Source organism: Ammospiza nelsoni, chromosome Z, assembly GCF_027579445.1.
Source record: "Ammospiza nelsoni isolate bAmmNel1 chromosome Z, bAmmNel1.pri, whole genome shotgun sequence".
Classification (NCBI taxonomy): domain Eukaryota; kingdom Metazoa; phylum Chordata; class Aves; order Passeriformes; family Passerellidae; genus Ammospiza; species Ammospiza nelsoni.
This window is the reverse complement of record NC_080669.1, coordinates 35,794,726-35,926,737: the sequence shown is the minus strand read 5'-3', so window position 1 is coordinate 35,926,737 and position 132,012 is coordinate 35,794,726. Positions and strand designations below refer to the sequence as shown.

Genomic DNA, 132,012 nt, shown 5'->3' with positions numbered 1-132,012 from the left:
ACACATACCAAGTGTCACAGTAGAAATGCTTCTATTACCTAACTTCATTCATTCCAAGTGTCTTTTTCGCTAATTTAACTGAGACCACTCGGCTGAGTAATCATTACTCAGAAACATCTGCTGATTCATGCTCAAATTTGGAAAAAAGGAAGCTGTTTACTGTTTGTCAGTTGTGAAGCAATGTTGATTTTTAAACAAAAAAAAAAAAACCAAACGCAGCATTTGTATTCAAGCTGAAGGGGTTGAGATGCAATTACAGCTATTATTTTAAAATATAAAAATTTCATTAATTCCAAATATAATCTTTGACTGACAGGAGCAAAATCAAAGAACAATCTCGAGCTGTTAAGTGACAAACTGGTGCAACTATTGACTTCATTTTGGATTAACAGTTTAAATAAACATTCTTTGATCTCATTACAGCAGATGGATGTAATTATGTGCATATGAATGTGCAAAGACACTGGTTTAAAGAACTACAGAGTTATAAATGTGAAGGCAATTTTCTACAAGTGCTATAGAGTACTGCTTAAACAAGGTTTACCAGGGAATAGTTACTCAGCTGCTGGAAAATAGGAGACATTTAAGTTACGTTCTTAGAGGTGTTTAACAACCTGAATGTTTATGTAATCAACTCCTGCAATGCTAAAAATGCTTGCACTTTTTATGTGTGCTGAAATGACTGATACAATTGTAGGCTTCCTGAAAGGCTCCAGTTCCTGTGTTCAGAAGTCTTCAGTCACACCTGCATCAAGCTGGACACATGTCCTGGTTTAGGGCAAATTTGTTAAAGAATCTGCAAAGGAGGGCCCCTCCAGAAAGCAAAACCCACACGGCTCCTCCCCCCCCAACCGGTTCGGGAAAAAATTCCTTGGAGAGAGGTGGAAAGAACCTGTTTATTTGACTGGCCCAGCACCCCCCAGCACACAAAATGAACAATACCCGATGACACCGCTCTGAGAAAGATGACAAAATCAGAAAGTCTCTTTCGGGGGTGGTTGCTCTGTTCTCAGTCCCTCCGGCGCTGGGCAGCTGCTGCAGCTGAACCTTCGGTGTTCCCGGGTCCCAGTCCGGAGCAGGCTCGAGATGGTCACAGAAACAGGAGAGGAGAAACAGTCCGGGAAGGAATTTGGACTGTTTAGCTAGAACTAGCTAATAAGCAGATGCAAAAGCGGGAGGAGAAGCAAGAGCAGAAGAGCAAGCAAGCAAAGCAGCAAGCTGAAAGCAAGAAGTGAAAAACAGCCCTATGTACTGCTGTCTCAGTGTTCCTGATAAGAGAAACCCAAACAAATTTCCACTCTTCAGAGCCAGTCTTAAAGGCACAGAACAGATGAATGGGGATACAAGCATTATCACGTCACCCCAGGACAACACATGATGCATAGATCCCAGATCCCTGATTTACATGGAACACAAGTCAACATTTCTGCTCCGTATACAGCTGTGTATAGAGTGTAGAAGTGTTTGTGCAGCATTACATCTGACCTAAGAGGAGCTGTATTTCATAGCTGTACTGTTTCTGTTGTGCGGTGATTCCACACATGACTGAAAGGAATTGCTGCCTTTCTGTATTGTTTTCTTACACAAAGCAGATATGTCTTATGCCACAAAAAAGAAGACTGTTTCCCAGCTCATTTGGATACATTTAATTGTCTTCAATATTTTAAACACAGCTGTTTTAAATTTCTATTTGAAGTTTAAATTTTGTGACCCAAGTCTGACTGACTCTTAAATAGGCCTTGTTTTCAAATATTTCAAAATACACTATGAACTGAAAAAGCTGATATTACTGGCTATTAATGAAACCACTGTGCCTTTTCAATGTATCATCAGTCTGAATTTCTCTATATTTGAGTTCTTTTCTTATGCAGACAAAAAAAAAAATCATAGCCAATCTTGATCCAAGCCAGATATTGATTACAATGGCCTGAATCAGAGCCAAAAAGTTAAAATAAGCCTACAGCTGATCTTACACATGCAACAAGGAATATGACTTAAAAAGTTTCTTTGTAATGCCACTCTGACTGCCAGGATCTAGTGGCAGAATACTATGTCTGGATTGGCTTTCTTTGGTTAGCTACAAATGATGAACAAATGCCAAGCAGCCTGAGCCAAATGTGTCCCTGTTTTGAGGTTTTATCCACTTGTTAATTTCTAACCACAAATCAAATGGAAAATAAGCACTTCAGATAGAAACATATAAACTCCCTTACCAATAGGAAGGATCTGGAAGACCAAGGCCTGCGTGATTTAGAAAACAATATAAAACCATTTATAATTCACCACTGGTCACCTCAGAGGAACATAGTAATAACAACAGAAGATAAATGCAAAAAGGGACCATGGCTGTGCACAATATTACAGTATAAAAGGTTGCTTGTTTTTTTTTTTGTGATCTCTAGGGACACATAAGGAAATTCATCAAAAGTGGAAAAGTCTTCTTGAAAGACCTACAAGGAAGTGTTTAGGGGTTTATTTCCTCACAATAGTGGTGTCCCTAGAGGAAATGCTCCTATTAGTCAGAGAAATAAAGTCAAATGCTCTACTCTTTTTACAGCTAGAGAACCTGTTTTGGATTTCTCCAGCCATAGCCAGGACAGTCTGATCATATGTGCAAGGGAGCTATTAGGGAGTAACTTCAATGAAATCAGTGTTCTCAATTTCTGGCCTGACAGGAAATCTCTCCATTAGCCATCAGTCAAATATAAAGCAATTATGTGACCATCTTCACTCTGCATCAGGTTCTTGTGGTGGCAGCAACCTCAATTTGAATCCAAGTTATGGCACCAAAAACACTGTCATGGATTGACCCTGTCTGTATGCCAGGCACTCACCAACATCTCTCTCTCACTCTCTTCTGCAGCTGGACAGGGGAGAGAAAATACAACGAAGGGTTCATAGGCTGAGATAGGGATATAGGGAGACTACTCATGAAATATTGTCATGAAGGAAACAGGCTTGAATTAGAGATATTAACTAAATTTATTACTAACAAAATCAATAATGAGAAATAAAGTAAAACCTTAAAACACCTTATTCCCACTCCTCCTTCTTTCCCAGCTCTACCTCCTTCCCCCGAGCAGCACGTGGAGACAGGGCATGGGGGTTATGGTCAGTTCATCACATGTTGTTTCTCCCACTGCTCAGGAAGGGGACTCCTTCCCCTGCTCCAGTGTGGGGTGTCTCATGGGAGATGTTCTCCATGAACTTCTCCAATGTGAGTCCATCCCATGGGTAAGTCCTCCACAAACTGCTGCAATGTGGGTCACTCTTCTACAGGGTGCAGTCCTTCAAGAACAGGCTGCTCCAGCCTGGTCCCCCATGGATCACAATTCCTCCCAGGAAATCTGCTCTGGTGTGGGCTCCTCTCTCCCCAGGTCCCTGCCAGGAGCCTGCTCCAGCACAGGCCTCCCACGGGGTCCCAGCCTCCTCTCAGGCACCCCCTGCTCAGCTGTGGGTCTCCTCCACAGGCTTTAGGTGGATCTCTGCATCCCTGTGATCCTCCATGGGCTGCAGCTGCTTCAACATGGTCTGCACCATGGGCTGCAGGGGAATCTCAGCTCCTGTCCCTTCTGCTGCACTGACCTTGTGTTTGCAGAGCTGTTCCTCTTCTCTGGCTGCAGTTCTGCATATCTGCACAACACTTCTATTTTCCTTCTAAAATCTGTTATCACAGAGATGTTGCCACCATTTCTGATTGGCCCAATCTTGGCCAGTGGCACGTTCATCTTGGAGCTGGTTGACTTTGGCTCTGCCAAACATGGAGGAAGCTTCCAGGAACTTCTCACAAGAGCAATCCCTGTAGCTGCCACTACCAAAATCCTGGCCATGCAAACCCAGTATACCACTATTAGTTACCATTAAAAGTTGACCATTATCTAATTCAGGAATTTATACATAAGATGACCACCATGTCTTGGTCATAGAATACTTATGTTATTCTACAGCTTCATTGCAAGAGTATCAGAAAGGTACAAGACTACACTATCTTCACTTTCATTGTGAGAGCCATAAACTAGCCAAACCTTTATTCCCAGTATCACTACAAAATGAGAATCTGAAATTGCTTAACATTACCTTGGTGAAAAACTTCTAGTGAAAACCAGATTTTTAAATCAGTGATAAGTACTCATATTGCCACTGGGTCTTAGCTGTCCTTATCTTTAATGAATCCTTGATTATGCCCTCACTGATTCAGAAAGTAGTTTTACTCCAACTTTATGGATGGCAAATTGAAACAAAGAGACTAAATTATTTAACCAGGAAAAAAACAGATAAGGTATGAAGGTTGAAAGCAATTAAACACAGTGAGAAGAAAGCTTGGCCCTGAAAAAAATAGAAAAAATTAAGAAATAGAAAAAATCATGTAAGCAAAAGCAGTATTGGAGAACAGAGAAACTGAAGTACACACCTAGTTCAATATTTGAGAGAACATTGCAAAGTTTAAGGAATATATTACATATATATTTTCAGACATCTGGCCTTAGGAGCTTGATAGGTGTCGCAGACATTTTTTCATAGAAATTCTTTCTTTGGGATTTGTGTATCTTCTGGGAAGCAGAGGCCCCAGAGAGAGAATGTAAACAATGATTATCAGCTGCTGTGGAATGCAATAGGATGCACCTGTAATTGGTTCATGTTCCATGTGTACAATTAAGGGCCAATCACAGGGCAAGCTCTCTGGAACACAGGACAGAGAACTCTCTTGTTTTTAGATTTTTTTCTATGCTATTCTTAGCTTAGCAGCCTTTGCAACTTCTCTCCTTATTCTTTTTAGTATAGTTATAATGTATTATATATCATATATCAATAAATCCAGCCTTCTGATCATCAAACAAGATTCTCATCCTTCTCTCACCCTGGAGACCTTAACCAGGTCACTGTAATAGATAGGTACTTTTCAGAAATCTAAACAAAATCATATGAATATGATACATATGAATATAGCAACTTTCATATATTAGAAAGCTGTAAAGCATGATTGGTCATTATACAGGAGTCAGCCAATAATCACAGCATAGTGAGGAAGCCAGAAGTAATTTTTATGAAGTTGTAGAGGGGAACAAAACAGAATTGAGATGGCTAGACATGTTTTGCCAGCTGCTAGAAGGGGTTCAATGAATCTGCAGTCTGTATATTCTGACTTACCATTCAGGATTCAGATGCCCTTCCATATAAGCTCTGTGTGGTCCACTGAATTCAATAGATTTTACTACTAAGCAGGTGTACTTCATTTACATTTCTCCTAATGGTAGGCACCCCTCAATGAACAATGAATTTCCTATCAGAATGCTTTTCATCACCATATGTCATCAATTCCAGACACTTTTACATATATTTACAATTTCCAATAAAAACTTCCCAGCTCTCCAAAAGATACAAATGCAAAAAGCATGCTATCCTGATTTACTACAATTTCCACCTTTCAATGCTCTGCTGCCTCACCCATTCTCCATTATTTGTTCCTCAGACAGCATATTTAAACTGACAAAAATTATACATTTTATCCACTTCAGACTGCAAATACATACAAATATGTGTGTGTGTGTGTCTGTGTGTAGAAAGTAAATATTATATATATATATATATAGACGTAGAGCAAGAGCAATAGTTTCCCATCACATCATTCATCAATGTTCTTCAATGTTCTGCCCTTGCATCCCCACCTCAAGGAAATCCTTGAGAGGCTAGGGTAAAAAGGTGCCATGATTCTTATGAAAATGCATGCCAGGAGTCTTGCAATCTTTCAGGGGAATTCTAGGAAGAGATACAGTCTCCAGTCAGGCTCATTGTCTCCAGGCTAAACAACCCCAGCTCCCTCAAGTGCTACTTGTATATTTTGTCCTCCAGACCCTCCAAAAGCTTTGCTCTCTTTCTCTGGATATATGCTCGGGCAAAATGCCTGTTCTGTAGTGAAGGAGGGGCCCAAAACTGAACACAGGATTCAAGGTGCAGCCTCACCAGTAAGGGGATGATCACTTCTTTGGTCTTGCTAAAGTCACATGATGACTTGCAAACACACACTGAGTAAATCAAAACAAATTAATAGTCTTGTTAATCTCAGTGACAACAATTGGAATACTCATGTGTTTTAGGGACTCTGAGCAGTCTTCTTGTAGTTTAGTGACATTAGCTAATGTTCATTTACAGAAAAAAATGGAGCATAAAACAATCTAAATCACATCCTTAACTTCATTACTTAGGTTTTGCTGTGCTGTATCATGTAAATGAAAGTAGAATGCAGTTTGTTATTTTGCAGTCTAGAGAGGTTCAGCTTCCATTACTGGTCCTTGGCTGTCCACAGTGTATCTCATTCATTGTTGCGCATCAGAGTATGAAGATGAACTACCTAAAAAGTAACGTCTGGATTGTGCAAAGGAACAACAACAGTTACGTCTCCCTGCAGTTTCCTTGAAGTGTTCATCACCTGCTCATACTAGTGATGTTTGGCCCCACTGTATGTTTTCAAAGTTATATTATCCAGCACTAGAAGTGACATCATGGGCACATAGTGGCAATAAGGTTTGAGTTGTGTACTGTTTCAAAAGTATTTCCGCCTTGTGTGGGACATAAATTTGTTACAGTGTATTCCACAACAAGACGGTGACTTCTTTCTAATATTGTAACTATTGTTGCCACTGATTTAATAAAATCAGATCTAGTTGTACTAGATCAGAGTAGTATGAAACCAGTCTCTGGTGAGGTCCTATTTCAGTGTTATCACCCCACTAGCTATTCACTTGCATTCATGAAAAAATATATTAAAGGGCTTTGTAGGATCCATGAGCCTGAGAGTGAGAACTGATGCCAAAAATTCTTCTATCTCTTTAAAACTCTCTGCCACTCGATACAATCCATGGGACACTGAAATAGTCCAAAAGCGCAATTATCTTTGTCAGAAGTATGCCTCAAACTTTGTATATTACCCTTCAGTAAAGCAAGTGCTGTACAGACAGTCAAAAAATGCCATGGGCCTTGCTTGCACTAACACTAGCACAGGAGAGACTTTTTATCTATCAATTCCTACAGGATAAAGTTCAGCATGGCATTTCAAGCCTAATCTTGTGAGTCGCAGAGTTCTCCCTGGGAAGAGTTAAGCAATTTTCACTCTTACTCATCTCAATAGCCCGTGAGGATACAAATCAGGGACAAATCGGCTTTTCTCAGTTCTGCCCTCACACTGGATTTGCATTGAAGTCCATGGAAGCTCTGCATGGGTGGAGTGATGGCCCTTCATAGCTGACTAATGTTTGGAGCAAAACCAGCTGCGTTGAAAGTTGAATGCATTTTAGATGAGTCTTCTTAGTTATAATGGCTAAAGACTTAGCTGACTAGGCAGGTCCATTTGCTAAAAGCGTATTTCATTATCAGGCTCAAGAGATTTAAAATAAATATATTTCAATAGTGGTAGGCTTTGCTGCTATTGATTTCTGCAATATATTCTTAACTGGAACTTTTATTTCTCTGCTTCATGATTAAAGCCAGAATTGCGTTCTGGTTTGGATAAAATTCCATGTAAGAAATGAGATATGCAGATTAGGCCATTATCAGTGCTATGATTTTCATTTGCATAGCAACCTTCAGTGGGAGACCTTACAGCACACTACAAATGCTGCCAAGAGAACCTTCTGGCATTTCTTGAGAGCATTACCATGCAATACCCCTCATGAGATTAGATTGTCCCATAATCAAACAACTTAGAATATCCTAGAAAACATGTAACTGGAGACAAGGACTCCTGCCTAGTGTTTTTCCTGGAGGAAAATTCACAAGCCAGAGAACAGGGCCCTTTTCACAGATTTGCTGACCCTTTTAAGGACTCTTGTCACATAAACTGGAGGGTGGTAGTCCTATTTGGTAGCCCAATGCAAGCTAGCCGAATTCTATTTTTATTAGTTTTTATATAACAGATAGACCATATTAAGACCTGCAGAAATTGTGTTGGAGACACCACCCAAAGGTGTCAAATTTCTTTCAAAAGGGAAAACTGATTTCAAAAATTTTCTAGGGAAAACATTTTTCTGCATGATCTGCAGCAGATATGAACTGCTCTGAATCAAACCCAGTTTTAACTTTGACACTGATGCTACCTTCAAAACCTCCAAGTATTTCTACTACTTTAATGGAAGACCTTGAAAGCTGGGGACACCACTTCAGGCCACTACAGGAGACATATCTCGGTTTCACAGCCAGGCTCTATAAGCCTTGCAAGTTGAAAGACAATCAAAAGCAATATCTGTAAATTGAAGTATGTCTTGTGAGAGATATCTTCTGCTCTTGTCCTGCTTCTGAGATATCAGCCTAGAAAAATATGTAATTAAAACAGATTGAGACCATAGGACAGTAAATGGTTTCACGAAGATGAGATGGGCTCCTTTTGTCTCAAGACACAGCTGAGTCTCTGGAGCTACCAAGAGCCCTTTGTGAGAGCATTCCTGTTACATACAGTGTTCTTGTGCCTCAATGTCCTCAGATGACCTGCATGAAACTCAGGACTTAGAAACAGTGCTAGCAATTACACATCACAGTCAAGTAATCCATAGAAGGGATTTGATACTCCTAATATTCTCACACCAAGTATGAAACCTCTGGTGAGCTGCTTGTCAAAGCAAGATGCTTCACAGTATAAGCACACATCAATGGTCTGCACCAAAATAAATTACTACGTGCTCCTTTAATTTCAGGAGATCTCATTACAGTTTGCATCAAATTGAAAGCTATTTTGGCTAATGCTCATTTGGGCAGTAGCCTACTTAGAACGGTACTTGGAACTACAGCTCCCATGTCTAGGGCATAACATGGAGCTAACACACAGGTGGAGAAGTTTCCCTGCATGGCATGCTACTGAGATGCACATCACCTGTCAGGCAAGCTCTGCAACCTGGAATTATAAAATGAAAACTTCTGTACAGGCAGTCAAAAATGCCATGGGCCTTGCTTGCACTAATACAAAGAGACTTTTTATCTATGAATTCCTACAGCATAAAGTTCAGTAAGGCATTTCAAGGCTAATCTTTGAGTTGCAGAGTTCTCCCTGGCAAGAGTTAAGCAATCTCCACTCTTATTCATCTCAATAACCTGTGAGGATACAAATCAGGGACTTTTTTCTCAGTTCTGCCCTCACGCTGGATCTGCATCAAAGTGCACGAATGCTCTGAATGGGTGGAGTGATGGCCCTTCATAGCTGACTATTAATCTCAAAATGTCAACAATAGCAAGATGTTCTTAGATGAAGCAGAAAGCACGGAATGGGCAGACAAGACTGAACAATCCCTTTGGATTCATGGCACCACCTATGGCGACCTGGAGATGGACTGAAATACATCCTTGTGAAAGCTCCTACAGGTCCTTTTTCCTCATTTTATGATACTTCAGCAGCAGGCAGACACGGGAGCCCATCTTAGCCCGAGTGTACTGAGCCAAAAGCCACGTCACAAATACTTGTATGTGCTGCTTGAAAACGGCTGCTGCAGAGAGGTCACAGATAAAGCCAGCAGCCCACATGTTCTCTAGGGTCTGACTGATCTTCCCTTTGCATTGTACACCTGTAGGCAGCTCAAGAGAATACAGTGAGTCACTTCTGGGCTTTTAGTGCCTCTTGGAAGTGGCAGTCTATGTGTTTCCACCAATTCAATGTAGGCAGTGGCAGGGTTCTTTGGGTACTATAAACTGCCTACAGCTTTAGCTGGTGAAACTGAAAACAATGTATTCCTGATGTTTTTAAATGAAAAGACTGAAGAAATACTAGACAGACTTGTCTGCATTTACTTTTGTTTTTCATTTGTCAGCATTCTACTACTTTCAGCTCAAACCAACTCAGAGAAGATAAGCTTGAGAGAAAATAATCTAACCTGAGAGAATAACATAACCATTTTCAAACAAATTCCTTTCAAAATATTTCTGAATTTTTCTGAATATATTTTCACTGGCAGGCATTCTTATGTTATATGTGCCTTGCAGAAGGTGTGTGTTGCTTTGATGTTAGGGAACAGAAGAGCTACTTTGCATTAAACTAATAATCTTAAAAGAATACAGAATACGCACACAGATGTGTGGTTATCAGTTAGTGGCAGGGCAGTTACCGAAATACATCAGAACTGAGTTTAAACTCTTATTTCGTCTCTGAGACAGCTGCACCCTCGATGTTCTTAGAGGTGTTTTGCAACCTAAGTGATTCTGTGATTACGTGGCACCCTGTAGCAACCAGAACACCATTTATTCTTCACGTCCATAGTCTTCCTGATGCTCCTGCACTCGCTGATGACTGCCTGCCACAGCATTTAGAGGCTGACACACCCACTCCGCAGTACTTTCGAAGCCGATGAAGGCCCGTGTGCCACCGCGGAGCCCCGGCCCGTCCCCGCGGCAGGGCCAGCGCGGCTCCTCTGCCCCGTCGCGCCTGCGCCAGCCGCCGCGCATGCGGGCTGTGCGCGGCCGGTTGCGGGCGGCGGCGCGGCCGTGGTGGAGGCGCAGCGAGCCCGGCCCAGCCCGGCCCGGCCGAGGTGAGGGGCCCCGGGGAGCGCGGGACGGGCGGCGGGAGCGATCCGCGGCGTCAGGGCGGCAGCGAAGTAAAGGCAGTTGCTGCTACTGCCCTGTGAGAGGGGGTGTTGTTTGTTTTACGGTTTTGTTTAAAGCTGGTCGCTCTGAGACGTTTGACTTTGTCGCACGCAAGCGGTGAGGGTGTGCGCAGGTGTTCTCGCTCCTGGCTGGGTAGGAACACCAGTTTAATCGAGAATCCTTAAAAAGGAGCCACAGGGTCTCAGATCACAGGCGAGAAATATGGTCTCAGTGCTCCCTGCACTCAGTTTCTTTTATGTAGCCTAATTTACCTTGACAACGTTTCTTTTGGAGAACTGGACCAGATCCGAAAGTGTAATGCAGTGACAGCCTCTCTGTGGTTCACTTGAATTAGCAATGCTTTTCCGTCTTAGCAGTAGAATGCTTTATTAGATTTGCGTGGCAAGGATATGGTAGTAGAAGAGTTACAGGGGTGGCCTCTGGGAGAAGCTGCTAAAACCTCACATCTGACACAGCCAATGCCAGAGGGCTCCAAATGGACCAGCCACTGGCCAAGGCCAAGCCCATCAGTTATCCTCGGGGATAACAAGTTTAAGAAGGTGAAAAACTGCTACACAACAGCAGCCCGAAGAGAGAAGTGAGAACATGAGAGAAACAGCCCTGCAGACACCAAGGTGCAGAAGGCGGGAGACAAGATGCTCTGGGTGCTGGAGCAGAGATTGCTCTGCAGCCCATGGTGAAGACTGTGGTAAAGTAGCTCGTGTGTGTTTTGCAGCCCATAGAAGTCTGTGGTGAAGCAGGTGTCCACCTGCAGCCAGTGGAGAACCCCATGCTAGACTGGTTGGATGCCCAAAGGAGGCTGTGCTGGCTTCTGAAAGGACCAGTGGGACCATGAAGGCAGGAACCCATGCTGGCAAGACTTAGGATCCACAGTTGAGCAGTTTGTTCCTGATCAACTGTACCCCATAGAAGAGACCCATGCTGGAGCAGTTAATGAAGAACTGCAAACTGTGGTTGAGATCCCGTGCTGGAGCTGGGAAAAGTGTGACTGACCTAATTTCCTGACCCCCTACTCCAGTTAGGGGGAAGAGGTAGAGAAGTTGGTAGTGAGTGAAGTTGACCCCAGAAGGAAGGAAAGGTGGGGGGAATGTGTTTCTAAATGTTTTTGTATTTCTTACTATTCTACTCAGTTTTCTTTAGTAAAAAGAAATTTTCTTGGCTTGTGTCAGTTTTCCCTATAACAGTAATTGCTGAGTGATCTTCCTGTCATTATGTCATAAACCCTTAATCATATTTTTGCCCCTTTTCCAGTTGAGGGGCAGTGGTAGAACAACTTAGTGGCTATCTTGCAGTAAGTCAGGCTTAAGGCTACCCAGATGCTTATCACAGGCAGAGATAGGGCCTGAATTCAGCAGAGATGATGGAGATAAGGGGGCTGAGCTCCTTTCCCTGTGAGGATCCTTTCGCTGTGGTTTCTAGGACTGTGCAGCTGGGAGGAGGGACAGTTGAACAGTGGTAGCCAGTAGCAGTGCTGGCACCAGGGGGAGGGGATGAAAAGGCATAGTCAGGCGCTTCACAGGAGTTCATGGGAAAAGAGCCTAGTAATGGAGAGAATGCTTTTGTTGATCAGGAGAGCTCAGTAAAGTGGTGCCTTCCCTGATCTTGGAAGGTTTTTAAAGCCAAACTGAAGCAAAGCCTTGAGCAACCTGGTCTGACTACATGTCTGAGCTTCCTTTGGGAGGTTGAACAAAAAGCATCTTTAGGTCTCTGCCAGCCGTGATTATCCATGTATCCTCTAAATTTTATGGACATTCCATGTGGATACACAGTTACCTTTGCTTAAGGTGAGTGCTGAAGACTGAGGAATAGTTTGGGTAGTTTAGTTGCACTGATATAGCTGTTGCATTGTAACTATCCTGTGGATATTTAGTTTAGATTGAGAGAAATTTAGGATTTGTGTCTCATGCAAGGGCAACAGACTTCTAGTCTATCTGGAATAGCTGATTTGTACTTATATTGAAAGTATGTTCTGTGCTTGTAATAATTCTCTGTAGTAGTTTTTCCTTTTACTCATAATTACCTGATGAGAGATACAATATAATTCCAGTGTGTTCCTGTCAAAACTGTCCAGGAAGGAGCTTTACCTCATTTTGCTGCTTATTGGGTGGAACTGAGGGGGCTTAGGTTTATATATACAGATAGACTGATACATCTAGACATCTAGATCCACTGGAGTTATTAGCCATGCTCAACAGATCTAGGTATATCTGGAATTGTTTACTGTAGGAATATTTTTTTTTTTTAAAGCAAGATATCAGCTCTAGTTTAATGAGTGTTCATTTATTATATGGCTACCTATTGTCTCAAAATGCCATAACTTCTATTCTAAAACTATACATAGCATGCCAGCATCAGTGTTGGTTTTTTCTCCTGCACTTTCAGACATGCAATCCACAAGTGTAGGGGAATACCTCACTGCTTAACTGTGAGGAATTTGTGTTCACTGATCTATTAATGTAGCTATTAATTTTGAGTTTTCCTGCCACAAATGGTGTTTTTTGTGGCACATAGAGTGTTGCTTGTATCCAGGCTTTAATTCCATCTTTTTTTTTAAAGTGGCAAGATTCTGAATGTATGACACTGATAGCATGTCTTGAAATTTGAGTATTTTCCATGTATATGTTTCCTCAGTGCTTATTGCAAAGGATTACACTTAGGTTTTCAACAAGTACTAGCTTTTTTGGTGTTTTGAGGAAGCCATTCCAAGGGACTGGAGGTAAGTTTACAGTAAACTGAAATATTTGAGAATTTGCAGTGGCCATCAGTTTCATTGGTGTGCAATAAACTGACTTCTAATTCCTCTTTAATGTGGGTTCATATGTGCTTGTGAGTACCTGCATATTCCAGTTTACAGGGAAGGTTTTCACTTCAGGTGTTCCAGCCCCTTACTACAATTACCATTTGTAGTCTCACAGGTTGGTCTTCTGTTTGTTTTACTTCTGCTTTTGCATGAAATGATGGAAAGTTTGTGGATAATTTTGCATTTTAAATCATATTTGTGAGACTGTTAATATTCCTTTTGAGCTCTCTCATTTTCAATTCAATGAAATATACTTAAAATGCTCCCAAGAATACATGCTCCTAGAGTACACATATGCTGTGCCATATGGAATGGTATATTTGTTGCAGCTTTAAGAAATGTCTGTAACCCATTCTTTGTGCAGGATCAATGAGTATTCACCATTTCTTGGGTTCAAGCCCAAAAGACAAAGTGATATGGTAGACTTCAGAGAGGGAAGAAAATGCTTTAATGCTTGCATCTGTTGTTAAATAACACATAAATATGGGGGGGGTGGAGAGCATGTAATACATGGTATGCTGTCCTTCCTAGTCCTAAGTATATTTTTTAAATCTCTCTTGCAGAGTGAAATTTAGTGTCATATGTCAGAGCCAGAATGTTGGATGACATCAAGAAGCGATTTGAATTTCCTAATGCAGTTGTTCAGTCACAGGTAACTTTTGGAAAGCATTAAGATAAATCAAGTTGTTTGTGGAAATGTTTGTTCCAACAGCTGCTGCTTATTTGCCTATCTGGGGTTTTTTTTCAAAGTCAGAAAACCAGAGAAACAGACTATTCCTAAATCACAATAAAATCCTAATTGCCCTCTCTGTGTAATTGAGACACAGGCCATAATTACTCATCACTATAAAATCTCTTCAGGAAAATCAGAAACTTTCCATGACTGGAAGGTGGGAGTGTGGCCAAGTGGTTTTTAGTGACCTTGTGATCTCAAGACACCAGAAATTACCAGATGCTGTGTGTGGGGCTGAAATACTTTGTAATGTATCATAGAACTGCTCTGTTTCTTCCTTGGTGGTGAGAACTGATGAACTACTGCAGTCTTGTCTGTCCTCAAGGGATAAGTATATGCAGCTCAGCTCAGCCCCCTTTATTTTCTGATCCACACATTTGTTCCTCGTCGGTTTCACCTGAAATTATGATGTACAAAAAGTGTTTATCACAGTATGTTTAATGGACAGGAAAGAGTAATAGCAGTAATAGCCTCTGGTTCTTTACTTGGTAACATACATGTTCTTTACTTTGATAATTTCTCATTTCAGTGTTTAAAATGTATCTCTTTGGCTGTAAGTTCATTGCTAATTTCCCTGTTTTCTTCCTCTCCTGTTTTGTGTTTAGGATTAAATATGTACCCATTTGTTTGGTGAAATAAGTTGATCAGAATGCAGTCTGTGCAACCTGGTGCCTCTCTTGTCTCTTCATTTCAGTCAGTTCACTTGGTTTAACAGTAATTAGGTTTGAAAGAGACATCCAAGTCTACTTGTCATCAACTTGGCATTTGGGAGAGAAAGCCATGTTCCTGAAAGCTGGAGTTCATCTAAGGTCTAGCAGAGAGTCTTGCACTGCAGATGAGTTTATACCATTAGCCTTGATGAGTAGGACTCAGCATCTTCGAGGCAGTCAATTTTTCTTTAGTGCAGAATGTCCCTGTAGTACACTGTTGTATTCCTTAAATGTCTTGGCTCATTATTGCAGCTGCAAATCATTAAGGTCTGTTAATGTGCTTTGGTTGATTTTTTAAGGTCTGTTAATGTTCTTTGGCTGTTTTGATAGTTTCCACTTGTATTCTGACCCTGAAAAGCATTCTGTAATCTTCAAACTATAATCAGGTCAGGATTCAACTGCATAAGAGATGTCTTCTCTTTCTGGGACCAGCCAAGATATCTGCTCTGCAGAGTGTGTCTACACACTGATCAGAAAAGTGAGGAACTTGAGCACAGAATTGTAGGTCATGAAGTTTTATTGCTTAATCAAGTTCTAGAAATGCAGAGAACTAATCTGCATTTTGACTTTTCTCTATAGTTAGGTCACTGCAAAAGCCAAGTTTCTATTAATAAGCCCCTTTTCCTGTGTAACAGAAGTGTCTTAAGGATGTAGGTGTGAATTAACTTCTGAAGGTCCTTTTAAGCGGGAAAAATATGTTGGCTTCCCTTGTAAGTGCACTGAAAGACACCTGATCTGCCCGGGGAGCACACTGTTGCTCTTGTGATGGGTTCATTGTAACCAGAGGTAAATGGTTACTTTGACTGGGTCGCATTTTCTCCTGTTTCCTCAAGAGTAAGATTTCCAAATAACCTGTCTTGTTAAGTCAAATGTGTTAGAGTACATTTCCTTACTTGTGAAAAGCATAGTCCTTGTAGTCTAGGAGTGTGTCAGGTGCTGTCTTTGCAAGAAATATAAGCTCTTATTTAGGTTTGTTATGACAGGTTAGCAATTAGTGCATGACTGAAGTGGAAATAAATCTTGGGAGGAGAAGGAACCTTGAAACACTGAAAATAGTCTGTTCCTGTCTTTTTATATACTAAGAAAAATGAAATGCTAATTTTTATTGTTATTCTTTGCTGGCCTAGTTTGCTTTTTCCAAAAGTAATGATCTGTCATTAGCAGAGAAGAGTAGATTCAGCAGCTGTTCAGGCCACATTGATAGTCTGAAAAGTTTTTGTGCTGTTACTATGAAAACGTCTTTCTGTCTTTCACAAAAATGGGTTTTCTGTGTAAGAGTATCAAAAATTATGAAACAAGACAGAATAAGACATTACAGATGAGTCAGAAAATAAAAGCCTAGGTTCAAATACCTGATGCCTTTGAGGGTATTTCAGTTCACATTTGGATTTTGAAAGACAGTTTGAAGAAATCAGACTTCTACTAAAATAGAATGAGGAACTTAATCTGTACCTCAAAAGAGTAAACCTGGGCTATTTTGGGGAACTGAAACTTTTTGTTTTGAAGACCTTGACTGTTTAAAGCTTGTTAATGATTTCTGCCATGAAACAGCTTAATGAGGAATAATGCCAATGTCAAATGCCCTGTTTAAAGTAAATGAAATATTTCTGGCAGGAGCTGTGATAAAGGGATATGCAAAGTGCTTAAGGCAAAACTTGTAGTGCAAAAATTTGGGCAGGTTGCTTAGGTGTGCAGTGTTCTGCTTCTTCTCTTGCTTCTGCTTCCCTATATAGTACAGGATTTATTAATTACTAGTGCTTTTAAGGACATCGAGATCTGTGCAGCAATGGAGGTGTAAAGTTTATTGAAGTTGTTGCATCAAAATATCTGCAATTCCTAAATACCTATGTACTTGTAAAAAGAGGCCTTTGGACTTAGTGGAGCCCTGTGGAAGTTTGTTTTGTGCCTCAGCAAAACAGTAAAAGTGAGTATATCAACATTATGGAAATTTTTGACCCTAAAGCATATTTCATCTTCAATATCCATAAGGTTAGTATTTCAATCATAATGAAATGATCGTAAACATCAGCATTGTAAAGACTTCTTGATGGAGAATTTAAAAATCATGCATGTGCTTTTTATTTCTTTTAATGCATCTTTGTGTGTTTTTTGGTTTTTTTTTTCTCTTTAGGCAGTGGGCCATCTGATTGCTGCAGTACTGAAAGAAAAAGTTTCTTCAAAGAAGATCAGACAGGCTTCTGACCAAGTCTGTGGCATTTTTTCACTTTCATCTTTTCTTTCATCATTATGTGATTATTCTATGTGTTTTTTCTAGGTTTTCCCATTTTTCACTGTGTAATTTTAATACAATTCTAGAAGTTAAATAAGATAGTTATCAATATGTATCGGGGCATACAGAAACAGTTAAATTCTGGCATCAGAAGAGCAGTTTACTTCCATTACAAGATTTAATGGCAGAAGCCTTAATCCTGTATCTAGCTGTGAATACCTATATCTAGCTATGTTCAATTTAAGAGAGTTTAATTTAGTTATGTTACTGAGAGTGAAGTACGGAGACTGAGACATTGTTTCTTGAGTTGGAAATTTGTTTACATTGCTATAAAAATTTCAAGAAGTATGGCTTTTTATATATCTGCTTTGGTGTTATATTTCATATCAGGTAGCTAGACATTGTATTTCTTCAGGAGGGAGCAGGATGTAAAGCCATACTTAGCGTTTGCATTTCACTTAAGTGCATGTCTTGTTAACGAGGTATATGAAATATAGGCAAAATCAAGTGTTACATTTCCCACTGCAAATGGGAAAGGTGTTAGCTAGAATTTGTTCCTCTGGTTTTTCTCCCCAAAAGCTGACATGTCTAGAAATGAACAGAAGTTGATCTGTGGATTTTTATTCCATAGTCTGGGCACTTCACTCTAACATACCCAGACCTGAAAAGCACTTAGTTTTAATTTGAGAGAGTATTGGAGGTGTGTAGTTTATCTAACAGAAGCTCTTTCACAGTAATGATCATAATCAAGTTCCCAAGTTATGTTCTAGTTTTGAGCTACAAGCTGATATTTTCCCCTCAGTGTTTGCTTATGTGAAGGTATTAAACTGAAATACAGCAACATATTCTAATATGCTAGGAGGCAGAAGATTATGCTGGTTAGACATTGCAGATTCTCTTTATACTCAGGAGCATTTTGCACTGTTGGTTGTTTTAAAACCTTCCTTGTTCTCCAGTTGAAAGTCATGAAGTCAGCAAACTAATCCGTGAATACTAATTTACCATGGAAACCAGCAGCAGTTTTGATGGTTACTGCCAAATCTTCATGCTTACTAGCAAATAGAATTTTATGTGTTTAGTAAAGGCGACTTACCTTTAGATAGCCCTCTGTAAGCCTGTCTTTAGCTGTCTTTTCCTACCTTGGTGTAGACACAGCTTGTCATGACACTTTTGGAGATGTCTCCAATTGCATCCTTATTTTTTAAATCAGGAAACTGATGATAACCTGCCTGTGTAAGAGTATCAAAAATTATGAAATTATGACCTTGAACACATCCCTGGATGTGTTCAAGGTCAGGTTGGATGGGAACCTGGGCAACCTGACAGTGAGTGGCATCTGTTTCCATGTCCCAGACTTGGAACTAGATGGTCTTTATGGTCACTTCCAACACAATCCATTCCAGGATTCCATCTGCATAGGAACAGCTGAAAAATTCATCTGCATTACCTTTTTGTCAGAGACAGTAAATGTTACACTCTACCATGGGGCATAGACATCAGAGGGCAGGAAAGTGGGAGCTGTCTCCACTTTGACTTTTTGTCCTGGCTTTCTCAGGAATAGAATCTGTACCCCAGCTGCCTCTTCTGCTCTCTAAGGCTTCAGGAGAAGTGATTGAGCTGTTTTTTATTTCAAAGTGTGTTTGAGATGAACAAAGATAAATCAGTCTGATACTTGTGTCCCATGCTTTTGCCTTCAGACTCCTGCTCTGAACCTGCTTTGGGAGAAGTGCTGCAGTGAGAATGTTGCCTTGCGAACAGCTTGCTGTGAGGGCTTGGTGGCACTTGTGGTGGAGAAACATGCTGAGCTTGACTATGTTCTTCATGGAGCTCTCAACCTAATTCCCTCAGCAAGGTAGTGTTTATTGCCTAATTTTTGTCAGCTGGTTATCAGTCATTGCTTTTCCCTTAAAAATACAGAGGAAGAAGAAAGTTCTGTGTCAGTATCTTCAGACACGCCATGGCATTAAGGACTGCTGCTGCCCTGCCACTCTGCTGAAGGACGTTGCTTTTACCTTTGCTATGTGACAGTGTGGGTCTGACATAAAAACTCTTAGAATATTCTATGGATGTGAGCTGAAATTGTTAGTAGTTCAGACTAGTGCTCTAAACTTTGAACTGTGGAACCTCAGAAGTCAATGAATTGCTTTGTTTTGTTGCCCCTACCATAGAAAGGGGAAAGAAAATGACAGAAACTTCCATTATGAGGGAGTATGTTGTGGTTTAACCTCGGGCACCAGCAGGCCTCACACAGCTGCTCACTCACTTTCCCACCAGTAGGATTAGGGAGAGGGTAAATGATGGAAAACTTGTGGGTTGAAATAAGGAAAATTTAAGAGGGAGGGTGAAAGCTGTGCACACAACCAAACCAAAACAAGAAATTAATTCACTGCTTCCCATGGGCAGGCAGGTGTTCAGCCATCTCCAGGAGAGCAGGGCCCTATCACACATAATGGTGACTTGGGAATATAAATGCCATCATTCCAAACATCCCCTCTTCTTTCCCTCAATTTTATGTACTGAGCATGATGTCATATGGTCTGTAATGTCTCCTTGGTCAGTTGGGGTCACCCATCTTGGCTCTGTCTTCTCCCAGCTTGCCAAACACCTCCAACTTCCTCCCCTGTGTGGCAGCATGAAAAGAAGAAAAGGCTGTGTGTAAGCCCTACTCAGCAATAACAAAAACATCTCTATATAATCAATGTGTGTTCAGAACAAATCTAAAACACAGCCCCATACCAGCCCCTGTGAAGAGAATTAACCCTATCCCAGCCAAAACCAGCACAGAGGGAAATAACTTCATCAGTCTGTCAAAAAACTGATTGCTCAAATAAAGTCACCATAAGAATGTGTATTGAGATTAGGAATGCTGCAGTCTGTTTCATTGTCTGCTGAGGAGGAAATCACTTTACTTTGAAGCTATTTCCTTCTACACAATTCTGGAAATAGAATGCTTACATCTTGTAGTGGTCGTTTGACCTAGACTGCCTGTCCCTCATCCTGAGAAAATGCATTTGGGAGGCAAAGAGGCACTGTATATAACATTTAGGAATAGGAAGTCAAATGATGACTGGGGAGAGATTTCCAACCTTGGGGAGACTGGGGAGAAATTTATCAACTTTATTAAGTTTCCTTTTGACTAATAAGTGGTTTCTGCACCAGGTTGTGTTCTTCTCTTGCTAGAGACCGGTAGAATTGTTTTTAGCCAAACTAGCTATTTAGAGCTATGTATATGTTATGCTGGTAGACTCGGCACAGAGGCTGCAAGAGCCATGCTATTCAAAAGATGTTCTTCATCGCTTCTCACCTTCACATGATCAGTTTTATGCTAAGGTTTTTCATATTCAGTCTGAGCCAAATGTAAAATTTTTCTAACCTTGTGACTTGCTTGTTTACAGCTAGGGTCTTGGTGTGCTGATGCTAATTCTGTGCTGGGTTTGCTATAAATAACTACAGTTTCCCAGAAGAAGTTTTGTAAATATATTTTTATATTATGGGTAATCTCTGCATACCACTGTCCTCCAAATGATGACGTTTTGGGGCATTTTAGGATTAAGGGAGGATTCTACATAAGTATAACAAATAAGTAAAAGTACCTCTGATAAGACTGTGAGAACCTGAGTCCTGTGGCATAAGGTGGAGTAAAAATTTTACTAGCTGTGATGCCATCATGATTTTTTGCCTTTTCTTTTTATGTACCTTTTATATATTCTCAGTATTCTTAGCATACATAGTTGAAATTCTTTGTTATGATATCTTCGCTTAAGTCCTGGTATCCTGCTAGGCCAGAAAACCAAACATGCTAAAGGCCTCACAGCTGGGGGCTGGAAAGACTCTCACTATCTGGAAAAAACAAGGCCCTTTCTAGAACATACTCTGCAAACTAGGCTCAAGCCCTTCTTGGGGGGAATACTTTAGAATAGGGAGATGTCATACCATTCATTTCAGCTCCTCATTGGGGAACTTCTGTCAAATATGATAATTTGCAAGGTCTACGAAATTGTATACATGATATACTCTGTGTGTGCATTTTGGTGTATTCCACCTTGATTAATTGTTGCACCTAAGGATACTTATTAAATACCGAGATAAAAACCCTTTTATGCCTTAATCATGTCTGGTTCATAATTCTAGGACCAGGGAAAGGGCATCAGCTGTGGCTTGCAGACTAAGAAATTTGAATTTGCTGTTCAGCTGAGGGTTTGCTACAGTATCAACAGTTTATAAGGTTATGAAATATTAATGCAGCTTTGTACTGCAGAACATAAAAAGTGTAAAATGGGATATTTAGAATTAAGTTAACCTTATAAACAAATTCAGAGTTACATATTGCACGGACTACAATCTGCCCCACTTCTACACTATTTGAAACTTCTTAATTTTTTTTTTTCATGTGTGAAACCAACACATGACTGATTGCTATACTAAGTGCTGGCATATTGTGTAGTAACCTTTTATGTATTTTTGGCATCTTTTCCACTGCCACCCCCTCCTCCCCCAAGCTGCTACAAATGAAACCACATACACTGTGGATTGCAAAGCAGCGTTTATGTTGCCTAACCACAGAAGTCTGTGGTTTAAAAGGTCTGTAGCCTCAGGAGCTCATTAAACTGACAATTTCAAAATGGCTCTTTTCAGTGCTAGTACTTTTTTTTTTGCCTTGCTTTAGAATTCAAGTCTGCAGTCCATCATTCTGTCCCCTGTCAAATTTTCATCTGTGTGGCTTTACAGTGCTTGGTACACAGTGTTGCTAAAACAAAAATTAGCAGCCAGTGGCAACTAACAGAAAGGCATTTGCAACCACTGAGCACTATCAATGCTGAATGAAGTTAGGTGTATATTTTGTTGTCAGAGACTACTCACATTGTGTTATTGCTTCTCTTCTTTACAGTGAATTTTGCAGGGGCTAAGTACACCTACTGGATTATATTTTGTCAGGTCTATCAAATTATTCACATTAGAAAAGACATTTTGTTCTGGCAGAGATGAAGATCCCATGTTTATCTGAGTTAACTTGTATGGTTCACAGTACCTTCTCATTGTATGTATCGTTGTACTGTAACTGGCTCTTCAATGTTTCCTTTGATGCCCCAAGAGTTTAAGCTTCATGTAACATCATATTTACATGCATGTTTGTGTGTTTGTGCATACAGAGGAAATATGTTTGCATACATCAATACATACATGTGTATTTTCATGTGTTTTTAGGATTGGTTTTCAGCATTCTGTTTAGATGATGGTGGGAAAGCACTGCCTGTGTTCAGTAATGAACAAGGATAAATAATTAATCTCCTGAAAATCCTGTGGAACCATTAATTCTTGTAATCTTAAAGACCCTGTCAGAAGGATTTCTGTGTAGCATTTTTTCAGAATGTTTTTATTACTGAGCATCCATGCCTGTAGGAGATGGGAAATGGGATGGAAATCCTTGCAATATGACATGCATTTGTGTTGCCTCTGTTCAGGAGATGAGTGCAAAGCCTAAAGCATCTCTTCTCTCCACAATTCCTGCTTGGGAAATAGGACCAGGAGTACTGAAGTTTCAGAACGGGAAAGGTGGTTTTTTTACCAAGTATTTTATGGTTCATTTTTTTTTCTCCTTGCTGCAGTTACCCAATTGAAGCTGGGAAATGAACTTGCAAACTCCCATTTCACTGGCTTTTTCTAGCGGTGAAGAATTTAAAAGGTTGTTCTCTCTCTCCCTCCCTTACACCCGTCCAAAAATCTCCTTCCTCCTCTGTGTTTTAAGTTGACTATATTGGGATTTAGAAGACTGTGGCACATCTTTCTGTTAGTTGCTCTGCAGCAGAGTTTTGCCAAACCTCAATGTCTTCTTGTATTGTCAGATTTCAGTTTTTTGAGAGCCAGGTGTCACAACAGCCAGTCATTTTAAAGATTACAGGCACATCTTATAATTGGTCCACTTTTGAAAGAGAGAGAGAAATACAAGCATATTCTATCACTTTTGATCTGGGTCAATACTTTCCAGCACAGAAGAGAGAATATAGTACTTTGCCTTTATCTAAACTATAAAACTAAGCATTTAATGGTGGGGAGATCCACTGTGGGACTCTCTAGATGTTCTTACTACCATATAGAAAAGAGTCTGTCTGCAGGTGGTGACAAGTTTGGTAAAGATTTTATGGTTAATAGTGCTGTTTGCCTTGTATTCCCATTCTTGTAATATATGGTAGAAGCAACCTGTCAAAAGTTTTAATTGCTGGGCGAATATTCTCTTTGCTGTTTTGCTCATTATGTGAAAAGAAAATAAAGACACATAAATGCACAACTTGCCCAGAACAAGGTGGGAATATGTTAAGAGGTGTCCTCAAGTAGAACTCAGGTCTCAAGCATCAATTTTGTTCCTTCTCTGATGTACTAATCAATTAATGTAGCTGGATATTTGATGGTAACTCACTTAATTTTGTCAACAGGAATGTGCACGGTTTAGTAAAAACTATTTGCAAGTTAATACAAATTCAAGCTGTTCAGCTCGGAAAAGATGGAGATGAGTCTGTCTGGAGTCTGTATGGAATCAGGTTAGTTTTACATTCTTTATTTAGAAACAATAATAACTTTCTTGTCTGATTTCCTGGAAAAAAAAAAAGAAAATTATGTTAATACTGGATTTTGATCTTACTCTTTTTTGTGTATTTTGCTTTGTTCACACTGAACCGGTAATGAAGTGCTGGCACAGGTTGCCCACAGAGGTTGTGGAATCTGTCCTTAGAGATAACAGAACCTGACTGTATGTGATAATGGGTAGCCTTTACTAACTGACTGCTTGAGCATGTGGGTTGGACTGGATGATCTGAGTAGCTCTCTTTCAACCTAAGTGATGATCTGATTTTGTGGTTTTTGGATGGTTTTTTTTCAGTTGAAAGTTTTAAGGAGTTTTAATATAAGGATCAGATTGCCACCATAAGCTCAAAATGGACAGTGGCAGTGGGGCAATGGGAAGAGGAGGGGAGAGAAAACAAGTACTAGTACTTGTTCAAATACTGGATGCCTTCTAATATTTCTTTTAATAAGTATTTTATTTTAAAGCTATGAATCACTTCTCACTTGTTTTTCCTGCTTTGTTCTTATTACAAAAGGCAAGTTCCCAAATGTCTTTGCTGTTAAGGTGATTGACATGTAAAAATAAAATACTTAAATATATAGAGATACTTACCTAAAACTTCTTGTCAGGCAATATCAGACTTTTGAAGAGGACATCCTAGTGACTTCATCCATCCCTTGAGAAACCATGAGTCAATACTGACATTAAAAGCCTCTGTTATACCTTTTCTGGAGAACAGAAAAGCTTGGTAGATGTTATTAATGCTTTTCAAGTTACTTTTTATGCAATTAAGAGTTATCATTGTAGGAGGCTGTGGCTATAATGGCTTAAGGATATAAAATTCATTATTTGAGACACAGGAATCATATCTTCTATTGAGCAAAATAAAATAGTGAAGAAAGTGAAACAGGCTTTTTGGTGTGCTGGATGTGTTTGCATTCCTGAAATCCTTCATGTGGCTCTATCTGTTCTCTTTACAAAATCCCTACTTGTATAGAGCAGTTTTAAATGAAGGGTAGGTAGTGAAGACAGAATTCTTTTGGAACCTTTTTTAAAAGCTTCTGGTAGAAGAAGCTAAGTTAAAGGAACTTAATTCTGGCTTCTGGTATGAAATTCTGGTATGAAAAAGAGGGTGGTAGGATGTAAGTGGAATAAAGAAATAGTCTCTGCCCAATAGAGCAAAGAAAAGGTATTACATTTTTTCGCACTCACTGAAGGAGAAGTTACTGGTAACATACAGTGAAGGCGAAATTTGGTAATTCAGACTGATATAAAGTAAAATAGTAGAGAACTAAAAACAAGAAGTAGACTTTTATTTAGCCAGTAGGGTTTTTGTTTTCCCTTTTGGTTACAGTTAACTTTAATAAAGAGAAATGATTGCTTGACATAGGGTCAGAACCCTGAGATTTTGAAACCTGACTTCTGGTTTTTAGTGTATAGAACAACCTGTCTATTCATTGTAATGTAAAAATTTTTGTAGTTGTGCTCCATGAAATGCCATTAAAACCTGATTTTTTTGTAAGGAATTGAAGAATGTATACAGTAGCTTACCAACACTAATCTCCCATTACAGTGTTCGTATATTATGCTGTCAACTGTGCAAAAGTATTCCATATGGAAATCATCACTGAAAAATCAAAATGCAGCAGTACATTCTCAAGTGGTTTGTTATTGTCACCAGTATTGCAGGGTAATAAATAAATGTGGCTTAGGCCAATGTTAGTTCTGGATAATAGAATTAATTTTATAATACAGCTTCTTGGAATGACACAATATCATGATCAGTTCCTGAAAAGAAATGGAAGAAAATTAATGTATTGTGGATTTGTGCATTTTATTATATAGTGTTTCCCTGGGATGGAGTTAACTTTTTCCAGAGCAGCCATCTGCAGCCACTATAGTGTAGATAACACACCAGTTTTGGCTTCTGCTGAGCAGTGCTATCCCTCCAGCCCATTGCCATCCCTCAAAGGGCCAGTAAGTCCCTTTAGAGGGGGCATAGCCAGGATAGCTTATCCAATCTAACAAAAGGGATATTTCATATGGTATGACACTGTGCTCAGGAGTAAAAGCTAAGAGGAAGGAGCTGGCAGTGCATTTGTTGTTAAGGTGTTTGTCTTCCAAAGCAATTGCTGTGCATACTGAAGCCCTACTGCACAGAAATTTGCTACACATTGCCTGCTGATGGAAAGTAAAGAATATTTTTAAATTTTCCTTGCTTTCTTTTCTGGCCTTTGCTTTTCTTTAGTAAACTGCCTATTTTTTTAACCCAGAAAGGGCTCCTGTTAGCATTCTCAGTGCAGGTGGTTTATGATATATATGTACAAAAAATTGAATATTATTTTTTTCTGAAGGCTATTAGCCTTTTTAAAAATGAACTGATATTTTATGATATTATTCATGATTCATCATGCATGATTTTACTATTTTAAAGTTATAGAGAACTGCTACTTTTCTGAATTCAAGATTCAGAGCAGGTAACAAAATGCTTAAAAAATGTATATTTGATGGAGTGAAGTGCTGTTCCTGAAAGGACCAGCTTTCAGAAAGGGCCAGGGTCACATCTGCATACACAGAAAGGTGTGTTGACTGGACACATTGTTTCCTCATACAGAAAAAGAAGTCTGTCACTGAATTTGTCCTTTCAATCAGATTTGAGCTCACTTCTGTTCAGAGATGTAACAAAAAAGTTCAGATGACCTAAAAGTTAAAAATAATGTATGTTTTATTGTTACCCCTCACAAAAATTTATCTTTATTTGCCTGGGCATTTCCATATTATGAGTGGGTAACCACTATGTTTGTTTGTGTGTTTTGCTTTATCCTCAACCCACTAGCAGTAATTTAGGGTAGTGGTGCTGTAATGTCATTTAAAGATGCATGTTTTACAGTGATGTTCTAGCAATTCTTAAGATGATGTTGGTAATAAGATGCATCTTCACAGCTCAGTTTTCTTTCTGCTAATAGCATTATCAAGTGGAACATTCTTGATTTCTCTTTTTAGTGCTTCATTATTAATCACTATTTATTGTGGAGCTTAGCTGACTTACTTCATCATCCAGTTCAGTGCAATTCTATTAGTTTCAGAACATACAAGATCTGTAATAAAAGATTTGCTTTTTTTCCGAAATAGTAAGCCATTTTAATTTGAAACTTGATGTTTCACATGCTGACTTTAGGAAGGTTCCCCTGGCTTTGGTGTCATTACAGCATTTAAATGATGAATGGAGACATATTCTCTTCATGAAGAAAGGTGGTTGATTTTTAAAATATGACAAAGTTATTGAAATAAGAAGCTGCTATAACCCTATATGTCTTTACAAGGCCTGTGTGCTTTCAAGGTCCTGGCATTTCACGTGAACAGTGTTTCTAGCTTACTGCCTGATAAGGATCTGGACTATGGTGTCGCTGGATTCAGCTGCTAGACAAGCAACAACTTTTTTGGCTCTTGCATGCTGTCATTTTTGGAAAGCTGCAATGAAGCAATAACCTTAGCTTTTCTAGTCTTTGTGCACAGATTGTAAAAGACTCTAACTTCAGTAAAATGTTTACAGGATCTAGGAAGGTGGACATATGAAGAACATTAAGTAAGTTAACACATTTTTGAGAAATGAATGTGAGAAGTGACAGGCTTCTAGCCCCAAATATGAGGGCCAGACCTGTAATATGCATCGTTTGTGTTCTTAGAGATGGCATCTGTTTTCTGAACATATTTCAAGTAGTCCATAGCATCAGCCAGCTTTCTGAAAGAACCTTTGTCTTCAGATTTTTTATGTTCCTGAAAAGAAACACATCTTCAGAAGAAAAATTATTTGATGAGCAGAGGGAAAACCAGTTTAAAAAAAAACCCCTGTATTTTTTGCTGTGTTGTAACCACATAGCAAAGAAAACGAGAGTCATAGGTATGTAAATACTCTTCAGCCAGCTTTCATAGTTTGGTGGGCCTTTAATTCAGCTGATGGCTATGTAATTCTTTGCTTATCTTCACATCTAGTCAGTTACTCACGACTCAAAAAATGTTAACATTGAGAATGTTAAAAAACATAATGAGGAGCACCACTTTAAGTTTAGGAATATGTCTGGTAGATGTTTTTTCATAAATAGTGTTTTGCTAGGCATAGCATAACTAAAAATTCCTGATTATGGTAGATAAGTATTACCTCGTTAGTTTAGCGAAGGGAAGCCTTAATGTACCATCATGTTGTGCATTTCAAATTTGCCAGGTAATGGAAAAAATTCTTTTATGGTGTTCTTTCAGATCTCACTCACTTCTTTTGTAACTGAGTTGGTTCAGTGCTGCTAAAGATGAAGCCCATGTTGTATTGCAGTGGTATTGGATATGAGTGTGTCTCAGTGAGTTTTGTCTTCTCTAATAAAAAGACTGTTGGAAATTCTGGCTTTTTGATCCTCAGAAGTTTTTAAAGCAATGGTAGTAAGTGAAATAGCATTGTAAATTGTTCCTAAAAGGCATATCTGACTGTCACTCATGTAGTGTCTGAAACTGAGGCAGTGTCTCTTGAGAGTCCACTTCAAGGGATAACTCTGAAATCATTCACTGCTCTGTAGGCAAAATTCCTTTAAGGTCTTGTAGCACAGATTTGTTGGACCTGTGAGCTGGAAAGATGGTTAGCCAAACTGAAGGTGGTGGTTTGCAGCAAATTTATGCTGCCTTTCTCTGTTTGCCTTTCAACTTACAGCATAGAATGGTTTGAGTTGGAAGGGTCCCTAAAGATCACCTAGTTGCAGCACCCCAGTCCCAGACAGAGACACCTTCCACTAGACCATGTTGCTCAAAGGCTCATCCAGCCTGTCCTTGATGTGTAGGGATGGGGCATCCAGAACTCTGGGCAGTAAGTTACTCTAGTTAAATGACTTTGGTTTTGTTTCTGACAGAGCAGGTTATGTACTTCAGGCTTCCCACCTTCCCAGATTTTCCTCCACTTGGAGGAAATTTTAATCTCCTTTCAGAAGTTTTGAGAAAATATTTTCTTTTGATAGTGTAGTGATCTTAGCAAAGCTCTTAAAGGGAGTTGGTAAAAAGAAGAGGTTAAATTGGCTATTTCGACAGCCACGCTTATAAGTTTGTTGTTTTGCATACTTCCTTCTGTGTTATAGATATAAATGTGATTTCTTTGTCTTTCAGGAGCACTCCTCATCCATTAATCACTGTCCTAGAAAACAGACCTGATTGCTGGCCAGTTCTACTACAGCAGATAACTGCATTTTTCCATCAGTGTCCAGAAAGGTAAATTAATGAAAAAATTTAAAAAGCCTAGCAAATGTGGACAGCTGAATCATATCACTGTAACTGTTTTGTTGAAGGCAAACAAGCTGTAAGAATTCTGTATTTTGTGAAAGATACTTGTAAAATGTAATTATACATTTACAATGTATATATTTATAATTAATGTATACAATGTATACCTATTTATAATTTATAGCTCACATTTAAGATAGTATAAATAATAATAATTAAATAAATACTGGTATAATCAACTAAAATTGATTTCATAGCTTTTTATCAAATTTGTTGATAAATTTTCTGTGGGTATAGAATAATTGGTGTAAAACTGATAGCGTATTTGGATTTTTTTTAAAAAAATCAGCAATTTGGCTTATCAACTTTGTAAAAATTTTGACTGCTTAGTCATAAAAAGTGAATACAACTGTAACTCATCTATACAAAATGATGGCTTGATGAAGGAAAAGTAAAGACGATTAAATCACCAGAAAGGATGAGGTCTTGAAAAACAATGTATCCTTCTGATTAAAAAATACAGAAAAAAAGTCAGTGGAACAACCTTATTATCAAGCATCATTAAAATGACCAAATGCTCCACAGCCAACAATCTCAGCCTGTTCTTCATGCTTACCACTCAGGAGTTTGTCCAATAAAACTTCAGTGTAAGACAATGAATCTGTGGCTTTCTCAAAGAGAACTCTTTTATATGATTTTACACCTATATGTATGATTTTCAGATAAAAATATCCCTTATTTCCTGTCTTCTGAAAGACTAATAACAGAGTAATAGAGCAGAGATATTGGCTTCGCTGTTCTCTTGCTCTTTGTGAAGAAACAATTTAATTAATCTCTTAAATTTCTGGTGGGCTTAGACTACATGATCAATAGTAAGACTTTTAAGCAAAAGTATGTTTTGCTCAATTTAATTGATCATGGTCTTTTTCAAATGTTGTTAATTCTTTCACTCAGCTGCTAAATCTGGGACTCACATAAAGTCCCCTCAGATGTATAAATGGAGTAAACTGTAGATTTTTTGCTGAGCGGCTTCTTTTGAATTAAAATAGGATTTTTTCTTAGTGAAAAGGAAAATATAGATGTTCTTTTTGGTGCTCTTTGCTCAAGATTTCTGTAGGTAAAGTGCTAGACTGAGAATGTGGAATCACAGAATAATTTAGGTTTGGAAATGCCCTTCAGAACACGGAGTCAAGCCGTTAACCTAATGCTAGCAAGTCTCCCACTAAACAGTGTCCCTAAGTGTGATGTAAACAAGCTATGTTAATGTGACCTATTACTGAATTTTTTCTACAGTTTTGCATCAAGACTGAGTGTTGATGCAAAACTGTAGAAGCTTGTTTAAGACAGAGTTTTGATTTCCTGTTGATATACTGGATGGTAGGAAGGCTCTGCATAGGGATTTGGACAGACTGGATTTATTGGGCTGAGGCCACTGGTATGAGGTTCCACCCCAAATGCTGGGTCCTGCACTGTGGTCACAACAATTCCATGGGGGGAAGAGCTGAGGGAAGAGTGGCTGGAAAACTGCACAAAGGAAAGGGATCTAAGGGTGCTAGTTGACAGCATGTGAACATGAGCCAGCATGTGCCCATGTGGCCAAGAAGGCCAATGGCATCCTGGCTTGCATCAGAAATAGTGTGGCCAGCAGGTACAGGACTAGGAAATGTACTTGGCACTGGTGAGGCTGCACCTCAAACCCTTTGTCCAGTTCTGGGCCCCTCATGACAAGAAGGACATGGAGGTGCTGGTGCAAGTCCAGAGTAGGGCAATGGAGCTGGTGAAGGGTCTGAGCACAGATCTGATGAGGAGCAGCTGGGGGTGTTTAGCACAGAGGAAAGGAGACTGAGGGCTGATGTTATTGTTCTCTGCCTGAAAGGAGGAGCCAGGTGGGGGTCATCCTGTCCTCCCAAGTAACAAGTGACAGGATGAGAGTAAATAGGCTCAAGTTGCATCGAGGGAGGTTTAGATTGGCTGTTAGGAAAAATTTCATCATGGGCTTGTCATGTAGCAGTCTGCTCAGGGAAGTGGTAGAGTCACCATCACCGGAAGTATTCAAAAAGACCTGTAAATGTGGCACTTGACATGGTTTAGCAATGGGCATGACACTGCTGATTGGACTTGAGCCTAAACAATTCTATGATTCTATATTTGTTACTGTATTGACCATCATCTTCATTTGATTGTTTTAGTAATGTCAAGGACAGCTTGTATTCCTAACATGGTCAAGCCATGTTCTGTGATAATATTTTACTGGGAAGCCATGTTGATCAAAACAGTTCCTGTTTCACTTAATTGTATTAAGACCATTCTGCAAAAACTGATAAGTAAAGGATGACTCCTTTTTACTGAAATTATGTTTTATGTGTTTTAAAAAGATATTTCTCAGAATGGCACATTAGTCTGTTATGACATTCAGCAAGGAAAGTCACTTTCTTGAATTGATGAGGAGAAAAAGAATAAAATTAGCAGTGTTGTAACCTGCAGGTCCATATTGAGTCTTTTAAAAAATTGCATTTTGAGGTATGGTTATGGTACTGGGTGTCATGATAGTACTTAGTTATGGTAAGTCCAAGTTTTTTTTGAGATTTAGTAATGTCCTTCTCAACATCGTTCTGTTAACTGGGTCTTGTGAATTTTTGCAGCTAATGTCACATTCCTTAGGTTTGCTTGTAGTTACACTTTCAGTAGAAAGCATTCTTGACAAACTTATTTCTTGAACTGCAGGGCAGAGGGTTCATGTGTTGGTATAATGGCTTCATTTCTGAGATACCTCTATTGTGAACCATCCCAGTTACGGGAATATGCTGAACTGCGAATGGGTTTACTTAAGATCTTACTGCAACCTCATGGGCCAAAGCACAAAGAAGCACCCTCCATGCTGGAATGTGAGATTCTTCGACTTTTGTGTGATTTGATTCCACACTTGCAGGTAGAGCTGTTGCCTGATCCTACCTTTTACAAACAGATATTATCAAAAATAGCAATATTATTATTGTTGTCTTTCAAGTGTGCACATATAGCATTCTTTTCCATTTTCTGTAGATGCAATTTATTGATAATATATAAATGTAACAAACTGTCTCATTCTGGTAGAAGATAAGACTTTGTTTGCTCAAATCTGATACACCTGCTAAGATAGGAATTGAAACATGTTTACTGTAATTATTTCTGTTTAGTTGCCTCAGTAAACATACAGTAAACTTAGAACGACAGTAATGAGAAATTTTTTTTAAATGGCAAGATATTTTTCAAAACCACATAGTTTTAGCTTGAAGTGGATAATATTAAAATTAAGCAAACTTTATGAGAAGCATGATCTAAGTGTTTCTAGATATTCCTTTCTCATTCTTTATAACAGAGTGATTAGTGGGTCTGAACACAAAATTTAGTTGTTCTGGAATGTGCTGAAGGTTTTGAATATTTTTTTAAGTTGCACAGTGATACATGATAGGAGCTAGGGATTTAATCTCACAATCCCCTTTGGTTACAGGCCTGTGATGTTGGTTAAACTTAAAAGCTCTGCTTTTCCTCATGCTTTACCGTGATACCAGTTAAGCATTTTGTACCTATCTTTTCCTTCTTCTTTTGATATTAGGACAAAGCTTCAGATAGATGTATTCAGCTAAACATGACGTGCTTTGTCCTTATTGCTGTGGAGAGAGGGTTCATTAATATGACTAATGTAAAGCTAAGTAGGCTTCTTATAAGGATATTTAGTAGCATCTTTCTGCTATGGCATTTTCCTAGAAAAGTCTTCTTTGTACTCACAGCTACTTTCCACAATCTTTTTGAAGACGTATAGCTTCCATTATATGTCTTTATCTTGGTTCAGGTCTATTCCCTGTGATGATGGGCACATGCTGTCCTTTTCTAATCACAGAGAGATTTCTGATTTTGTTTCAATTTTACCCAAGCTTCAGTATAACATTGTGTTTTAAATGTGTGACCAAGCTTCAGGCTTGAAAACATTTAGCCATAAAAATGGCACTGAATAAAACTTACAAAATTAGTTATGAATCTTTGTTTCCTTCATGCATGTTGGCATTTATTTTTTTAAAACAAGAAATCAGTTGTTTTTTTAAAACAGAAATCATTTTTTCAAACTTGTATTAATACTTGAACATTTTTGTCTTGCCTGAGATACAACTTCTACAATGGAAGGTACTTCCTTCAGGAAACCTGTTTGATGGACTGTTTTGTAATCTGTTAATTCCTTCCTCTTCTTTCTCTGAACCTCAGGTTGTTCTTATATTTCATTTTAGCATAGCTTAATTTAATTCTCTGTGTAATATAGATAGACAGGAATGTTTCCCTGTCATTTTGTCTGACAATGTCAACCAAGCTGTCAGAAGTACAGCTCTTAACTTGTAGACTTTTCTGCTGATCAATTCAGTGAGATTTCTGCTTAGAGCAGATTATTTATAGAAAAAAAAAGGAATTAAAAATTAGGGTGTGATGCTTAATGCTGGTTCCAGAGTTTGGATTGGAAGAGTGCATTTGTCTGGAAGTAGAGTTTTCAAGAACAGAAAACACTGTCATCCAATACATAGGGACTTTCTGGGGACAATCTGCTTCTTGAAACCTCTTTAGCAAGCATTTAGATATGGAGATACTGCTTTTGGGTATCACACTTAAGCTTTTAGTTTTTGTGGTAGTTAGATTGAGTGATGTTCTGGAATTGAGACACCACTGCTTTCTCTTTTGAGACAAATGGTAAAATCCTGGTTATTTTGTAAAGGAAGTATTGTAGAGCCAGATGTTTCCGTTATAAGAATGTGTACTTGCTTAATGAAATCCCCACTCACTTTTTTGTGCTGTTGTAGAAGCCCGAATAGCTGAGTTAATTGCTGTTGCTTTTGAGTAAAAAGGGATTTTTCTCATCAGCTACCAAGAAATATTTTAATTCTTTCACATGTTTCTCATTTTACTTCAAAATATCAAACAGCAGTTCATTATTTTTTTTTTTAGGGAGGTTGAATAAGGGATTCCTGGCGTTAGTTTGTACAGATGTTTCTTCAAAGATGTGGTACTATGCAATAGAAACATAGTAGAACTAATAAAAGTAATTCTAAGTTCTGCGTAGACAGGGAAGGGCACCTAAATCATCATGTGTTTTGCCTTTTTTTTTGTTTTAACTACTTTTCTGCAGCTAAAAGACTTACTGCAAGTTACAGAAGCTTTGTTCTTCCTGCAAGAGCTGTTCCTCAGCCTACTACGCTATCCTTCGTTTTGGGAAGTTCAGTTAACGCAGCTTAGTCTGCAGCTGTTATGCTTCTGTGAAGTGTGTTTAAATGTGACAGGAGAATGCTCATCTTTGATCTCCCTAATAGAGGACAACTTTGAGCTCCTACAAGAGGTAAGAGTATATGGTAAAAATGTAAAATAGTTCTATTAAATTTAAAGATTGTCATGTTTAAGGCAGCAGAGACATTGATACATGACATTCACCTGACGGTGACCAGTGTTGATTTCAAAAGTTTCTCATTTTTTTTCCCTTTTTCAGAAGGTAAAAACTGGTTCTGTATATATATCAATTCTGTATATATTAATCTTTTAGTACAAAAATTTGTTTAAAGTGAGTTACAACAGTTTGGACAAAGTAGCTGAATGTTCTAATTACTTAGTTAAAATGCTATTTCTGCACAGCTGTATTCTTCATTCTTCATGCTCTGTCACTGCATGTGCACTTATTCATGTGCACATGATTCATGAAGATAATCTTACCAAGTTTTTAGTTTCCTGTTTGTTCTGTTTACTGTTACTGAGAAACAGAAGAGACTTGGAACTTTTTTCTTTTTTCCTCATAGGTATTTCCAGTGGACCAGTATATAGTTGGGCTAGCACTTCTACTCCTGCAAACTCCAGAAAGTCAGCAAAAGTCAGTCTTGAGTCTAGGTAAAGCTCAACTTGTGAAAGAGGAATCCACACTCTTAAAACTGTGTCTTTGCTTCTTCATATTTATGAAATAAGCACAGCATTCCCCTGGAATTGGATTGGGTGGTGAAATTGGGCTTTCTTTATAAGCAGAATTTTTCCTGAATTTAAAAAGTAATGGCAGTAAAAGTAATTTTTCCTACTACACTGACTTATTCCATTGATGTTAATGTATTTTAAGCTCCCTGCTGTCTTGGTGCTTATTGGTTTCATTTTTGAGCCAACAGGATATTCTTAGCTGATGCTCATGCATCCTGAGTGGTTTCTTATTACAGGTATTGAGAGCAGGCGTGACGATCATGGCAGTGTTTGGCCGTGCTTTTGACTTAGCAGTTTTGATTAGTGTGGTTATTCCAGTAAAAACAAAGGTTTGTGCTACATTTAATTTCTGTATTTTTTGCTACCATCAGGTACTTTGCTATAAACAACAGAAATATTTGTGTCTCTAAATGAAAAATGGCAAAAAAATCTTTTATTCTTTATATACACATACAGTAAATCTGGGGACCTTTACTTTGCTCAAATGGAGTGTTTCCTAGAAGTGTCATGCCTCTGTCATGCCTAAAGGTACCAATCTTCTTTCCTTTTTTCTCCTTGACCTTTGTTTTTCCTCTTTTCCTCATTTTCTCTTAAATAGCCTATAAAATCCTTTCGTGTTCAGAAACCCAGGACGTCTCAACCACAGCCCATACTTTGGTGATGCCTGTGCTACAGATCTTATCTTCTACAACAGTTGGAGATTGCATATCAGGGGATGTTTCTGGAACTACCAGGCAGCAGCTGGCTGTCAAACTGTTGGGAATATTAAAGGAGAAAGGTGTGAAGGATAAACAGGAATTGGTAAATTGATAAAGTTTCTTTCCTTTTTGGGGGGCAGGTAGGGGAGGCATTTAACATTTTTTCTGCACGAAGCCTAGCTGCTTGGGAAAGACTCTGCGTGTGTGAATTTCTTTGCGTGATACATTCTATGGGCATGTTTGAAAATATGTATAGTCCATAAAACTAGAGCAGTGGTGAAGTGAAAGTTTGTTTCTTTTCTGGATATTGGTTATATTTAGCAAATGAGATTTTTTTACTTTAAGAGACCATATAGATTTAAGAATTCACCTCTGTTTCTAAGCAAGTAACTGGATTTAGTAGAAACCAGGGTTACTTATATTTACTCTGTTTCTTTCAGACTTGTTTATTCTCTGCATCTCTTTCCTTACTGCTGTGAGTGGCTATTATGTACTATTCTTTCTACCTTGGCTGAAGAGAGTTACATAGCACCTAAATGTCAATGAACAAATTTTGTCTCATTAACCTGAATCTTTTTATAAGTTCTCCTGGGGTTTTTTGGGTTTTAGTTATTTACTTATGTCCCACTTCTCTGCCGTCTATTTGTTTATCTGCACTGTTCCAAGAACAGGTGACAGCAAATCTCTTTGATCAACATGTGTCTAGCAGTGCGGTAGCTAAGCTCCCTTACTGCTTTACACCCCTGTGTAAGACATCTAGTCTAGCCTTTCATAGGGAATGGAGCCCAGATGAGGTTATCTAGTATCCTATCCAATCACATGTTGAAAACGTCCAGTGATGGGAGCTATGATGGGGACTATACCATGTCCCTGGGGAGGTTGTTCCAGTGAATGATTGTTTTCACTATCAAAAATGTCTTGCTTGTAATGTTGTCCCTCACCTTCTCCCAGGCATCTTGTATCCATTGCCCTTTGTATTCTCCAAGTGGCTCTTTGTGAAGGGAGAGCTTCTGTCCTCTTAGTAACTGCCCTTCAAGTACTGGAAAATAATAACATCTCCCCTTGAGCCTTCACTTCTGCAGGGTGAAAAGACCTGACTCATGGCACTCCTTTGACTCATCTTCAGTCCATCCACATCTGCTTTGGAACTGTGGGGGCCAGAACTGGGCACACTGCTCCATGTGCAGTCTGACAAGCGCTGGTGAGGTGGGATGGTCACATCCCTCTCTGTGAGCAGTGCCCCCACGGATGCATCTCAGGATCCACTTTGCCTCAGTAGCTGCAGCAGTCACTGCTGACCTGGTCCCTGCGTGTTGTCCGCTGGGAGCCGCGGGCTCCTCTTGGCAAGGCTGTCCCACAGCTCACGGGACCTGGCCTGGCCAGGCTCTTCGGTTTGGGGCTCCCAGGTGCAGGACTCTGCACTTCCTTGGTTGAACTTTACACAGTTCCTGTGGCCCCATCTTCCAGCCTGTTCATATCTCTGCAAGGTGACTCTCCCTGCTGATGAGTCCCCCTCAACACCCAGTTTAGTGACACAGCAAACTGGCGAGGGTGCTTTTGCTCCCATCATCCAGATCATTCATGGAGATGTTACAACTTGGAGCTCGGTACTGATCCTTAGGGCACCCCCCTTGGGACAGGCTGCCAGTCTCAGAAAAGCACATTGATGAGAAGAAAAGGAAGTATTGAAAACCAGCATTATCAGTAACTTTTTTCCTGTCCTGTCTAGTAATTGGCTTATGTCTTCCCAGGCTTCTACTTAACTGCTTATGTATCTGATCAGCCATTTCTTCTTTTTGATAGCTCTGATTTATTCCAGTTCCAGCTGAATCCTGACCTTCATGTATGCTGCTGTGAAAATCCTAGCAAGGATCTTGTAGTCCCCAGTGGCTATTTGACCACCTTTCCATTGGGGGTGTGCTTCTTTTTTTTTCTTTTAACAGCACTCAGAAGTTAAATGTCCTTTAATGGCTTTTTTTTTCCTTTTGCATTGATGGTAGTGGGGAATATTTCTACCTTTCATGACATGATTTTGAAAGTTAGGATGGGGCTAGGCCTTCGTGTATGCTTTGCCATTGAGGGATTTTATTTATATATATATGTGTGTGTATGTATATACACACAGAGCCCCCTATATATATATTTATGTTGATAGACTGTAATTTTGTACTTAACTAGCTTGACTAGAGTGCAGCAATAAAATAAAATTGTGATCATAACCTCCCAATAAAGGGAGAAGAGAGTGAGTACAATTACATAGCGAAACCTTTTGGGAATGTAATGTGGAATGGCAAATATCAATATAATATTTCAGGCTCTACCAATTTTAGCAGTTTTTCTCAGGCACTTAAAAAAATATTAAAAAAAAGAGAACATTACTACCACAAACACAAAAAAAGCCCCACAAACAAGCAACACCCTCTCAAAGAGAACTCCAAGCAGCAGAAAACCTTTCATAGGGTTCTGCTTTTGATTTCAAGACATGTTATATTCTCCAAACAGGCAACTAAACAGTGCATCTTATGTATCCTGGAACTCTTACTAGACCTCTATATGTCCTTGGATAAAGTTTAAATACCTTTTTAAATAATGGAGGTATCACAGCTGTACCCAGAAGATATTTTTGTCTCCAAGTGATCTTTCCAGCCAGAGGAGATAGCACTTCAGATTGCTGATTTTTCACATACAATAGTTGTAATGTGTAAGTAATGGAATAAGCTAATTTCAATGTCATTTTTAAGAAGTAATCCTCCCTTCCATTTATCTACATTCTACTTTACTATTAGCCAAAATAAATTTACATTGAATCAAACAGTGTGATTAAAATGAAATTCTGCACTTTTAATTAGAACGGCTTTTACCACTCAGAGTCTTTTTTCCCCCCTGGTTATTTGAAGCTGAGTGGACGCATGCCTTTTGTATGATGAATTCTGCTTTCAATGTTCATTTGGAGATCTCTTCTCCAATGCTTTCTTCACCTCATCTTTATATAAATGTTCTTCACCTGATTACTGCCAGCTAACTACTTTTTTGATAATGTAAAGATATATTCTAAGGAAGCAAATAATTAGTGGGAAAGAGATGTCATGTCTTGTATCAAGCTTTCCTGTTTAATGAAAAATTTTGAACTTTATTTTACTGGAGCTTTAAAATATATATACCCTTATATAAAGATCCAACTTAATTCCTCCTTTGCATTTTACAACTTTCCTGCTGCTAAAGGGTATCTACCATGAATGCAACTGTTACTGAAAAGGCTATATTTCTGTTAGAAGAAATCTATGGAGGAGTGGGGGAAAATGTTGGAAAATCCTTTTAACTTCAGCACAATAGTATATTATCCTTATATTCCTGGTTAATGCCTAGTTTTGTACCCTACATTTCTTAGTACAAATGCCAGAAGTTAGTGTGGCCCTGTCTTAACTCCCAATGAGTGTGATTAATAAGTTCTGCTAATACTTCCTTCTTTATTTGTGTTAGTGATTAATATTTACTAGTTGATACATTAGCTTTGAGAACAAGGGTTGTGTGTCAGACCAAAGAATGATGAGAGAAATACATAATGACTTGATGACATATTTGACGTGCTCCCAAGGAGAGAAGATTCACCAGAAGATCAGGAACCATGTCCAAACAAGTCCATGGAAATAGTTAACATATGGATGTATTCAAATATGGAATGTATATGTATTTGTTTCAGAAATATAACCCAGTCTGTTAGGTTACTGAGCATGAATGCTTTGAGGAGAATTCCCTATGCCTCCAGGAATAAGCTGACAATAAAGTAATATCAGCTTTCTAACCTAACAAATTGGATTGAGAGTTTACTTCCCTGTTTTCAGTGACACAACTGTAGAGTGTTTTGTTCTGAGAAGCAAAGCACTTCTTAAACAAAAAATGTAGAATCAGGTTAACTTAAACCTGTGGTATTAAGTACTATTAAGAGTTAAGACAGTTTTTAAAATAATATAGATGATAGTTAAAATTCTGGGATTATCCCGTCATTGCTAAAAATGTAAGTTTTAACATACTTGAGAATGAAAATGCCCATTTTAGTGGGCAAGTAGCACTGCCATTACCATCAAGAATAGGAGTGATGGATGTCAGATAAAATGGGGACTTCTGAGCAGGGAATTATTAACCCATTGAAACATCTATAATGAAAGAATTCCTATAAAAGATTTTGAAAAAATCTATCACAGTGTATTATTTATATTTATTGCATTGGGACCATAATAAATGTTTTGGATGTTACGATTGTTCTTTCACAGTATCTTATTTGTTTGACACTTTGATTTGTTTCACTTGTTCTCAGGTGCCCTGCAAACTCCTATGCCCCATAACCAGCTCTTACAGTTCATTGTATACAACCTGGAAGATCATGGAGCTCATGAAAGAGAAGTCTGCAGTTACTAAGTGGCTATCTTCAGTGAAGTCACTACTACCTTTTAGCACTCAAATACCTGCCCATGTTTTTCTTTTGTTGGCTTATCTATTGATGCAAGAAAATGGAGACAGTCTTCACAGTGTACTCCAGGCTACAACAGAAATAGCCAAGGCTGATTGTTCTCAGGTAAAGATTTATTTTTAGTGGTTTGGGATTTTTTTCAGGAGTTGGGTTGGATTTTGCAGACTGAGAGGAGCAAGTCTGCCGCAGCTTCATGGTGCTAGGCCCAGCAAGTGGCAAGGCTGCATCCCCAATAGGTACAGTGTGGATCTCTCCAGCAACAGTGCATAGATGGCCAGTGTGTTGAGAACATGCCTTCTGGATCCCAGTCTCACCAGCTGTTGGCATCTCAACACTGCAGTTGCTGATGGAGACTGTCCCTCATCCTGCAGAGATGTGCGCACACCTATACTCTCAGCTCGCTCTCCTTTGTGTGTCACTTAGAGCAAAATATGTATGATGTCTCTGTTTTGGAGTATTTTGTGGTTGTTTAGACTTAGGAAAAAGACTGGCTTATTTGTTGATATTATCCAGGAAGCATGAAAATACAACATGAGGAAGCTGAAAAGGGGCTACCAATAATTTCTAACTTCTGATCACCTTATGAATTATTCTCTATGTTTTTTATGATTACTGGAAGACTGCCGAGTTCCTTGTGACACCTTTATTCTTGCTTTTCAGAAATATGTGCATAGTCTTTGTCTGCTTCAGTACTGAATTCAAGCTAGAATTATACAGGATGCTTAAATTTACCTCCATAATCTGGAAAGATGAAGGAGGTTATATGGAAACAGCAACGTAATGCAGAGGGCATTGTACAGAAACAACCATAACTTATCTGTAAAATAGGCAAGAGAGAAGTGTCGATTCATCTTTAATTTATGTCATAAAGACAGGCTTTATTTTCTTTGGGGTTTTAAAAATTGCTTTCTTCAAAGGGTTTGCATGTTCTACAGCACAAAAATTTTAAAAAGTTACAATTTTGACATGTATTATTTAAGTACATGTTGGAAATCTGGTAGCATAAAAATCTTATCTCCAGGAAAAACAAAATCCTTTAAGAAGCAGACAGGTTAGAAGTAGAATGATTTTGCCAGAAAATAACACTTTTTACCTCCTACAAGCTATTTAGACCTCTTGTTGAGAGGAGGGGTGAAGAGCTAATCAATGAAAAGGGAAAGAATGTAAAATTTAGAGGTAATGAAAAGTGTGATCTTACTATGACAATGTGATCCTAAGCCAGGATTCAGAAATGAGTGTTCCAAATACATTTCCTTATGTAACTGAGAGTTTTTTGAGGGAAGACATTGAACACTAAGCTCAAGTAAACTCAATAGATGCTTTGTTGGCCTACTTTATTTTTTTCAAAGTAGTTATTAAAACTTCAGTTTCTCACTTAGAAAGCACCGAACTGTGCTCAAAGGTCAGGAGTAAGCAAAATGAATTGCACTTCTATGTAAAAGCAAAGCTGAACTCATGTGGAACCATCTGGGTATCTCTTCTTTAACTTAGTTTTTTCTTGAAAATGTTTCTGTAAGTCAGGTTTCAAAATTATTAGAAGTGGTACACCTCAACTCAACTACGAATAGTTTGACATGTCCACTAAACAGTTTTGACCAGGGATCCAGGTCCCAGTCCTTGTAAATTAATTATTCTCTAGGAAGAAGGTAGGTATGACGTACATCTGCCCTGTTGTGGGAACCTTTCTTTGTCTTCTGATCCAAGCTGCTGCCAGTAAGGCAGGTTTCTTCTTGTGCCTAGCTAGCTGTATATAAATTATCTCCAGATGCTCTGGCAGTGGATTTTGGTTTTTGTGGACTATATATAACCTGTTTTGTTGCATTGGGTCTTTGAGTGAGATGATGAATCAGTGGCATATTATAGGAAAGGGAGGAATAATGCTTTGTTTATTAACTATTTTATATAGTTGCTCAAAATGCAGTTTAACAGTCATACAAGAAAATAAGTGACTTGCGGAAAAAATACCACGAAGTAATATGGGACCTGAGCAGAATGGCCTGAAGCCTGACTGTAGGGAATGACTGTTGTGAATTTCATTGGATTGATCTAAAATAGTTCAACAGACTTTAAATGAACAGGTTTAGAGACAAAGCAAAGAGTTAGTCAGCAGAATTACAGAAGCTTTAAACAGATACAGGGAGAGTGATTTAACTTTAAGCTATTAATGTTTAGCATTATGTGAGTAGGGTTTTCTGCGTTGTTTATTCTTATTTTAAGCCAGAGATTTTGTTCATCAATACAGTAAGTAAGATTAATGGACAAATTCTGTTGAGCTAACTATTGTGGTCAGACTACCTTAGAATTAGGAAACACTCCTTAGAATTAAGGACCTTCATGAAAAAGTCCTCCCTGGAAGGACTTGTGTAAGGACTAGGAAGTATGGCTTGTGTCCAAAGGCAATGAGAAGATGAAGTTCAGACTTCATAATATGTTTTGTTTCCCTAGCAATCAGCAGAAGTCCTTGTGAATTAGAAACTATTGCAAAAATGGAGAACTCAATCTGATTTGTTGATACTTTCTTGCTGGCTCACATTTTGTCAGCTGATAAGGCGTGTAGATGGAGAGCTTTTAGTTTTTTAAATTACTGTGGGCTTTAAAATACTTTTCTGCAAAAAATGTAAGGTACTTGGGTATCTTTGTAGTAGTATCGCATAAAGCAATCAGTATAACTGGTAATATAGCATTTGTTCTGCTGAATAGTATTTGAAAATTTGGTATGGGAAAAATAGTGTGCTTCTTTGGGATGATGTTTCTGTTCCTAGTCCTCAGTTAAGTGCAATCAAGGACACCATTATCTCCAGTTAGCAACATTTAATGCATTTCTAGCTTTTAAATGATGTATTTTACTCCAAAAAATTTTAATGCTTTGAAACTTGAACTTACTGTCTGGCTCATTTGAACTTGGCATCACCTGGCATCTGTCTTGCCTCTGACAAGTTATTTTAGTTCTGAGTCTGCTTAATGGCTCCATAGAGATTATTACAGTGTAGCACTACCCTGAAAGATTATCACATTGTTTCTTGTAGGTTCATTGCTCTCTCTAAGGCAGAAGAATTGCTGTAGACATGTCTAATCTTTCTCTTGCAATAACAGTACAGAGAGAGAACACTGAAGTTCCTGCATGGAGCATATAACTGATTACTTTAATAAACTCAGTCAGCAATGTGATGGCAACTAACACTAACATACTGATGGCAAAATTATACTTCAGAAATTGCTATATTTTGTTCTGTGTTTTATTCAGTTCCACAGAAATAAATGATGCTTTATAAAATATGGTGGAAGTAAGTGGTTGGAATGTAAGTTAAGAAAGTGAAAAACTCATCATAACAAACTTGTTAGACATTTTGAGTCTTCAGTTCCTTCCTTAGGGTACTTTTTGAAGGATGCTGTGGGAGGTGGTGTGCAGCGTAGTAGTTAGAAGGCTGTTCTGAAGAAGTCAGAGGAGAGGAATGGAAAGAAGAAAACAAAAAGTGGTTGTTAAGCCCAATCTTATTTTTAGACAGTCACATTTATATTAACTTGAATCTGTTCCTTTGGTGTTAGGGGCACTTCAACACTCAGTTTAAAGCCAGATATTTGTTACAGGTATATTCTGAATACTTTGAATCATGTCCAAATCAAAGTAAACATGGGCTAGACGTTTACTAGCTACTACTTCAGCACTTAATGTTGCAGAAGTTAAACAAATAAAGGGTAAAATTAAGAAGCGTCTACTTTGGAGCTACTGAATTACCTGTACTCCACCAGAGTATGTAAAAATGCTGAGATGTCATGGTAAAAGTCATAGCATAAAAAGAATTGTGTGATGGGGATTTTTGTTGTTGGTTGTTTGGTTTTTTTAGTGATCTAGACAGTCACAGAATTCTGCTGCTGTTGTTCAAAAAGGGACACAATTGTTGTAGCTGTGGATATTGAATTGAAAAGCCACAGTTGATTCCCTTGCAAAATCCAGTTGAAGAATTGTGTTTCAAAACAAAATGGAGCCAGAAAGAGTCATTGCTTTCATGTTTATTCCAATTCTTCAGAGTTCACAACAGTAGCTCCCATTTTCACACCGAATTGTTGTTTTTATAAGGAGTCTATTATCTGAACTGATGGAGCAGTTAAAAAACATCACTAGGCTTAATTATTATATCATAATTGCTCTTGCAGACATTGTTCTGGTTATGCTTTATTTTTGTTTCAGTTTTTTTTTTTCCATTATCCTCTCCATGAAGGGAGGCTACAGAATGTTTCTCTACATGTATCTCTTCTTTCCTCACTGAGTAAAAGCCTTTTTATGATGCAAGGTAATGGTTTTAACTGAAACATTTTGGAGTAGTAGTTCAGGACTTTCACTATAGAAGAAAGCCCAGAAGAATTTTCTAAAGACTGAGGAATGAAGAGTAGTATGTGGGTTGTTAGGCTTTCTGAAGTAAAATTCTCTGCACATGCTGCAGAGACACATGGAGGACTTAATTGGTCTTTCTAATTGGATGAATTGTCTTGTGCAGAAATAGTTATTTCACTCTGTGAAACCCTTGCTGTGCTGCAAGGAGAAGCAATTAAATAATCTGACTGAGGTCACTGGTGGCTATAGCACAAGAGTTATTACTGTTATTTGAGGATTATGAGTCTATAGAGGACATGCATTCTTTATGGTCTTTCAACTGCTCAAATGAACTATTTTAGTGGTAAATGGCACCTTCTGAGAAGTTGATCTGAAGATGCATTATTTTCTGTTCTTTGGGGTTTGGGAGTGCATTAATACCCACAAATGTAAAATACATTTTTATTCATGTAGAAAACATGTTTAAGGATATATTAAACAAAATTTGTCTTGTTCAGGTGGTGCCTGATGCTTTTTTTGTTAGATTCATTATGCAAACTTTAGCAAGTAGCAGTAGGGAAAGAATCATGTCATAGTCTGAGCTTGTGGACAGACTCTTCATGATTGTAACTTATTGATTAGGATCCTGCTAGAGTACATGAAACTTTTGAAAACTAGCTTGTGTTTTCTAAAAAGTGCTTCTCATTTGTGAGATAAATTTATTTTATAGTTTTATAAAAAGAAACTTAGCTACATTTATGCATTTATCTGAAAAACTTGTTTCTTCATTTGCCTGAATTGCCCTGTAGTTTTGTCTTGTTCATTGAAGCAAGAAATGCCAAAATACTGTATGCTTTCAGAAATCTTCTCATTTCACTGTCTTGCCTACTGGACAACTAGGTTGATGGTTATCTGACCAAATTCAGCGCAGAGATGGAACCTGCTATTCTCCCTTAGCTTGTGCTTTTTGAAAAAGAGCAGTTGTCCCGTAGCTCAGGAAAGAGAAGTCATGCCACCAAACGGCAGAGAATGCTTCTAAGGTGTATTTATTGTATAATATCCTTTTGTCACACATGTTTATTTTTATTTTAAAAGGGAAAATTGTTGAGAAATATCAGCATCATTTTTGTGATGCAAATCAGTTTTAAAACCAAAAAATGTGATGTCAAAACCCATTTTGAGATTCCTAATGGTAGTCTTGACCTAACTTTTGCATCCTCTGGTACCAGTGTTGACAGGCAGCATGGCTCCCATTCTGAAGCTGGTTCCTGCCTACTGGGAGCTAGTGAATTGTCATATGAACTTTGTGGAGCTTGATGCCTTTGATGAAGATGTAGCATAAATTTAATATTGAAATTAATCTCTGCATTGTTTTGTCCAGTATATGAGGGAGATGGAGGGAGGAGCAGCTTTGCTGTACCAGAACATTTTGGTGTTTTTCCTAATCATACTATTGAAATATACAGGACAAAACAAACAGACTGTAAAGGATAATACTTCTCAAGAAGTTTCTGACTGTCTTTACAGTAGCACATGCGTAAACATTTCCGGAGAATTTTGTAAATCGAACTTCGGGTGTGTTTACTAGATGGTAGTGTAAAAGCAATTGTAGAACTTTGATTTAATATACGTTTACTGTAGAGTAAACTTCATAACAAGGTAATTAATGTAGACACAGACTTGAAATGAGATTCCCCACCCAGCTGCATAAGACTGGGCTTAAGCAGAATGACTTAAGAGGGTTTGAATGCTATTATAACTAAGGACTGTGAATGTCATTTTTTTAATATCATTTGGTTTCACTGCTGATGTGTAGTCCAGTGTAGCTACAACTGAGAAAAATTAACGAAGTAGTCTATTGACTAGAGAACTAGCTTAAGATGAAACTGAGTCGCTCAAGAACCTGCCTCTGGCAAGAAGGGGTAATATGGCAAGAGACAGGAAGTAAGCAACTTAGGTAAGGATGTTGATCATTATAATGTCATCTCTACTGCTGTCTTATATAGCCTATTTGCCCAGCACAGCATTTATCAGGGATGGATATGATTTAAAGAATTGACAAAATCCTCTTATCCTCTGAGTTGAGACCCTTCCAGTTAGTCCGCTACATATGACACGTTTTGGATAATTTTATTAGAAGACATTTATTCCCTATTAAACATGTTAACAGTTGTATGAAAAGCTTATGTATCAGTGAATCAATGGAGGAGCATGTGTGACCTCCCTGAGAATTTTGAAACTTAACATGATGATGCAGGGTTAATGTTTACCTCTACCCCAAAGATAGCCAATGCCCACTGCTTACTTATCACCCTGAAGTTTACCTTGTATCTTTCAAAGATTTAGGTAACAGTAAATCAGATGATATGTTTTTTTCTTGACACTCAAGGTACAACAGATGTCCAGAAATAAAACCTGCTTTCCTCTATCAGGTCTCCTATATTCAAGGAAACTTTTTGTCTACCTGTATTATTTGGTTTCTGTGCAACCTTCCCATTACCTAAGGCTTGGTTTAACCAAAACAGGTTCTTGCTGGAAGAATGTTGAGCCTTTGGCACTCAAGTCTTATTCTGAGTTCTCTTTAATCGGGAACTATTTAGTTTTCTTCATGTATACTTACAGACCTAATTTTCTCTCAGGCAGTGCTGTTGTCTCTTTAGCACGAATAAAGCAGGGAAATACAACAGCAGAGACTAGCTTAAACAAATCATTACAGTTAGGGAGTGCAAAGAAAAGGTTGGGCAGCAATTTAAATATCATCTTTTGAGTGCAGGTTTCACTTTTCTGTGTTTCAATGTTAATGCAGACATTAACATTTAATCTTATTGCTGAATTTTACCTGGGACCAGACCAATTCTGCCATATGCTGGAGAGGTGGTATAACTTACTTCCCTCATGCCCTTTCCTGTTTTAAAGAATATAATGCCATCATTGTTTTCAACACTATTCTGTTGTCAAATCATTGCTGACAAGGTACTGTGAAGAAATTTAGTTCTAGCCTAGCCAAAATCAGGACACAACAGAAGCTGTAAAACTGCTCAACTTTTCTTAAATCCAAAAATTTGAAAGAAAAGGAAAGGAGGTTGCCACTGGGAAGATGCATTCAGTTTGGGTGTGAAAATCTGTTCAAATGAATACCACCCCAAATTCTCAGCCTCATTTAATTGATTGTGCTTTGAAATATTTTTTTAAAGCCAGTCCTTTTTCTAGGCAGGTCATAGGGTGATGATTGATTCTATAGAAGGTAGACAACAATTTTGAGAAACAGAAAAAGAGGAAGACTAGTCAATTCCACAAAAATCTGGATTTTTTTGTTTGTTTGTTCTGTTTATGAAGGGATTTATTCTATTTAAGTATGTCAAATCCTATTTGGAAAATGGAAAAAACTAATGCATTATAGTTTATTCATTAGGTGGTAAATGCAGATTCCAGAACATAATTTAAGTCTGTGGAAGCACCAGTTCACCATTGCTGAACTGTAAAGATAATGATGACTTGTAGAACAAACATTTTTTTTTTTTTTTGGTCTCTGACTTGGAACCAGAATAGACCCATGTATGCAAAATCCCAGACCACTCGAATTATTAATTATTATTCTTCCTATGGACTGAGAGAAATCTTTTTACAGTGAAAAATGTTATCATCTGCTCATGTAAAAATGTATGTTGAAACAAATGTTGTAGCAGAATTTTCCATTGCTTTTTAACCAGTATCTGTATAAACCACTCATATGTATATATATATAAAATATATAAATAGCATATATATTTGTGTGTTTCTGTATGTTTGTGTTTTAAGTAGTCATAAAAAATGGCATCATGAGTAGATGTAATTTAAGATTAAAGTTAATCACACAGTGATAAGAAGATGCACAAGAAAACAACTGTAGCACCTGCTTGTGTGAAAATACAGAAAATCTGATTTAAAAGGGAATGGAGATATGTGAGTCTCCTTTATTGTAACTTCTGCAGCAGCTCTCTGGAAGTTTTGTACCATACAGTAAGAATACAATAAATTATATTGTATTATGTAACAGGTTTCTCATATATGCAGGCAGAAAAAAAATGCATAAAAGTTACGATTTTCTAATATGTTTGGACAAGTTCATTGTCTTTTCTAAGGTGTCATGTTGGCAAATTTGGCAAATTTCAATTTATTTCCCGAATTTGTTCTGTTTTAGGTCCCAAATCTGATCCCTGTTCTGATATTTAAATTGGGAAGACCTTTGGAGCCTGCACTTTACAGGGAGATATTGTATACTTTGCCTACACTTGGTGTACATAAGGTCAGAATGAAAGATTTTTAGTAAAATGAAAACTGCATCAATAAAATGTCATTAATTTATAAAAACTATTTAGACTGAGCAGTGTATATCTTGCTTAACTGATTTTTAAGCTTTTGTATGACTTTGTAGTATTTTGGATGGGATATGATAATTGTTTTAAAGTTAAATGTACATTACACTTTACTGTCTACACCATATGATCATTATATATGTCATGAGAGGATGCTCTTGGACTTGTTATTTGCTAAATGTTTTTGGAAAATGGCTTTCAGTTTATTTCTGATATTGCATTTAGATGTTTTTTCCTGATTGTACTTGATTGTAAAATAATGATTTGTACATTACTCTTTGTCCTTGGACATATAAAATAACAAAATACCTTGGTTAAAAATTTCTTTCAGGTTTGTGTAGCTCAGATTCTACGTGCCATACACATGCTGGGGAGCACAGCTAAGCTCAGAGCAATTGCCTCACGGCTGATGACATCATTATGGGAAAGACAGGTTAGAAACTTCTTGTAGTGTCACTATAATAAGTTCAGTTGAAAAACTTTATTACCATTAACCAAGGAAGAAAATAATTGTGGAACATTGCTTCTACTAGTATGTCGCTATCAGCACTATGAAGTAAATGGTGTTAATGGTGTCTGCAGTGATCTTCTAGTAGTATATTTAAATAGTATGTCTTTCATGGAACTTTATTTTCATTTCATGACATCTCAAACTGCAATTAGAAAAAAAAATGTTTGAAGGATGACTTTCTGCTTTTCATTATATGCAGTAAGAATAAGGTCTTAGTGTTGTGGTTTAACCCTAGCCAGCAACCAAGTACCACACAGCCACTCACTCACACCCCCACCCACCAGTAAGACTGGGGAGAAATATCAGAAGGTGAAGGAAAGAAAACTGTTGGTTAAGATAGACAGATTAATAGGGAAAGCAAAAGCTGTGCAAACAAGCAAAACGGAAAAAGGAATTCACTGCTGTGCATGGGCAGACAGGTGTTCAGCTGTCTCCAGGAGAGAGATCATGTGTAATGGTGGCTTGGGAAGACAAATGTCATCAATCCAAATATCTCCCCCTTCCTCCTTGTTCTCTCCACTTTATGTCCTGAGTATGATGTCATATGGTCTAGAATATCCCTCTGATCAGTTTGGGTCACCCATCCTGTCTGTGTCTCCTCCCAACCTCGCTAGCATCCAACTTCCTTCTCAGCATGAAAAGCAGAAAATGTCTTGGCTGTGTGTAAGGCCTGCTCAACAATAGTGAAAACATCTCTGTAATTATCACCACTGTGTTCAACACAAATCCAAAACACAGCCCTATACCAGCCATTGCAAAGAGAATTAACTCTATCTCAGACAAAATCAGCACAATATTTTGCTTCTGATTTTTTTAAAGATGCAATAGAGACCTAGTCTACAAAAGCCAGTTCAATCTCAATGAAGCATTAGAGATGAATAGTGAAAAAAAGCAAAATATGGTATGCAATAATAAAAATCAAAGTGGTATGCAGAAGTCCTTTAGAAGTGCTACCAATTGAAAATCTGGTCGCGCTTTTAAAGGTGATCATTTGAAATGAAATCTTTTCTAGGATCGAATTTATCCAGAACTGCAGAAGTTCTTGGCAATGTCTGATATGTCCTCTGTGTCTGTTGACAAAGATGCTCAATGGGAAAAGCTGATTGCTAAAGCTGCTTGTGTAAGAGATATTTGTAGGCTGAGGTAAGTGCAAGTGTTACCTATCTTATATCTTTTTAAGGGAAAGAGTTGTTTTCAGAAAAGCTACATCATTATTTTTTCTTATTCTGCTACATTAATTGTGAGTAATATTTCTCAAGTTGAGGTACTGACACAGGCATTGCTAATCTGAGCAGCTACTAAGCTTGGGGTTTTCTATTATGACTAATAGACTGCACACAAAATACTGTTAAAATTAAATGATCTTTATCTAGAACAGAAGATGCATCTTTTACTCATCCTAGGTAGACACTTCAGGCATAACACTTCCGGATTAAAAAAAGGGATAAATGACAAGCAGAAGAAAGAACTAATTGTCTCTTTTGATCTATTCAAAGAAAGATATAATTTTTTTTTCTGAAAACCATATTTTGTCACATGTACATTTTTGGTCTTTATTCAGGTATAGTACCACAGAACACTGTTGTGCAGGTCTAACTGGACACTACATTGAACCTTTCCAGCTCTAACAATCCATGAATATCAGTACTTGGTAATAATTTAGAGTTCCTGTAAAGAGTATTTTTAAATGCGTTAGTTTTTACTGCCTGGTTTTATGTACACCATATTATCTTTTTTGTTTGTCACCTGTCTTGAATACCAGTTTTTGCTTTCTTGAAGGTCAGCTACTAACAGCTGAGCAGATTCAAATAACTTTTAAGTATCAACTAAAAACAAGTTCCTAAAGAAAATACCTTTTCCTTTACCTCTTCAACTTTCTTCCATTTTGCCAGACAGTGTTTTTCAATAAGTTTTTTTAAAGTGAAAAGAGAGAAATTTCAATGTACCCATAGAATTCTTTTTGCCAGTTAAGTGGTATAGCTGGAGTTCAGGTGTATGCACTTTCTTAATGCATTTAGAAATTATTTTGAAGAAAGTGTGAACAAATAGACAAGTCACAATTTACCATGCATATAAATCACCTACCAGATACCATTTACCATAATCTCTTACAGAGGTAGTATGAGGAACTGTTGAACACCTTGCCACCCACAACCCAATAAAATTGAATGGATAGTTAAAAGACTGGAAAGCTAAAGCAGCCCATACAGTCACTGAGGGAAAGACAATTGGCATTGCAGCAGGGAAAAAAAAAAAGAAAAGGGAAAACATAGCTATCTGATGTAAAAAGGACAGAAAACATTTGGTGCCAGAATCTCCACCAATACACAGTAGGGACTACTTGCAGGAGACTGCAACAAAGAATCATAAAATAGTGCATTTGGACTTCCATTCTCTGTCCCTTCTTGAATGACATAATCTTTTACTGAACACAACATACTTAGACAAAACCTTCTACAACTTAACCACTCAGTGATCTTTTATTTGGAATTTGATGGCTGCTGATTTAATTCCCCATGTCACTCAGCCTTTAGAGCACTCTGTCACATCCTCCTTGTATGGTTTTTTTTGTGTGTGTGTGTGAACTCCCAGTTCTAGGCAGTTTTAGTTGTCGCTTAAATAAAACCAGCAATTAATAAATTTTTGTGTATAAATTATAACTTGTATGTATGTTTGAATATTGTCTTCCATTTTCTTTTTTTTTTCCTTTAGACCATACCAGCATGGAGCAGACATGTTGGCTGCAATTTCCCAGGTATTAAATGAATGCACAAAACCTGATCAAGCTTCACCCGCTGCCATAGTATTACAGGGTCTACGGGCACTTTGTGAGGCTGAGGTAAGATTAAATTGGCTTGTCCATGTGTTTTGAGTTTTCCTTATGGTTCATGAACTTTTTTCCCGGTTGGTTCTTTTTTAAGAGTGCATTGAGTTGCTGCAGAATTTCTTTTTCTTCTGACAAATTTAATTCCTCTCTTCCAACATAAGTTAATAGTTCCTGGGGAATTGTACCATGACTTCCTACCACAGCAGATCAGCCCTTCAGTGCATGAGCTGAAATTTTAAATCAGCTTTGCAGATCATTCCGTGCATCTTTCCTTGACATTTGAAAAAGAAGTCTGTTTGGTACATAATTGTGATTGGCTGAAAGGCACTTAAGTAATGTAATTTTTGTATCTTCTTACTGCCCTGCCCTGCTGTGTCTTGTTCATAGAGTGTACCAGATAGGCAGTGAAATCACTAGCAGCTGGGAGGTTTGCCATAATGTATTCATTGCTTACTGATGAAGAGGGCAAATAAGCTTTGGGACAAGCTGCCCAGAGAGATTGTGCTGTGTCCTTCCATGGAGATTTTCCCATTCCTTTTGGACACAATCTGATCTGATCTCATTGTAACCCTGCTTTGAGCAGGAGGCTGAGCTGGAAATATCCTGAGGTCCCTTTGAACCGAAATAGAGATGCTACGATATCTCTAAGCTAGGAGACAAGGCTCTTTGTTTCCACATCCCAGATGGTGATGTCCTGGTATTGTGAAGCAGGCAAGACATGCTGTGAATCTGCTACTGACAAACTGTACTATACAGGCCGTCAGAGTAGTGAACTAATTATATCCTGCAGGAATATTTGATTACCCATTTTCTGCCAAACAATTTTATGTTTATCCACTACTACGCTTCCACTGAAGTGTTTACTGCAGTAATGCCAGCCATTGCCACATTATTTGATATCACTGAGCAGTTTAAGAACAATATAGCAAATCATCCATAGATATTTGTATTCAGTATAATTAAAAATCGTCATACAATGGCTGCTAAGAAACAATTTATTTAGGGTAATTTTTTGTTTGCCATTGGTGTGAAGTTTGGCTCTTCTTAAGGTCACATAGATTCTTTGAAGGCTGGCCTTGGTATTGAATGTGTTTTCCCAGGCTGGATTATATTTAGACTTTGGCTTGCAAAGAAGTAGGGTTAGATATATGATAAATTTCGCATCCTACTATAATAGCCTCATTTGAGAACAGATGTATATTTTACCACTGTTGAGGACTGGAAGGCTAAGGCTGCTCAAGATGGAAGAAAGAAAGGAAGGAGGGATGGATAGACTTTGTGGATGTTACCAGTTTTTTCTGTCCAAATTCTATTCGCCTTATTTCCCCAACTACAGTGTAATGTTCTGGGACACCTAATCTACCACCTAGCTATTCTGAAACTTTAACAGGGAACTCTCTTGTGGTTTGGCAAGCTGGGTAACCATTTGGGTTAAGTAATTTAATCTGTCTCTTATTTATTGTTTAGACTGTAGTATGCAGTGCAGAAAGGATGTAATCGTAGACATTGGTTTTGTTTTGGTGTTTTCTGTCTCTGCCACTGACTTAAGGGAAAGAGATAACAGTCTCTGAGCTTTTTCCACTTGCAGCTGCTTAGATGTAGGATTTTAGAGAGCACCACACTTTCACTCAGCTTCTGAACCAGAATAATAAATTATGTTTTCATACATATAGTGTTGACTTGGTTGATGATGGAACCTTATACACCATGTGGCTTTGCTAGGGTTGAGTTCTGAGAGTCTCAGAAAGGTTCCTTTGTTAAAGTAATGTGATAACAAAATGTGCTATGACATTGATTTCTTTTTTGGTTGACTCTTGTGTAAGAATAGTTATCCATTCTGCTGACTGCAGTAATTATTTTGTGTAAAGATAGTGACCATTCAAAGTGGATCCTACATGAATAGTGTTAAGAGTATAACAGCTTTTGCAGGACTTGCAAGAATGGCTAGCTGCTTTCTACCCCCTCTTTTTTTTTTGGCGGGTGTAATATAAGGTCATTAATGAATAATGCACAATGACTTGCACATCAAAAATAGAAAAAGATCACACAGTTCTTGCCAGATCACATTTCCTCTTTTTCAGCATGTAATTTTTTTCTCCCCAGTGATTTCACCAGAAGCTAGTATATTTCATTTGAAGCTATCCTGGCATCTAATCGATTTCATGTATCAAGTACAGTATGCAAGCCAAGAAACCTTCAAGAATAAAATTTCTAACATAGTGTTTAAATCCCCTTTCTACTGAAATGTTGTTGCTCTCTATTTTTCTCCTAAGATTTCTCACCCTTTTAGGGCAGTGGGATACTTGAAGCAGATGTTCTTTGTCTCTCCTCAGCATCTGTAAAATTTAGCTTTTAGTTTTTTCCCATCTAGCATTCAGTGTTTTGTGGAATGGCATGCTTGTTATTTTAAAATAAATTTTTTGAAAATATGAGAAAACATAAACGTAAATCAAAATATATTGTATGAAAAGCATGTATTGTATGAATGTGTGATTGTTGATATCTCCAGATGACAATGGTATGTTAATTTGAACAAACCAGAATGAAAAAACCTCACACAACAAAAAATGAAAAAAGACTTAAGAACTTGTACCAAAGTATGACACCAGCATGTCTAGATCTCTAAACACACATTTTCTGCATAGCACATATGCTTTTTTTTGAGACAGTAATTGGCATACCAGTGTTGCCAATTCTCTTATCTTGCTAGTTTTCTAGAGTATTTTGCATTTTTAGAGGACAGCTTTGTGGAGCTGAACAGTGTCTATGGAATCACAGGACTTTTCCTTGGGGATTCATGACTAGCAGATAAATTTCATCACAAGATATTTATCACAGTTGCCCATTCCTCCAGGAAAGACACCCTGTCAAGGTTATTACTGCTTTTATAACCTTTCTTTATTTACTGTTGGTTTTTATGGGGGTAAAGTACCAGTTTCCCACTGTTCCCATCCCCCTGTTACATCAGTTTACAGTACATCATTTGGTAGGAGTTTTCTGTAGGACAGCTGTTAAGTTGCAAGTCTAGAAAATACCATCTGAGAAGTAATTGTACAGTCTTAGGCTAAATCTGAAACTTCTGTTAGGATGCTGACTATTTTTAAGGCCTTTTTTCACCTCTTAGATTAAGTTGGAGAATATGTGTGTTATGATGGGAAAGAATAAAATTAAACATGCTTAGCTAGCTAATGATTTGTTAGTCTTCCTAAATTACAGTATCAAATTCCACAAATGCACAACTTCTTTTCTCTACATATCAATACATGTTGTTTCCAGACAAATAACTCATTACAAATTTAACATTTCTAGATAGTTGAGGAGGAACTTCCAGTGTTAATAGACATGTCTGTCTTTCTGAACACTGGAAGACCTTTTTTCTAATTCTTACAAACAGTCTGTGTTGAAAGAATGGAAAGAGAGGTGTCATTTTCCCTTGGAATGTTACCAGATGAAGTCTTTCTAGCCATCAGTGGTTGTTACCATAGAAACACATTCATGGGTTTGCTGTTCCTGAAATGAGTTCAACTCAAAATGCATCTTTGGTTTTTTAAACTGCACCCTGAAAAGTGTTTTGTACTTGCTGTAGTGATTGCTTAATGTGGCAATTACCCGCATTCAGAGATACAAAATAGTCTGTTTTGAGCAGAATAATACCAAAACTACCTTTCTCAATGCCTTTGTGGAATGTCTTCATAAACATACCTTTATTTGATTTCATTATATAGATCAATTTGTGTTTCTCAATGTCTTTGTCTTGTGTTGCTTTGTTGTAATTTTTTATGCTGGAAAGACATTTTCATGGCATTTACTCAGACTTTTAAGTCTTGATTTGCAATTTTTCACTTTAGAAGGCTGAAAATTATACTTTGCTTTGCCATTGCTATTTTAAAATTTTTGTCTAGACTTTGGTTCTAAGCATACATGGTTTGGGGTTTGTGTTGTGATTTTGTGGGATGGGTGGGGTAGAGTGAACAGAACTATAGTTTCTTGGGGTTTTTGGTTCTATTTGTTGAGTTTTTTTGTTATTTATTTGGTGGTATTTTTTCCTGTTTTATACTCTTTTTGTTGCACTGGAGCCTGAAATCTCAAGTAGTAACAGTAGATAAATTACAGAATTAATTTTAGATATGGTGGCAAAATTCTGTAATGTTAAGTTTTCTGCAGGTAGCAACATTAAGGTTTCATGAAACAGTCCATGAAAATTACTTAAGTTTACAGGAGAATACACAGATTGTTGCCAAGGGAAAGCCTGGGTGACTGAAAACATCTCACAAGGAAAAAGGAGGAACTTTCAGTACCAGTATTGCTATCTAGTCAACATTGCTGAGAAACTTGACTACTACTTTTTATGACTTATGCATAGTTCTTCATCTGGAACTGTACCATTGACTGAGCATCTTACAGATTTTTTAGTGCCTGGAAATGCAGAATGTTGTTCTGACTGCTTGTTGAGCTGTCATGCAGATCTTTGAAGGTGAAAAGAAGCTTGGTGAGATGTTTGTTTTTTCCAGGAAGGAAATTATGTATCCCGGAAGACCAATTATGTATCCTGTTGTGTTCTAGTTACAGCATGAATGTGTTCAGTATTAGGTACTAATGTTTAGTATTTATTGTAGTTTGACAGTTTCCAACGGTTTCTGGATTTGTGAAATTTTATGTTTTGCATTTGTTCTGCAAATATTTTTTGCTTTTATTGTTTTTAAAGATTAAAGGCATTTTGTTTTGGAGGGCTCCCAGCAAAAAGAGATTCCTTGGTGGCTTCCTATTGTCCCAGAGACAGTTTGCTTTTCAGCTAATTTGACCAAGTTAAGTAGAGCACTAATGTGGTATGAAGATACATGTAGAGCTCTGTGTATTGCTTACAGTGTGTTATTTATTCCAACAGGTAGTTGCTTTCCCTGGTGAAGTACTGTGCAATCTTACTCTGTTATGTCAGTTGATCTACAAGTGAATTTTTAACATGCTTGCTTTTTTACTTTTTATGAATCATATATTAATTCCTGTTCTCAAGAAGGAAGAGCAGACAAGGACTGGAAAGAAATTATATTTAAGTGAAATTGGGATAGCTGTTAGTAATGATGCCTCCCTCTTTGCTTGCAGGTTGTTTGCATCCGTTCTACATGGAATGCTCTGTCACCAAAGCTGAGTTGTGATACAAGACCACTCATTTTAAAAGCACTGAATGAATTGTTTTCCCTGGTTCCCTCATTAACAGTGAATACAAATGAATTTGAGGTGTGTACTTATGACTAAGATGAGTCTTTCTTTTAGTATATCTTTGTATGTAACTTTTACATAAGCCTGCTTGATCTTGATAAAATTGCACCCACTGCCCAGTTCAGATTAGTCAAATTCATGTTTCATACAATTTCAGTTTTCACTTGGCATTGGTGAGTCCTGAGAGATAGATGGGAAATTCCAGGGCGAGGTTAATCCATGGTTTCCCTCTCACAGAATGTGAAGACATGTGAACATGTGAACATGCCACATCAACATAGACTGATGTGGCAGTAATTTGTTTCAGGTAACTACCTCTATTTCAACTATTTATTTGGTCAAAGAAAAATGCTTATTTCTTTTACTTTTGTAGAAATTCAAAGCTCAAGTTCTCAGCTTCCTTTGGAACAATACACAGAACGAGGTAAGTGATATAACTGGAAACATTTATTTCTGATGTCAGCAACAAGATATTAAGTTTTGTACTTTTCTGTCAAGACAGTGTCAGTAATCTCATTTTCTAAGAGGGTTTTCCTGTTGCTTAACACTGTTTCTGAAGCAATGTACTACATGTAAAAGGTGGTACCTGAAGGTTCTAACTTCTGCCATTTCCAAGGAGAATTACAAACAAACTCTGCACTACTATGTCCTCACCTCGAGTGCTGGGGGCAGTTTTGGGCACCACAATATAAGAAATACATTAAATTATTAGTGAGCATCCAAAGAACAGCCACAAAGATGGCAAAGGGCCGAAACCGTATGAGGAATGGCTGAGGTCACTTCGTCTGTTCAGCCTGGAGGTGACTGAGGACAGACCTCATTGAAGTCTGCAACTGCTTCACAAGGGAAAGAGGAGGGGCAGACGCTAATCTCTGCTGTCGTGACCAGTGACAGGATGTGAGGGAACGACCTGAAGCTGTGTCAAGGGAGGTTTAGGATGGGTATTAGGAAAAGGTTCTTCCCCCAGAGCCTGACACAGTTCAAGTGTTTGAATAATGCTCTCAGGCACAAGGTGTGACTTTTGGGGATGTCCTGTACAAGGCCAGGAGTTGGATGCAATGATCCTTGTGGGAGCCTTCCAACTCAGCATTGGATTCTGTGATTCTGTAAAATTAGTTTGACTTCTTCTGGAAAATTTCAGCCTTAACATGGTGAAGCATTCTTGACAAAGGTGTTGCTATGACAGCTAACTCAATTCACTTGTGGAGTATTGTACTGTGGGAATGTTGGACTATCATCACCATGGTGCTAGTGGAAGTAGTGTATTTAAATTTAAGACTGAAACTTTTGTCACCCTTTTTCAGTGAATTTTTCAGCCCCATGGCTAATCCCAGATGACAACTAAGTACCATGCAGCCACTTGTTCACTCCCCTTCCTTGTAGTGGGATGGGGAGAACTGTAAAAAGGTAAACTCCATGGAATGAGACAAGAACAGGTTCATAAGTGAAATAAAGTAGCTGTGTAATAATAACAACAAAGTAACAGTAACAATAATAATAGAAAGGGGATATAAAAGGTGATATGAAAGAAAGAGGATATAAAAAAAGACAAAGAGGAATAAAACTCAATTACAAACAAGTGTTGCACAATACAATTGCTCACCACCCACTGAGGGATGCCCAGTGCATCCCTGAGCAGTAATGGGTACTCTCTGGCCAACTTCCCTGAGTTTATATACTAGGCATAAAGTTCTCTCATATGGAATATTCGTTTGGTCAGTTCAGGTCATCTGACTTGGCCTTGCTCCCTCTGAGCATCTTGTGTGCCTGCACACTGGCATAGAAAGCTGAAAAGTCTTTGATTTAGAGTAAGCACTTCTTAGCAACAGCTAAAACATCAATATGCTATCAACTGTACTCTCATAGCTTTTTTTCAGATACTTCTCCCTTAAGTAGAATGCTCAGACTGGATGTTATCAAGACTAGAAAATTGGTCTTGCTACTTTGCATTGTGTATATAAAAAGTAAGCAATTGAGAATGTGCCTCGGGAAAATATTATTGAACTCTTTTTCAGCATTCAGTGGTTACTTGATAAGCTCTTTGCATGTGGAGTTTCCAGTAGGTAGCAATACTATATGCTGTGTTTGTAATTTTCTTTCTCTTCCTGTTAATTTTATAGGATGCCCTTGTAGCCATTTCAGCCTATAGATCACTCTCATCATTTGACTCTGAAGAGCATACAATTCTTCATCTTCCTGGACAGGTAACCATTGTTATATGTTTGGTAATAAGCACATCTGACACTTCCATCTGACATGGATTATATTCCCTTGAAAGGGAAACCAGTCCTTGTACCTTCTCTGCCAGAAATTCAGGAGAGCCTCCTGAAGAAATACAAGCTCCTGCTGGTAACATGAGATGATGTCATGTATGATTGGAATGGCTAAGTCTTATAAGCAGGGAAAGGCAGGAATGAAACTTAAGGCTAAGTAGTCAGAAGGTAGTTTTTCTTATTTTGTTATTAAATTAGTGGCTTTTTTTTGGGCAGCTGATTTGCATTTTATGCTCTTCTGTTAGTGCTTGCATTTGAGTCTTGGCTCTAAGCAACTTCCTCACTAAGCAACTCTTGTGATTGCTGTTTCTTCCATTGCAGTCACACTCATGCATGAATAGGACTTTTGTTCACAAGACAGGCAAGTCAGTTTGAAAAGTAGATGCAATTTTTGGAACTAAGCTGAAAAGTTTTCCCATTTTTGTTGTGAACTTTTTCAGCATAACATTTTATTTTTTTGTCAGTAAAGGCAGTCAGAAAAGAGTTGAAGTACTTTTCTAAAAGGCTTTTTAAGTGTGCAGAGGGCTGTTAAACTCTGAAACTTCTGATTAGGTGATTCAGTAACCTAACAGAATGAAAGAGTATAAGGAGATGAGCATTAGGTCATCTCCTAGATGAGCATTAGTCATTAGGTGACTTTTTTGCATTGTATGAGGCAGTGCTCAGTAGTCCATTGGTACTTCATGGAATCCTATGGCTTTATAGTAAAGGTTTTATTTACTGCTTCATTATATGATAGGTTCTAAACTTTAAAAAACATACTTTATAGAAATCAGTGAGAAGAGTTCAGCATAAACCTTACAAATGAAAAATGTGTTTTACATAGAAGACCACAGGATGGAAAAAGGGAAATATATAAACTCTGCTGCAAGACTAAATCTTTCACAGTAGTACATAGTTCTGTACTATGTACAGAACTATCTGCATTACTAGTGCAGTTACTTTACAGTCGTATTACTGATGCAGTACTTCACAGAAAGTGAGTAAATATGTTTTAATTGAAAGAAATGTAAATATTTTGCAGTTTTTCAAATTCCAAAAACTGATATGTGAAAGTAGTGTCTAACAAAAATGTTTTGTTTATATTAAAGTGCCTATATAAAATGTTGTTAAACTGAAGAAGAATCAGTGTGGAAGTCAAGTTTTTTTGAATATTAGTTCAGCTGTAAGTGTCAAGATTAATTTTGAAGAAGATTAAAGATACATATTTACACACCCTGTGATTTTTTACCAACCAATGTTGCCTTTCAGTCAGGCAGAAGAAAAGCTTTTATTCATTAGGCTTCAAATTTATGAAATGGAGTGAAAATAATGAAATGGGGAACTTTTCATATTTGGTTGGTATTTTTGACACTTGGAATCATGAATGGTAATGAGGACTTGGGATTTTTTTATGCACATTTAATTTTGTCTTTTATCTTCCAGGCACGACCAGAAGTTGACTCACTGGAAGAGATAGACATGAATGAAGATGAAGGGGATCAGGAGGCAAATCTGTTTGTTCCGGGTTCTTCATATATCAAGCTGTTGTCTCTAACACCAGCTGCTGTTTTAGGAGGTATAATATATCCAGTGTTTGAGGTCACTTTGCAGGGAATCACAGTGACTGTAGAGACCTGCAGCTCTTTTAGAATGGAGTGTCACAGTAAAGTGCAGCCTTTCTTTTTTTTGTTAACAGCTGATGGGAAAAAACGTAAAGTAAAAAATAAAGCCCACAACTCACTTCTCGGAAGATCATGTGACAGAGGTCCTGATGGTGGGGAAAAATTGTTTATAATTAAAATTCTTTACCTGTCCTAAAGGGAAAGCCAATTCCTTATTATATACTTGAAGCATTCATTGTTTCATGAGAGTGACCTCAGTAGGGAGGACTAAATAGATCTTTCTAAAGGCAAATTTGTATTTTAGCCTGGAACAGATGGAAGTAAAATGAATTCTGTATGTACTGTTTTGTAAACAAAGTATTACTAGTACGAAAACAATGCTGTATGCAAAGTCTGCTTAATTGATTAGGATATCAGTGCTATGCTTAATGCATAATTGTAGTGATGCATATTGATACTGAAGTATGCTTCAACAGATGGTCTCTGACACTTGTTCTGAAACATGTGCAGTTGAATTACTAGAAATGGCCATTGTCTTACATACTTTTATAAGATTTGATATACTGTGCCAGTATATAGACATTGTTATTTCATTCTATGTACAATACATGGGATCTTCATGTGTGATTGCAGGCTTTAAACATTGCCATGAGATACAGGTGGTGTTTTGTAATATTTTCCCCCTGTGGCGGTTTCTAAAAGAATCCGTTTGTCTCTGAATGCATTGGCCTCTGGAGTGTGTAGAGAGTCCTAACTACTAAATCCTGGAAGCTTTGTGGGGGAGAATGACATAACCTAGTTCAATGAATGACAGTGATGTATCTTGACAGAAAACTCAATCTGTAATGAATGCTGAAATAGCCAATTTTTTAGGAAGACAGCAAACCAAAATGGAATTTAAAGTGAATAGGCTGGATTCAGAGTTGCAGCAACCACAGAATGGTATCAAAAGGGTTGAATCAAAACATTTACTAAGCAGTTTCTCCCTCAGAGGTGTTTTCTAACATTGTTAGTTAATACAGAGTCCAGAACACTTGAGCAAAAGCTTTAGTGTCTGGCTGGAGTGGTTGCTGAGAGTGAATTGTTTCACCAAAAGAGTATGAAACTGGATTAATGAGGCAATGTCCAAGACAGGCCAAAAGCCACAGAGTGCCTGTTCTATGGGAGCTGAATCTCTGTCATCTCATTTGCTGGAACTCTAGTAGTGCATGTTATTGGGATTAATAACATGGAATTACTTATATGAAGCATTGGAAAGTGGAGCTTTAGGTAGTATTTTGTCTCAAACTCCTTTAAAACTGGTTTCTCAAATCAGTTTTCATATTGTTTCTACATCCTAGAGTCCCAGGATATCAGGAGGGGACAGCTGTATTTTTTTTTATTTTGTTAATTTTTCATTCTGGGTGCCTAAGACTTTTCTCAAATGTGGTAGTCAGAGAATTAAAAATAATTAATAGAAAGAGCTATTAGCTTGACATCGATGTTGTTATTAGTAATAGGAGTAGTATCCTTACTGCAAAAGAGATTATGCTAATGATAATAACAATAACACCACCACTAATAATAATAATAATAATAATATTCATGTGATGCTAGTTATCTTTGTTTACCATCAGATTTATTTCAATAATTGAAATACTGTATTTCTAGTAATTGCTGCACATCTAGTTGTTTCACTAAATTTTTCCAGACTTTAGTTTTAGTTTGAGTTATATTTGTCAATCTAGAGCCTTGGCATGTCCCCTGCCTGAAGAATTGCTTCTGAATGGCTTATATTTATGTCTTTTGGCGTAACCGGCGAATGCAGTAATATGACAGCAGTGATAAGGAGTCTCTATCAATGTGAATGGTTTCCAGAAATGAAATAGCTCCCTCTTTCAGCAAATTTCTTCTCTATTGTTGTAGCCATCTTAAACAGAAAAGTTTTTATAAAAAGTCTCGGATCGGTAGGTGGATAGGGTTTTCATGTCAACAAATATCTCTTCCTCCAACAAAACTGAAGGTTGGAGGTTGAAGACAAAGACTTAAGAGTTTCTGTCTATATCACTGCAGAGAAAATTGCTGACTGCATTCTGTGGGGTTTGTTTGAAGGATATTGGCGTTACAGGCAGAGGAAAAAAATCCCAAGATGCAGGTGCCCTTCCTGACATGCTACAAAAACATGATTTAGATTCTGCTATGTGTCCTTCTGTCAACCATGTGCTGTCATTACTGTTACGTTTATAGCAATCAAAGAAGGCACCTCAGAGAATAGTTAAGATATTTCTTTCCAACCTTAAATATACCTATGTCAGTTTTGAAAAAAGGAGCTTTGTTCTGGAACTTCCTCACATTTCTTGTTTTTACCAACTTCTCATGATTTTCAGCAATGGTTTTTCCAACTTCATAGACACTACGGCTCAAGGAAAAAAATCTCCAGATGTAGATGTCCCTCTTTCCCATGCTACAACATCAGATTTAGACTGATGCTCCGCTATGAAATGGAAAAGAAGTACTAGTGTCATTCTGGGCTTTCCAGGGTTAGTTTTGTCTCTCAGTTGTCAGCCTCTCACATTCCTTTCCTCTCATGTCATTGCATAAAACTTCATGCAGCATTTGAAGAGTTTGCAACATCACTTGTGAAACAGGAGATGACCAACATGCCACGTGCTGTGTATCATTCTGCATTAAGAGGAGGGACAACACGCTCAGACCAGGGGAAGACAGTGGCAGGTGTTCCAAATTTCTTGCTGAAAATGTATGAGAGGAACAAGCAACCGGGCATGACACCAGGCCTTGCAGGTAAGCTGTCACTTTCTTAAAGTAGACAAGTATGCATATTTTGAACCAAAGATTTCCATGAATCTGAAGGTGAATTAACTTAAGAAACTATGTTTTATGCCCCCTATATATGCTTGCATATTCTTTTGAATTGAATCTTTATTAAGTTAACCTTACTTTGCTTTGGGTTTCTCCCTTGACTCTGAGTGTGTGCATCGACCTTTCTGTTCCTCTTCCCTCCCTCTTTCAGCTGGCATGTTGCTGTGTTTCGACCTCCCAGTCCACATGGGCAAGGATGGCAAGCCTATTAATCGATTTCTGGCCAGCAGGGGCCGCAATTTCCAGCAAATGTTGGTTGCCCTCATTCATGAGGTAAGTTGCTGGTTCTTCTTCGCTTTTTGGAACTATTACACCTCCTTCTCTACTTTGCTATCTCTTTTGTTTATGTGCATTGGGTGTTGGTATCAGCTAGTGATGACATGTATGATTGTATCATAATTAACTGAAATTATTGTGAGGGACAGCTAGAGTCATAGAATCATCAAGTCTGATCCTCAGCCTACCGCTGTGGTCACCCACCCTCACTAACTTGAACTTAACATGTAAATACTTTTTTAAAAAGTGTTTACTGCCGAAATGCCTCTTCTGAAAATCAGAACAAGAAACAGGAGCTTTGGCTTTTTCTGCCTCATGGACTGCTATACATATACATGATACCTGTCATGTGTAACTAGTTGTAGGTGAATAGCAGGCCTGAACAATGATGGGGCTCCTTGGGGAAACAATATCTACACCTTGCTAAGACTTGGCATTTTTTTCTCTCTCTTAAACATTTCAGCTCCCTGACCTATTAGGTTTGTGCCACCAAAACCATGCAGTTACCTTTGGTGTGGTTTTAGAAAAATGGCATAAAATAAGCCCTCAATTATTATGGAAAATAAAGTGTGTGTAATGAAGTCTGACAGAGCATTTTGAATTATGGTACTTTTGAATATCAAAGTTCATCTTTGAAAATTTTGGATAACAGTAAAAAACCCCAAACAGTCCAACTGGATCTAGGGAAATTAGTGTTCCTTTCCCAACTTTGTGCCAATGGGAGCAGCTTTTAACACAAGTGGAAGTGTGTTAAACTCTTAAGAGTTTGTAAGATAATTCTATTAATACAGTCATTTTATATTTCTGTAGGAGCTTCTTGCATGCATCTGAGGGGGTGATCTGGGTCCTGATTTTGTTTTGTGACTGTCACCCAGATGTGAGGCATATCTGCTGGGAAGTTCTTCTATGATGGTACTAAAATCACTGATATCAAACACTCCGTTTTGAAATAAGTATAGCACAAAGTTTGACTGGGAAGGTTGTCTGTGCAGAGTTTGGAGAGTTTTCTGTGTACAAGCTGAAAGTCTGACAGTAGAACACAGGCATGTGCTGTGTATAATGCATGTGGACTCCATTCTGATCCTGTGGCACACCCACGTGGCTCCCTCTGGGCTTTGCTCTCAGGTCCTGCTTCAGCATGTTCACATTAGGTTTGTCCTGGGTAACTCTCTCAGTCTTTCTGGAGCAAGCAAGCTGGTTCTGACAAAGTTGTCTGCAGTGTAGTTTGCATGAAGTTCCCAGTCAAATGTGTGCCATGGTGAAGTTGTCTGCTTCTGACTAGTACAGTCTTCTGGCTCTGTACCATCTCTCAAACTCTTCCGCTTTGCTAGCATATGCATATATGTTATCCATATAACATCTTAACAATTTTGGTCCTTCACAACTGAAAAGATACCAAAAGTAATAATCATGTTTTATAGCCACAGTAACACCAGTGTCTGGATCCCAGTGGAATTTAGGCCAGGTGTACAAGGAAAAAAGCCAATCTGCACCAGTTGGACTGGAGTATAGAAATCCATCCCTTGCTCTGTATCATGAAGTCAGTGCCAATAGGATAATGAAATATTTCAGATGTAAAGTTCTTGTCTCAAACTAGAAAAATTTAGAAAACCCAGCCTTAAATACTTATCTCAAGATATCTAACTATGTATGCAAATTTAATAGATGTTTTCCATCTTGACATCTTTGCTGCTAAAGAATGAAAGCAGAAACTGGAAATAATGCTCCTCATTATCACAGGAGTGTAAATTAGTGAGTGTTTTCTAACTATTTGGAAGCTCCAGTGGATAGCACCAGGGAAAGTCCACAGGGATGTTTCATATGTCAGAGGAACAGATTCAGATTAATGAGTAATGAATGAAGCATCAGCTTCCATAGTATCCAGAAAGAAAAGCTCCTCACTGCATGTAATTACTTCATTCAGAGAGACTTAAGTTCTGTGACAGTGGTTCTGAAGAAAAACATATTTAATTACATTTTCATAGAAGGCATGTATGAAAGTTTTATATCAGTCAAATAACAGTGGGGTGCAGATCAGTTTTGAACTTTGTTTTAAACACTTGTCTGTTGCCCCAAAGCATCAAATAAAATCCTGGTAAAAAAAATTGTGTACAATAGCAGTGATTATAAAATCCAGCAGCATATCCAAAATTTACTTTCTTGTGTGAACAAGCTATCTTCACAGAAACAGAACCTTAAAATGGTTAGCTGGACAAAACATGGCAGTTTTGTTGTGGAGAATGTGGTGAACTGGATCAAGTTAATGAATAGATAGAATGACTGGAGACAGAAATATTTTACGTAGTCTCTCAGTACTTTACCAAGTTGATTGATTTAAGATGTAGTAAAACTAGAAATAAATCCAAATATGTTTCTGTTTTAAACCTAAACACAAAATATCTTCAGACAATGCTAACTGCACCATCTTAGTGAAAATCTGCAGTAACTATAAAATTTTGATTAAAAAATCAGTATTTCCATTTTCAGTTTACACTGCTTTAAGAGTCAAAGTTTTTTCTTGCTCTTTCCCTTTGCACATAGAGACAGGGTGGTCAGAAAAGAGTTCTTTGGGCCTTTGGCTAGATGAAAAGCAAGTCCCTGGGTTCATCAAACTAAATTGCATGCTTTAATGTTTGTTTGGTCTTCCATGTTCTTCTGAGGAACAGAGTTTAACAGTAAAGACAGAGAGCCTAAGCTATAAAACTGCCAAATGGGTCCAAAAAAAATTGCATTAGCAGGACCTAGGTCCTTCTTACTCTCCCAGTCCTATAGGAGTCAATGTGTCTTTGCAAAGTCATCACAATTCAGCACATCACACTAAGACCTTTGTTTTAGGGGTTTAAATTACCAGAATGACATTTTTTTGCTACCGCTTTGACTCATTATTTTGGGAGAGGGAAGAAGTTGTAGGGGTTAATTCTTATAGTGATGTTTTAAGTAAGGAGTGTTCTATTAATAAGAAGTGTTAGAGTTGCCTTTGAAACATTGAGGTCTGTGTAAAGCTCTGAATAAATTCTGAGGTTGATGTAAACATTAAGAAAATTATTTGGAGGTAAATGCAATTGATTTCTTGAGGTTAATTAATTAATTATTTTACCTCGAAAAATCTCCAGCAGTTTGCATTTTCTTAGTTAGGACTAAGCAGTCAGCACCATACTGGGATGATAACGTTTTTATGTCTTCAGTGGTTTGATCTGTGCTCACAGCTATAAAATAGGAACCTACAGGTTGTGTATCTGTCTGTATCTGTGTATGCATAGTTGCCATTATTGCACTTGGATTTTGGCAACTGGGGCAAGGTGAGGGGCTCGAAAATACCTGTTTCATTTTCATGAGATTATTTATGTGTAAAACTGTGATGCCTGGTATTCTGCTGGCAAAAAAAGTTATGTGATGTTTGTGTGCAGAGGAAAGATTTTCTTGTATGTTGTAAAGTCTTTTTCTTCTTATATGTTGTAAAGTCTTTTAAAACATAAAAATAACAAATACCTGGGTTTAGCTACCATTCAATCAAACAGTAGCAGCAGGAAAAAGATAATTTACTATTCAACCTTAGTGGGCCATGCTTATTTTATCACCTAGGTGCTATTCTAGCTGAGGAATTGGATGCATCTGTGATATCTGTAAGCAGGATCAGATTAAGATGCAGAAGGGGTTTTTTTGATGCTACTTGAACAGATATTTCACAGGAAGAAGAAAGTAGGATCTATAAACTGTGGTATGTTTCAAATGCTGACTCTATTGGTCTTTAGTGGTCACTGGTGAGTTAAAAGAGGAAGATCATCATTCCCCTAGAAATGGGGATCTGCTTTTTGATTATTAAACAGATTGATTATTTTGATTATTAAACAGGAGCGTATCAACCTCTCTCTGAGGGGACATGTAAGTTACTGTAGTGACAGTGGTCAGAAGTATAGACCATGGGTTTTCTTTATTCCTATGGCTGTCCTGGAGCACACTGTACAAGAAGTCTCCAAATATTGCCTGTGATTGTTTCAGGTTTTGCAAGTAATGCTTCATATAAATTCATAGGAAAAATTTCTTATCAGATTCACTTAATCTGTTGTGAAAACAATTGGTAATGAATAGTCACATATGTTCATATATGACCATATATTTTGATGGTTCTATTCATGTGTGTTTTGGGTTGGAGTTACTAGGCTTTCAGCTAGCTGTCCATCTTCTTGTTCTTTAGAGGAGGTGAAGAGGACACTTCACCCTGCATGAAGAAGCACGGAGGCAGACTGCTATTGGTAGATCAGTGTGGTAGATAGTGGCTTTGGCACTCTGAACTGGTGTAGGGTTTTTTTAAATGGAAAATGATCTTGCCTTTGCATGTTTCTCTATCCAAGTGCTTTCAATCTGTTGGAAATAGCACAAGTTACTTTTTCCTGTTTATGAGTCGTATTTGCAGGCACAATTGTAATGATAATTTGCAGAGGTGAGTTATGCAGAATTGACTACTTTCCTACCAGTAATAATCATATTAGGCACTCTGTATACTCGTAGAAGACCCATTCCCTGTGTATTTTTAAAGTGCGTTCAATTAGATGTGCTGTGATGATATGTATCTTTGAAAAGTGAAAAGCTCCTTCTGTGCTTTTCTTTCTTGGTTTGGAAAGAAATGTAATCAAGATACTGAAGAGTTTATTCAAACCTCATATGTGAAGTACGTTAAGATGACAATGAGATTTTCTGGAGTAGAATTCATTGTACTGTATTGTTCTGTGCCTAGATGGATGTAGTTATGAATATGAACTAGTTTGTGCTGGTTTCTACTACTGAATTTACTGAGCATATTTCATTCAGTGATAAAACAATATTCAGAAATCAAGTTTCTGGCAGATTTTTATTTTTCTTTTCTTCAGTCTACTGTCCTTTAGAGAAAGACAATTTTTTTCTCACAAAGAAATGTTTGGGGTGCATTTGGAAGTATATGCATTCAAGTATGTTAAAAAGAGCCTCAAAGCAAAATTCAAAATTAAAAGAGAGGTTGTTTCACTATTTCTTTGATACAGGTACATAATGCTGGCCTTATTTATGAAAACACTGAGGTTTCACTTTATTTATCTCATATGCAAGCAGGGATATATGTCCAAATACATGTCTAAACATTTCACTGATATAAAGGTGTTATCCCAAACACATACAGGAGTAGTATCTCCTGTGGTTTGTCAGCATTACCTGTCTTGCATTTTAACAATCTGGTCTATGATTCTGTGCCTTTTCAGGCAGACATGTTCTTCTGAAGCATCAGTTGACAGGCGCAGGTTACAAGCTCCAAGTTTGTGCCATTTCTTACTACCTCAGATAGCATGTTGGAGCTCTTCCTTAAAAACTGCTTGGCTGCTTGGTCTGGCCAAGTGATGTTAAACCCCACATCAATGTGGCAGTGTTCCACAAGCACTTGTCCTTAGTTCTCAGTTCCCTTAAGCCTCATTCCCTGCACTCCCCACCCAGCCAATTTTTCCTTACACATAAATTGTGCAGTTAAAAAACAATCTGAACTTCACTTGTCACCTTTGCCTTTGGTTGCTAGTATTAATTACTCAACACTTAGTCTAGTTGTTGTTACCCTTCCTATCCAGCAATAGAGGACAAATAAAGGCTACTGGTTTCCTGTACTGACATAGCAGGTTGCAGTACTGCTTATATGAAAATCTTCAGCACTATGTCCAGTCATTTTCAGTTGTAGATGAATTTTGCATGTTCTTTGTTATATGAAGGTGTTCAGTTCCCTCTTTCCTTCCTCATATTCCACATACATGCAAATGCTTACTGCCATGAAGAGAGTTAATTAATGAAAAGCACCTCAGCAGTTCTATTGTCATCAAACACATACACAAATTTTAGGTGTTCCTGGTAGACCATATTGTCTTAGATGTTTGAAATGTCACAAAATGCCTAAAGCTTTGTAATTAATTCCTGCATGAATATTGTATATTCATACAGTATTTTGCAAGTCTGCTTTTGTTGGCTTTCACAAGTGTGGATTACATGGGGAACTTCACAAATCACTACAAGACCAGTTAAATCTGAATCACAGACTCATTTAGGTTGGAGAAGACCTCATTGGGACCAATCTTTGACCAGTCACCACCTTCTCATCTAGACTATAGCACTAAGTGCCACATTCAGACATTTGTTGAACACCTTCAGGGATGGTGAATACTCCTCCTCCCTGGACAGTCCATTCCAATGCTTAACAGATCTTTACATTAAGAAATTCCTCCTGATATCAAGACTGAGTCTTCCCTGGCACAGTTTCAACTATATACTCTTGTCCTGTCCATTATTATCTGAGAGAAAAGACCAATCCCCACCTGGCTACACCCTCCTTTCAGGTGGTTGTAGAGAGCAGTAAGGTCCAGATGATCCTCTTTTCTCCAGGCTACATAGCCCCAGCTCCCTCAGGGAGTCCTAATAAGCAGGACTTGTGCTCCAGATGATTCACTAGCTCTGCTGTCCTTCTCTGAACATGCTCCAGCACCTTGGCATTCTTCCTGAAGTGAGGGGCTCAGAAATTAAGACGGGATTCAAGGTTTGGTCTCCCCAGTTCCGAGGACACAGATATAATCACTGCCCTGGCCCTGCTGGCCACACCATTGTTGATCCAGCCCTTTTTGGCCACCTTGGCACATGCTGACTCATATTTAGCTGTCTGTTGACTTGCAGAATTAGACTATATAGTCTAATGCACAAGTCTAAAATAGTTTCAGAGTAGAGGCTGAGGGGAAGACTGGACTTGCTGCAGGTTCCTCAGGAACCCAAGGAAAGTAATTCTGATTGGAACCTTGACTGCTCATAAACTTTTGGAGGAATTAATTGGCAGACATGAGGTGTGAATATAATTTTAACTAAAAGGAAGGACTAGTGTTCATTAGTCATTATTAGAATGAAATTTCCTGGTTTTTACTACAGGTCATATTTGTATTGTCTACAAGATGGAGTATGTTGGTTTTTTTTAATTGACTTTTAGAATGTTTTTATTTGTATAGATGTATTAGTACTTATTCACAAGTCTTTCAGGTTCACTGAAAGCAGTGAGCAGACAGCTTTAGGATGGTCTTTTGTTTTTTGTTAAAAAGTCCAAGTGAAGAAAGAATACTGACTACTTTACATAGATAATTAGGGGCATAAAATAGAGATGAATAAGTAGGAAGTCTCCGGAAAATAATCATACAGGGGGAGGTCAGTTATTTATCTTGGTTAACAATTTTGCTTTTAGAAACTTCTAAGATCTTCACAAACTGTGAAGAAACATTTGCCAGTGCTGCTAACTGTTGTGCTTATTGCCTCATACAGTTTCACTGTCTCTCTGGGATCAATTACTTGTGGCACCGCCTCAAGCAACCACTTTTGACTGGCCTGGGTATTGAAGTTGAAAGTAACTTGGTGTGGGTAAAATCAGAAAGGAGAATAAAGTACATGATCATTTTAATTTCCTACAGCCTTGTGTAATGGGCCGTGGAAATGAGTGAATGTTTGTCTGCAAATCATAGACTGGAGAACATAGATTCTGCATATATTGGACTTAATGTAACTGCTTCTAACCTTTCTGGTGTGTTGCACAGGTTAATATTCAGCCTTCTGAATGGCACCACTCCATATTGCTGCCACAGACCTGGTTAGGATTTATGAGTCGAACCTACAGTGCAGTCCTGCAGGTAATTTTGAGGTGTATATTATTGTGGACATTCATGCTTATTCAAGTGATATGGGTTTTAATTTTACCAGTAAGAGCTGGTAACTCATAAGTTAAAAAAAGTAAAGCTTGAGGTGCTTGATTATAACATTTATAAAAAAGAAATAAAAATGAGTCTTCAGCTACTGACAGCACAGTCTGGGATGCTTTATAGAAGTGCAGTTTCTATTTACAGTTCAGGTTCATGCAGGTTTGTTCATGTGTCAGCTTACAGAAAGTGTCAATTTTTAGAATTTTTAGAAGATGAAATATTAGCTAGAGCTCTGACCTATTGCTTGCATAGAAATTTTGAAATAGTAGTGCCATAAAGGAGACAGAAGCTATCGAGATGATTCATTAAAAAGAACTTCCCCTTAATCAGCATGTCATTCTGCTGCACTGTAAGAGACTCCTCTTTCAATTTTTTCAACCTTATCTAATGATTAAGAAATATCTTAAATTCTCTTATTAGGTTAGCTGACCTGGTATCTAGAGCAATGTAGTATAATTTGATTTTCAACAGGAAAATTATCTAAAAAAAGTTCAGCAAATAGCTTCCTTCCAGAATGCTCTCTTTGTGCTACTAGAAGGGTTTATTTGTTTGTATTTCCAGGCCACATCAGCTGTTTTCAGCACGAGCAGCTCAGGTTGCTGAACAAATTCTAGAAGCTTTGCTCCTTGTTTTGCTGTGCAGCAAAACATATGCTTCTCTCACATTTTCAAAACAATTTTTATCTTGACCATCAACAAAATGCAAGATCCTCCACCAAGCCAACCCCATTACAAAATAAGCAGCAACTATTCAAATTGCAGGTTTAGGTCTTGGGGGGCATTGTCTCTTGCATTTAATTACTTTCCTATTTTTCTTCCCTTCCAAGGCAAGATTTCACACAGAGCTTAGCCTGTACCACATTTTTTCTAAAGGATCAGTAGGATTTCTTGCCATTTTACAGGACAGTAGAGCCTGTGTTTGTTGCTTCTTACTTAATCCTTACACTTTTCTAGTACATTTCCTCAGAGGGGGCCAAAAGAGACTGCAGTATAAGATAAGTAGTCTGGATAGTACATAATTCAGTGTTTCTGAGCTGCTACACTGCCTTCTTTTTAGCCAGTGTGTTGATGTACTCCTTTAATCTCTGTGGAAGGTCACTTTTTGAGTGAGACCTGGATTGTCAAGATTCACTGTATTGTGTTTTCAGGTTGGTATGTACATCCAAACTACAAGCATTGAATACCAAAAAATACAGCATATGTATTTTTTCATTTAAGGCCTAATAATCTGCTAAGGAGCAGTAATTCACAACCTAAACAAGTTAAGTTATAGTTATCTTGATTTGTGACAGAATGTTAAAACAAAGCTGCTTTAGGTATTTTTAGATAACATGTATGTTACAACATGTTACAGCATGTTAGAGGGCAGAATCTATATCACCTCTTTAAATATACAGAAAGAATGGTGTAGGAAATCACAGGGAGGTCAGAGTTATGTAAACTAAAAGAATGAGGAATATTGCCCTAAGTAGAGCATCAAGAAAGCAATATTTTGCTGTTAGAATCCATTTTAGCTATCAGGCTTCTAAAGCTCGGTCCCTGCTTGTTGTAGCCCTTCCCAAGGGAACTTGGCTCTGCATGTACTAGATCGATGCCTCAGTGTTTGTGGTCATTTATGCCATCTGCAGTTTGTTTTTCTTACTCAGAACAAAAAATTATAGATTCTTCTCCCTAATATATTGTATATTACAGTGGGACCCCTATGCAAAGCAGTCAAGGTCACTTATGAGCTTGCCCTTAGGTTAGGCTACATGTGTTTCCTGAATGTTCTCTGAAGAAATATTATGTAAATAAAGCTTAAAAGATCCATTTTTTACTTTTTTTTGCAATTCTGCAGGGGAGGCAGGCAGAACTGGAGATGCAGTTAAAACATGGAAAAGAGGATCCTGAAGAGGTGCAGTACAAACAATTTACAGCCTGGCTATGGTAAGAAAGTGCCTGTGTGCTCCTGACCACTTGTAGTGGCAAGTAAGGGGACAGAGGAGGACAAGGTTTAAAAGCCTTCAATTTTACAAGTTTAAAGACTGTATGAGCACTAATGAAAAAGGAACCTGAAACTCAGCAACAACCAACCACCAGATACAGTGACCATAGTGGGAGAGGCAAGTGGAAAGGAGGAATATTGGGTAATTGTAAGGGTTTCCATATGCGTGGGTTCCCCTCTGCAGAACCTGAAAACTTTGTAGGGTGAGCAGCTGGAAAGAGTGAAGTAATGCTGTGGTTTTATAGGATGCTAAAGGAGAAGGATTATGCAAAGATAAAAATTCCCTTCTTGAGAGTTTAATGAGCTATTTCACTGAAAATACCTTGATGAAAGAAATGCAAGTCACAATCTGACATATGTCATGGTGGACTGATGCTAAGTTACCATTATTGAGTGTGAGAATTTTGTTTAAAGCAAACACATGATGCACACCCTGATCCATATTCTGCACTAATTCTGTTGTTGATAGGTGAGAAGGGTGTCTCAGTCAGGATTTAGCCATGTACGTGCATGGCCAGGAGAAGAAGGTGCAAAGTGGGAGGCTTTACAAGAGAAAAAAACTATCTATCCATGGACAGTATAATTATCTGGGTTTGTGCTTGTTCATAAGTGTATTGGAATCAAAATATGTACAAAGCCAAAATGCTTTTTGCGTGTTTCAATCCAAAAGGTGTGTTATTAAGTCCCACTCAAGAGGAATTCAGAATTTGTTCTGAATTCTAGCTAATTCTGGAATAGAGGCTTGCTTTGTAAGATCCAGAATGCTACAGTGTTGTAGAAAATTACTTTATTAGTAACTGATCCTTCTCTTGATAGGGTATAAAAAGCCTTCATAGATTTCTCCTGAAAGAATTTCTGTTCTTTATTTCCTAAATGGTAATAATGTAAGCTATGTCAAAAGTGAACAGAATTCCCTTTATCAGGAAAAAAATCAAAGCAGGAAATTAACTGGAGCCCAGTAGTAGCTTTAGTTTCTTTTCCAGTTCACAATTATTTACTTGGTTCTTCAGGGCCCTAACTTCAGCATCTGTTAAGCATTTTTGTTGCTCACTAGGGTTAACCTAATTGTGGACAATGTGGTATAAACTTTAGTGTTAATCCTTTATTATGTAAATTTTGCAAATATTTTTGGTGCAAATTTGCATTGGTGGTTACCAAGTTGTAAATGTTTCTAGTGTTGTGGCTTTGAAACTGTGTAAAAGCAGTGGGAATGTGAAGAAAGATCTGGGTAGATTTCTTTGAAAGCTTGGGTGTAACTCAGTCTTATACAGCTCTGTTTTAGGGGACATGCATTTTCAGTCTAAAGTTGTTTTTTTATGTAGAATGACATTCATGGCGATAACAGAATTGTATGTTTTAGAATAGAGGATCTCTCTCCTCATCCACACCTTTCAGTGTAGGAGATTAATTGTGTCTCTGCTTCAGTCTTGATATGAATGCAAAATGAAACAATTGAAAACAAGCAGCCTGTTATAAATCATCTATAATAATGTGTAAGAAATTGTAACCACTCCTATGGCTTTCATTTAAATTGATTCAAGTTTATATACCATGTTATAGCATAACTGCCTGTAGTGGTTTCCAGAAATAAACTGTAGAATAAATTTTAATGGTTGTCCTTTATAAAGCATTCAGATTTCATTATGCTAGAACATAGCACAATGATCTGGAAGCTTAGGCATTTGATGTGCTCGTGAACCAGCATTTTACAAAGAGTGGTATTAAGACAAATAAGAGCCCTTTATGAAACACTGGGAGTGCACATGAGCCTGAAGAAACTTGGGGTGGTGCAAAAATTTCTTACCGATTAAATGCTTGTAATTATTTTGCACTGTTTTCTCATTGGCTGATACAGTTGTTAACCTGTAGATCACAGCCTCATGTAAGACAGAAGAGGAATTTAGCTGAGATCATGCTATACAGTAATAACTGTGGTGTAAATTCTTTCTGTTCTCATGCAGGGTCAGAGATATGTTGACCGATGTCATCAAAGGTGCTTCCAAGTAAGGACTGCTAAATTACTACAGATGATGTTTTTTCCCATATTTTGAATAAAGAGTGGGACACTGCTTCTTTTCCTCCTAGATCTTTTTAAGATGATTTTTGCCTTCATTAAGTTTAAAGCATCCAGGTTTTATGAGTGTGTGGATTTAGAAGTTTCTCTCTGAGGTACATAATAAAATGTTGCCTTTTAGAAGCTTAGGAAATTATTTAAGGCAAAAGATACTGAGAGACTTCAAAGAACTTAACTAAGTACTTTGTAATTATTTGCAAGTACCTCTTATCTGAGAGAAGGTAATTTCACTGTTCCAAATGATGACATTCCACTAAGATGGAATGTTTCTTGTTTTAAAAAGCAAAATAGAACTCCAGAAAATACTTTTACTGTGACAATGATGTCTTTGGATCTGGAATAAATGCCAGGTTGGCTGTGTAAATATATTTTCACAGCAGCAGTCAAGGAGGTTTTTAGAAATTGAAGACTGATGCGAAAAGTCTACTGGCCTGTAAGTGGTCTTGTACAGTCAAGTTGTTCAGGTGCTTTTGTAAAATGATGTAAGAGAGTTCCATCAAGATTATATTGCAGTTTGTTTTTCTAGGAATAACTAGAATATCAACATACTTCCTTATACTAAACTGAACACAGTTATGTTTTCTCTGGTTTTTGTCAGATTTTCTTACTTGATTTCCTTAAAGGTTTGCACTGTCATAGAAGTGATGAATCCTATCATTTTCCATGATGGTAGTGTTTTTGTAGTGTAAGGAAATAATCAGAAACTTTTTTTTAAGCTGATAATAATGGCTGCTCTGCTAAATCTTCTCATGCTGTGAAGCGGCATCTTGCAATGAAGTGGCATCTGCCTCTCCAGCATTCTCCATTTGAAGATGTTTTTGTTTTGTCCTCTATGGAAATGGTACTAGCTAAGGCCAACTGCTGCATTTCTGTGAGTGCTACTTGCTCTGCAGGGTAGCATTCCTTATTATAGTGAAAGAAAGCTTCTGTTTTTATACAACCATGTGTGTAGTAGCCTTTATATAAAAGACAGACAAGAAGAAAAAATACTGAAACACTTCTTCCCTCCATTCTTTCTCTAATTCCTGAAGATAAATTGTAACAGATTGCTGCTGAGCTAGAAGAGAGCCCAGTGCAGTTGCCAGGGACAAAGACCTTCCCTCCTGGATCATCTGTAGCATAACTTTTCTGCTTTGATAAATATGTTTTGTTGCCAGCATCTCTACCGTGTTTCTTAAATGTTTTCTTTTTTCTCTTCAGAGACAGCCCAGTGGTGAAAGGAAACTCTATTTTTGCTTTAACTGGTCTTGCAGTTGCTGTAGCCAAATATGAAAGCAGCCTTTCTTCAGACACTGAAGGGGTACCTGAGGTGAGTGAATCTGGGAGAGGTCCATTCTCTTTGTGGAATACAGAGAAGTATTGACCAGGTGTTTGGGGGGGCTGGTAAGTGCATGTGAAGTACTTTACATTTTCAAGTTCAAATTTCATCATACTCAGTGAATGCCGTCTGTCACATTCTGTGGTACCCAAGCAGGTAGGGTATGCATGTGCCTTGTCACAAGAAGCATAATGTCTAAATAGTCATTTATTTGGCCATTTTGACAGATGAGATAGAGGTCACTCTATGGACACTGAGCCAGCCAAACTCTTTCATAATTTCATAATTTTTGGCTCTACTGAATAGTACTTGTTCAAAAGTAGTGTCTGGAGAGCCAGCACTGACAAATAAATGATGATACTTACACTACATAGGAATGACAAAATAATCTCATTCATGATGGATCACAGCTGGAACATCATCAGCTGAGCTTCTGTTTAGGTGGAACTTGCTTTAAGAAAATATAATTATGACCAATGGGGTTTGATTTTTGTAGACGGAACCTGATTTTATTCCTATGAAACAATGGATTTCCATGGTCACGGAGACCCTCTTGAGTATTGTGAATAGCCGCTACCAGCCGAAAGGTCAGGTCTTCCCATGGTTCTACCAGGTATGTGCTGTGGTACAAAAGGCAAGGCAATATATCTGTATTTCATACCTGGAGTTCTAATAATGAAGTTTCCTGGTTCTGTTTGAGCTATAGTAGTTGGAATAGGGGAAAATCAAGACTCTTCTTGCTCTTGTTAATTTTCTTTCATTGTACTTTCTGTTTATATTTGTGTTTGCTTGAAGTTTTTGTCTTTATTATCAAAACGGTAAAAGCCACATGCAAGGAATGTCGGATTGCAATGCATCTGTACTGCTGTTTGCTCTGTAGGTGTTTATTTTAAATTCCTCAAATGCTGAGTGTTGTCACCTGGAAAAGGCATAAGAGAAAAAAAATGCTGTCTTTTGTGTTTTTTTGTGTTTTTCTAGAAATCTTACTCAGGTGAAAATACTGCTAGTATTATAGCTCGAACCTGTGCAGCCACAGCTTTGTCTCTTCTGGTACCAATTTTCATTGTATCATGCAAAGAAAAGATTGAGGAGGTCCTGAGTATGCTGACTGACAGGTTACCTGGGAAACCAAATGCTGACGAGTCTCAAGCTGTTCAAATCCACATGGGTCTAGGTTTGGGGATGTTCATCTCACGTTTATATGAAGAAAAAGTCAGGTGAGAACTGCCATATTTAATGTAGTTGCATAGGTAACTTCCTTTTTCTTCATGTGGCATTAAGATCTGAGGAATTAAAGTATTTACAAGTCATAGGCAAATGATTCTTGAAGGGTTTTGTGATGTTTTTTAAATGGTGCCTCTTATTATCAGTCTTCCCCCCCCCACAATTTAGCCCCTCCAGAGCTATCCTAGGTATTTTGTCATTCCTTCAGGATAAGTGACTAATTTTCATAATATTGTAAGGTACAAAGAGCAAAGCAGTCAGCTAGAAGAACAACATATTTTTTTTTTAATGGGACTAGTTATGCTGGAAGACATAGTTGTAAAATAATTCACAGCCCTCATTGGTTCCTTTGTAAGTGGTGCTCTGAACATGTGACAGTGTTCACTTACATCATGTGAGTTACAAATGTGAGGATGGAAGTAGTGTAATGAGCTGTCTTTAAAGCATGCTGTTACAGCTGTGTTGGTAGCACACAGGTGTTCTGAAGTTGTTAGAAAATGCTTCCTTTTCAGAAAGGTTGGCCTCACTTGCAAATTTCTGGTGATTCCTGAGAAATTAAGAATTAGGTTTGACTTTATATTCCTCCAGAGTTTTGACTACTAGGGATTTTTTCTTCTTGTATACCCATAAAAAAAATTTAATTAGTGTACAAGCACAGGTACCAAACAGATTTGATTGTCATTGTTAATTTGCTCAGTGAAACTAATGTTTCTAAGGCATCTGATGTTGATGAAACTGAGGCATTGCTGAATTCTAATTTTCATGTTTTGGTGTCTTGATGCCTTGCTGCCACTGACTCAGTCATATAATTTGGGAATGGACTACCTTTGGATGTTTAGTCAGTGGGACAACTGAGCTGCATACAAGCATTAAAAGACACTTAAAGAGAATGAAGTTACATCAGCCCAGTGTTTTGGAGTATGTGAATCAGTATTTTGGGGGTTTGTGTTTGTTTCGTTTCTGTGGTGAGGGATGTTAAGTGAATACATTTTTCTAACCATTTATTGCAGACTAGTTTTACTCTTTCGCTACACTGCATGGTTTGAAAGCTTGATCTTACACATTCTTCAAAGCATTGTATTGCAACAAATCAAAACTCATAGGAATGTAGCTATAGCTTATATCAGATTATAGATCTAGTTTCCATTAAAGATGTCCAGTTCATTATGAAAATTGAGTATATGTTTTATAAGAGGGGTATACGTATGACATCTTTGGAGTGAGATATAAATGCGTCTTTTTTATCAGTAAGTTAGGCAATGAGGTGGAGAGCGATTGAGAAAGCTAATAGTGTGAAATGTCATGAATTTTCAGCTTATGAATAGTTACACATCTACCTGAGATGATGTTTATCAAGTCCTTCTTCTACTGTCAGGCATTGGATCTAATTTTTTGTTCCTGTTTTGGTTTGGTTTTGTAGTGATTTACCTGGTCAACAGATGAACTTCGTTCTGATGAAATCCCTGGATGTGTTGGAGAACTGTTGCTTTGACACCAGTCTGGAATACAAGTGAGTTTTCATTTATTACTGGTGATACTTTATTTCGAACTATACCTTTTAAATTCACACTTTCTTCCTTAATTCTACACAGAAAAGTATAAGAATTAGACAAGGAGACAGCAGGTTCTGAGTACTTGCGTATAATCACCAGTTCAGGCAGGCTGGAAAGGCCCTTTGGAGGTATGCTCCCTAAAACAGAGTCAGTCACAGACTTTGCATTGCTTAAGTTTTTAAAGTTAGAACTTGAATCTCCTTAGACAATAAAACACCTGTCAGTTACCATGAGACAGCTAACTTAGCATGGCAGGATGTTTCTTCCACAGCAGTCATTTCTCTTTCAAATCAGGGAAGGAGCTGCAGTATCTTGATTGGCTCAGTGTGGGTGCATAAGGTTTTCTTTCAGTTTGAGCATTATTCTGCCCAGCTCTTCACTGTTCAAAAGAAACAGCAATAATTCCCATTTTCCTTTGCCCTCCTTTCTCCAGTGCACTTTCTGAAAAGCTCTGAGGAGTCATAGCTGTGCACCATTGGGCTGTGAACCTGTAGAGCTTAGTGAGGATTTCTGTTGCCTTTTGAGTGGCACAGGATGAGACACACAGTACACAGAGACTCTACCAGCTGCGCCCCTTTGTCATGCCTATTGCTGGTTTGTGCAGCCTGTTAGCTGGAGATCAAAGCCTCAGACAAGAGCCAAGCCAGACTTTTCTGGCAGTGAGAGGTTGCCAGAAGAGTATGAAACAATGGCAAGCAGGAGAGGGAAGATTGAAGAGAGGGGTTTTAAAGGTTTCTAAGGTGTCTAGTACAAGTTCTCTCTGTGAGCAAAGAAGTAATGTAGAGCTGTAAATGTTGCAGAGTTGTCCAAGTTTTGCATTTCTACTTGTAAACTGCTGTTCCAGAGGAAGGTCCTTTCCATCCTTTTCATCAAATGTGACAAAGGCATGATCAGCTGTGAGGCATAAGCATTTTCACCAGTGTTTCACTCCTGCTAAATCGGTGATTTTCTTTTTCACAAAAAACAGACTGACAGTGTTTTGAGCATAGGTCTGCTAAGCAGTGCAGGTGTGGCAATCAGTGCTGTCCAGGCTCAGGCTGCGCCCAGTGGAAGGCAGGACTCCCTGCAACCTGATGCTTTGGCAGTAAAACACTTAAAATATGCTAGGAAATCTGAGATATCGTGTAGATGAAAAACACCTAGTACTCATTTTATGTAGCTCACAAATAAGGTAGCCAAATGAGAGCAATTGTTAGTTACAAAAAGTGGGGCAGAGAGGTGAAGTTTTATTCTTTCTTTAGTGTTCAATAATGTTTTAAGTCTTTATTAACTGTGAATAATATAAAATACTATAGCTCTAATGAGAAACTCTATTTTCTTTCTATGTCGTTTTGTCAACAAGCAATAGTGTAAATTTGAATTTAGAACTCTTGTATATAAGCCATGCCCTTGTTTTATTGGCTAGTCATTAATTCGGATATACCAATTGCTTAAAAAGGTTTGTTTGGTCTTTGCTGAAAAAAAATATCACTCCCAAGACACCCCTCTGTGTCTTCTAGCCATGCTCAATCATCCTTAATCCCCAGTTACTGTAAAACATTGTCTTAAAAACATGACTGAAGTTCTTTTCAGATGTCTCTTTTTTACCTACCTGAGTAAAAGCAGCAGCTTTTTTTTTCTTGGCCATTTTTAAGTTGGATAGGAGAATGCCTAAGATCCTAGCCATGTTCATTTCACTGCCTGCTGCTTGCTACAAGCAGTGTCAGGGAGATGTGCACAGGGGGAAAACAATCATCTACAAATAAGAGCAACTGGGGATGTGTGCCAGTGAGAGATCATGTTGAGAATGAAAACTGATGAAATAAGTGTCTGCTGTGTTTTAGTATCTCATGATGGAAGCCAGAACTGTTTGGAAGTTTTCTGACAAACCTGATGACTTGGAATTTGTTATGGGAGCACATAGGCAGAATTTAGTAAAAGATCTTTGGTCCAGAATGGAATTTCTGAACAAAAATCTGATAGAGAGGTGGAGACTCTGGAGATGTTTGTGCTAGCTGCCCTATTAAATTATGTCCTTTGAAACTATGTTCTTGTTGCAATTTTAAGTATCCTCAGCATCAAACAGTTAGTTGTGCTGGATATGTCTACCTTGATGAAGCTGCTCCACTGTAGCATATGCAAATTTTAGTACGTACAAGTTAGAATGCACACCTGATCATTCCTGTTAGGAAATGCAGGTGAATACCTTAATTTCTTACCTGACTAAGAAAGCCGACTTAGCAGTTCTCTGCCTTAATGACTAATTTTATTACTTTTGCAAGTGAAGCAGCTCTTGAAGGAGTCTGACAGCAGCAGATGCTAATACACTCATTGAACCTGCAATTAGTATGTCTAATTGGGATTTCCTAGTTTATATTATCAGGACACACAGAAATTTGAATCAATACTTCCTTTATACTAGTTTATGGCATTTGTTGTTGGGGCTACTTGTTCTTCAGAGACAGAAGGAATAGTGAGGTTGTATGTGTAGGACTTATTATTTAAATAAACACTTTCTTCTTTTGCTCTTCTTTCGTCTGGTGTTTCTTGAAAATGATGTGTGAAATAAAAACCATTTGCAAAATTGACTGTGGTAATAAATTATCTACAGGGCTAGTTATCAGGCAAGGCCAAGCGGTCTTCTTACTCACAAACTTTATTAGGGTTTAAAGGGAGTTCAGAGCAGCCAAAGCATACTTAATCTTTTCTCTTTTATTTTCTCTTAAAGCACTGGATGTATTTTAGGAGTAGGACTTGTTCTTTCATTTATGAGTCACAGTAGCCAAACAGAATCACGAGTGCATGTTTCTGCTTCATTGCGAAAACTCTACAAATACCTGGACAGCAGTGAGGACCAAAGCAGAGGAGTCCAAGAGGTATGACCTATTTTATCACAAATTTTAAGTCTTCCTTTTATTTTGTTTCCTCCCTTTAATAATTACAGTCTTTTTGCTGAAACTTTCTTTATCTGTGATACTGGAAGGCTTAATTTCTACTTTTTCTTTCACAATATGTGGGTTTATGTCTGCTGGGAAAAAAAGTGATAATAACAGCAACAATAAGAATAGAATAATGTGTAATCTTGCAAAGACATTAAGAAACTGCCTGAAGATAACAGACATGATCCTTTAAAGGTCTTCTTTAATTCCTTAACCCCAAATAAAACTGTTGAAAGTTGGATCATGAGTAACTATGAATATGGGTCTCTTACATACAGTTGTTTACTGCTCAGCTGATCTACTAAAAGTAGACAACAAGTTACTCTTAGAGATAACTTAAGTGCTAATACTTCGTCCTTTCAATATGCCTTCTGTATATTTCTTTGAAATTTTGTGTCACTAGCTAATGTGAATTCTGTACTTGTGCATGCTGCTATGCCCCCATTTACGTTTTCTTTATGTTTTGAGCACTTAAACTGAGCCCTGCATTTCAGGAAGTTTTTTTCCAGGATACGTCCTGGAAGTTTTGACATGGTCCATGTACTTAGCCTATAACTCTGCTGAGGTAAAACTTGAGAATGAAAACTGATGAAATTCAAATAGTTTGCCGCAGAAAACAAAAATCAGAACAAGCAAATGTTTTGCACGAGAAAAGCAACACTGTCTGTATATGATATATGTAAGGCTGGAGCAGCTGAGCAGTTGAGTTGCGTAATCCTCTGTTTTTCTTACAGGAGTCAATAGAGATTGATAGCATTATTCTTTTCCCCCTGTTGGTAGTGTTCTGAAAGCTCTTTATTAAACATCTTCATAGATGGAGTTTTATTTTTTTGGCAGTACATATGTGTTGGGGATTAGCCTTTTGCAACTTACAGTTCATGCATTAAAATTACTTATAGCTATGAAATAATTTATGTGTCCCCAGAGATCTCCAAGTGCATTATTGAAATTAAACTGAGTTCAATACAGCAACTTCTGAGATGAAAGGCAGCAACTGTTTAACATCATGAGACAGTTTGGGAAGAAAAAGAAAACTTACCCTTTGCATTTAAAACCTCTGTAAGGATTTGTAGAGATGAGTAAAATTTGGGCAGCACTCTAGGATGAATGCTACTATATGAGATGCACAGGAGGCTCTTTCAGAACTGTAGGTGATTTGCACATAACCCATTGGCCTGCTGCAGCAAAAGGTACAATCTGCACATTACTTGCTAGAGGTCAAATTGATGTCAATCCTGCGCAGTAGGTAGGTGCTCTCTGCTTCCCTCAGAGTCGTGTTGTTCTGCTGCTTAACTTTGGTACAGAGGAGGTTACAACAAAGCACACTTTGTTGGTAGTTCACTTATTCTCCATGGCAGAACAGAAAAGCAATGTTGCTGGTGAATCCTTCTGCAAGGATAGGAGGCTGGTGTTGTGGGATGTGTGTGAGAGGCAGTTCTATGTGCTGATTTTCTGGCCTGACAGACCTGCTTGATGGGAGCACAGCATGCTGAGTATGCTTACATAAATAATGATCAGATACTTGTATTTAGAGAATACCTACATTTGTGTGGAAGGTCAGGAGTTTGACCTCTGTAAAACCAGAGGTACTTTGAAGCTTTAGTTGCATTTGTTTAACATTATTAGCATGAATGAAGAGTCTTTCAGAGAGGGAATAAATATCTGGAAGTATAAACTGAAAATGTTACATCTTTTCTGTCATGCTGGCACATTATTCAATGTGACCATTGTTACATTGAGCTTGATTAGAGACTAGTTAATGGAATAAAATGTTTTTCAGGTACTTGCCTATTCTGTGGCCTGTTCCTGTGTCGCTGCTTTCAGTGTTGGAATAATAGAAGCAGCTGAGGCTGAGAAGGCTATGAGCAAGCTACGGACCTTAGCAGAAAATAATCAGCAGGTAATAATTCTGTATTTGGGCTTTACTTCAGTTTTCTTTCTCTCTTTATCTATTTAGTATTGGATACTGCTTTTCCTAAACTGTAATTCAAGACAATTATGTTGCTCCACTTTCATCATTAATTAATATTGATGAATGTATTTTGCATACCACACAATTACTAAGATTACCACTTGATTCATTAATGCATATAGCAATTACCAGACAGTGAAATAAAAACAAGTTGCATGTGTTTGATTGCATTTAGAAGAGAAATTATTACATTTCATGTCTTTAGTCCCTGTATCTTGCCATTTTTTGTCTCTTTTATAGCATATTTCTATAATTTCTTTTTCTTGGTGGAAAAATACATCAAATGTGCTGTTCTGAATTTTTGCTGTGCCTGAACAACTGACAGTGCATAACCATAAACATAGCCACAGCTTCCTACAGGTGTGTGTTTCATCCCTAGTGTCCTAGGGTACCCCTCAATTTGCCAAAAATAATCTCAGTATTTTAGTGCGTTCTTTTCTGGTTAATGTTTGCCAGGAAATGAAGTAGCCAGAGGAGGCAACCATTTTGAATCAAAGCCTGCCATTATATTAATCAACTGTTCAGAATGTTTATCTGAAAAATAGGAAGTCAGAGCTTACTACCTGTGCTAGACTTCATGTCAGAAAATCTGCTCTAAAACCAAGGCTCTATGTGTCAAAGATTTAATCTTAGAAAATCCCATGTCACTTGAAATAAAGTATCTGGTATTTGAGACAAAGATTGTTGGGAAATAATAAATATGTGAGTAATGTTTCAATAATAAATGTATAAAAATATAGATTCCTTTGTAAAATCTGTTTTAATAAGTTCTTTTTCACCTTACAGACCTACAGTTTTGCTTTAGCTTTAGGTGCAATAGTACATGGATTGTCAGCTTGTGGTCATGGGAAAGCTGAAGACCTGAGTAACAGACTAATGGCAGCCTGGATAAAAATTGTGCTTGCAGAGGTAAAGGAGTTTCTATGCATATCTTGGGTTTTGCACTTGTTTTGTTGGTTTAGGTTTTTTTTTTCATAGGTGGGGGTAGAGGAGGTGGGGAAGGGATGGTGTGCTGTTTAAAATTAACAGTAAAAACATAATTTTACTTGCTTCTTGCAAGGAGTGATGTTAGGAAAAGTTAGAACTGTTTAAATATGCTGTTTGATATTTGGAAGTGAGAGGATAATTTTGGGCTGTTTGCTAAAGGGAAAAAAATCCCTGTTTCTCTTCAATTTGGATAACTTATGAGAAATGCTTATCTCAATGAGGTCTTAATTTGGACATGTTCACTAATTTGGAACAGTGCCCAAGGATAAAGTCTAGGTTATTAAGTGAAAATGGCTTGTGAAATCAGGTGCTGCTTGTCAAAAAAGAAAGAAAAAAGAAGTGTGATTATACTGCCTTAGTCATTAAAATTATTTCAATTTATCTGGAAAAGTTAAGTGTTTCAAATCAAACTCTAAACTTACATATTAAGATTGCAGCTAAAGGTAATTGTCAATAAAGAAACTGGTTTTGAGTTGAATTGCACTGGTATATTTTGTGGAATACAGATTGTGCTAGGAGAAAAAAATTATTTGTCAATCCATGATGATTTCAGATTTGGAGGAGTGAGGAGGAAGCTCATTCCTTAATTCATAAAGCTTTCATTCATCAAGAGAGGGATTTTTATTATATACCATGCTAGATTCTGATCTGAAAAGGCTATTGGGATTAGAGGTGTGCTAGTGATAGTAGTCATGGTTTTTAAGTTGAAAGAACAAGCATTTAGTCCTACAGTAGTGTTGTGTCATCACATTGGCTTACTGGTCCTGAATTATGCTTCCAGGGTTCTCCAACAATGGAACGTCTGGCTGCTGTCAGTGGGCTGGTTGCACTGGTGGGCTCTGAAGGAGGCATGATACAGGTCAGAACATGCAAACAAATGGTACCTTAATCTCATGGAGAAATTTGCCTAGAAGGCAAGATGGGATGCATGCTTCCCATTCCTACAGCGATGGCTGTAAACCAGGACATCACATTTTGCAATAATTCATGTTTGGTTAATTCAAGCAACATTGAATTGCAGTGCTTAAAATGGGACTTGTTCCATTTGCTATTGTATGGCCCATGTGCAATGCCCCTGGGGAAAAGTTTTCAGCCCATGTAAGCTTTCTCCTTTTCTCTCTCCCACTCCCAGAGAAAGGCACGAGTGCAAATGTAATCTGTTTTCAGAATTTTTTCTGTTTGTTGCTTCTTTTTTGTCTCTTACAAAATTAACCTCTTTTTCTCATGCAGTTGAAATCTGAGAGCATTCAGTCCTCACAGTTTCAAAGTAAGCTGAATGAAGTGATCAGAACCCTTACACAGGTAAGAAGGTGTTTCCTCCTTTAGATAATGCACTAGCATACCTTCACGCCTTGCACAAGCAAGACAAGTCTGTTTAAAAGGAGTTATGTAATGTTTGTGTCCAGCTTGAATGAGGCAGTGTAGGGAAATTTGTCTAACTAGTGCTTTGTCTCAACAGATAATTAGTTTCTCTGAGCAGATTGGTCTTCAGACAAATGCAGCAAGACTTCTAGGACGTCTTCACATGTCCTGTTTGTCTTCTACCCAGAACAGGGCATCTGGTAAGATACTTTATTACTGCTTCCTAAAGAACATGTAGAAATAGTGCATCACTAAAAAGACAGTGAGGGACACATGAGATAATGCTAACGTTTTAGAAGTATTTTCCTAGAACAGATCTTCTCTGGTTAGCTGAAATAAAAAAATTAGTGTTCTGTGCCCTTTCCAGGTGGCCGATACATTGCTAACTTTAAGTGTTGTTTCAATATCCATTGGTGAAGTAAAGGCTGGATAATTAATAATTAATGAAATACCAGGAACAAGCAAAAGCTAATGAAGTTGAAGCTGTTTGCTTTGGTGTGAACTAACCTGGGAACCAAAAATACAAAATGTAGATGAACATCACAGAGAAAAGTCTTTCAAAGTTTCTGCTCTTATGTATGCCTGCATGCACGCATTCCTGCCTACAGTTAGATAGATATGAAATGTCTCTGCTCCATTAGACTTCTTAAAATTTTGAAGCACTCCCTTTCAAAGCCCAGCTTGCAGTGCCCAATGTATTTTTAAGGAAGTTCTTATCCCTGGCTTTTCAGTTGATCTGTGAATTTGTTTTTTCAGATCTGGCACCTCTCACCACCAGAAATGTTTAGCTTGCCTTAAAAGTGAAAAGGCCAATATGTCTATCAGTCTTGTGGTCTAAATACTCTGAGTCACCTACAGAATCAGTTTGCTCAAACACAGCTCAGTTTGACCAATAAATTTACCTGGGAGAGCAGGTTATAATTTTGCTGATGATGTTTTAGAATATAATAGTCTTTTTATCTTCACAGTTCCTCCAGATTTTGGCTACTTACCTGTAAACAGCTTTATCAGGGCAGCCATTGACTTTGCTATTGAAGGTGGAAAGAAAGGTAAGGATCAAACTACAGTATTACTCTAGGAAGTTTGTTATGGCTATAAAAGATGACCTTAAACACTTGCTTTTATTTACTAAGAGAACTTTTCTAAGTACAAATTTGAACTTTGTTAATGTGTGGTATTCAAAAAAGAAATTTAATTACAATCAAAAAGATAAAGTTAATATTGTGTAGTTAGGACTTTCGCTTTCTCCACCTGATTTTTGACTTTTAAAACCCTTTTCTCTTCCCTCTCTGTTAATGAGATGATGTTTCTTCCCTATGAGAAGGAAAGTCAAATAATTTTTAAGTGTTAGCCTGTATGCTCAGTTAATACTCCATCATCAGACCGACTTTATGCTGCCCCTTATTTCAGTGATGCTGGATTAAGATGTTTTGATTCCAGGAGGACTGAGTTAACTATGTTGACATAAGTTAATATGGTATGTAGCAAAGGTTAGCACTTATCTGGCTGTTCTTTTGGCCTGCATCTGCAAGATGAGAAAGGAAAACATTGTCAGAAAACTCTGCTGTTCTCCCAATAAGAAATGCAGAAATACTACTTTACTAGATGAGGAATATGTGTAATTAACCTATAAATTGACTGAAGAACAAGGGACCAGAAAGTTTCTGTTTATTACTAACAAAAAACAGTTTGACAGGACATTAAAAAGGTATCCATTCATTATAAATGAAATGGCTAATTCTCAGATGCAAAGGGAAGTAACAGTGATTTTGTAACACTTTTCAGTTCTTTACTAGAGCTTGAACTACAGTGTAGTGTTCACATTTTTTGCTAAGCTGTTCAGCCACATATGTGTGTATACAATTTAGACTCTGAATCTTCTGTTCTAGGCCCTGAATCTGTCCCAGCTGAACTGGTGAAAGTAGCACTGGCACCCATTGCATTAGTTGGAGAAAGCCATCAGTATCCACCTGTAAACTGGGCATCCATTCTTTCTCCTTTGATGAGGCTGGACTTTGGTAAGAGTAGTAGTTTTCTATTAAGACTTCTGTATTTGTCACAAGAGTTCTTTACTAATGCAGCTTTTACAAACTTTGGATCCCTCTTCAGGGCTTGAAGTTAGTGGAGTGGCTAGTTTTATTATGCTTTCAAGACTGACTTTTTAGTGTTTGCAAGTATATATTTGTCATCACCATGTGGATACTGTTTAACTGAAGAAAAACTAAAGATCAGAGCTGAGAAGTTCCCTAAAATGTTGGTGAAAGTAGCCTGAACATTTCATTTGAACTATTTATATGAGTCCATCATAAAACTCAACTAATTGTATCCTGTTATCAGTAACTGGTAAATGCTGGGTCAATGCCCATGTTAGAGCCTGTATGCCACTTTTTCACATATTTGAACTGTTTGGTAGTTCATCTGGCTATCACTAGTTTGAAATGCACTTTCTACTAAATTACACAGGGTAATAATTTTCAAAATAGTGGAAAAAGATTCCTATACTGAGGTCTGCCATTCTTATGAAGAGCTGAAACTTGTTAAATGTCTGGAGAGTTTTTTTATTCCTGCTTTTCACTTTGGAGTCTTACTTTTGTAAATCAGGAATTTTCAGAGGAAAGAGTACATCTGTTTTGTGGCTGTTTTATATTTCAGACAAAATCATAGTCCAGGAATATTGACTCATTTTTCCTTCTGTGGATTAAATATTGACTTTATTTGGCAAGGAGGGCTTTTTTTTAATTTTTACTTATGTTAGTATTCCCACATTTTTGTTCCTGAGTGAATTGAAATAACTTGAACAAATGCTGATGCTTCTTGCTGAAAGTGCATGAATGTAAAGAAGAGTCTTCTAATATGTATGTGTTAATAAATGTTTGTGCTATGTGTATGTTAAAATCCTTTAAGTAGGATTTTTAGAAAAATAAGTTGTAATGTAATACTCTAGTAGAACAATAGCCCTTCTTTATTTTATGAGTTGAGAACAAATTTCAAGGGAAAATATTTTCTTTATAACTTAGTTTGTTTTCTTCTGTTTTAGGTGATGAGGTAAAACATCTCTGCCTTGAACTGGCTGTGACACAGGCCCAGTCATCTCAAAATGCAGCAATGCTTTTAGGGATGTGGGTGGCACCTCCCCTTATCTACAGTCTCAGTGTACGTATGTCAGAAAACTTGTGGGAGCTCAGCACCTTTTTCATATAAAATTCCTCAGTGACAATGTTTAGGCTGTCTCACCAGAAAAGGATTACTGGGTTCATAATTCTTCAGAAATACCATTTAGTGAGTATTTATAGTGAGAGAGAGGTTATTCTGGGGCCTTGAAATTCAAGGCAGACTTAAGACCTGCTACACTCATTTTACTTTACTGCTTAAGACCTATAATGCTGATAAACTGGAGACATAAAGCATGGCATGTAGGGAGAAAAAGTATCCTTTATTTTTACCAGCTAAATGTCTTTAAAAAAGGTCCACCCTAATCTGTCCAAAAGCTTACCTACTATTTCTAGCAAGGTCTCTTGATCTAGCTAACTAGTAAAAATAGCTATGTCTTGAGAACCTTGCCTTAATTTTGTAGATACCCAACAGACTAACCTACAGTATAATCAGATTTGGTCTTATCCTTCATTGCTTTTCGGTTCTTCTGGAATTGAAAGGTGGATTCCATGGTACAGTATGTAAAACTCCCTGAATCCCACAGAACACTTGACTGCACATTTCTGTTCCTTTATCCAAGTTCAGGAGCAGATTCATGACAATTCTCAGAAAATTAATTGCTTGTTTCTGTGATCTCTTCAAGGAATGTTTTTTGTTTTAATTCATTAGTCTTAGATATGCAAACATTTGCTGGTAGTTTTAAGGTACATAACTGGTAAAGCACCAAAAAAAAAATAATTATTTCTGACTACCACTTTTCCAGCTGCAGTGGGAATTTGAGATCACAAAATAAGATGAGCCACAGAGAATTAAGCTCTGCATTTCGTACAGGTTATTAATTCTTCTTCACTAACTAGCAACATTCATGGTTCTATGGCTATCATACTTCTGTCACTGACTGTCTAGATAGTCTATATGCTTTATGTAGGGATGCAGTGGGTGCCATGTAAAAATATTGCTCTGTCCATATGGGGATGTGATGTCTAAGGTTCATTGAAAGTAAGTTCTTCAGTTTTTAATGAAAACAGAATATTGACATGTTTGAACTCTTTTTAATTCAAAAAATTCATGACAAAAAGGGAAGAAGAAAAGACCTGAGAAATATTTATGACTTTAGGTGCTTTTATAAGTCGTGTTTGAGCCACTCTTTTTATAATTTTATGCAACAATAGTTCAAGGTCAATGAAGAGCTAGAATTTGAAATGGAGCAAAAATTTTTTCTTTTCAGATGAAAACTCAGAAATATCTTTTCATGTCCCTGTCCCTGTGGATGCAACATGTTGCAGAAGACAAACTGCAGTCTTTTACAGAAGTTCTTCTGATACAACAATTTGAAGTGCAGAACCGCACAAAAAACCCAGAAATTTGCCAGTGTGTTCTACAGGGGCTCATCCAGGCAATGAAACTTCCCAACCCTGCCCAGTTTTGCTGGAGCTTTTTGTGTCAGGCTGTGGAGAGGATATATGAGCTTCTTCCAAATGAGGTTCAGGTGAGGAGTATGAATGAGGTGTATGAACACTGTAGCTAGGTATTTTTTTAATGATGGTAAGGCCCATCCTTTTGCACTGATGCATCAGATTCAAAACATTAATTAAATGTACAATTTTTAGTTATATTAGTTAAAATAGCAGCATAATTTCAGTTTAACTTATTTTTGGTTATTTTAGAATATGATGTTGTGAAACCAATCAAAGTGCACTCCTCCCTCATAAACGATTCAGTAATGGAAAATTACAGTATTAGTACTGAAATAAATTTTAATGAAAGAGCAGTGAACAATGAGAAGGCTTTCTTTTTCCCCACAGAGGATTCAGTTTCTTACAGTGATTTAAAGAAGCTATTTAGCTACAGAAGATACTTCCAAAGAATGGCCCTTTGCCATAAACAGAATAAATTCTTTAAAAGTATTCAAACACCATTGTTTTTGTACATTGATGTACGTCAAATTCCTCAGCAAATACAGATTTTCTAAAATAGATTAGGTGAGGCTAGAAGATAGATTAATTATTCATCATTATCATTAACAAGTTCCTAAACTCACCAATTTTTATGATGAAGAAAGCCAGAAATAGACATGCATTTAATTTTCTGTTTGCAGAGAGGTGAACTGGAGATGTATATTGATGTAGCAAGATGTATTTCAGAAATGGCTGATTCAGAGATCAATCGCATTGTCCAGATCTCCAAGGTAATTATATTTAGTTATGCTCTTTTATCACCAGAGCATGTGAAACAAGCAACCTTGTAATTTCTATTGTCACCAGACTATTTTAGCTCACTGGGAGTATTTAATTGTTTTACTTGACATGTTGGTAAGAGTGTTCTGGATTTAATCTGCAGGCAGTAGAGAGTAGCAGAAGTGATAAGATCCATATCCCAAACTTTCTCAAAGAGACTGAAATACTCATGATTTCACCTGGCACATTTGAACCAGAGTCTTAACTAACTTGGTGGGTTGGGGGTTGGCCTCTTCTCTCAGGCAACCTGTCCCAGACAGGATGAGAAGATGCAAAGCTGCACTCCTCTCTCTCCTAAGCTGCACCAGGAGAGGTTTAGACTGGACTTTAGGAAAAATTTCTTCACAGACAGTGTGATTAGACCTTAGAATGGGAATGCCACACTAGGGAGATGGTGGCGACACTGTCCCTAGAGGTGTTTAAGGAAAAACTGGATGTGACACTCAGTGCTGAAGTCTTGTGGACATGGTATTGTTGAATCATATGTTGGACTTAATAATCTCATAGGTATTTTCTAGTCTAACTGATTCTCTGATTCTGGGAATTACTTCTCCTAGCAGAACAAGAATGGTGTGAACCAGAGTGGTGTTATATCTTCTAAATCTCAGACCAATGATGCAAACAGCAGACCACTTGGTTAATATTAGAAATACTCTTTGGTTAATATACCCACCTGCTTGAAACTGGACTGTAAATGGATCCTGGTGACTAGCTGTCCTTGAACTGTGGATCTGTGCTTCTGTTAAAAATGTGAAATAACTGACTGAAAAACCTTTCATTCTTGACTTTATGTTCTATATTTACATTCACACTCAGAATGTTTCCTGGTGGACAAGATGACTGAGGATGATAATGGAATAAAAAAAGCTTTTATCTTGTAGCTCATCAGGAATCAATTAGTAGTGGAATTCTTAGGAGCTGAAACGCTGAGGAAGTGACCTGTGTGGAAGAACTTGATGTTTTCAGATCAAGCTTTTAAAAACAAACATCTTTGACTAAAGCCCCCTGTTCTGTTTGCTGTGAAATTCACTACAGCATCAAACGTTCAAATAGGTTGTGGAAGCTGAACTGTCATTTCCTTGTATTTTTCACTTCTTATTTCACACTGGAAAACATCATTTAAGAAAACCTCTTTTTGTCACTACTGTGTATCTGTCTTGCAAGAAGACTTGAATGTCCAGAACTGTTAAGCTGTTCATTCAGTTCAAAGGGGAATATAAAACTTAAAGCAGTATGAAAACAAGCTGTACTGAGTTACTTTGCTGGCCTATTTCGAACAGTGTAAAGTTCAAGCAGCATGTACAGTCTTCTGTGTAATAATATGTCTTGAGGAAAATAAAGCCTACTAGTTATTCAGAGTTACTTTTTTATAAAGAAGAGTGCAGAATTTACTGTTCCCACAAGAAATGTACCTTTAAATTTAACTTTTCTTTTTATTGCATTTGCAGAACAATATCGAGAAGGCCACGTTTGTGAAAGTGTATTTAGTTTCTCAAGGCAGATTGTCTCTGACGAACTTGAGTGCCGTGATTCATGTTGTGGCAGGATATCATCAGAAGAAAAATATTTTATGGATGTTCTTGCATAGTTTCTATCATGCTCGCATTGTGAGACATGAAAATACAGGTAAAATTAGGCTTAAAGAAAAATCAACAATGCAATCAACAGATATTTATGAATCTACACTGATTCCTTTAAAATAATTTTAAGATGATTTAACCAAAGTGTTTCCAAAATTTTCCATATTAAAAACCAGTGTCTTCAGAATTCTTTTATTATTCAAGTAGTTGTACCAAACTTTGCATTTGTGTTTTACTGCAGTTACTTCTTTTTCTGTGATCCAGCTACAAGTCATTTGTCTCATCAATGTGGTTTACAGACCAGAATTTTAACTAGATCTGTATCTCCCACTCTTTTTAGGATAGTGTTACAGGTGTACATAGTACATCTGTACATCTCAATACTGCAACTCTGCTAACCTTCTGATCTAAAATCTGACTTACCAGTATGTGACACAGAAGGTGGGGGATGTTCCCATGAGACTGGTTGAACTAGGGACATAACTTTCTTTCCTGAACTCCTTGCACTGATTTAACACAGGAAATAAATTTCCTTTTTTTCCTCCTCATAACTATACCAGATAGTCATCTGGTGGGTTAATGATTTGGGCTGGCTCAGCTATGGGTCTGACAAAGTATAGAGGCTGATGCAAGGGAACTAGGAGAAACACACAGAAAGATAAAGAAGGAAGAAACAAGAACAGAAAGATACAAGAATGAAGTCTCATTTTCATGGCAGAAAGGTTTTTGTCTGCGAGTGTTCACTGAACAACTTCAAAGCATTATATTGCCAGATGCCTTAGCTGCCAGCTGTGTTTGAAGAACTTCAAAGAGTACTAAGTTTTAATTGAGTGAAGTGAGGATTCTTTGGGTAAAAGAGGAGACAGCATGAAAGGAGGCACTTGTATGTGGGCTTGGTGGTGAGCTTCTAGGTGGTAGAACAGATTATGGATAGCAGAATCTGAATCAATGAAATGTCTTCCATCCTTGAGATGAATTAAGGGCTGATTTTATTTTTATGCTTTGACCACAGTTTACTCACCGTCTCAACACTGTAGGACCATTTTCACAGTAATTTGCACATTGAGGGCAGCTTTAGGATTCTGTAGCAGTCATATGTGCATACTTGGTCCTGCAGGCTGTCATTTTGTGAAATAATTCTCATTCAGTCTTTTGTTTGTGGTTTTCTGGTTTGGTTTTCTTCCTGGCTTTTTTTTTTTTTTTTTGTGTGTGTGTGTGTGCATGTGTTCAATGTGTTGCCTGCATTATAAGCAACGTTTCTGTACTATTTAAGGGCTTGTATGTTTTCTGTCAGTGGCAGAATTAATCAAATGTGGTAGTGGTGTTGATGATCTTTGTTCTTCTGCAGTTGGTACTTTCCTGCTATAGTGATTTTCTGTGCTTGCTTTTTTATGAAAAGCAATGCATTCTAGTATTTGACATGAGTCAGTATTCTTTTTCTTTTTCTAGGAGTTCTGAAAAGAATGGACTGGCTGTTAGACCTGATGGGCTACATCAGAAATGTAGCATGCAAGTCAGCACCCTTACAAAATGGTGATCTGAAAGAGGTTGATCTGAAAGAGGTAATGGCTGTGAAAATTATTTGGTACAAGGACAGAAGGAGTTTCTGATATATTTCACATTTTTCCACAGTAATAAGCATTATTCCCCATGCTTTTGTATTTTAGAAGATTGTGATCTCACCACCACAGAGAAGATCTTCACAATTTTTGTGAATGAATGTGTATTTAAAACTCTTACTTTAAAATAACTTTTACATTTAGACTATGATGGAACCTTAAGGCAACTAAAGGAAATAATTCCTTAAAATTTATTGTATTTAGAACAATTGAAGGAAAATTTTGAATTCACTAGTAGAACTGTCTAGGCAGGTCAGAACGGTGTAGTTTCTGGTTCTGAGAGGGCTTGGACAATTTTAAAGAAATTATGTTTTTCACCAATTTTAGATCTTCTGTTTGAGAACATAAAATAAGCTGCTGCTTAGATCAGAAGGGCATTAATTATATTGCTGCAATATTTCCCAACCATTTATAACAAGGATCACAAGGGTGACCATCTGTGATTTCCCTCAACGGTCAGTTTGCTGTGAAAAAGTTATTTCCCCATTTTAAGTGAGTTGTAGATCACCTTAAATCTAAAAGATGATTTTAGAAGAGTGTGATTTTACTTTTCTTTATGTGGACATTGTAGTTTGAATTTATAAAGAGGCTTATGCGCTTCAAAACATGGAAGGATATTAAAAACTTGTTAGTTCTTGCATTTTGAATTTTGCCTGAATTTTTAAATGATGGTTTTTAAGAGCAGGTCATCATCTGGATTTTGGTCTTGGGTTTCTTTGGTTGGTTTCTTTTTTGGATGAGTTTTTCGTGGTTTTTTTGTTGGTGGTTTTTTGGTGGGTTTTTTTGGGGTTTTTTTTTGTTTTGTTTTTGTTTGTTTGAGGGTTTTTTTTGTGAGGTTTTAAAATTTTTTTTCCTCCTTCTCTATTATTCATTTAATGAAGTGCATTTTTGCCTTTTCCCTGTTTAGTGCATAGATTTCCTCATGTGGCTGTTTGCAGCTTCTGTTTTGGCCTGGGCTGACCATGGTGCACCATTACTGCTTGGCCTCAGTGCTGACTGGTCACTGTGGAAACACCACATGGTATCACCAGAATTATATGAGGAACACATTGGCAAGCACCCCACTGACAAGTTTGCTGTGCAAGAGACTCTCACTCTCCTTCCAAGTAGCCTTTCCCTTTTGCTGGCTAAAGAACCATGGAAAGAACAAACACAGAAGGTAAAATTGCATGTAGTGAAATCTGAGTGGCATCTCACTTTACATGAGAAAGCACCCCATTTTTGGTAGTTACCTTGGATCTTAGATAGACCAGTTATTTCCTCTATATTTTATTGCATCTCAATTGTGATCTCACTTTATTGTTAATCAGATATGAAAGTAGTTTCTTAAGTAAAATTTGAGAGTTGCAAAAAAAAAAAAAAAAAAAATTCCAAAGCTGGGAGTCAAAGTCTTAAGAAAATACAGCTAGGAGAAGAGAATTGGGAGCTGCTGGTAGCAAGTCCGTGTTTTAAACACTGAAAGGATCCTCTGCAGCGGCACACACCAAACTGTAAATTCAGAGTAATCAAAGATCTTCATGGTTTGCAGTATGTGTCATTTATTTTGAAGTATGAGTTGAAAATAAATGTGGAAAGTTGGGCCTAATTTGGCAAACTTTCTGTGCAATTCATGTAGTTGCTATATGTGGAAGTACTGTTATTTATCTGTAGATTAATAGTTAGCTGTTTTGTGCAAACTGGAATCTCTTGAGAACTCTCTGAGCATGCGTCTGTGCTCAGAGTTACCCCTGAAGCCAGAATTCAGAATGTCAGAGGAATGCAGGGGTGAGCTGTTAGTATGCAAGTACCTAATTAGGTTTTAAGGAAGAATGTGAGGCCTTGCCCTGAAAATCATCCTTATGAGTTTAAATACCATATTGTCATCCAGGCACCCTGCACTGCCAGAAAAAAATAACAAAAAATGAGAGAGGTCAAAAGAGGAACAAAGGCAATAAGAGTTCTGAAGTAAAACATTTGGACAAGAGACTGATAAGAAAGAATTATATTAATAGGTTAAAGGTATGAACAGGCAACATGGAGGGAAGCTGTTTAATGTGCCTTCTTCTTACAAAGAATTATTGCTGACATAATGAGAAGGAACAAAGGGAGTTTCAGGTCAAACTATGGGAAGAATTGCGTTGACAGGGAGATGTACTCAAGGGTGTTTTGTTTACTTTGGGCAGAAGCTTCATTGGCCACTGCCTCTGATTAGATAACTGAATTTAGCAGAAATCAAATGTTGTCTGTCAAACTGAAAATAATTCATCATGTTCTGATACAGGGGCTTTTTTAATTCAGATTTTTTTTCATATTTCTATCTTCAGTTTATTGAATGGCTGATCAATATGATGGAATGTCCTAGGGAAGCATTATCAAAATCTACCATGGATCTGCTGAAAGGTAATATATTTTTAATTTGGCCTCATTTTTCTATAACAGACAGAGTAGATCAAAATTCAGTTGTTATAAGGAGTGAGATTTTGTCTTTGAGGTAATTATCACAGGTAAGTTGACATTGTTGTCTGTAACACTTTACATTTGCTGTTTCATCTTCTGATGCTTATGATGTAGGACTTAGGGTCCAAAGGACCTAGAGGTACATCTAGTACACAAGCTTATTTCATTAATAGGTCTGTCTGTTGTTTTTGAAGTTACCCTTAAAAAAAAGATGCAGCATACTATTGGGAAATCCTCTAGTACTAGAATACAAATCACATAACATAGGTGCAAGTAAGGACTGCGCTGTGTGGAACGGGTAGGAGGTGAACTAGGACAGCCTAGTAAAGGGGTCTGAGAAAAAAGGAAAGAGAAATGAGGGTTGTTGAAAAGATGCATGAAAAGAAAAATGGAAAGTAGACAATATGTTGAATTATGGTAGGAGTTGCAGCCCTATCATGCATCCTATTGCTTACTTACATGAGTAGTATCTGTGCAAGTAATTTTAAGAGGAAACCACAAATATTTTCAAGTGAGGTAAGTGCATTTGTGCTTTTTTCCATGAACACAAGGCACTTCCTTTGGACCATCTGATTTGTTAGACCTAAACAAGGCTTCTTGACATCCAGTTATTGAGTTATTTGCATTAATAGGATAATTACCCTTGTTCTGATGTCTGCAGTCTTAGTCACTCTGATAAATTTCCCTGTAATGTCTGCTAATCTCCACCAGAAGCAGTGCTAAGGGCTGTTGGAGAACCTCTTCTGTACATCAGAGTTCTGATGCTCACCATATATTGTCAGTATGCCCAGACTTCTCTATAAGTCACTGTTCCCTCTGAGCTTCCCATTGTTTTTTTCCTTTTACATACTAGAACATAAAACTTCCATGTGAATAACTAGACTGTGACTAGGTTGGTTACTGGATTTTGTCTAAACACATGATTCTTTCAAATTGAATTAAGAAATCGGTGAGTTGCATTTCCAATCAGTGAATTGAGCAGAGGACTTAAGATTTTGTGCTTCTGTTGTTCCCAGTGCCTCCTATGTCCTGGCTTGCATCATTGCTCATTGAATTTGAGCTTTCTGCAATGTTGGTTGATCTGTGTGTCTAAGTGATAGACTAATTAGAAGATCATGTGATATGATTTCAGTAGGAGAAATGTGTGCTACAAAGCAAAGGAAGGGCCTAGTACATCACCACAAGTGAAGGAATTATTAAAAGAGTCAGTAAAAGGAGAACTTAACCTATACCTGTGCTAGTAAAATTACTAGGAAGAATACTGTCACATCTTTTCATTTGGACTGCACAATTTAATGTAATTTGTCCCTGTCTTCACAGTTACACTTCTGGCCTTGAGATCTCTTGCAGAGTTCAAGAAAAAAGCAATATGGACTAAAGCTTATGGGTGGTAGCTGCACACCATACCTTATCCAATGAAGAAAACTGTCCGTACTTGAAAACATATTATTATTACTCAGGCATCAAGAAGCTGTATTTCAAAGACATTTCCTACCACAAGATTTTTAATTTGGTTTGGATTTTTTTTTTTTACCCTTTTGCTTCATCACAAAATTTCCTATGAAAATATTTTGTCTTTAAGTGATGTGTTACTGTTTTGCAAATGTGCTGAATCTAAATGAAAAATACACATTCAGTTTCAATTGAATTGTTTCAGTGACATCTGGGAACCTCAAGAGTTGGAATGATTATTCCTTTAATTTGTGGAAGCTTTGAAGGAATGGCTGAAAATAAAACAAACCAGGAAAACTTGATGGATATAGCGTATTTATTAAAGTATGTTTTAATGTAACAAGACTTGGAATGAGCATTATTTTTGAACTGATAATCCTTCCTGTAGTAATAACACAATGTTCTTGTGCAGCAATGACAACGCATTGTGACTATATAGTGTGAGCAGGGTTTCTGAAGAGGGGTGGTATGCATGTCTGGGTTGCAATGGCTTTTTATAAAGATTGCTGAAATGAGTCAATACTCCTGATGGCTGTTGTATTTGCAGCTCCAGGACAGTTGCCATTTTCTTTCCACTTGTAACTGTTCTTGTCTCCTTGATACTTCTCTGCACGTAATGAGAATTCTTCCTCTGCCTCTAGGGAAAAGGGACAATATAGCAACTGTTTTCCACATTTATCATCTTAAATAGGTTAGTCCCTGCTATTTTCCTTATTTATTATTTTTTTTTCTGAAGGAATAGAGACTTTTTCACTTTGCAATCTTGCCAAGACAGGTATTGCAAGAGATTTTATATTTAGCAATCCTCCTTGCTGAAGTAGACAAAAATTAACTGAATATAATTGGGCACTGTTCCCTAGTGTCTTTCAAAACAGTACTGGTAAGAGCATTGTTGATTTTTGATCAGGAAATTATATTTCCATACATCTTGAAGACACACCCCACTGGAGGAGTTATTTTCAGGACTGATAACATTTCCTCTGTTGAAGAAATTCTCTTCTAACTTCTTGGTCACTTGGTCTGCTCAGCCTGGAGAAGAGGAGACAGAGGAGAGCCCTCACTGCCATTACAATTTCCTTGTGAGGGGAAGAGGAAGGGCAGGCACTGAGCTCTTTTCTGTGGTGACAGTGACAGGACCTGAGGGAGTGGCCTGAAGCTGTGTCAGGGGAGGTTTATGTTGGATATGCAGAAAAGGTTCTTTACCCCGAGGGTGGCTGGGCACAGGAACAGCTCCCCAGGGAAGTCACAGCACCAGCCTGACAGAGCTCAAGAAGCATTTGGACAGCGCTCTCAGGCACACAGTGGGACTCTTGGGGTTGTCCTATGCAGGTCCAGGAGCTGGACTTTGATGATCCTTAGAGCCCCCTTCCAAATCTATGATTCCATGACTCTTTCTAGGATTTTCTCATCCAACAGGGTACTGTGTGAAGGCTGAGCATTTCTTCACTGATTGGGTGTGTAAAGGATTAATGCAGTACTTGTTTGCCTTTCCAAAATAGTGTATAATTAGTGGTAGTTTTCTGCTGCATATGCATCTCTATACTGAGAAAACTGTCTAAAAGGTGAATGTGCAGAAGGACTCACTTAAAGTCCTTGTCAGTGATTTTGCACCTCAGTTCATGACTTTCCATTTGTGTGCACTTCTTAGTAATCTCTAACAATGCCAAATATGTCACATTTTAATGGTTCCATCTCTAATATACTGTTTCAAACTAACTTACACCTTAATCATCTCAGTTTGCATGTTGACTAGCATTTTAATTCAGATGAAATTTTGTCTTTTTTAAAGGAAATCACTGTGTGATGCCTACTTGCTGTGTTTCAGTTTGCATAGAGGAGCAATATGTAAACATCTGAATTACCTAAATTCTTACTGATGTCTAGTAGAACGTGGGATCCAAGGGGTGGCATAGCATGGCCTGAGGGTGGCAATGTTAACAGAGCTGCATAGAGCACTGAGAGCTTAAGAGAGTATTTGAAATGTTTGAACCCCAATGCACATGATACACAAAATGAACAGCATTTACTGGAAGCATTTGTCAGCTCCCAAAGCTATGAGATTGGGATTAGTGAGACTTGGTAGAATGAGTTCTGTGGGATCTCAGCACATCCGTCCTGATGTGCAGAGACACCGAGATAACCCTTGGGGGGCTCGGAGGTCCTGGAATGTTGCCAGAAGTGTCTGGTGGCTGGACTTTGATCCTGCACAGGAGACAACACCTGTATGAGGATGGGAGGATCTCACGAGGATGAATGGTGAAGGGATAGGTTAATTATAGTGTGAAACATAGGTTTTAGAATTTCAGTACAGGCGGGTCTAGAGAAGTAAGATGGAGGAATTGGGGCGTGTCCTGTCCTCCTTCTTCTTCTTCTTGGCCTCCATCTTCTGTGGTGGTGGTGGCACTTTGGGATTGGTTCTTACTAGAGGTGCACTTGTCAATAAGAGTGAAAGGTATTGGGGAAAATAGGTAAATATCTTATACGTAGTTTTGGGTATAAAGATAAGTGACCGCCCCGAGGGCTCTCAGTGTGCTCATGGCTGGCATGCTGTGCAGACCTCTGTCAGGCTGAGAGAAAATCTTGTAGATAAAAACTAATAAACACCGAAGACTGAGAAAAAACCTGAAGACTCTTTTCGTCCTTTGGAGCGCGGGCTGTCCAAGGCCATCCCGAGCCTTTCCAGGCCATCACAAACAGCCAAGAACGGGACAGAGTTCCATGACTGGAGTGCTGACATGCAGAGCTACAGACTGCAGGGCTGTAGGAGGGATAGGCAAGGCAAAAGAGTTGCCATTGGAAGGTACAGTTTTCACTGTCATTCCTTGCAGTTAGGAATAATGTGGTTGAAAGCCCCCAAGTGAGAATTAGAGAGATGAAAACAAAGCAGATGTCACTGTAGGTGTCTACTGCTGTTCACTCAGTCACAATGCTAGCAGTGATTATTTAATCTATGGGCAATGATGAGAAATCTCTGGACCAGCAGCTCTTCTTCTTATGGAAAATTTCAATTTCCTGAACATCAACTGGAAATGCCAGACAACTGTCATAAGGAAGTCTCAGAAACTCCAGAAGTATGTTGAAGAAAATTTCTTGCCGCAAGTATTCATTGAGACAACTAGCAAAGATGTCCCCCCCAACTCTCCCCCTGCCCCTCCCCATCCCCAGCTTGCTGTTTGCGAATAGTGAAGGAGAAGATGGGATTTTTAGATGGCTGTTTTGGCCACAGTAATCATGAGTTTAAATTTTTTGGTGTAAATGAGAAACAAGTCATCAGAGTTGCTATCCTAGATTTCAGAATAGCAAACCTTAAACTGGTCAGGACGCTAGTTAGCAGTGTCCTCTGGGAACCTGATTTTCAGAGCTTAGAGATCCATAAGTGCTGGTCCATTTTTAAGGGCAACCTTTCAGGAGCAAGCAAATCACACTATGCCGAAAGTCAAGCGAGAAGAGCAGCTTGGCTAAACAGGGAACTCCTCTTGGAACTCATAAAGAAAAGAATGATGGCTGTAAGAGAGGTCAGGCCTCACAGGATGATTACAGAGCTGTGGATCCCATGTGCAGGGAGAAAACACTAAAGTCCAAAGCTCAGAGTTGAAACTGGCCAGTGTTGGGTCAGATTAAAAAAAAGAAATTCTGAGTATGCTTAGAGCAAGAGGAGATTTAAGGAAAATATTCAACCAGTTCTTCATCCAAAAAAAGGATGAGGAAAAGGCAGAGGTATTATAATGCTTTTGTATCAGTCATTAATAACATTGATACACATTGGTCTGGCCTGTTGTCTCAGTTAGAGAACATACAGCAGCAGTGACTTTCCATTTCTGGACACTGACACTGTAAATGAGCAGTTATATCACTTTCATATTTGTAAGTCTGTGAGGCCTGATGGGATTCATCTCAGAGCACTGGATTAGCTACCTCTTGGGAGTCTGGGGAAATCCTTGCTGACCAGAAGCTGGCCAGTTTACCAGAAGGGCATGAGGAAAGACACAGACAACTGCAGGGCTGTTAACTTCATTACCAGGGAAAATTTACCAAGATCATACTGGATACTATTGAAAGGCATTTAAAGAACAATACACAAGCACAGTCAACGTGAGTTCATGACGGGAAAGCCCTGAGTAACTCATCTGATACCCTTGTATGATACAGCCACCCACCTAGTGGGGCTTTTGATACTGTCCCCTACAACATCTGTCTGAACAAACTGTTCAACAGTGAGATGAGTGGGTTCATGGTACACTGGTTAAAGAACTGGCAGAAGGGTGGATTTCAAAGACTTGTAGTGCAGGGAGCTGACAAACAGTCATCTGCAGTTTTCCTCAGGTTTCAAATCTAGGGCCAGTTCAGTTCAATGTATTTATCCATGATTAGGAGGCAGGAGTTGAATGCACAATTATGTACACAGATAATACTAAACTTGAAAGTTGCTGTTGACTCTTGAGGGACAAGAGACCTTGCAGAAAGATGTGGATAGTCGAGGATTTGGCTATGATTAATGGCATGAAATTTAACAAGTTAAAATGGTGGATTCTGCATCTGGTACAGAGGTACCAGGTATCAGGTTCCTGATACAAGTCTAAATGGGTAGAAAAGTCACTGGAGAGCAGCCCTGTATAAAGAGATCTGGGCATGCTGTTATCTCAATGTACAAAGATTTAAGTTTAGAGAATCACAGAATTATTGTAGTGGGAAGGGTCCTCTGGAGGGCAACACACCTCTCCTCATTGGCTCCTCCACCACTTGCATTAATAATTTATCTTCCTGTATCTACAAGAACTTCCTGGACTGTGTGCCGAGCCTCACTGTGCCTCCCAACAATTATCAGGATTGTTGAATTCTCAGAGGAGAGATTTCAAGGACCAGGGCCCATGATCTCAAGGCTATTTCCAGTTGCCCATGGAAAACCTCATCAACTTCCTTGTTTGAGTCAGATGGCCTGTAGTAAACACCCACAACAGTGTCACCCATTTTAGGCTGTCCCTTAATTTTTACCCATAAGCTCTCAACTCCTTGTCTGTCCCTGGGCAGAGCTTGGTGGTCTTTCACACAAAGACCAGCTCCACCACCTCACCTCACTCACCTGTCCTTCCTTAAAAGTACGCAGGAATCCATGACAACATTCCAGTGGTGAGCTATCCCACCATGTCTCTGAAACTGCAGTGAGAGCATGACTGTGACCACACACAGACTGCCAGTTCTTCTTGTTTATTCCCTGTGCCATGTGCATCTGTGTACAGGCACTTCAGGGAGGCAGTCGAGCATCCAGGTTTCCTTGGAGGCATGTAAGAGGATTCCCCATAGCCATATACACCTTTGATTTGGTTAGCTCTAAGACTCTCAGCTTGAGGCAGCCAAGCTTGCCCTGGCTGGCATGGCCCACTCCCCAGGAGGAATCAATGGCATAAGAATTGCCACTTTGGACCTCAGCCAAGTCATTCAATTTAAAGGCCATCTCACCAAATGGACCAGTCTGCTGCCAGAACTTCTCATGCCCTTTTTAGACAGGTGGATCCCATCCCTCCCTAACAGGCTAAAATCATTGAAGTACAACTCACTGTCATAAAAGCCATTGTCTCGAACATATTTTTGCCTGCTCAGTTCTGAGTTTTTCCAGGAATTTAGGTGAGGCATGGGAGCTGAAGTAACAGTGGTCTTTTGTGGTCACACATGGAAGGCTGACTGCCTCAATCTCCCAAGTGCCTGCTCCAAGTTACCACTGTACCAGGAGGTGGTGAAGCCTTCTCCCATGAGCTCCATGCCTTTTTCATGCAGATTACACTTGGTGAACCTCTCCATAGTGAATTTTAAAGAATCCTTTTCCTATTCCAGCCTTTCACCCAGCTACAACACCCAAAATTAACATTTTTAACATCTAACAATAAACATGGCTTTATCTGTGATAGGTTTGACCTCAGCTGCCTTCCAGATGTCCATTCAGCCCCATCTCCTCAACAGGGAGGGACATTCAATCTCCCTCCTCCTCCTCAACATGACAGGGAGAAAATAGGATGAGAAAGTTCATGGGTCAAGATAAAGACAGAGTGACCATTTATTATTCACTGTCACAAAAACAACTTCAACTTGTGGAAGAAAAAATTATTGCCAATTAAAAATAGAGTAGGATGGAAAGAAAAAAGGCAAAACTAGAATTGCCTCCCACCTATGTCCCCCTTCTTCCTAGGTTCACTTTACCCCTTCAGTCCTGCATTTCTACCTCCTCCCTCCCCAGGCAGGATAAGGTGGGTGTGAGGCTTGCACTTAGGTAATAAACCTTAATCTCTGCTGGTTTGTTTTCTCACTGTTGCTCTGATCCAGCATGGGGATCCCTGCCATGAGGCACAGTCCTTCATGGTTTCTACTCACAAGCTGCAGCTCTTCAAGCACTGCTCTAGCATAGGTCCTTTCCATGGGGTATAGTCCATTAGGAAAAAAGCTACCTCAATAGGGGTCCCTAATGGGCCACAGTTCCTGCTTTGCTTGTGTGGGCACTCCTTGGGCTGCAGCTTCCCTCAGGGCACAGCCACCTGCTCCAGCCTGGCGTCCTCCACAGGCTGCCATGTGATATCCTGTCTGGTCTGTTTCTCCTTGGGTTGCAGAGGGACAACCTGTTCCACCATGGTCTTCTTCATGGCCTGCAGAGGAATCTGCTGCAGTGCCTAGAGTAGCTCTTCCTCTCCTTTTCCATTGACCTTGGTGTCAGTGTACAGAGCTGTTTCTCTTACATTGTTCTTACTCTTCTTTCTTGCAAATGTGTAACATTTCTTACCTTTTCTTAAGTTTTCAGAGAAATGCCAGAGCATCATCCTAGCTGTTTGGCACAGCAGTGTCCTGCAGTGGCTCCATTTTGGAACTGACTAGAACCAGCTGTTTCTGGCATGTTGAGTTGAATTTCCAAGGCAAACATGTTCATGTTTCAACTTTAGCAAGCTATATAGTAATTTAATATGGACTTACTCCAGCTGTCTTCAAAACTGTCACTTTATTTAGCTGTTCTGTATGTTTCTTAACACTGTTCACACTTGAATCAGTTTGGGTCAGACAAAAGCCCAAAGTGAAAGCACTCCTGTTTCTCTACAAAGTTCCAAATTTCTGTTTGCAGTGGTTTGAAAAAAACAAATCCAGGGTTGACACTATACTATTCTAAGCTGATCTTGTTCTTTATGGTCTGTAAATATTCGGTGGTCAAAACAGTTTGCAGGCATTGTCTGCCACATGTATGAAATAAATAGAAATTACAGTAGGTGACCTTTCATAACAAATTAATTTAGCTTCACTGTTTCCTTATATAATCTCTTAGGCTGCATGGTTTGAAAAGTTGTATAGGCAAAAGCCTCTTCATATTTTAACAGTATTTAGTTTCCCTTTAAATATTACCTTCTCTCCTACTCCTACTATCTAGGCTCCCTTCTCAGAGTTTTCAGTCAGCTAAAAAAAAAAATAGCCTCACTTTTCTCCCCCACATGCTTGAATTGAAACATAGATGATAATCAATACAGATGAAACATCAGAAAAGCTCCTGCCAACCTCTAAGGAATTATTTAGCTATTTTTGCCTGTATAATCCATTGGGTTGCTGTGTACATTCTTCATTGCCAACCTTTGAAAAGCCTATGTTCTACTTGCATTCTCACAGTTTATCCTAGAGAAGTATGAGGCACAATTGAGTCAAATGCCTAGAATTTTGCACATGGCTTTTGACAGTCATTCAGTTCCCTTTTAGGAACAACGTATTATTTGACCTGACTATATTACACTTCTTTTGCACATATCTATCTGCTGTTCAGCATGAAAGGAAATTACTGTGGGGTAAGAGAGTGACATGCCAAACACATGATAACAAGTGTTTATTTCTGACCCTTAAACATCCCCTTGAATATACAGTAGATGAGTAGCATAGCACTTGCCTTTCTGATTTAGCTGCATTTTCTGGAACCATCTTTTGATAACTGAAGGATGAGACCCGAACATGAAGGATCCTTAGTGAACGCCTGGGTTAATCAGCATGTTAATCAGCATGTTAGTCTCTAGACTGCAAAGGTTCTGGCTTCTGCTGCTTGACAGATTCCAGTTCCAGACAATTTAGCATTTATATGTGAGGTACATATACGTTGGCCTAGTATAAAGTAATCTTACAGATTAAATGATATTGTCATTACAGAATATCTGTAGCTATAGAAAAGAACTAACACTGAAATAAGGGTGTGGCTGTGAGTTGTGGCATGCTTCAATTTTTTCAGAATTCTGTAACATGTATTAGAAAAAAACGCTTAATTTAAAAAACTCTAGCCATTTGAAGTCAAAACATTCAAAATTTTTCAAAAGCTGCTGTATTTTTGAGGTGCATTCAAGAGATCTGCCTTTTCTGAAAATTCTACATAGCCAGATAATGTTCATGCAAAGAGGAGTTTTGCATTGAGAAAGCTTTCCAGTTTGTTTTTAACTACTATGTGCAGCAATCCCCTAGGAATGTATTTTGTCCTTCCAAACAAAATATAAACTTAGCTTCTTTTATTTTTGATGTTGCCTGTCCCTAAGTGTGCCATTCTCTCGGAGAAGAGGTTCTGGATGATAAAGCACATACCTGAATCAAAACACAAAACAGTGTAAGGACAAAGGAGTAGAATTCAAACTGTCTACAATTAATTTAGAAGGAACTGTAAGAGCCTTCATCTGGCAACCTTGCACAGTTCCTTCCATGTACTTAGGAACAGAACACTCCATCATAAAGATGAGATCCTTCAAATCCTAAAGCCAATGACAGACCAAAGACTTCTTTATGATGCAGCTAAATTCGGTTGAAATTTTTCCAAAGTGTTTTGATGAGAAGGATAAAATATCTGTTTACATGCAAGTTTTGGAGTGGCCTTGTTTTTTCATCCCTTTCAATAATCATGCTGTAAAAGTCTTAATTTAGATATAATTTTTCATCCCAGCTAGGAGTTCTGAGTGAGGAACAGTTACACAGAACTAGCGTATGATCAAATGGGAATTGATTAAAAAAAAAACCAAACCAAACAAAAAAGCAAGTTTCACTAAATAGCTGTAAGGCAGGCATCACTGAAACAACTTCTATAGGTTTGTGTTTTTATGCACCATAGGCATGGTGTATCTTGCATATTTAACTATTTGTTTTTGAAAGATACTAGAAATCAAAACAGGTAGTGATGCACTTTCCTGCAGTGGTCTGCAGGACATGTAGCAGAGAGGGTTAGAGTTTGTGAAAGGCCCAGTACAGATTTGATTTTTTGTTGCAAGGGCATCCCAGTTGTGCTGAGACTCAGCGCTCTGGAAGATGAGATACTTACCTGCAAAGAGCACTATCAGGTACATTTTCAGAACATAGGGGAAGTAGATTGAGAAGGTAAATGGAAATGGTAGCTTGATGGAGTATGTGCCAAAGGATTCAAAATAAGGCAGTGATACACAAATTGCAAATCCTGTAAAAACATGGTAAATTCTTAGTCTAAAGGAAGCAGAAGATCATCAAAAGCTTAATGAACAAGTCAGTTACCTTTTATATTTTATATACCTATACATATATACAATATATGCATTCATATACATATGCATGTTTTCTCCTTGAGTTCAGTTTTGTGCGTTAGGGGTGCTAATTGCTCTAAATTCTAGAATTAATAAATATATCCTATTCACTAACAAGTTCTGTCAGAAACTTTCAGTGTGTTCTCAGTGGGCAGATGTAAGTATGATAACCTGCTAAGTATGGCCTGAGGCAGTAAGGTCAGCCTCAGCATGGGAGAAGCTTTGGAACTTGCTGTCTAGTACACTCAGTCTGGAAGGGGGGAATCCATATGTCTTTTACGAGGGTATCTTTCTGCTTTACTTAGACAAAAAGAACATTCTCCCAGATTTTTAAAAACTTAACACCAAGCAAACAAAAAACCCCTAAAACCTACCAGACACACAACCCCAAACCCCAGATAGTCCCTATGAAAGAAAAAATAACAGAAAAGAGAGACAGAGGTGACACAGAAGTTAATATGAAGGTACACAAACATTTATGACAGCTTTGGCAGCACATGAGGAGCTATGTTAAACAGAAATGGCAATTGAAGTGATCACATTTTACTGAAGAATATTAAGGAAGCAAGTGGTTGGTACCCTCTGCAACTCCTTACCTTTAGCCAGAACTGAAAGGGGATAAAGCGGGATGCACAGTGAGAAGTTGAGCCATGTTAGTGGTAGGTAGTATATGCCCATCCTTGCCAACATATTGTAAGTGTACCTGCAATAAGAGGAAAGCAGATGGTCTCAGAGGAAATTATGATGTCTTTAGAATAAAGATACACTAGTGGAAAATTCAAAGGACTTGCAGAAGAGCTTGGAGCTAAGTAAATTTCAGAGCCAGCAACAGTTTTTGTTCAGACTCCAATGCCTGAAAGTAGATGGCTCAATTTTTCAGAAGAGTTACCTGTGGTGCTACCCTGGAGCAGGCAGACAGCAATAAAACCCTCCAGACAAAAAGCTCTACAAGAAACCAGCACGATTTCATACTACTCCATCAGAAAATGGATTTCAGATGGGGGTGTTGCAACTGAGAGGGGCAGGCAGAATATCACTGTTGCTTGGGACTGAGAAAACCCTGATTTATGACTGCTGAGCTAGCTGAATCACTGCTGGAGAAGGTTAAACAAGAAGACAATTGCAGGTACATAACTGGTAGTACATCTGTCCCCCTCCTGGACCTCAGCAGGGGTAGTATGTCCAAAAAAAGCAGTTGCTCAAAGTGTACTGCAGCATTTTATTTTTACTGCGGCTGCTACTGTTGTTTATAGGGAGAACAGAATGCTTAGTACTTCAGTCTCCAAAGGTGACCTGATCTTGGTTTGATCTTAAAGTGGTACAGCAGCTCTCCAAACACTGGAGAAACAGGTCTGATTACGGTCAGCTGAAAGACTTCATGCACTGTGAGCTTGCTAGACTTTCCAACAGATAAAACTGGTGTTAAACACACCTGTACTCCCTTTTTTTTGATTAATTTTGCATCATACCTGGCCTGTAGAAGAGTGGACCATTGAAAATGGACCATTGTCTCTCAAGGCTGCCCTCTGCAACCTCAGGATTGCCTCCATTTTTCTATTACTGTTGCTCTTAAGACTGAATGTCAACACAATACAAAAAAGAAACAGCTAGTCCCTCTCTATGCAATTCCTTGGGCTGTTATGGTATAAGCAGGAAAAATCAGACCTTGCTGTCAGTATATCACTAGCCATGATGCCTAATAAATAGTCCTTCAGAGAAATTTATGTCCCTGAAACTTTATATGTAAAAACTTGTAATACTTCAAGAGTAGTTGGCTAAGAGATGGGGGAGATGCCTATACACTTTTAGACATGAATACTTCTTTGAGATACTAGGACATTGTCATGGATGCTGTAACATAAAACAGGTAAGAATTCTAAATTTGTATGAGTTGTATTATGGTTTATTTGAATTGGTAATTTCTGCTATAGACCACAGGAGCTTTCCTATTAAACAACTGCTGTTATTGCTGTGGTGTTTAACTCTGTTCTTTAGAAAGGGTAGAAAATAATGATGCATCAATGGTGCTATTATGCACCAACAAACCTTCACAGCCAACAGTTTATACTGTTGGCATTTGTCCAGCTGCACTGAACCCTTTCATTTCAGATTAGGTTCATACTGTTTTAGTTTTACAAACTTCAAGAAGAAATGGGAGGGAAGTATAATCAATTAATACAAGCAGCAGCCTATTAAAATGTATTTTGAAATACTCTGAAGCTGACCTAAAATCTTTATTAATTCTCTCTGACACTTTCCTGTTTCTTATCTCTTTTATAACATAAGTTTCCTTTTCTGCCTAAAACTATATTCTTCAGCCAGTGCCCTAAGCAATATATTTAAACTAGCAGAAAGGCATTTTATCAAGAAAAAAAAGTTCTGCTGCAATACATGGGTTGCTGTGAGAGCTGTCTTCTTAAAATGCTTCTTAATTCTGTATTTACATGTTATAAGCCTACAAACTGAGGTGCATAGAGGCTTACATTACATATGAGAAGTATGTGTTATTCTTGTGGTGTGATATATGCCCTACTACACTAAAACTGTCAGTCTCCTGCATCAGGAATAGGAGCTCTTGGCTTTTTGGAAAGCACAGTGCAATCAACCAGAATAATCTTCCTGCCTTTGCAAGAAGTTCTGCTGGTGCTGCCTTACTGTGCCATCAATCTTGGATCAAAGTGTATAAAAAAATAAAATAATAAAGCAACAGGGTGGTAATGGCAACCAGGATGGTTTCAGGAATTGCTGTTCTCCAGAAGGTAGTTGTGATTTCCTTCTAAATTTTTGTTAAAAATGTCAAAGCCTTTGAACTACAAATATTAATGCAATCTGCTAATGCATTATTCTACCTTACATCTGTAAATTACTCTGCATCTTAACCATGTGGATTTTTGTAAAAATCATTAGGTAACTTAAAAAGTTCAAGCTTTTATTTAAAAATGGATAATACGCTTTGCCAATTCTGAAACAATTAAATGAGTCTGCTGCACAATGGGGGTAGAGTTCAGCTGGAAAGAATAACCTGTTTTCCCCTCATGGTTTTGATGTTGACCCCTTACCTGACCACATCTAATAAATTCCAAAGGAAAAATAAAACACAGACGACATATTTCCCTTGAACTTCTTCCTGACTGTTGATCACGACAAATAAAATAATTATTCTCTCCGTGATCTGAAAAGAAAAGAAAACTTTGAATTCAGTTAGCACCTTCTCTGTTATTTCTGTGGCATTTTGGCAAAATAGGAGGCCGCAAATGGATACAGTTTTCTTTACACAAAATTAGCAGTGAATATTTTGTTCCATGGCCTGCTTTTGTTCAAGGTCCTTCAGCAAAGAGAAGTGGACATGGCTGGCCGTAGCATCAAAGACCTGTTATGGTACATGCGGAAGTTGGCTTGCCAGAGGGGAGGGCTTGGTTTGTAGCCAAGGAAACCTGTGGGTGAGCCCAGAGAGGTTGTGGAAGCAAGGACTACTCCTGCTGCACCTGCCTACCTGGAGGGCTGGCAGGGATAAGCTTCCTTGCTTGCAGGCTGTGTGGGAGGCAGTAGGATACAGAGGGCCCTTCTTGAAGGGGCTCACATGCCAGGAAGTAGTGATCTTACACTCCCAGACCTGCTCCTCATATCTTGGAATCTGTGTCCCAAGGAATCTCTTTCATGTAAGATTTGCAGAGAGAAGGAGGAAAAGTAGAATTCCTTATCTTTCTTTCCATCTTATTCTTGGTTACGGGAAGTGGGTGTAAGCTTGTCACTTATGTGAATGATTGCCACAGTATTTATGTCCTAGCATTTTTCTAGTGGTTGAACTTTATCCAACCCACAAACAAAAAGATAAAGTGGATTAAACAGGAAATGTCTCCAGCTTAAAATAAATACTTTGGTAATATTAAAACTCAAGAATTGTTTTAAAAGCGTATCTTTTTGCAGCTTTCCTGACAGTTTTTCTAATAGTATCCATGCCCTGCCCTTCATCACTACTCCAAGAGTTGTCAAGCTGTCCTAGAACAGTAACAATTCACTCTGATTTACAAATAGAGTATTTGAAAGTGTTGAAGGAGAAAACATACACCTAAGCAGTTGGTATAAATTGAGGTAGCTTTATTAGGTTGGATTTTTTTACCCAATGCCATATCTTCCATAAGGTACATTAGCTGTAATGATTTCACAAGTTGTGATGTCAAGTCAGTTAAAAGTTACCAAATTAAAGTGGATTACCAAGGTTGTTTTTTTAAGCATTGTTATTCTTCATTGGTTTCCCCAGACCCTACCTTAAACAAAGAATTTTGGCTCTCAACAAGTTTGTGTGGTAGTTTTGCTATGTAATATTTACAGGTTCCTGCATGGACCATTCTGGCCACGAGCTCTCTTTTTTCACAAACCACATGTGTCAGATAAAGCAGCCTTCACTATTCAGCAAAATTACGTCAGAGCAATTTTTCATACAGAAAGAGAGCCTGTCTATCCCCCAGGGATCTGGTTCCTCACCTTGGAAAGCACTGAGGGGCCAGAACAGCTAAAAGTGGTTTTCCTGTTTCTCACCCTCCTGTGACTGTCATCTTTTGCTAGGTCCCTAACTGAGGAACTGATTTTTAAAAAGGTCAGATGTTGGCAGACTTCTGTATAGATGGGTCAGGAAACAGAAAGTGAGAGCTAATGTGCTTGTGTTTGTACACTGATGCTGAGGTACACAGCAAAACCATGGGGGAACTGGAAGTATTGATGCAGATCTGAAACCAGATAGAACAGAGATACAAGAAACATGGCAAGGCAACCATCACAAGAAGGAAATCAAAACAAAGGTAAAAGCTGTGTGAGCACTGGGTGGGATTGTGTGCTGGAGAGAACAGATAAAATAGGATCTGAGTTAAAATTATTAGATGTAGAATGGTAAAGAATGCAGCATTGGTGGTGTGGGCACTTTGTCACTGACCCGAAAATCAGACCTGAGATGTGGAGAGAGAGTTCTGCATTATTTTTAATACAAGAGCTATTTCAGAGAATTGCCACAGGTAGTTGTGCTAGAGACCAAGGGCTTCATCATGACAGTGAAAAGATGGACATGTTCTTAGATGTCAGAGCTGGAAGATTTTCCAAATGGTTACTCACCTTTCAAAAAATGGCTAGGAGGAAATGTGCTAGAAAACAGCATGGGGTAAATGGCTGGGATCCAATCCCATTTCAGTGAGAGAAAGGACAAGCAGTAGAAAGGTAGTTACCATTTCAAACTCCAGTTTGAAACTCCATTTTCAAATGGATGTGTGCTGGCCAGTGACAGAACAACTACGGGAGACCCACAATTCAGCCTTATAATCTGGAAGTGGAAGAATCAGTGGATTTTTTTCTCTCACCAGGATACAAGCAGAAACATGAGGCAGTGAGAACCACATACTTGGGGTTCAGCAGATTTCCTCCATCAGAGATTCATACTGGGGAAGGGGAGCAATTGAGGCACACAGCTTTGCTAATTACACATGAAGGGACCCAGTAATCAAACTATAAAGTATGTTAAGCACCTGCAAGAACAGGAAATTGGACATGGTACAAACTGGTCATCTTGAGGTATTTTGTTCCTGTTAGACTGTGGCCTCATCTGGCAAGCAATGGGCTGCACAAAGCAGCCACAAGACACTAAGACTAGAAGGATGTGGCCTTGGTCAGGAGCACATTTGTGGGGCAGGACACAGAGCTGGCTGCTCAGGACAATTTTGATATCCCTGTGAGGACAGACAGTAGCATCCTATCTCTTTCTCTGGATGAATCAGCAGGTCGCCTATCTGCTTGCCTTTATTCTCTTTCCTTTCACAGCACTCCTCACTTTAGGTAACCCACACAGATCAAAGGCAAATGCAGAGGTTAGTCAAAGACTGGTGATATTTTCTGCAAGAGGCAGGGTGCTTCTTGGAGAAGAGTAGTACGTTTTGACATTGTCTTCATATATGTACACATGTATCTGTATGCATATATACATGGAGTCATGTACATTTATAAATACACACACATACACACACGTAGATAAAATGCATGTGCTGCTGCTCAGCCGTGGATCATTTCCTGTGTGGATCATCTGTCCTTGCATGAATGAAGATGTGATATTCTCTGTAACTATTCTCATGCTTTAAATAAAAAATGAAGCATGAAACTACAAGTTCCATGTTTTCACATTCATAAAAAGGAAGCATGAGCTGACATATCACCAAGCATAAATGTAATGTTTTCACTTTTCATTCCTCCTTTAAAATCAAATTGGAATTTCCTTCCTTTTCTGACACTGATCTCTCATAGGATACAGCAGGTTCTGTAGGGTGATGTAAGTTTCTACAAGGCAGACTGAGTTTGTTAATCAAGTAAGCGAAACAGAGCAAATTTGGCTAGAGAAAATAGCACATTCACTTCCATTTTTTAGTAACATGACTGTGCAATTTCATACTCAGTACCTGAAATTCTTACATAGTTCTTCAATTTACTGCATATTAACATCAACAACAACAACAACAACAAAAAAAAAAAAAAAAACAGCAGAAGAAAGTGAGAAAAGTGCCACTAAATATTTAGAGTTAAAAAATATTTTTTTTATCACAGAACTATAGTACGTTGCTTTTGGTTCGGTAAATTCAATTTGTTTGCACAGAATGAAGAACTGCTCTTTGTTTCACAAAAGCACCAGCCTTTTCTTAGACCTTTCCTCTCTCCTCGCTATGGTACAAGTCCTTTTAGCCTTTACTCCCTAGCCAGACTAACACATTTCACTACCTTCCGTTTTGGTGGTGACAATGACATGTGACATGCTCTCCTGCCCTCCTCCAATTATTTAAGGTGTAAATGGCCTGAGAGACATCCCTTTGAACCAGCTTTGTGACCATCCCCTGCCTCACCTTACCCCAGCACATCCATCACACAGGACTCATCCTTCTCTCATGGTGAGTTCGCCTTGACCTACCTTGCTCTTTTTGGGTACCTGGTGGCCCGAGACTTTGTCCCTCAATGAGTTTTTCCAGAAGACTCCTCTGAGTTTGTTTTTCCACTAATTGTATCATGTATCTCAAAGTGTTTTTCTTAAATGCTACTAAACCACAACAAATACAATAGGCAGAAATCTTTCAGTCAAGGATTCATTTACATCTTGTATTTGCCATAATGCCTACAGAAAAACTGCCACCACGAGGCCCTTTCCCAACTTGTTTTATTCAATGTTAATTTAGGCCTCCACCCATGCACTTCCCTGACATTGCCTGACCCACCTGTTCTCTCATCCTAGTGATCACCCCAAGTGAACTTCACTGTGGATGTGCATGCATATGCCTGTTAATGATGGATGCATACAGGGGTATGTTTTAAGCTCTGAGTTGGAATAGGTGATGGGAGCACAGAACCAGGCAGCCCCTCTCAAATTCGTTCACCTTTATCAGTGCCCTGACTGTGCCAGAGTCTAGAAAGCCGTAGCAAGGTAAACATCTCCTAACCAACTGTCCTTCCCTAGTTCATTGTGGAAAATATACCTTTTTTTCTTCCTAAGAGGCAGTGAAGAAAGTGTGACAAGGCATGTGGGAGTAGTGGTGGCACACAGCTGCTTAACCTATGCTCTCAGCACAACTAGTAACCCATGGGACAGCAGAGTCTCCACCAAAGAGCTCATGCATCTCGTTTAGACAGCATAAGGCTGCTGCTAACATCAAAGGAAGAGAGTTGTTTGTGGTGAGAGTGCAGATGGGGAAAAAACCAAGTAAGGATCCAAAACTGTATTTGGTGTGAGGCAAACACTGAGAGCCACAGTGCCACATGGCTCCCTGAGCCGCCTCTCCGTGTTTTCCAGGAGAGCACTGCACAAACCACACTGCCCAAGAAAGGTCACCCTTTTCTTGCTCAGAATATCCGTTTCATACTAATGTCATTTGTGGCAACAGAGAATAGTGTTTGTGCAGGCCTCCCTGATCTCTGCCTTGTGTAAGCCTCGCTAGGAAAGAAACAGACTATGTCAGGGCTGGGGAATGTGTAAACTCTGTCAGGGCAAGGCTTGCTTTAATGACTAAGAGCAGGGTGCTCTTCTTTCCAAGACATGTAAGATTTGTTACAGGTCATACTAGATAGGAGTCTTCTTTCTCCCCTAGATTAGCATCAAAGCCTGTGGATTTAGGCAAGGAAAAGCATTTCTTTACATTTTGATGGATTTGCTACCATACGTAGGGAGCAGTGTAAAGAACAGAGATCTGTATTAGTCAATTAGTTAATTGGTTTTTTAGACAGTTAATGAAGACTTGGAAAGAGGAACATCTTCACCCATGAATATGTCATTTGACAAAAATGGGCTATCCAGAAAACTAAAAACATAACTAACTACCCTTGGTCTTCTGCCTTCTGACTGCTGAGAGAAATAGGAGTTTCACCATTACTCAAATACTAAGGATTGAAAAGGTTTGAAGGTAAATTCAAGTAATCATTTTCCTTTTTCCAATGCATTAAGAAAAAAATAACAAAACCTGATATTAGCACCCAAAAGGAAAAATAAAAAATAGCGTGGCAAGGAAATCGTCAGACTATCATAATGCTTTCTGCTATAGCATCATGTGATGTTTTGGCTGGTTTTCTGCCTTCAACTGAACATATGACAAACCACTAGGGGAAAAGACCAGCTTGGTTAAACAGAGAACTTATTGGAAGTCAGGGAAAAAGAGGAGAGTGCATCCCCACTGGAAGGAGGGGAAGATAACTTGGGGGGAATATAGGGATGCTAGGAGGTCATGTAGGGAGAAATTTAGAAGGACCAAGCCCCCCTGGAGTTTGATTACTGCAATTGGCCACTGACCCACATCTGCTGGTGGCCACTCATCTGGACATTTTCTGGGTCCATGCTGGGGACCAAGCATCGGGTACTTACTATTCAGTTTCACTCAAAAAGAAAAAAGTTGACAGGTGAGCTCTTTCCCAACCAGCCTAGTTCTGAGGAAGCAATTCCTGCAGATAGGAAACTACCAGGAAACCAGGCTGCCTGAGGAAGGGTGCAGGAGCAACATTCAGGGTAGGTCAGGCTGGGCTTGTCCCCAGGGGCAGGCATGGCTGATGTGTGTTGATCATGAAAGGAGAGCTTTGAGAACCAACTTACCTGCAAAAACCTGGGGAAGAGACGGCTTTTGTCAATGCCAATGAGGATGTGCAGGATCTCCAGTACAGATAACAACTGGCAAAGGCGCATTACAAGTCCTATGGAGTGAAATGTGTCAGCCAGTGAATCTGAAGGCAAAATTAAGAGGAAGATTAGAGGATGGTTATACAGTTAAAATCTGGAGTAACTGCTGGGTTTGCTTTTACTCTATCATCACTAGAGATGGCCAGAAATAAAGGTCACACAGTACGAAACTTCTGGGTAGCAGAAGAAATGCTTCAGGGAGTGAAGGAGGCAGTCCACTCTGTGTGTGTGTGGCTCTGACACAGAGGCAGGAAGCTGAGAAAAGAATTAAATTCCCTGTACTTAAAGCATGGGCAAACATTATGCGGGATTTGTTGTTTTAGAGATACTGCTTTAGGGTGTTTCTAAATAGGAGAAAATGTTGAGGAAATGCATAAGGAATTTCTAAACACTAAAAAATGTTGAGTTCCTGTCTGTATCTGCACTGCTGAAAATAAGTAGTCCAGAAAGTAGGCATTTTATATGCCTACAACTGTCCGCCATCATAAGTAATTTTAAATTTCCAGTCACTAGTTTTCTATTTTTGTGTCCTAACCCCAGGCAACAGAAAGATAAATATATGGTAATGTTTTTGGAGATAGAGAGTCATGTGTAATAACCACAAAGATCTCTCCTGGTGGCTTCAATAAGTTTAATATTTGCCATAATGACTGGACCTAGTCGTTAAGACTTATGCCTAATTCAAATGTTACTAGCATGCCACTGAATATTGAAGTTCATTAGCAAAACAAGATCTTCATTCCCAGTGTGACAAGGGTAGACGACAGGCAGAAGTAATTTGTTCAGCCTTTTAAATTGAGTGCCTTTCTGATTGAATTACAGTCCCTGGTATTGGACATACACATCTTCATAATCTTAATTTTATCTCTTAATTTGACATCTCTGTGTGTCTGTCACTACCACTTAAAATGTCCAAGGAAAATAGAGAAGGAGCCTTACCTTTTCCAAAGGTCATGAACCTGATGATCATATTTGTAAATATCCAAGAATGTCCACAGAATTGCATTAAGTCATACACAAACAAGTACATGTTCATGGTAAAGCTGTGGAAAGTGAAAATAATAAACTATATGACGTAAAACAACATTGTAAGAAATTGCATGCTCTTTGGACTTGTCAATAAATCAAAGGAAAAGAGCTGAAATTGAGAGCAGCCCTGGGGAGAAGGACTTGGGGGTGCTGGGGGAGGAGAGGCTGGACATGACCCAGCCATGGGCACTCCCAGCCCAGAGAGCCAAACGTGTCCTGGGCTGCATCCAGAGCAGCGTGGGCAGCAGGGCCAGGGAGGGGATTCTGCCCCTCTGCTCTGCTCTGCTGAGAGCCCACCTGCAGGGCTGCATCAGCTCTGGGCTCCCAGCACAGCAAGGACATGGAACTGATGGAGAGAGTCCAGGGGAGGATCAGAGCAAAAGAGAACAAGATGATCAGAGGGATGGAGGACTTCTCCTGTGAGGAAAGGCTGAGAGAATTGGGACTGTTCAGCCTGGAGAAGGTTTCGGGATGACCTAATTGTGGTTCTTCAGTACCTGAAGGGAACTTAACAAGATGGAGACTTTTTACAAGAGCATGAAGTGACAGAACAAGGGAGAATGGCTTTAGACTGAAAGAGGGCAGGGTAAGATTAGATATTAAGGAAATAGTCTTTACTGTGAAGGTGGTGAGGCACTGGCACAGGTTCCCCAGAGAAGCTGTGGATGCCCCATTCCCAGAAGTGTTCAAGGCCAAAAGAAGGATGGTATTCTGAGCAACCTGGACTAGTGGAAGGTGTCCCTGCCCATGGCAAGGGCGTTGGAACTAGAGGGAGCTGAATGGATATTAAATATTCTCAATGTCCCTTCCAACCCAAATCATTCTTTGATTCTATGAAATATAAACTAATCAGTGTGTGTGTCTCTCAGAGGTCCCAGAACAGAACTCTGTCTAATGAATTAAAGGCTCCTTTTCTTGCTATAGACTTGCTATATTTTTAAGATATGCTCAGAAAAATTTTCAGAGTTCCCATCAATCATTAGGGTGATCTGTGGCCATAAAGGGAAATTTGTGCCTCCAGAGGAAGAAGTATTTATTTAAACAAAAACACTCCATTAACTTCTGGATTCAAGTTGCATTTAATAAACAAAATCTCCTGTGGAAGAAGACTAAATTTTGCAGCTATTCTAACATAATTTTCATGGACAATCTGACTTTTTGCAAAACTTCATAAGCTCTGCATATACCAAATTTCCCATAAATGTATTTTCTTCTGGTCTACTCTGAAAAAAGAGGTTTACTTTTCCTTCATCTGTAAGACTACTTTTTAGGAAATTAACTTGTTAATTTTTTACTAGAATTTATCTCCTGTGTTGGACCTATTAATTTCCTGCCCTAATAAGTAGTATTCTTTTCAAGTTGTGCCTTGATCCTGTGGTATGTCTCTGACAAAAACTTCATTTCATTTGTATCTGTATATTAAAAAATGGAATAAATTTCTCTGTTCAAAAATATCTAAATTTGATGAATGTCTATCCTTCATTCCTAGCATTGGACCATAAATAACAATACTTACAGACTTACTTAAATTGATCTAGATAAACTGATCTTCTAAATATTTATTGTTGGTAAATCGCAGGGAGGCTATGAAAGTGCTTGTCTTCCTCTCTTCCAGTTGTAGGATGAGAGCTATTCACATCATCACTTCTTTAAGCACAAAAAGATTTGTGGGAATAAAACATTTCCCAAAAGACATCATTGTCCTTTGATACTGTAAAAATAAGACATATAAGGACCCAAAATATAAGGAATCTATTCCATATATACCTTCCTTTTGGGAAAAGTAGGATACAGCTGAATTGAACTAAAGTCCAGTGAGATCAACTAATATTTAAACCAAATTCCATCTGTTTTATTACTGAATGACACTTTGCTCCATCTTGTGGTAAGAAGAAGTTGGGAAACTATATATTATAAAAACACAAAAAATTAAGAACATTGTTCTATGTTAAGAAACAGCCTTGTTACTGAACAGACAGGTATTTTTGTATGGCAGTTACAAAAGGAAGGAACAGACATGAAAATCTTGAGGCTTTCCACTCAGCAGCTCCACCACTCTTTTGGTCTTATGCTGCTGCGTGGGCATTGCACTGGATGCAAGCTGAGCACATGGCTTCTCTCTTCTGAAGTTTAGTTTGATACGTCTGTCTGTCATCCTCAGAGCCTGTCTTTCAGTGATTTGTATTTTCCAAACTCTTCCTGCATTGGCTGCCTAGAAAATTGTTGTTTTTGCAGTTCTTAAGGTACTTAATCTTGACTAAACAGGGAGTAACATTTGTAAACATGGCCTCACATTAGTGTTTTGGCAGTGTGGCAGCTGTTGTACATTAGAACACATCATCTTTAAAATATACCAGTGACTGCTGGAATGTGTAGGGACTGCTGACATTAATGGAGGGCCCCATATTCCCCAGAGAGTGTAGGGATGTGGTGCTGGACAACAGGCAGACCCTGGCCCAGAGCTGCAAGTGGCACAGCTCCAGCTCCCTCCCCTGCTGAAACTCTCCACTGTGAAGAAACAGCCCAGATCTGAGACTGCATCACACCTTTTCAGCCTACTTTGACAATCCCCACACAAAAGGTACCTAAGACCAAACAAAAGCTTTTCACAGAAGCAAAGAAATCTAGAGAAACTGAAAGGTGATTTCAGTGTGATAAAAGGAAGCTGAAATGTAACTTTTCACCAAGGTCCTTCTCATCCAAAGGCCGACCTCTTCACCTATGGAAACAGAAGCAGGCTGAAGATAATCTATTTCCCTGTTCCAACAGCTCTGTGTCACAATACAAAACTCAGGCATCTGCTTCTATGTGAAATGTGAAGGGCAGAAGAGATGGTCTTTATTTAGATCCCACGCTCCCATCGGTTCTCAGCAGGGATGACTCCACATTTCGCTCCCAGAACCTGCTTCTGCAGCACTGTTGCAGACAAAACACAGACTATACATCGAGTAGGGGCTCAGTCTCTGAGCCTGCCTCAGACTTGCTGGCTAATCTTCCAAACCTCCCTTTGCCACCCTGGTGCCTGACCTGCTGCCACATCTCTCCCTTGCAGTGTGATTTGCTTTAAGGTGTTCAAGTTTCTTTCATCTGAAGGCATTGTGGGGACGACAGTGGTCACAGCTCATTTCATTACTCTGCCTGCACTGATGACAGGAGAAAGAAACAAACATAGCTCTTGCAGGAGACACAGACCCAGAAGGCAGCACTTGCTGTCTGCTGTTTTAATTGTCAGTTTCACCTTATTTAATGTGGCTGATTTCATGCCAAGTACATTGAGATGCTAGGGATGCACTTATCATATGTAATATCAACCTCGCTTAGCAGAAAACTTATCTGCTTTCTCTGTGGGCTCAAAACCCGGAAAACTAGATGAAATGTAAGAAACGTCAGAACTAGCACACACAGCAAAGATTTTATCATTTTAGTTGCAAAGCTTGATGTATTTCCTTGAGCAGAAATTTCACAAAGTGTAACTGTTGTATTTTATTATTTTTATCACAAAGGTCTTCAGTGTGTCTCTTTGGTAACTACCATCCAAGGCAAGCACGGAGGTAGGTGCCCTCAGTGTCTGAAGGGTGGTCAGGAGCATGCTGCCCCATGAGCTGAGGTGAGAGCACAGCAGAGGCACCCAGATCAGGTCAGCCCTTGCCCATCTGTGTGCCCCTTGCAGGGTGACAGGACGCAGGCCGCCCTCACGTTGCTCTCAGGGCTGTCCCACACGGAGGATCCCGCCCAGGCCTGCGTGCACAGAGCACTTTCCTGCCCTCAGGACTCCTGTGCTCTGCTGCCTTCCCGTGTCCCCGTGCTGGCTGACCACACATGAGGAACCAGCCCCCACGCTGAAACCAGAGAGCAATGTTCCTTTTTTTTTCCCTCAGCAGGCAAGATCTGCTAGAAAATTCCCTCAGCTGACATAGTTTCCTTCTAACTCACATTAAGTCATGTTGGTCTGAACTTCTGTGTCTTAGCCTTCCTAGCCGTGACAAGCTGCAAGCCCTGTAGTTCAGGAAGAAGAGAGCTGCTGAGTACAGCTGCTGTACTTTTCTCCCACATGCCACCCACTGTTTTTTCCCCTCTCCTGTTTGCATTTGAGCGGTCTGTGTCACCTGCACTCACGAAGTATTACCTGTTGCAGGGTCGGATTGCTGCTGCTGCTCCTGAGCTTTCTCCTTTTTCCTCTCTGCAGCTGCAGCAGCTGTTTGTTTGGAGATCACCCCTCCTCTTCCCTCTTACCCCACCCCACGACGTCACCGCATGTAGCACTAAGCAGGAACAGCACTGCACTTCCCGAGAAAGAAGTTTTTATGCCCAAATACTTCCACTGCATTTGCCCTGACCCTCAGTCAGCCCAGCCCAGCCCAGCCTAGTGCAACCTAAACCTACTTTACCCTAACCTAACCTAGCTTGATCTAATCTAAATTGGTTTCTTGCCGTTGTACCAATAAGCTAGTCTGTGAATCCCACTAACTTTATTTCTTAACCCAGAAGAATGTTTTGAAAGATTATTGATGAGAAGAAATGCAAAATTATAATGCTTCTTTCATGCTTAAATCATCAACACTACAACAGTGCTATTGACTCCATCAAATGATAAGAAAGGATGGGACCGCACCCATCCTTTAAATTATTTCAGATAGAGGAAAGAATTTTCCACTTATTCTATAGAAATGTGTGGGGTTTCATGCCCCTGTGAAATTTGGACACTACTCACAGAGTGAAAATATGTGTTCATCCTAGTTTGCTTCTGCCCAAGGTGTCTGGTATATCTCAGCACAAATCAGATGAAGAATACTCTAACTTGTTTATTAACTCCCTTCTGCCAATAAGTAAGTTTCACCACAGGCATTCATGTTGAAATCACACCCCATCCTGCAGTGAGATTTGCAATCTGATGCTGCAAGTACAGAGCACACTGAAGATGTAATAAGCACTGTGTTGTGTGTAGGCACAAAATGCTGGAGGGTAAAATGTTCCTTACTGGGTCTCATCCCTGTTGCAAGTGGCACTGAGCTCCTGGCAGGACCATGCCTGTGGTGTCCTGGAGAGGAGTGAAATGCCTCCCTGGCTAGTAAATTATTTTCTGGGCCCACTGTGTTTGCCATGGTTCTGTCTCCCACCTGAGATCTGAGCACAAGAGTCATACAGCTATGAGTGGCTTTCCTGCCCTACGGCAGCTTACTTTCGCTGATCCAGAATCATCTTCTTCTAGGCTAAATAATTCCTTTCTTTCTCAGGAGCAAATAATATATCAGTGTTAAATAGAGGGTGCAGCAATCAAGCATACCACTGTTACAAGGCCCACCCATGAACTGCTTACTCACTCCCCTCTGCAGCTGGACAGAGGAGAGAAAATTTAGGAAACGATTCATGGGTTGAGATGAGGACTGGGAGAGATCCCTCAGCAAATACCATCATGGGCAAAACAGGCACCACTTAAGATATGAAGTGAACTTACTACTAACAAATCAGTGCAGGATAAAGAGAAGTAAAAAAAGTCCTTAAAAAACCACCTACCCTCTACTCCTCCTTCCTTGCCAGCTGTACCTCCTACCCAGCTGGCACAAGGAGACAGGGAATGGGTGTTACATTGGTTCATCACCTGTGGTTCATCACCTGTGGCTTCTCGTGCTGCTCAGGGAGAGGGAGTCCCTCTCCCGCTGCACTGCAGGGTCCCTCCCACAGCAAACAGTTCACTGAGAGCTTCTCCAACGTGGCTCCATCTCATCAGCAACAGCTCCCTCCAAACTGCTGCAATGTGAGTCCATGCCACAGGCAACAGTTCTCCCAAAACTGCTGCAGCCTGGGTCACTGTTCCGTGGGGTGCAGTGCTCCAAGGACAGGCTGCTCCAGCCTGGCAGCAGGAGCCCTCTCTCCACAGGCCTCCCACAGGATCTCAGCCTCCTCCCGGGTATCTGCCTGCTCCAGCGTGGGGCTCCTCCACGGGCTGTGGGCGGATCTCTGCATCCCTGTGGCCCTGCATGGGCACAGCTGCTTCCCCATGGGCTGCACCACGGCCCGCAGAGGAATGTGGGCTCTGGTGCCTGGAGCAGCTCCTGTCCCTTCTTCTGCACTGACCCTGGTGTCTGCAGTGTTGTTCTTCTCACGTGTTTCCACTCCTCTCTTCTCTGCCACAGTTACAACTGCACAACAACTTTTGGGTTGATTTCTTCTTAAACACCATTTCCAATTGGCCCAGCCTTGGCCAGGGGTGCGCCCATCTTTGGAGCCACCAGGGACTGGCTCTGCTGGACATGGGAAAAGCTTCTGGCAGCTCCTCACAGAAGCCACCCATACAGCCCCTTCTGCTACCAAAACCCCAGGCCATGCAAACCCAGTACACAAGGCCACCAGCGAGGGCTTGCAGGCTGGATTCCACTTCGGATCCATGGTGGTGAGCACCCCTGGCACAGCCTGGTGGGAGGCAGGGGCAGCTGGGGCACCTGCATTTGACTGGTGCTGGGGAGGTGCTGCCCAGCACTGAAGCATTTTGAGGGCTTTCCTTTGGCAGCAGTGTGGCTCTATAGAGTCAATGCTCATTCGCTGCTGAGAAAAATATCTCCTGGGATGGTGTCATGTGAAAAGAGTGATGTTGTCCTCCAAAGGGAATGATGTTGGGGCCTACTCCATGATGAGGAATGAGGGGCAATGAGTAGAGAATCCATTTCAAAGGTGTACTTCTGACCTGAACTATAATGCTCTCATTAACCCACACATTTGAGTGGCAATGCACTGCAGGAATGGAGCCAAGGTACGGGGCTCATCCATCAATCATTGCATAGATATTCAAGTTCTCTTTGGGAAATGTAGAATACAATTCTGCCAGTAGCTTGTAGTTGATCTGGTCAATCAGAACCTAATGCTAGGCCTTAGTGCAAAGAATGCCTCTCTAAATTCAACAGTTTTTCCTGCATACAGCTTTCACTTGAAAACATGTGTGAGGTCTCTTTAGCTGTGTGATTTGCAGTGGTGTTTTTGTAGTGTGATGAATACAAGAAAGTAACAGGTAAGAGCTTTTATTAGACTAGATAGAGTGGGGAGGACACTTGGAGACACTTCTAGGCACACAGATTTTGACAAAGGCTTTTATGCTTAAAACATTTAACACTTTTGTAAGCTGCAAAGACATTAAGGGGAAAGGAAATACCAAACAACACTGTTTGAACACACAGTAACTGGATATGGGAACAAGAGAGTAAGTCATGGCAAAAAACCCTACCTTATTTTTTGTAGAAAATGGACTTTCTTCTCCCCTCCAGTTATTTTCTTGCAGACTAACTTCTGTTTAGAAACTCAGAATCAAAAAACTATTTGTATTGCTGCTGCCATCTCTTAAAACAAGCTTTATGACTAATCCACTTACGATGATAAGACCACGTGTCACAGGTTTTTAAAAATCTAAACAGTTTTTAACTGCATTGGTTTTCGTGCATCATGAGGTAGGGAAAACACATTCTGTCTGGGCATCGTGCTTGTGTCAGGAATCTTTGCAAGGGGGTGCCTTATATAGAGAGTTAATGGCAATCCTGAAATGCTTCATGTGATGTGGAAAGAATTTCACTCTCTTCAAACAGGAAACATCACCAGGCTAAAACATCTGTTCCTTTTATGCACAGCTTTTGTTTCCAAATCCTTGCTATAAAACCAATATGCAAATGTGTTTTTAAGAAAAGAAAACATGTGTCTCAAAATTAATTTTCAATGTTCCTGTTAACATTATATGTCCCTTCCTCCATTATTAGATTTTTTGGCTCTGTGAATTCAAGCCTGTGTTGGCCAGTGGATTATGCTATTTTAAGCACTGGTAAATCACATTTCTGAAATGTGTGCTTAGCTGTAAGCACATGCTCCCGTGCTATTCGCCTCAGTTAAAGCGAACCCTGGGCTGCCTGGGGGCCACGGGGCTGATGTGGTGCTGCGCTGGCCGCTCTTGCCCCTCACTAGCCAGTGGAGGTATTGCACAGCCCTGTGTGATCTTGTGTTGTGTGACTGGGGGGAAGGAAGGCTGTGTGGAGGCAGCAGGGGGAGCAAAGCCATCTTCACGGCAAGCAAGTAATAGGGAAAAGTGTCGGTGCTTTTGTCTGCGCTCTCAATCTGGGCAAAAGAGGAAGCAGCAGCCGTGCCATCTTCACGCCTCTCACACCCAGGAGATGTTATAAACTCAGCAGAGACCCTGGCTTGCAAACAGGTCCTACCTCGCCAGAGCTGACTTGCTGGCATCATCCAACAGGGCGAGTCACACCGAAGTTCCTGGCTGCTTTAGGGTGAGAAGAGCTGTACTGGGGGAGCACCCCTTGTGCCACAAGGGTCCACCAAACAGATGCACACCTGGCAGGGGAGTTGTCTTATCAGGTGAAAATGACGTTTGGAAATGCTTTTTGGGAAAAAAGACAATCCCAGCCAGCCTGTTCAACTCTGTGCATCCTGCATTTTGCCACCTTTACTGTCCAGACCTCCCAAAACGTCACTTGGCGAAGATGTGACAGTCTTACCCTCCTTACTTGCCAGTTCCTGTGAGTCCCTGAGGGAGCAGGTCAAATGGCCTCTAGATTGACCTGTGTACTCACAACCAGCCCCTCAACTCTGTAGGAATATGCTGATTCAGGGGATTCATTTTCAAGCACTGATTTCAAGCATTGAGCCTACATATTACCCTGATCCCCAGGCTAAGGTAAACAGCAGAAAGCTACCGACTATCCTCTCTGCATAGGATAAAAATGCAAACCATTGTGTTTCTGTAGCACTACTTAATCCTGTTTTTCGTCAAAACCTTTCCACATGGAAGCAACTTATTTTTATGATGCAAAGGATGACTTTTTAGGCTGATTATTATAACCTGGTTTTACTGTTCTCAGGGAATCTGAATCTGCATATTCAGGGACAATATAATCTGTTTTTTTTAGGGTAATAATTTTCTACAATTTATTTTTCTTTCAGGGAGCAATGTAAATAGCATCTCTCATTTTCTATTAAAAAAACCTTTAGCCTTCATCAGGTCCTTCCTTCTCATTCCCAATTAGCCTCTTTCCAGCAGCATGGGAAATTCACAGGTTTTGCTTTGAAGGCAGTGAAAATATTAACTAAATATCAAAGATATACCCGGTTTTGAAATGAGTCATGTTTCTGCAGTATCTGTGCCTCCTAATCCAGTGCTCTCAGTTTCATTGCTGGATGAGGCCCACAACCCCATCAAATAAGTTTCTACAATAATAAAGAGGAATTAGTGCTAGATGGGCTGGGAGATTTCACTTTATTGAAATGTTAGTCCTGACCTAGTCTCTTATAACAGAAATTATGATGATAGCTTCTGACACTCTCTAGGAATTTAATGGTTTGCAGAAATACTGAACTGTGGGGAACTGGGAAGAAGAGGGAGACGTGCCCTATTTTTCTTTAAAAATGACCAAACAATCAAACAAACAAACAAACCAAGAAGAAAAAAGAGAAAGCAAACTAAGTGTTTAATATCTTGAACTACTTATAATGATCAGTAATCATGTCCAACATAAATCCTTTTAAAGTATAAGTGAGTAGCTCTGACAGGATTTAATGCTTGTCACAAGGACAACACTGAGTTCTACGGCAGGCTTATTTTTAATTATTAAAATATTAAAGTATTATAATCTCAAGAAAAAAATCTGTTATGGCCAATGCAAGCTTTTCCCAAAAAGTGGAGACTAGAACAGAGTACAACTCAATCCAAAGAGACTTTAAAAGAAAGTATGTTAATTGATTAAAGAGAGAGCGACATTTTGAAAAATAGTTGAAGTCAAATAGGCTTTATTATTTTGTTGAAGAAAAACTTTCTGTTTTATAAAAATATGTCTGTCAAGATATTTCCTTTCTGGGAATTGTAACACACAGTACTCCAGTTAAATCCAGAGGAAGTTGTGCAGGTTCTGGTCTACCAAGATAAGAAACTTAAGGAATAGCATAGACAGTAAAAGTTATAGTGACTAGATGTGTTGGTAACTGGTGTGCAGGGGCTGGATAAAGCTATTTGAAATCTCAGTAGCTGATCTCCTGAGTGTGAATGTTGGCTTTGCAAGTGCACTTCCATGCTTTAACAGTTATTTTTCAGGGGGGAGTGTTAATTGTGTTTACTTTTACATGTTCAAAAGCAGATGATATTATTCTCTTACAACAGTGAATGCTGAAGTTGATTCCTCATTGATGAAGGTAATGTGGTTTTAGGATTCCTACTGTGAGCACCTGGGCTCAGCAAGGTTGGTCCTAGAAAATGCACTAACCTTGGAGCCTCTTGTGTAGAGAACTGAGGCAGGACATGAATTTCCCTGTGCTCATCTGCTCATCACTTGCCATTGCTTCTTCTTCACCTCCACTGAAATTAAACCAGAGAACTACCAGTTCACATGAGATGGGATCTTCAATTTTGAAGTCATACAGAGAGAAAAATAATTAATTCAAGACACAACTAATGAAGAGCCTGGATCGTGTTTGGAAGCACTGTGGGGTTGGCAGTCTGTGGCTGCAGAGGGGTGGCCCCACAGCAGCACTGCAGTTCCCCTCTAGGGAACTTAACTCCCCTCAGGCTGGGCTGTGATACTAGGAAGGGTGAAGGTTGAGAAGAAATATTGTCTTCACATTCCCTGACAGATGGTTGCTTCTCTGGGAACTCTCAGCATTGAAAAGGCCTTTGCACCTTCCTGAGTATATCATGATGTCAGAAGTGTGGGAAATTTTGGTACAAATGACTCATACCTGCCTATATGAGGATTAGAAGATTTTTAAATATTAAAAAGCAATCAGCTTGTTAGAAATTATCAGTTGCAATCTTACTTGCTTTGTTCTGTTATGTATATTGTTTTGCTTTGCATTAAGTTTCTGAAGCAAAGTAAATTCATTCTGTGGGTGTGAGAACTGACACTTTCTTTCAGGATTTACTCTGTGTCTTTGTCGCCCTCATTTCTTCGTCTTCTCTCTGATTGCTCCCTGGAAGAACCCAGTGTTCCTCCACAACTGGGAGGGGGAAAACAGATTAGGGCTAGCCCTAACAAGGGGCAGACTGGGCTGGAAGGGGTGAGGACTGGCAGGATGTGGCAGTGTGTGGGCATTGTCTTCCCATGAGCAGTTCCTGATCCCTTTTCCTGCCCACAGCCCCAGCCTTGGTGTGGGTCTGCCTGCTCCACCACAGCCCCGCCTGTAACTTCCCCAGGGCTGATCTGAGGGACAAGTATCAAGGGCTAATCCTGGGTGATTGTTTGGACAGTAATTTCACAGGCTTTTGTCCCATTTTGGGATTTTCTTCTGGTTTGGGTTTGTTTTTTTTATTTCCACAATTCAAAAATTAAGTCAGAGCTGATGGAACAAGCCAAACCCATGGTCAAAGTGCTCTGAACAGCTGTAGTTGACAGTTGACTGAGCTTTGTGAACAATTTTTCCCAAAATAAAGTCTGGAATAAGCATTCTTCAGATCTGCTGTAGCTGTTCTTAAATTTCATGTGGAAGACAAGGCTTTTGACCCCAGCCCCATAAATCTATGCTGGAAAACTAACTTTGCATAGATGAAAACTTGCCATTTTTAGTGTCCCAGAAAGTGCAACACAGCTAAGTCCAGTCCACAACACAGATAAACGAGGTGCTGTGAGACTAGCCATGAGAACAGCCAGGCTGTGACTGGGACCTGTGCTGCGCAGCACTGGTGTGTGAGCCGTGTGGAAAAATTTACGAAGCTTCTTGGCTTACCATCAGTCCCTTCTTGGAAGGATTTTGTTTCATCGATGCTAAATTTTCCATGGGGATTTGAGACTTCACATTTACTGTTTTATTAATTTCCATTTGAAAACAATGTATTTGCCTCATCTAACTTCTAGAAAAATACTGACTGGAAGAAATACCAGAGGGCTTCAGCTAGCTGGGGGCATAATGCACAACTCTCCTGGTAACACAATGGCAATGAAATATGTACTATTCCAAAATGTTACAAGGGCAAGATGAGGAGATATGATTTCTGAATCTCCATCTTTCTTACCTTACACTTAAGAATCCTTACCTTTCTTGAAAGTAAGAATTAAACAAAGGCATATTGGCTTGCAATTTTCGTTTTCCTTTTTATTTGTTCCATGACTATGACTATTCCAGGGTTCCCATATTTAAATGTCTTCTAGATATTGTCCTAATACAAATAATTTCTGTTGCCTCACAGCTGGCCAAAAAGTAATTGAAATCAAGTGTTTCTTTATGAACTCCTGTCCATCACCTCTGAGATCTTGGTTTTTTCAAGAATAGTTAATTTTTCTTTCAGTTCCCTTCTGTGGACCAATAGCACTTTATTGATAGGCATGCTCATAAAGACCCGAAATACTGTCTTGTCAAAACACATGTACATTCACCTAAAATTCTTACATTTGTCTCTAATTTCACTTTGCCCTCTAGTGTCCATTCTGATTTATGCCCGCACTG

General features: G+C 38.8%; 2 protein-coding genes across 3 annotated transcripts; one reads left to right on the top strand and one right to left on the bottom strand.

The window, feature by feature from the left end:
* The first annotated feature begins 10,443 nt into the window (after window positions 1-10,443).
* On the top strand, window positions 10,444-100,186 carry FOCAD (focadhesin). Of its 2 annotated transcripts, XM_059492507.1 has the most exons (44): window positions 10,444-10,502; window positions 13,942-14,030; window positions 16,953-17,027; window positions 18,749-18,903; window positions 23,483-23,587; window positions 28,753-28,854; window positions 31,591-31,795; window positions 34,016-34,222; window positions 34,674-34,761; window positions 35,438-35,640; window positions 39,853-40,110; window positions 48,498-48,602; window positions 49,004-49,105; window positions 50,196-50,326; window positions 51,896-52,022; window positions 57,111-57,245; window positions 57,601-57,651; window positions 59,348-59,431; window positions 60,926-61,058; window positions 63,697-63,885; window positions 64,115-64,236; window positions 71,814-71,906; window positions 73,812-73,900; window positions 75,920-75,961; window positions 77,233-77,341; window positions 77,847-77,963; window positions 78,329-78,567; window positions 79,995-80,084; window positions 82,835-82,982; window positions 84,826-84,945; window positions 85,804-85,926; window positions 86,786-86,863; window positions 87,235-87,306; window positions 87,464-87,566; window positions 88,335-88,415; window positions 89,256-89,384; window positions 90,404-90,519; window positions 91,748-92,008; window positions 92,618-92,707; window positions 94,205-94,382; window positions 95,786-95,898; window positions 96,863-97,114; window positions 98,259-98,334; window positions 99,712-100,186. In XM_059492507.1, exons 2-44 carry the CDS (start codon window positions 13,974-13,976, stop codon window positions 99,783-99,785), a joined length of 5,427 nt encoding a protein of 1,808 aa, XP_059348490.1. In that variant the 5' UTR covers window positions 10,444-10,502; window positions 13,942-13,973; the 3' UTR covers window positions 99,786-100,186. The 2 variants fall into 2 exon arrangements, with proteins under 2 accessions (XP_059348490.1, XP_059348491.1); XM_059492508.1 differs by lacking the exons at window positions 10,444-10,502; window positions 16,953-17,027.
* Window positions 100,187-107,724: 7,538 nt separating this feature from the next.
* Window positions 107,725-123,787, bottom strand: HACD4 (3-hydroxyacyl-CoA dehydratase 4). The gene is made up of 7 exons (XM_059492509.1): window positions 123,719-123,787; window positions 119,503-119,606; window positions 118,480-118,607; window positions 112,442-112,554; window positions 109,979-110,085; window positions 109,148-109,279; window positions 107,725-108,423 (listed from the first exon to the last, which is right to left on the bottom strand). Exons 2-7 carry the CDS (start codon window positions 119,597-119,599, stop codon window positions 108,341-108,343), a joined length of 660 nt encoding a protein of 219 aa, XP_059348492.1. The 5' UTR covers window positions 119,600-119,606; window positions 123,719-123,787; the 3' UTR covers window positions 107,725-108,340.
* Between the last annotated feature and the right edge of the window lie 8,225 nt (window positions 123,788-132,012).

Coding starts and splice junctions, on each gene's coding strand:
- FOCAD (XM_059492507.1), top strand. CDS start 13,974: ATGTTGGATGACATCAAGAAGCGATTTGAATTTCCTAATGCAGTTGTT. Junction 78,568..79,994: donor TTATATGAAGAAAAAGTCAG/GTGAGAACTGCC, acceptor TTGGTTTTGTAG/TGATTTACCTGGTCAACAGA. Junction 87,567..88,334: donor TACCCAGAACAGGGCATCTG/GTAAGATACTTT, acceptor TTATCTTCACAG/TTCCTCCAGATTTTGGCTAC.
- HACD4 (XM_059492509.1), bottom strand. CDS start 119,599: ATGAACATGTACTTGTTTGTGTATGACTTAATGCAATTCTGTGGACAT. Junction 118,608..119,502: donor GTTCATGACCTTTGGAAAAG/GTAAGGCTCCTT, acceptor TTTTGCCTTCAG/ATTCACTGGCTGACACATTT. Junction 109,280..109,978: donor CCTTTCAGTTCTGGCTAAAG/GTAAGGAGTTGC, acceptor ATGTTTTTACAG/GATTTGCAATTTGTGTATCA.